Raw genomic sequence first — 115,835 nt, forward strand, 5'->3', positions numbered from 1 at the left:
TTCGCATTACCATTATCAATTGTGTTTAAAGTTTTTCAGCTGCTCAAAAGCTGGGCGGTGACAATTTTCTATACAGCACCAAAAAGCAAATGACAAAACAAACAGTTCAGTCAATGTGAAATTCAAGTATGCAGATTGCCGGTTGACTCATTGTCACAAAGACTTGTTTTCAAATTGTGTGGCATGGCATGTTACATATTGTGGCTACTGGCCATCCACGTTGAAATGAGGGCGAGTCATTGCTCCCTCAATATGGAAAGTGGATATAAGCTTTGCAAATAAGTATATATTTCTTTTCTTTTTTTTTAAGTAGCTTTTGTTTTACATTTGTACGCCTAAATTTTTGTAAAATTCCTTTATACGTTCGGTATCTTGCTTGAAACTTTACTTGAATGAAAAAGACTTTGAAAAACTTAATAATTTTGCTTCATACTAACTTCTGTTTCTATACATTAAACAAAACGCAACTTATTGCTCTTGACGCAATTGGTTATTACTTCCATTGATCACATAGTCTTGACTACACCACTATTTATAGACACATAACAAAGTGATTTGATTTATACTCTCCTCATAACAAATCGTACGGGTAAACACTTTGCCATCTAGTAGCATATTTTTGACTTTGCTATGTTGGAATATATATAACTGGTCCAGACACAAATGATGTTTTGGGAAAATGTTCTAGCATTTCGTGTATAAAAAGTAGAGTTTAATCATCACCTAAATTTGTTGATTTGAGGATAAACTCCCATTCTGGGTATTATTAGTTCCCTTCATAGCTATTTGTCTAAATATTTTTTACAGTATAGGTGGCACCGCGAAATGTTTCTTTAAATTGGAAGTTCACCGTGACCGCCTCGTTTATGATTACATTTAGAGTAAACCTTATACATACTAATATTGTATACACTATCATAGTTAGATGAGCAACACATATATAAAATTCGGATTTCAAATTCAAGTTCAGATTACGTGTCATGCATCCAATAATGAAAGTGTATATATTATCAGTGTATAAAATATTAACCTTCATATTTATGGCTAACAGCAAAATAGTCATAGCATTTTTTTTTCCAAACTGTTGGCATATGAGGTAGGATTTTGCAATTGGATCAAACTTTATCTCCTAACACAATTAAATAAAATGTATTTTAGCTACATATTTTTCTTAAAAGAAATTGTTTTTTTTTAAAGCAAAAACTCCATAATCTGCTTAGGCAGTGAGTGATGCCTTTCCAACATTTTCTTGATCTGTAAATGACCCTGAGATCAACCGGCTCACTCACGGATCTTGCCCTCAAAGTCTCCTTGTTGATTTATTTTCAAAAATGTGTATAGCTAGGACTATTGGGCTACCAAATATTAGGAATTTTTATTTTAAAAAAATTACATTATAATGATTATATAAAAAATAAAAAAATAATTAAAAATATAAAGATTATTTCATGAAAAATCACAATCCAAACGAGGCCACATGTTCTAATAGTGGCTACATAAAAAAGGATTAAAAAGGTGAGAAGGTAGGCAATTGTAGTTCATTTCCAGCTGCCAATCTTGACCAACCACAATGAATAAGATCTACACTACTGTGTTGATAACTTTGAGAATTTGGGGGAGGAGAACAATCATGGCATATATAGTGATTTTTAGGATCAAGAAAGGGCAAAAGAGTAAAATGAGTGGAGCTTTGCGAACCTTGAAGCATTTGTTTTGGATTATCATGGCCATTTTCGTACTTAACACCTAATCTATTGTACAAATCCATTTCAACTGTACCAAATTAACACAGAGAAATCTATGCATTAATTGTAATTGTATATATTAACATCATAAAATTTGTGTAATATCTATATATTAATGGTACCCGTTGGACACCTACTCAGAAAAATCCTATAGTATAATTTATGTCCTTGTCATCATCTGACGTGCAAGACTAGGAGGCTACCTTTTGTTTTCACACGAACCTGTCCATTTCTCCGAGTGTCTGCGTTACTGCACCTAGTACAAATAGTTAGTTTACATTAAATTTTTAGAAGGAAAATATTTAATGCTGCATTGAATGCTTGAAAATGCAGTAATAACTGTAATATTTATTTCCTAATTACATTACATATCGAAGAGCTTTGGATATCCGTGTCTGGAAACTAGACACAATCAACAAGCCTTGGGAGAATTGACAACTAAACAACACGTAAAAGTTAGTCTTCGAAATCAGGAAAATTGAGTTCTGGTTCTGATGTCACACTATAAACAATGCACGTGATGAAGTGAAAATAGGCAAAGTAGTAAGCCATTAGAGTTTTAATTGTTGAAAAAGGGGATTTCGTCACTAGTGTGTGTCCTAGAAAGGAAATTATAGATAAAGACAATGCACGGTGGCTGTTACTTTTATCCGAATTTAACAACTAACTAATGGAGACCGTATCTAAAGAAAGATTTGAAACATTTGTGTTCTACCATTTTTGCACCCTTTCTTTATGAGAAATTATCTAAACTTGCTCTCAAGTCCTTTAGGAGAATATCTTTCCAATTACGCGGAAAATGCTAAAGCAAATGGTCACGTTTTGAAATCTTGAAATTTCACACTTGGTGAATTCTAAATTTAAAACAAAAAAGTTGGAAATTTCAAATACTAATTTGTAGTTGGAGGCTATTGATTCTGGGACTGCATTGCCGAAATCTTGTGCTGAACTGATAATGAAATATTTTTGGAACAGAATCAAGGTAAGGATGAAGTTAACTGGGGTAAAGATGAATATTTTCAACCATTCAACTTCAACTAAATTGACGCTGACACTTTAATTGTCAAATTCCAACATAATATTCCATTGTAATCTTCGCCAAGCAAATGTGACCAGGAATAAATCAACAAAAAAAAAAAAAGAACAACTATAGGGACCACCAAGATAATTCATTTTCTATTTTTGGCCCCTGATCTTTTTTTTTTTTTTTATCTCCGACTGACCCCTGAACAATTAAAAGTGCATAGTTTATGACTTATTGCCATTTCAGACATAAGTCATGCAAAAATCGAAGGGCATTTTTGTCCAACCATGATCAAAAGCAACGGGAACTTAATCAAAATCATTGAGAAGAGAAAATCATTCATTTCCTTAAACTCTTCATCGGTTTTCCACAAAATTCCCAAATTCGTTGATTTCATACTTAAGTGGCTAAAGTTTCATCGGATTTTTCATGTCCCTCTAAGGTATGAAATCAATGAATTTGAAATTTTTGTAGAGAAACTTGATGTGGAGTTTAAAAAAAATGAAAGGTTTTCTTTTTTCAGGATTTCTACTTCTACTCTTGACGCTTTTGATTAAATTCCCGATACTTTTGATTAAGGTTGGACAAAAATGCCCTTCAGTTCCAATTATTTAAAATGATTAGAAATCCTTAAACTATGCATCTTTTTTTAGGGGTCAATTGAAGACAAAAATAGATTAAGAGCCAAAAGTGGACAACGGTTTAAAATTTAAGGGGCTCTTCAAATCTTTTACTCTTAATTAAAAGTATACCAGATGTCATGAGTAGTAGTAAATTAAATGGAACATTGTTCAAAACGTTCATCATATTTTTTCAAATGAATTTTTCATCATTCACTTTTAAAATGTTAACTTTACGTTCTTTATAAATTCAAGTTAACAAAATTTAGCGCCAACTTAAATTTTCAATCATTTTTTTGTTTGAAATCATCACTTGACCTATATGCGGTCATTTTTTTTAAACAAAAAAGGTCAAATCTCACTTTTTAGTAGCAAAAATGAATATGGATTATGTCAAGTCTCAATTTTTAGAGAAAAAAAAATGAATATGTTTCAAGTTAGCTCCCACTTTTTTAGAGGAAAAAATGAAAATTGATCTAGTTATTTGTGTGACGGCCCCACCTTCCCCTAGGGCGTTCCCCAAGGTTCGGCGGGTCGCCTGCCCAACTCTTGCCGAGACTCACTCACTACAAACCTCAAACAAAATGCAATATAAATCTCAAATTTTACATCAAATTCTCCAAGAATTATATATCATAAGCGAAGCGTCCACGCTTCCGCTGCGCCACTCTGATCCTTGATACCAGCTATTATACAGAAGGAATTCCAAATTCAAACTATCTATGAGATAATCCATCCGATCACATGAATAAGTATTACAAGTCCTTCTTTCGCCACGAGCCCTGTGGAGGGAAATAAAATAGTTTTGGGGTGAGCTAAAATCTCAGCGAGTAACCATTAAAATCAATATACAAATATATTTCACAATAATGTATTTCGATGATGTCATGATTCAAGTATCAAATGTACGTATTTTTGCTCTCGTGAGCCAGTGAAATCATTGCACTTAAACACCCAACGTTCAAATAGATTATTTAACAATAAACAATAAGGGGGAGCAACGTTGGTGCTCTAGATCATGTCACGAACTCACGAAAGCGATGGAGACGTTGGCTCCAGGTAAATAGTAGAGGAGACATTGGTGTTCAGCACAAGACTCTCAAAGTACTCATTCAAGCCAAATCATGTCATAGACTCACATGCCAGCACACATGATATGCAAACAAGGAAATAATGCAAGAAACATTTCAAAAGTAACTTTGGAAACAGTTTAGTGTCACTCACCTCCACGGCTCAGGAATCATCCATCAATCTCATTACCTTGCCTAAGTCGAAACCCTAAATCACAAACTCAAAGCAATCGTATACTCTATAAGTTTGGACAGCATTTCCCCATAAGTGCTTCATTTTCAACTTACAAGCAACACCAATTCATCTCAAATTAACCACATACACATTATAAACCATCAAATACACCTTTCGGCACAATATCCATAATTGAAACTACGCTTATCGGATTAAAACGAATCTTATGGCGTTTCGAAGCCAAGACATATACCTACATTTCTTATGAAGACCTCAGAAGCCAAATCATGCATTTTCATGGTCAAAAATGAAAAACTCCACGAAAATAGAAATTTGGGCGCGAAACATGGTTCATGGACAGTCAAGGGTATTTCGGTCATTTCACATGATACAGTACTCGGATCGAGCTGAAATTTTATAAGCAACTAGTTAACACCATTTGCTATAACTTTCATGTTTTAACCTAAACCTGATTCGATCTCTAACATGCTCAAATAAATCCGGTCAGAACAGGGCAAATTCAAAACCCTAACTTGGAATTTCCGCATAAAACCGAAATTTTCCGCAAATAATCGTAACTAACATATACAAGCTTCATTTTACACCATTACAAGCCATCATACCATGATTAAACCATGATCATCATATAAAATCAGAAAAATCTCCAATAAAATCCGAAATTGAGCTAACTTCACTTTAATCCATAAAATCTTCCATAAAATCACATCTTTAGCCAACACAAACCATTAATTTGGCATCATCAAGACCAAAGAAGGAATCCATTAGCTACTCACCTTGGAACCTCAAGAAAAGAAGCAACTTAGCACCACTTTCTTCCAAACCACTTCACAACCAACCTCACAATCACTAAACTAAGGGTTTTTATGGAGAAATTGGAAGTTTAAACGGTTGATTTGCTAGATCCAAGCAAGAAATTGAAGAAACAAATTGAGAGCTTTCTTTCCTTTTCTTGTAGAGAGAGAGTCGGCCAAGAGGAGCTAAAATGAAAAGATATTTTGATCAAAATTAGCTTTAAGAAGGTATAAATATCTTGGTCAAAAGTCCAAGGGTGAATTGGATGGTGACACTTGTCACATTTTTGTTTAAAACTTATCTTTTTGTCTCTCCAATACTAATCCATATAGGTAACATCTAATTATCTCTTAGTACCTTGTAAAATAATATCACTTAATACGAAACTCCAACAAGTTGTCAAAAATATATTGCATTTACCGCACTAGCGGGTCCCACGTTTATAATACTCTTCAAACTTAACGTGGACTAACTTGTATCAAGAAAATGATTTGAAAACTATATTCCCTTATAAAAATATATAGGAAATTAATATATTGAAGAAAGGCATAAAATTATAGACAAGGAAACAAAATAATGTCTAGAAAATATATAAAAATTTTCGATTTCTCACACTCATTCATTCGGGGCGTCACAATTTGTTTAATCACGAATGGAATCTAATATTTTTGCCCATAAAAAAATAACCATATATGGGTCATCCGATACATTCAGGATAAAAAAGTGATAAAAATTTAGGTTGAAATCAAATTTTAACGATTTGATTTTGTAAATATTAATTGCTTTAGCTTTAGTAATTAAACATCTTGACTTTATCTACCATAATTACCAACAGGAAAATGGAATTTCTCCTGTCCATGTACCATCAGCCATCAAATAAAATAAATTTAAAGCCAATTCTAACTCTTTGTATGTTAGATCCCAAAAATTACCGTGGTGGATCTTTTGTCGCACATCATGCCTTATTTTATACTCCACAAGTGAATAAATTTAAAGCCAATTCTAACTTTATGTATGTCAGATCTCAAAATTTACCATGGTAGATCTTCTATTGCACATCATATCTTATTTTCTATTCCACTCTATCTAATTTTGCCAAGCATCCCTTACTAAACCAAATCTCAATGCAACTCAAATTATGTTAAGTTAATCGATTAACTGTGTGGAGTTAAATGTTAACTTTACATTCATTACAAATTCAAATTAGCCATAGTTGGTTTCAATCTAAAAAATGATTTTCTAGTCTGAAAATCAACATGTGACCCACATACAATCATTTTTTATATACAAGAAAGTCAAATCCTACGTTTTTCGTGACAAAATAAATATTGATTGGGTATAATTTCACTTTTTTAGGAAAATAATAAATACGATTTTGGTCAAATCTTACTTATTTATGGACAAAAATGAATAAAAATCGGGTTATTTGTTTAATTGCAAATAGGATTTAACCATTTTGCACCTAAAAAAAATGAACACGTGTAGAATTTAATTTTTCATATACATTGTCAGTTTTGAATGAATGACAACTATGCAAAATTTGAATTCAAAATTTAACTTTTGTACATATGTCATGGATTAACGATAATAATTTATACACAATCAGTATATATAAAATTTTACTCATATGCGCGAATCATATGATGGATTCAAGATAAAAAATGGTCAAAAATTTAGATCGGGGTCAAAATTTATTAACCTAATTTTTGTACGAAACATAAAGTTACAATTTTAAAAGTGAAGGACAAAAAAAAAAAATCATTTAGAAACTTGTGAGGCACGTTTCAAACTATTTTCTTTTGAAAATTTTACAATTTTGCATGCAAAGCTTAATTAAATAGTATTTCCCCAATTCGTGACTTCATGATACTTTTAGCATAGAAAAATATGAACTTTTGCACAGAATTTAAATTAGACCCATCTTTATCCTCTGCGCAGATAGTTACGCCAAAAAAGATGGAGTGTGCATATTATCAAATTATAACATTATTATCACTTAACCCCGCATATCTTATCTAAAAATTTAAACTTTTAAAAACAAAATAATTCTAGATTCACACTTTATACACCTTGTGGGAGATTTTATAGTTCTTTTTGAATATTATACATTCAAACTAATTTTTTATTGAATGATGAAATAAGTGTTTTTAACATCTAGATTATGAAATTTTCAAATATTTAAAAGAATTAATCTTATATGCACTGTCAGTGTATACACAATCATTATTTGATATATGACACATATAAAAAATTTAAATTTAAAATTTAAAATTTACTTATATGTCATCCATCCAATCGTGATAGTGTATTATATACTGACAGTGTATATAAAATTTACTCTATTTAAAATATAAACCAATATCATCATCGAGAAATATGCAAGTCAGAGAATGGTTGTCATTGAGGAATATACACTTAGAGAATGGCTCCTTGAAAGGACCTTAAAATTTTTTTCACTGTATCATGTGCACTAATGGTATAGAAAACGATGATCCGATATCCAATATAGATATTCGAGACACGATGGACCAAAAAAAAAAAAAAAAAGAAAGACCATAATAATGAGATCAATAATTGGATGAATTTCTCAAAATATTATCAAATAAAAAAAAGCCAGCAAAATATTGTTGGACGAGGCGCCTTTTCTCAAGTCATGCCTACCGTGTACTGTATCGTATATTTGTATTAACTGATTTTTTTATTTTTTTTTGGGTTTAATGTACGCTTGTAGACTGGAGACCCACTCAGACTTAGCATCGACTATTCTTTGTCCTTTTCTCCCCCACCAATGTAACATCAAAAACGATTCTCACAGGTATTTTTTTTTGACGAATCTCACGCTGAACTAGTTTTTCCCAGGAGAACTACAAAGGAATCTTTTGCAATCACAAGAATCGAGAAACAAAGGGCTCATAAAGTGACGAAAGTCTTACCCAAAAAGCAAAAAAAAAAAAAAAAAAAAAAATGAAGTGAAGAAAGTTTTGTACTTTTGTTAGAAAGGACGAATTTGAGAATCTAATATATTTTGTACTTCTGGTGCAAATTACTCCCTAAAGTTTTTGCAGAAATATATATTTAGTCTTTGGTGTTTCTGATTTTGACCAAATTGGTCACTGAAGTTTCAACCGAACAGTTAAGATCCCAGATATTTTTTTAATTTTGACCAAAAACCACGGAATTTCCATTGCCCTATTTTGGTCGAAATGAGTCGCATTAGGGCCAAACTTTAATGCAGTGTCAAAACTTTCAGATTGTAACTTCAATTTTAGGAGTCTAAATAAAACAAGTTGGTTGAAATTTTTCAGGAAACCTTTTATCGACGAGAATTCAGTATAATTATATTTTGTATAATTTCATTCAGTCATTACATACATTTAAATTTTTGATATATGAATATATCATAATATTATACTGAATATATGTTAGATATTTTATTTATATATATACTATCTTTATTTCAAATATAATAATATAATATAATTATATATCAAATAATATAAAAAGTAGGGCAAAAAAACCTCAGCGGTCATTAAATTATTGGCGGGATCATATTTTGGCCATCGAATTATTTTTTGTCAATAATTAGCCACTAAACAATATAATCTGTAAATCCATGACCATTTCGTCGTTAATTGCTCTTAAGTTCTGAAATTAGCATTACACGTGTCAAAATGGGAGGACAATTTTGTCCAACAACTATGCGACCTTCTTCTCCCCTGAATTTCTTTCCTCAAACAAGCTCTGGACTTCATACATGAAATTGGTTGGCTTCTCCGTAGAAGTAAGTTGAAGTTTAGATTGGGTTTTCAAGATCCCAACTTGGATACATTTCTCTTCCAGCGTTTCAGATGGCTTATAGAGTTCTCAGTCAAACATGACTGGTGTGCAGTGGTCAAGATGCTTTTGAATGTTCTGGTCATCAAACTCATGGGTGAAGAAAAACGCTCTTCAATTGAAGATGCACTGCTGGAAAATGGGTTGCTCCATAAAGCTGTTCGACGAAATTGTAGGTCCATGGTTGAAGTCCTCCTAAGATACCATCTAGATGCAGATCTGAAAAAATTAAGTCCAATCTGCTATGTATTTAGACCGATGTCAAAGGCCCTGGGGGCTTGACTCCTCTGCACATAGCAGCCGGATGCGACGGAGCTGAGCAAGTGCTGGATGCATTAACTGATAATCTTGGACTGGTACGGCTCTTCTTAATATGCATACTGTTATTAGCGGAACATTACTTTTGGAAATGGAAAAATAGTGCTCAGATCCCTCAGTGGAAAAATACGGCCTTCCTAATATCTTTGATTTGTGGTTGAATATTTGGGACTCCCAATTGAGTCCATATTTTTTCCACCACATAATGTTCCATTCGGTGATTGTCTGAGGAAAGAAATTCAGGGGAGAAGAAGGTCGCATAGTTGCTGGACAAAATTGCCCTCGGGCATTGCCACGTGTAATGCTAATTTCTAAACTTAAGAGCAATTAACGACGAAATGGTCACGGTTTTACAGATTAAATTGTTTAGTGGCCAATTATTAACAAAAAATAGTTCGATGGCCAAAACATGATCCCGGCAATAGTTTAATGGCCGCTGAGGTTTTTTGCCCTAAAAAGTATAATAATTGAACTTAACCGTACAGGAGCTCAATCGCACTAGCCTCTCTCCCTTCTATCATTCTGACTTTGTTATTGGAATCTAAAGAAAAGAAAATGAGTTGGAGAACAAAGTGAACACCCGAAACCTTACCCCACCCAAAAAAAATAAAAAGGAAAAAAAAAACTAGATTGGGGTCAACTGCTTCTAGATTATTTGACAAAAAGGTTCCACGCAATTGCACGGCACCCAACACGTCATATGCTGAAGTGCAATTTGCAAATTTGATAGTATTGCATTAACAAATTCCATATTTATTTTATGAGTGTGAACACTTTCTTGGATGATGAGTCCTCCCTTCTTTAGAGCGTCTGGATATCTTATCAAACACATAAGTAAGATCAAGAATTGGACAGAGTATTATTTGAAATATTGTTTGAAATAATTATTATAGTATTTTTTATGATGTGATACATATGAGATAAAAAAATGGTTAAAAATTTAAAAAGGTAGATTGAAAAATGTGTTTTTGGTGCAAGTTAAATATTATTTAGAATAATTTGCTATCCAAACAAATCTAGCTTAGATTTTTTTCTTAAATTTAAAAAAAGAAAAGAGGCAAAAAAACCCATATTTTTTCGTTTTGAAAAATTCAAAACATCCATCAATTTTAAGTAGGAATAGCAATGGGGGAGGGTGGTCGCGCGCAAGGGGCTAATTGGGGGGGCGGGGGTAAAAAAATAAATAAATATATAATTATATATAATATTTAATTTAATTAGTTACAAACTTATGAGAATGATATTATTCATTATATATATTACATAATATATATTAGTATATATAATATAATTGATATTATCAATTATACTAATAATTATATATGTCTACTAATAGAAATTATTAATTAGTTATACTGCATTTATTAGTACATTTATACTAAATTTCTAATTACACTTAATACAAGAACACTTTTTTCTAAAAAAAAAACACAAGCACAATATTGAATTAGTATTTGTATTTGTGTTAGAAGTAAAAACTTGACTACTTTAATTATATTTATTTTATTATGTTTGATTGTATTCAAATAATTTTTGTTTGATTTTTTTATGTATTTTAATTGTAAAATTAAAATAAATAATAATTTGATGATGTGTTGATATTTAAGTATTTAATTATTTATTAAAATTTAATTATAATAAAATTATATAATAAATTTTTATTAGTCCTGCGGGAAGCAGGGCAGGGCAGGGCAGGGCAGGGGTAATTGGTAGGCAGCGGGACGGGGGCGGAGAAAACTTGGGAGGATTGCTATTCCAGAAAGAAAATCTATTCCAGACTTTCCAGTGCCTACATCTACAAATGAATAATACGCAAGTCTTTTTTTTTCCCTCTTTTCTTTTATTGTCTTTCTCTCATGAATCGACATCACTACCTCGTAATTTTGTTTTGCTTGCCATATTTGGAAAGCTAGTTGGTCCCAACTCCCAAGGTGGAGACGCGCTTTCGGGCATCCATCACCAGCGGCAGCGGGCTCCAGCTTCCCAGAACCAACAAAATGATTATTCAATTGCCCATCTCATTTATTATCCGCTTCCAAAAAAAAAAAAAAAATTGCCCATCTCATTTATTTTAAAATTTTTAGGACTTGCTTGGGCTTAGGGAAAAGTTCTTTTTTTTTTTTTACTAGGAAAGAAGCTTCTCCATCCCCATTAAGCTCATATGAACCTCGAAATACACTTGGGAAAAAACAAAATGTAGAAGTTACCTGAAGCCATGCATCGCACGAGGTTGCTAGTCGACAAACAAAATTAACATTTACTAATTTTCAGTGGCTAATATTAGAAGGATTGTAGATAAGATAATCCCAAAGGGATGTTGATATTTTCCTACCAAGAAAGAGAATATCAAAAAACAAAAAAAAAAAAGAAAGAAGGATGTGAATATATTTGTAGAAACCAGCAATTTACCTGAGACATTTGCTTCGGACATCCGATCCGATTTTTTTTGGTATATGTTGCTGTATTCTAACTCAAACTCGTTGAGTTTTTGCAAGTCTTTTTCTAGGATCGGAGATCCGAATTGGCAAAGCACAGCGACGGCAAAGACAAGTAATTCAAGCCAAAGTCTGCCAAGGCAAAACTCTACTCCAGGCACCACGCAACAGCAGATTGACTTTAACCTGCATGCTAATTTTTGACTACTTTCTCTGGTAACAGCTCAAAGATTTTACTTTCATTTGGGAATGGAAACATTCTTCTGCCCAATTTCACAAGAATTTCTTGTTGAAACCAAGGAGCTAAAACAAGGTAAGGAAATGAGTTGGCAAGACATGGTCACGAACATTAAAGGGAATGAAAGCTCCCATGTGTTGATAATGGGAGAAGATTTTACACAAGTAAACTTGTTAGCTTAAAACGTCTCTGCACTTTTTTTGCTTCTTATCTGTTAACGAGTCTTCCATGTAGGAGAGCTCTCCCAGGGGAACAAGGGCTGTAGGATCAATTGGACAAATTCATCGTATCCAGTTTACTAACAAGGGCGGTACTATCCAGAGAAGTTAGCAGACAATTCATTACATGCTCAAAGCAGTACTTTTTAACTTTATCCCTACAATGTAAATGAATTCAGAGGGAGATTTCCAAGATAACTACTGATTTATATTTGATAACTTGATTTCATTTTCACTAACATGCTAGCACACTTGGAAATGGTCTAGCTGGAAGATACAATACAACATGCACTAACAATTCACGTCACATGTTGCCTTCCAACGCACCATAGCCTAGGCAACAAATGTTAAAAGCCAAGACGAGCCTGTCACTGGACAATGAACTGGGTGAAAATCTTACAAAACCAACACGAATTCATAAAGTAGATCTCATGAATTACTTTCAATGTCAAGTGTCAACCAAGTCGTGGCTTCAACCTGAAATATTTTCTTTACGGCGGGATGGAAAATGTTGGAGGTGTCGTAGCAATAAACATCTAGTATATCAATGGGCAAAATGAGTGAAGGCGGGCTAGCTCATTCTGCACGAGACTAGACAGATATTTCCCGTTCTAAAATATGCATGAGCAGACCAACTGAATGGCATTACAAATGTCAGTTTTATGGAAAATATAATTCGGAGACATAAATATAACTGCAACACTTGCCCCTCATCCTCTAAACTTAGCCAGCATGCACAAAGCAGACATGAAAAAAAACCCCTCTTTTTTTGCAATACACTACCAATGACCAAATGTACATGTCTTCTTAACCAGCAGGTACGAGGAAGGAGAAACATCAAATATCAATATAGCAAGAGAGGCTTCAAAATTCCACTAACAATACTATAAACTGATCTAACCAAAGCAGCAGAAAAGGTCACTACTCCTGCTAAAACTATTTACTCATTGCCTTCGGAGAAGTGATTGCTCAAAAACCAACCTCATTCTGCGAGTCAACACATCCAATTCTGCCACCCTTTGCACCTTCCACCTTCTGTCAAAGTCCCATCTTTTTCCTTCCTCCTCCTGTTCACAACCATTCAAGCTTCCCCCATCCTTCACAACCCCCATCCTAACTTCCTCCAATGACTTATCAAACGCATCAATCACCGCCTTCGCCACAGCCACCTCCTCCGCCCCCATTTCTCCACCATTCCGCCACCCCATTTCATCTGCCTCCTCCTCCTCCTTTTCAAACTCCACATTCACCTCACTCAGCTTCACCCCCCCATCAAAACCCATATCCCCAAAATCAACACCTTCAACCACATTATCACTCTTTTCCCACTTAAGCTCAAAATTCTCAACTTCATTAGGATGCAGACCCGACAAAATTTCGGGTAAAAAGCTGACTTCAACCCCAACTAAATCCGATTTCGTAGCTTTCCCACCACTAACTCCACCAAACGGCGACGTGTCAGCATAATCAGGGTGCCAGAGCCGCTTAGAAATCTCAAAAAGAGCACGATCGTGGGGCGATAAGAAAGACTGATCCAACCCTTTAGAAATCCGGGAGGCAATGACCCGGAACTTCTTCCTTAACCTCCGAAGCTTCTCGGAGAGCTGAGATTTAGTGTAAGGCTGAGACATGGTGTCGGAGAATCGAGCGTAGAAAATGTTGAGGTCTCGAGGGAAGGAGAGGTTGTCGGAGGCACAATGGAGGAGGCCCTGTAGGAATCGGATTTCGTCGGGTTCTGTCCATATCCGGTGAAATTTGAAAGGCGGAGGCCTAGGATCTCCATCGGGCACCGGGGACGAGTATTTTGGGTCGGGGTCGGGGTCGGGGTCGGAGTGGCTGGAGGGATTTGGATCTGGGGTTTTGCGTTTAATGGGAAGCTTAGAAGCGGAGGCTTTAATGGGTGGGGCAGGGGCTAGGGTGGAGTCCATGGCTTGGGACTTGGGAGTTGCTGGGTTCTACCTTCTACTGGCTGACTGACCAGTGACCAGGTGACCAGCGATCACTCGGGGTGGGGAGTGGGGACCGGCCAGAGGCAGTGTCGTTGTGTTTGTTTCGTTTGTTTTTCTTGGTTCAATCTAGTTTGGTATTGATTTCTGAATAATGGTTTGGGCTGGTGAAAATTTTGAGAAGCTTTGGTTTTGGATCATTTTATTGATCTTAGCATGAATTCCTACTCATCCCTATTGCAATTTTTTTTTTTTTCAAATTTTTATTCGTCTCACCCCTCCGCATATCCAAGTGTAAATATTAGGCACGGGCGCAGAATTTGAGTCCTGAACCTAGATGGTGAAGAGACTTTAATAGTCCTTCCAAGCCAGATTGCAACTTCTTTTAGATCAATCACAGTCTATCAAAACTCTAATCTCATCTTAGCTAGTGGTTCAGCAAACACTATCCAGCTCCCCGCCATCAAACTAAATAGAGAAGATAAATGAGGGAAGTCATTCTTAGAATTGTTCTTCTCTTGTATTATTAACATAACCTAACATGCCATTACTTAAATTAGCTCCTAAAACACCATATCTTGTCTACGCCCAATTGGGAATTAGATGGAAAATTCTCTACGGGTGTGATCACCCACAAGAGTCATTGGAACTACCATTTTTTTTTTTGGTAGTGTAGCTAGAATCCTTGCCATTCACCAAATTTTTATAATGTTGCAAGTGTCCTTGCCATCCACCATTGTCTGCAATAGCTCTTGTTCTCGCCTTCGATTATCCACAACTCGACATGAGATAATTGAAGGATGCTCTGACTTTTTAAATATCTTTCCACGCTTATGCCTTTGGTTCTTTGTAATACAAGGATCAAAGGGATGATAAGGAAGCATAGTCTAGTTGATAAAACGAGTTAGATACAATTGATAGATTACGGATTCGAGTAATTAAAGTGAGCAAATGGAGAATTAGTGTGCTCATATTTAAAAAAAAAAAAAAAAAAAAAGGGCCCAAAGGGAATTTCCTTGGGCTGAGGATGAGATTGTCAATGCGGCCTTTTCAAATGATCAACTTGCTAAGGCCTGATTGCCTTCTGCTTTATGCTGCCTGATATTTTTAAGATGGAACCTTGGAAGGCCCCCTGTTCAAAGAAGCTCCGACATGGGCTTTTTACTGACTGATGTTGAAATGGCCCCCTGAGGAATAAACCCCTGCTTCAACGGGCTAACAATCCTAGAATCTATTTTGTGCATTTCATTTTTTTGGCATGATTTTGTGCATTTCATACTGTTCTCGTCGCTGGATCATATTGAATTTCGGTTGTTCTTTTGCCTCAGATGTTTTCTGGGAGAGAATGGCAAAGTTCTTGCTTTCCAAAGTTCAAACTCCAATTTATCGCTCAATTATCAAACCTACCCAACTTTTACTTCACGCTCACCAATTTACACACGGTTGTTCGGAGCCTGCAGCTGATAAGGATGCAATCTTGACGTCGATATGTGACTCCTTAAGCAAAGATGGCCTGAGTTGGGATTCTTTAACCCAAAAGTTCAGCTCAGTTCATCTCACCATCCATCAGGTCGAAAAGGTACTAATTCAACTAAAAGAACCCATTAATGCAAAGCAAGCATTGAAATTTTTCCACTGGTCAGCTCATAATATGAATTTGCAACATGGGATGTCTTCTTATTGCATTACAATTCACATTTTGGTTAAAGCTAGGCTTTTTAAGGATGCCAAGGCATTGCTTGAATCAATTTTAGTCAACAAAAAATCCATGCATGATGGTTCTGTTGAAATGCTTAACAATGTTCTGGATTCACTGCTTGGTTCTTATGAAGTTGTGGGTTCGACCCCTTTTGTCTTTGATTTGTTTATGCAAACTTGCGCTAAGCTGAGGATTATTGATAGTGTTGTTGATGGTTGTCAAGTCTTGGATGAGCGTGGGTTTGGATTGAGTGTTATTAGTTATAATACTTTGCTTCATGTTATGCAAAAGTCTGAGAAGACTTATCTGGTTTGGAGTTTGTATGAGCATATGATTGACAAGAGAACGTACCCAAATGAAGTTACTTATAGGATTTTGGTTCGTGCTTTGGGTAAAGAAGGGAGGCTAAAGAGGTTTTTGGATGTGGTGGAGAGGATTCATGGCAAGAGATGTTCTTTACCGGGCATGGTGGTGAATACTTGTTTGGTGTTTGGTTTGATAGACGGGGGTAAAGTTGGGGAGGGGATGAATTTGTTGAAGAAGATGTTGCAGAAGAATATAATTCCTGATACCATTTCATTTTCGTTGGTTATAATGGCCAAGGTGAGGATGGGGGATCTGGATGCCGCATGGGAGGTATACGAGGAAATGCGTAAGAGGGGTTTTGAAGGGAACTCTTTTGTAAGTACTTCGTTTATTGGTGCTTACTGTAAGCAGGGGAAGATTGAGGAAGTAATGAGGTTGATGCGAGAAATGGATGATTTGGGGATGAAGCCGTATGATGAAACATTTAATCATCTAATTGAAGGTTGTTCGGGAACAGGATATTTGGATGAAAGCTTGAAATTTTGTGAGAGAATGGTCAAGATGGGACTTCTACCAAGTCCTTTGGCATTTAATATGATGGTTGGTAAGCTTTGTTCAGATGGGGAGGCAAAGCGGGCTGATGAAGCTTTGACTGTTTTGTTGGAAATGGGGTTTGTTCCCGACGAAAACACATACTCTCATCTCGCTAATGGCTATATGACACTTGGTGATGTGGAGAGGATTCTGAAACTTTATTACGAGATGGAATATAGATCACTTTCTCCATGTTCTGCATTTTTAAATTCCCTAATAATTGCTCTTTGCCGACATGGGAGGGTAAGAGAAGCAGATGAGTTTTTAAATTTGTTGAAAGCTAGATCACTTATCCCTGGATCACACACTTATAAAACATTGATTGCGAGTCATCTGGAGAAGGGGAACAAAACCAGGGCCCAGCAGCTTTGTGAAGAAATGGTAGAAATGAGTTGAAGACTGGATGGTAAATGGTCTCAGCTAGTAACGTGATGATGGACCTGCAGAGATGGACGCCTTAAACTTGAGGGAGGTAGGTTGTGTAGAAAATTCATTGTCATTGTTTTATAACCGAGAAAGACCAGAAACCCCAAACATGCTGTACATCTTCACCACCGCCGTGGGAATTGTTACAATGGCTGAGAAAAATAATAAGAGAAGCAAAGGATTAGAACTTATTTCTTTGTAAAGCTAATTCTCAACTCATAATATGAAATTGTTCTATTTATAAAATTCAAAACAATTCCACTAACTATCCTACTAACTTCACTAGTTACTCCACTAATTTCACTAACTACTCCAATATCTCCACTAATTCTACTAATTCCACTAATTTGGTAGAACAAAACAAATAAACATGATTAACTAATAATAGTAAATATTTCTAACAGTGGGAATCTTCAGAATTCCCACTGCTTAGCTTTTAGGTCGCCTTTGACCATCAAATGAAATGTGGATAACCTGTCCTCCTCTCTTTGAAAGAAAGGGCACGTCAGGTTTTGTCTGTGCATATTATTATATTTTCATCATTCTATTAATTTGAAGTTTTGAACCGTGGAATGACCATAGCAAACATAGTATGGTAAAGTGAGATTTGAGATGCTGAATAAGACATGAGAAACAACGCAGTTGAATGGGGATTCCTGGATGTAATGTCAAAATTGGTGGATCTGTGTTGGGCTATATTCATATGATCTGCGGTTAGACAAAAGCTGGACATATATTGAGCTCATGGTTTTTGCCATGAAGCTGAGCAAGGAATCTCTGCAGATGTATCAAGTTTGGGGTACCCAGCTGAAGCAAGATTGCTGTCCTATTTCTGATTTTCACGCATTCCTTTGGGTTTGGTGCATTTTGGTGGGATATTCTAGCATACAGTTTTCAATTAGTGGCTTCAGAGAATACAATTTTTAAACGCTAAACTTCTAGAATTCTGAGACTAAAAGTTATCTTAACTTTCCAGTACAAGAACACATGATAAGAACACCGATAATTTTTGTTGTAGGGGTATGAATGCTGTGAATTGAACTTAATCTTTCTTGCGGTAATTTACAATTTTGATGAGATCGGAAAAAGTTTCATAGAAAGGAATTCCATCATTAGAATATTCTGATTAGCAAAAGTCTGGATTTAGGAAAAAGGAGGACGCCACAGACTTTCTTTTAGAAACTGGAAGAGCTACGTTCATAGTTGGAGAGGGTCCGGATGTCAGTAAATGGTAATGAAGAGCTAAAACTAGAACAGACAGAAACTCTTATCACATAAATCACTTAATCCAGTAGTTGATAAATAATTCTAAATTTTTCCTTTTTTTGGGTTATTAATGACCAGAATGTATAGATGATGTTAGACTGCTGCATTGCAACTTGTACTACTTTGACATTTGCAAACTCTTTTTTTTTTTTTTGTGTGTGTCTGTGTGTAAAGGTTCAAGAGCAACACCACCTATGATCAGAGTACTGTTTCTGGTATCGTTCAAACATGCAGCAATCAACTGGATCTCAAGCAGCTAAATTTGGAGCAGGTAGAAGCCTGTTGAAAGGTCTTCAGCTTTCAACATTGAGGATTAATAACTTGCTTTGCTTGCACCAGCCAAGAGTACGCCACAGTTTATGGAGCGGTGCACTGTGCTGAAACAATGGGCAGAAGTGGTTATGAAGATTGGTTGACAGTGCCATATCCAGGGCTATTTACCTGATACGGATGGAAGTGCTATTCATGTAGCCTCTTCTCTTAGGTACTCAGAGGACTCCTTTCTTCGGAGCAGGTAATAAATAGTAGTATGTGTTTTTACCCTAGATCTATGTCCTCAAGCATACATTATTGATTCAGCTAAGTTACCTGCATGTCGATTCGCTTCTTGCCTAAAATGTTTTCGTATTCCATAAAGACGCATGCCATTTAGTCGCACATTCTTGATAGGAACTTTTCCACTCTCAGCTTCTCGACAAACAATTGTTCTGATGAATAAATATCCTATTATTTGTATTCTAACTAAATTGGTAATAATTTTGCTTCCCTATCTATCTTCTGGCTGCAGACAATGAGCCGTCGTGAGATAAAAAGAAGCTTTGAGTTCTTCATCTTTCATGCATTCCTCCTCGATCTTTCCTAGATGATGCTTGGCTACAAGTTAATTTATTTGCGTTAAAAGTTTGCCTGTAGTTGGTGAGATTCTTCTAATTTTTTTTATATTTGCGAGGAGGGAGGGATATGTAGCAGTGGAGGCTCTGTCTACGTGGAGGTGCTGGCGTTCTTATATTATTAACCCTATCTTTGTCTGTTCATATCAGTTGCCCAGAACGTGAAATGCTCCTCATAAACGTAATCACAAGATCGTTGAAATATCGGCTCTACTTTATAGCGTGGCAGCTGTTCATCAACCCTTTGAATTGTCACATGTAGAATGGCAATTGCAGCCTATTGTCGATTTGGAGCAGCACTTGTGCTGATCCAGTCTTGGCATGCAGTGGTACAGAGGCTGAGTTGTTGTTTACAAAATTGGTAGCTCATGAAAGAACTTTGACAACAATTTGATTGATGGTATTTTGTTTTTTTCACAAATTGGTAGTCCAGCATATTGCCTTGCTAGACTGCCACCCTGGTCCACCATGCTGCTATAGAGCTTTAAGATCCGCAACGAAAGATTTTTAAGTAGCAAAGAAAATAGACTTGGAAGACGTTATTTCCATCGAAGTCATCATTCATTACCGGTCCTAGAGAGGAATGGATTTCTAAAATTGTTGCATTTACTACTAAACCAAAGTCACTTTGTCCCACCACAATAAGAATCTGGCGGTTTAATATTCCAGGTCTTTGTCACACACTTACCTCTCGCTCGTTGTTCCACGTTAACAACATGACCTGGTTTTACGTTCCAAGTCGTCGTCGTCGTCACAAGTCGTCTGGTTTACCGTGATTTGTGAGGGGTTCTGTCGTTGCGTTTTTATCTCACGCACGTCACATCATAAAATGTTACAGTATATATTTGTTTTACTTTCCACTAGCTTGTCGTGTCTGTCTGGAATTACAAACAAGTTTTATGTCCATTTTCTGGGAAGGTGAGGATTTGTTGAAGAAGTTGTGATCCACCACAGCAACAAGACCCAGAGGACGACATGCACATATATATGTTACTACTAATTTATTTGAAAGCCATGGAAAACCACGTCTATTGTTTTGGACTGGCTTGCGAAAAAGGGGTGCAAGCAATCGGGTGATCAGCTCAATGATATTGCTGCCGTTTCTTTTTCTTTCTTCCTGCCTTGCATTCTAATTGGAGCACGTTCGAAATTTCATTTCAACTCAATGATCAACTCAAAACATAAATGGTAGAAATTCATAATATTTTGTCCGAATTAAGCTTTGCGTATTCATAAGATCGATTTCAAATGGGCAACGTTTATGTTCCCGCCACGTCTAGTGTTGTGTTTAATATTTCAAGTAGAATAATTAATTAATGATGTAATTATATACATTAAATATGGGTATGTTAATAAAGTAATAAATTAATTATTTTTTTTAAAAAAAAATTAGCTTATTTTTAAAAAAGGGACGAAGTGAAGTGAGTACTATAATTTTTTGTAAAAGTTCGACTAAATGGTACTGGTGTTTCTATATATAAATTGTCTGGTAGGCAGCGCCGATGAAGCAAACGGACAATACGACGACGCTTGGAGCAATTTTAACCGGCGGACCAGAGTGAAAGGACACAAAGATGATTGAGAGAGAGAGAGTTGAATGGTAAGCATCAAGCGAACGGACGACGGGAAGACACGGGGGAGTGCAATACAAAGCGGCGAAAGGACGTAAAGGTAATTGAGAGAGAGACGAATGTGCGAATGTGAAGGTGTTAGTGTGTTATTATATAAGTAAAAAAGGCAGCAGGGGTCGAATTAATTAACGAGGACAATTGAAATCTACAATTTGTTACATCATCAACAAGGGGTAGATGATTAGAAAATAGTAGCGTACCGACCCCGCAAATAAATAAGTGCTGAAAGATAAAGTATAGAGAAATTGACAAGTTGGAATTAGACAATAATTGTAAAGATAGTGCCAAATAATAAATATTAGTAATTCGACACCGGCACGTCACTCACATTTGAATGATTGAGTATCTGGATATATAATAATTAATAATTAAACACTACTATTGATTCGTCATTCATTCGCATTTAAATGATCGAGTATTTGAATATATAACTTGTAACTTGCAAACATATGTTAAAGGTACGTGTATAATAATATGTGAATTTATGACTTGTAAACATGTGACTTGCAAACGTATGTTAAAAGTACATACATATATATATATGTATATATATATAGTATGCTAATTTTGTATAAGCATCGATGACTAAGACGATGCATATGAATTACACGTCAAAGTATTAATATTATATATTATTTTTTACTATTGAAAGCAATCAAGTTATTTTGCAGGTAATATAGGTGCGAGTGACTTCCCAGCTCCAATGGGCCGTCATTGCGGATTTCTCATTTTATATTTTTACTTCTTAAAAATTATTTCATTCTAGCATAATATGATGCATCTGCTTGATAGTTTCACACCATCACGCACTCCGGCTATTAAAAATAGGTCGTTTTCCTCAATACCATCTCCAACCGTAATTTATGAATTTTCTAACCATTCCTTTAAGTTCTGCCCACAATATACTAAAACAATCATGCAGCAGCAGCAGCATCATCATTATATTACCTCTGCTACAGAAATAGCATCCCACAAAATTAATTATTTTAAACTTTCACTATTAGTAGCCTTTACCTAAATAACATATATTAATGGCATATAGCCTTTGCCTATTAACAGGACATAATCTTTTACATATATGATGTATAGTTTGGTCAACGAATGTAGTAAAATGATAATATATCGGATCCCATTTTACTGCACGTGAATTTGAAATCGATTGTTATCAAATTCGGAATCTCGTTACCTATATTAAACATCATATTCGAATTCGATGAATTTGGTTCATAATGATTTCGCACCAAATCACGATTTACCAGTTTCAAGCTAAACTTCATTTCAAAATCGATCGGTAAATCAGTTCGCACCCATTTATGCTCACCCCTAATAGACACAAATGATTAGTAGATAATTAGCAATGGGTGTGTTTTTTTTGTTTCAAGTATACGATTAGTTGCGGACGAAAGTTAACCTCCACTAATTTTTTGTTTGGATTGTAAGTTATTTGGGATTATTTGGAATATTTTTACTGTAGCACTTTTTGTGATGTGATGTATGTGAGATAAAAAGATATTGGGAAGATAAAAAGGTGTATTGAAAATTGTAAAGATGATGTAAACAAATAAAATTGGGGAAATATGAACCAATCCAAACAAACCCTGCACCAACTCCGCTCCCCGCTGATTCTTTCCTTCCTCCTTCGCGCCTCTGTCGATACAGACGAGGATGGCTGCCTCAAAGTAACCACAATATCAAAAATTATTGCTATCCCTTTTCCCAACGGGCCTTATCACCTCTGTTTTCAAACTCGGACCGGACCGGCCGGTCGAACCGGTTGAACCGGGAACCGGCCAGGTAGCCGGTCCGAGTCACATTAGAAAACCGGAAATTTAAAACCCGGTCAAAGCCGGTCAAAAACCGGGTTTGACCGGGTTTGACCGGGAAAAAACCGGTTTTTCCGGTTCAACAGTATTTTTTTAAAAAAAAAATTCAAACTTTTTAATATTATGTTTTGACCCCCTAAATTGTTAAAACTTATTGATATACCTCAAATATTTGATACTTTATAAATATTGTCCTAAAATTTGATGTTATTTTTCAATTAAATTCATAATTTTAATTCTAAACTTGTTAATATTTATTAAATAATATAAATTGCTACTTGATTGTTCTAATTTCTTTGTATTTTCTTGTTAAATATATTTGAAACATCAAATATATATGAATATGCCTTTATTAATATCAATATATTATTAGATATTATATATATAACATTTTAATTTTAAAATAATTTTTATTTATGACGTCATCCGGTTCGACCCCTATCGACCCCCGGTCGAACCCATTGACCCCTGACCCCTGACCTCGACCGAGTCGCTATCCGGTCCGGTTCTGAAAACATAGCTTATCACGTGACTTCTTCGACTGGAATCCAGCCTGGTGTGGGTCTGGACGGTGAATTGTTGGGAATTTTTTTTAAAAAAAATATTATAATATTTTTTAGTATGATATATATATAATAAAAAAATAATTAAAAATATAAGTAAATAGATTTCTGAAAATAATACACAATCCAAACAAATTACTTTTGGTGTCTCGGCACATGGGCTTCATATTCTCCAAGCACACAAGAAATTCATCTGACATGGTTCAGATATTATATATTTTCTACACGGTCAATAATACACAATCCACAATTTCTGCACATGGGTTTTTATATTTCCCAAGCAGCCTATAAATTCATCTTACATGGTACGGATATTACGTTTGTAAAAGATAGGGTTAAATGCAAAAAATCCCACAAACTAAATGTCCAATTGCAGTTTATCCCCTAAACTATAATAATAGACATTTTGCCCCATTGAATGATTTGTTTGGACAAATCTACCCCTTTTATTTTAAGCATTGTTATTTTTCTTTTTTTCCCTATCATTTTCTTTTTAAATTCTTCCTTTTTTTCTTTAAACATTGTTTAAATAAGTAGACTAGATTAGTCAAAATTTGTTTATTTCTTAATTTTGTTTGTCAATATTTTATAAAAAAAATCTATGGAATACAAGATTTTTTTTCCAAATGTTGAAGTCAATGTCATTTAAAAAATTGAACTTTTCAAATATATAACAACAAAATAGAGAAATTGATTAATCAATTATTAGTAGTATCAATAACAAAAAAAAATGAACTACTATTGTTGTTTATTCTTATTTTTTATTTCACTACAAATAACAATTGCTAACTTTTCTTTTTTATGTGATATATAATATGTTACTTTCATTATAAGTAGTTGAGTAACTGTGAACTCCTAATTAGTTTATAGGTACTTAAATTGTTGAATTACTAGATTGATACACTTTACAATATAAGCTTCATATATTTTGTAATAATAAAGAGTTTATGACAAATTATTAAGAATGAATTTAACAAATAAACAAATTAAAAAAGCAGTTTAAAAAATATTAAAATTGTTGATATAAGTCTTTTCACATCAGAGAGAGACGTTGGTTAGTTCCACGAGAGATGGAGAAAATAAATAAAAGGAAAAAAAATGAAAAAATCTAATACAGAAAAAAAAAAAGAAGAAGGATTTAAGATAGTAGGGATAGTGTTGTCCAAACATATTATTCAAGGGGGCAAATTGCCTACTTTTATAGTTTATGGGGTAAATTGCAACTGGGTATATAATTTGTGGGGGGTTTTTTGCATTTAACCCTAAAAGATATGGCAGATATTTTCTATTCAAACTTGATAACCGCGTAGCTTTTGACCGAATTATCCATCTTCGATGAAATTTCAAATGGGCAACCAACTTTTATAAGGAGCATGTTTTTGCAGACTATTCCTGAATAAGAAGTGGAAATGAGCAAGTGCGACTGCTATTTTTCTTGTGTGAGAAGCATAATTTGGCTGCGATGTTGAACGTTCTTACGAGGCAAAAGGGTCCAAACTTTGACTAATTGTTCGAATGAATTTACTTTCAAATATAAGAAATATAAATATAACTTGATTTGTAGTTTTCCATGATTGCCAACTCAACTCGTCAATACTCTAATCTTCTGCTCGATGGAGGGATAAGAGTCGTGTCTTTCCACTCAAAAAAAATTTGTGATTCTAACACTGGCAACAAAACCAGAATGAAATGACCATCATTTTTTTTTAAATTCAAATATTGAATGTTAAAATGGAATAAAATCTACATAAACTTGACTTAATTACCCTGACATGTATTACTACTAAAGATAACAAGCTTTTATTTTTGTGTCACCTCTCTATGATATGCCATTTGTGTACCAACAAGGAACTTTAACATTTTTTTTTTGTTTTAAGAATAAATTGTATTCTTATTGAAATGATGCAGTCATAATATTTAATTAATTCTACATTACGAATTTTTTAAGTTTTGAAATATTATATGCATTAGCAATATAATCAAAACATTATATTACAAAGAAATTCACATGAAGTCAAACTCTTTATGCTGTTTTCATTTTTTTGTATTAAGTTCAAAAATGTTCTTACGCATTTGCACAAAAGTTCTGGAAAAATATTGTCTAAGTTGATAACAGAGAGGAAAAAATTATTTTAAACATAACTAGAGTTTTCTTTTATTGAAAAAAAAAAACTACAATCAAATATCACTCTAAAATTTAGTAATGGAGTAGAGAGATGTAAGGAAATAGACTTGATCTTATTATTTTGACCATTTAGGATAAAGTAGGAAAAAGCTTCTCCTGGGATTTTGTTGAGGAATGTGGTTTTCAAGGATGAGCAAGAATGGGCTTTCTAAAGCCAAATTCATAATTTACCTAAAAATACGATAGATCAATTGAAAAGTATTTCCTTTTTTTTTTTGGTCAAATTGAAAAGTATTTCCATTCTTGGTTATTCCTACACAGAATCAAATGAGAAGTAAGTCCAGACTTGACAACTTTGACTAATTGATAAATAAATATACTATCAAAGACGAAATATAAATGCCACGAATTTTGAATTCGAAGTTTTAATTTTTGACTCAATATTTAATACATTCAAATCTACGACTTTTCCAGGGAAATTGAGTGTCGTGTTTCGGACATTCACGTGCGTTGTCTCCGTCGAGGTTCCTTGTAACCCTAATTAGGGTTGTAAATGAATCGAATCGAATCGAATTTTAAATTTATCGAGTCGATTGGATTTGTTAATGTGTGAATTTGAGTTCGAGTTCGAATTCGTCGAGCCAAAAAAATGAAACTCGAGCTTGACTCGATTTAGAAAAATGAAAATTTGAGCTCTACTCGTTTCTGGCTCGCAAGCTTGGCTTGATATCTGACTCGCAAGCAACTCGAGATATCAGCTCGATTTTAATTGATGTAAGGGTATTTTTATAATTTCACATCAAATCGAGTTTTTCAAACAGTTCATCGAGCAATTAAATTTAACAAATGATTACTCGAGTTCGACTCGTATATATTAACACTCGGCTCAAACTTGGTGTTGATCAAAATCGAGTCGAACTCTGATTCGAACTACTCGCGAGCAGCTCGAATCAATTGTAGCCCTAGCGTCAACTATCAAATACTAAAACCATTTGGTGATCATTATGCAAGAGAGAAAGTATATTTTGGGCGGCTTAATTAGCAAGTACTAATATCATAAACTAGGCATATTACAAACACCTGCTTCATTTGATTCTTGTTGGCACCTCGGCCAGCATCCAAATTTACCTTGGCATATCTTTCTCATTCGAGATCAACGGAGTCTCGGCTTATTATTAAGTGATAATTAACATTTGACATGATTGATTTGATAATCAGCCGCTGTATGATTGAGGGCTGCTTATGACGCGGCCACGATACTCTATTCTATGAGTTCAGACTATGCTAATAGTCCTAGCATTTCGTCCCCTAGTTTCAGTAGTGTAAATACTGGTTATTTGTCAATTTGTGTGGTATGCAATCTTGCCCATCCAACCTTACTTTAATCCAAATAGTTTCCAATTTAGGCATCGGAGTGATCTCGGGGACAAAGTCCTAGCGTCCCTTTTTCTTGTGTTGCAGGGGAGTGTTGATTGTGTTTGACCTCAGGTCGTTCAGCACGATCTCGCTTGTACAATTCCCATCATGAAATTGACATTTAGCACATTTACTAACAACAAACTTTGAGTAGATTAATGTCTTGTGATTTTGTTCAAGACATTTCTCACAGCGTAAATAATAGATTCTCCCATTGTCTTACCATTTGTTTGTGTCGTGTAATATTTAGCCAGGGGAGAATTTTTGAACGGTTATTTATGTGCTTGTCCAAGCTGCATAAAAGGCCATATTTGGAGTTTAAAGAAAAAAGCTTTTAAATACTAGAAGTACTTTTAAATTTTTTTTTTTGTAATATAAGCGGAATGTCTCAAATTCTGAATTTCTCATCAAGATCTTCAACTTATGCTCCCTCCTTTTGTACCACTCAACTCATGTCTCCCCAACTTTCAAAGTGTTTAGTAATTATATTTTCTGTAATATAAGAAGTCCAACTTTTAGTAACTTAAAAGTAATTGTGTCAGAAGTGCTTTTTTTATAAGTCATTATAATTCCAAATAGGGCTTAAATGAAGTAGGATGAGCTTTTACGAGTTTATTAAGGCCTTATTTGATAATTCTATTCAGCACTTAAATTTAATGAATTCAAATCTTAACGTGTTCAAACTGTTTGATAATAAAAAATTAAATATCTAAATTAATTAAGTGATATTGAATTTCTTAGACAAAATTTATTCTAAAAAAAGTGATAAATTATTCACTTATTACTTAATGTGGTACAGATTCAAATGTGTCATATTTAATACTTGATAATTGAATAACTTAATGAATTCATATTTAGATTTCAATTTTATCAAACGCTCATAAGCCAAGAAAAAATGGTTATTTGGAAGTCTGTGAAGTAAAATCCATTGGCCACGCTTTGGAATCAACAAGAACTTGCCTCATCTTTCATGGGATTTGAAATCTAATTGCAATACCACACCCGTTTCAAAAAGTTGTTGATCCTGATATCATTGCATTTTGATACGAATTGTAACAAAGTCGATAATATAAAAAAAAATGGAAAGTATTAATTAATATTTGCATGGATTTGTTTGGCTGAATAAAATTTTTCTGTCGACTCTTGACAATCAGAATTCATCCATTTTTCTTATCGACTGTTCCACAGTTACGTTATTCTCTCATGTAAATCAATACCCTCTGACAAGTCAATACGCAGAATCGTAGTTACCAGTGCCAGTCTGCAGCGGCGGAGGAGGGCCGTTACGAGTTTATTCAAGTCATCTTAGATTAGTTGCAAAATTACGTAATTGGATGGGCAAAAAGAAACTCCCCCTTTTATAAAAATTGGCGAATATGTGCTTGATTCTTTCTGCATGTGGAGACCATTGAACTTTCACTACGAGACAAATGATGACCCCTCCAACGCTTCAAGGGAAGGATTGCAATCCTGATAGTATAGAAATATATGGCTGTCAATTTATTGAGGATAATTTCAGAGACCTCTCCTGAGGTTTCTCTGATAATTTCACTGGCCTCTTCTAAAATTTATAAAATTATACAAACTTCCTACAAGATTAAGATTTTAATAATAAAATTAGTTCAATTAAAAAAAGTAAATTAAAAAAATTTAAGGAGAGAGATAAAACTTTTATGCATGCATATGAGTTGTATTAGTAAAAGAATAAAAATAATTAATACACACATTTTACCACTAAAAAAATTCACATTTAATCATTAAACAGCACAAATAAGCAACAAAAACACTAATGATCACAAGATTTAATAAAACAGACTAATCATCTCTTTTGATATGATGTTTGCTTTGATTATTGTAATTTTGAATAGAAAAAATTTTCAAAATTTGCACTTCTTTTCCCTCCATTCTCCTTTACTAATATCTAATAATTAAGTAATTAGAACACTAATTAACTATTAGTAACTAATTGAAAATTTTTTTAGTGATGAACGATGACTTATATTTACAAAATAACATCAATTGATACACCTAATAGAGGAAATATGGTAAAGAAAGACAAAATTTGAAAAGTTTTTCTGTTATAGGAATCATAACAAATATCATATCGAAAGAGATGACTATTTTGTTTTGTTGAATTTTGTGATTATTAGTGTAGTTTTGTTACTTATTTGTGCTTTCTAATTTATTAAATATGAACTTTTCGAATGGTGAAATGCATGTATTAATTATTTTTATTCTTTTACTAATACAACTTATATGTATACACAAGGGATATTTATGAAATAAAAGTTTAATCTCTTTCCTTAAAATACTTTTAAATGTTATTTTTTTAATTAGACTAATTTTGTTATCAAACCTTAACCTTAGCCTTAGGGGAGGTTTATGTAAATTTATAAACTTTAGGGGAGACTAGTGAAATTGTTAAAAACCTCGGGGGAGGTTTTTAAAATTTTCCCATTTATTTATTACTAAATTAATATGTGGATACCTTCACACATGTTGCTTTCAAACTTACTACAACCAGGCCATCAAAGTCCAAGGCGTCTTTTTGGAATGGGTTCAGATTTCGAAGCAACAAGACAAGTAACAGTATCTCGAGGAGATTGGAAGCATTTGCTATATAAGTTGGTGCAATATTCTGCACAAAGAGCATATCAATTGTGCAAAGTTGGCAGTATTTCCCTGAGCCTAGCAAGAATGGCAATCTCTGCAACCATCTCCAGCCGCTATGGAGGTTCATTCCTTCAACAAAACCTTGATCATTTCAAAATATCTGTCCAAACAATCCCACGTAGCCAAAACATTAGAATGATTGTTCCTAAGAAAATTAATCCTGCATCCCATGTTGCAAACTCTTCTGCTCTTGAAGCCGCGCAAGTTCAAGAAAAGAAGCCTTTGTCTCTGGACTCGCCTTTTCCAGACTTCCGATTTGACGAATACATGAACACAAAGGCTATATCGGTGAATAAAGCACTTGATGATGCTATCCCATTGCAGGAGCCAATCAAGATTCACGAAGCAATGAGATATTCCCTCCTTGCCGGCGGCAAAAGAGTGAGGCCGATGTTGTGCATCGCCTCGTGTGAGTTAGTAGGAGGAGATGAGTCGTTGGCCATGCCAATGGCCTGCGCTGTTGAAATGATTCACACCATGTCCCTCATCCATGACGATCTTCCATGCATGGATAACGACGATTTACGGCGTGGAAAGCCCACTAATCATAAGGCCTATGGTGAAGAAACTGCAGTTCTCGCTGGTGATGCGCTTTTGTCGCTTGCTTTTGAACACGTAGCAGCAAAAACTGGCAACGTTGAAGCAAGTAGAGTGGTTAGAGCCATCGCTGAGTTAGCTTCATCTGTGGGTTCTCAAGGGCTCGTAGCAGGGCAGATTGTGGACTTGAGTAGTGAAGGGGAACAAGTGGATTTGAATCACTTGGAGTATATTCATGTTCACAAAACATCAAAGCTTTTGGAGGCTGCAGTAGTTTGCGGAGCAATTGTGGGAGGAGCAAATGAAGCAGAGATCGAGAGAATGAGGAACTATGCAAAGTGCATCGGACTGCTGTTTCAGGTGGTGGATGACATTCTTGATGTAACAAAATCGTCGGAGGAATTGGGGAAAACTGCAGGTAAAGATTTGGCAACTGACAAAGCTACTTATCCCAAGCTAATGGGGCTCGAGAGGGCAAAGAAGTTTGCCGATGAGTTGGTGGCAGTGGCCACTGAAGAGCTCAGCCACTTTGATGCTGTCAAGGCTGCGCCGTTGTATCATCTGGCAAACTACATTGCTTATCGGCAGAATTGATTCACAGTTGGTTCGTGGTTCAGTTGTAAATTACCTTACATCTCAATCTGTTGATTACTTGCATGAATCAGATTAGGGGTTGAATTGTCGAAGAAGGGATTTGGAGATTTCTTATTTGCCATTCTTTCAACCCACTTAACCCTGCAATGTTTCAAATAATAATGATATGGAGCACAGTTCTTAAATTCCATTATCGACTTGTTGTGCTTTCTCAACGAAACACTTTTGTGTTTGGACAATGAGAGTTCTCATCTAAACTCACCCACTACTTGGTAGCAGAACATTTGCTGAAAAGACAAGAATATGCATTAAAAAAAATACAAGCAAATAAAAAAAAAAATTTTTTTTGCACTTCAAATAATGCCAACCTAAACCCACCTACTACTATTCATCATTATTTTATTTTGCACGACATTTGTCCTGGATTGGTGGTCCATATGTCGTGGTTAGAGTAGAGTTGGTAGAACACTTAGCACTACTGGTTAATAATGATAAAAAATTGCGCTTCATTAGTTGTATTAATTTGTCATTCACGGGAAAAAATAATAATATGGCCGATCGTATTTCTTTTTACCCTGGCTCAAATCTCCAGAAGTTAAAAAAAAAAAAAAAAAAAGTCAAGAAGCTAATCTAACAGATGTTGTATCAAAGGTTGCAAAAGTGACAAATGATTCTTCCCATCTGAATTGAGTTATTATCATCAGTGGATCATCCTCCATAACACGATTAAGGCATTTTTACGCTCTGGGGCAGGATTTAATTTACCTTCACCGTACCATCATGAGCTTGTCTTCCATGGTCCCTTCACAAATCACATCAATCCCAGATGCCTGCAAGATCAATAAATACAGCTCCATCAAAGTTCGCTTTCATCATATACTCAAGTCCGGACCGTATTAGTTTATTAATTTGCTGAGATCATTGCCGACACATTCCCACCAGCTCCACTTGCTTTAATTTCTCCAAAGCAAATTAATTCCCAAAGGCAACAGTTGCAAAGGATCCTTAGCTTGACCATCAAAAAAGCACAGCATTCCTAATGGTTTTGATTTTGTCCGAAGTAAAATAGATGCAACTGAAAAGATAGCGGCAATAGGGAAAATAACATAGCCAAGTAAAATGATCAAACGCGCACGGAACTTGTCTAAAAAGGAGGCTTAAGAATCGATTCAATACTAACAGGCAGGGGCAGGGGCAGGGCTCACCCTTGTAGTTGTAGCAACACAATAATAAACATTGGCTAATATTTTTACAGCCGATGGAAATCTTAAAGAAGTTAATTAAAAATTTTGAAATTATTAATTCTTAAAATATTACGACTTTAATTTTAAAAATACCTCAAAAAATTTTAAATCATAAAAACCATTTGAAGCAAATATGTGCAATCTGCAAGGCAAAAATTCACAGCCCAGAAGTTCCTAAATTTTTCAGTGTATCATTTATATGTTTTTGCACAGTATTTCTCCTGAATTGTCATTTATGTTTTTTGTCTGATACGCAGGAGAATCATGACAAAATTATTCACCCATGACTTTGAGCCCCCCAAAAACAAATATATATATATATATATATTTTTTAATAAAGAAAAGTCTTGACAAATTATTTTAATGATGGAATTTGGACTTCAAAAGCACAACACAGTTGCCTTCACAGACCAAGAGAGGATCATCGTGTGGAATATTCAGACAGCAAAGAAGTCTAGCAGAGAAGATTTTAAGGGCCCATTGAAGCCAACGACAAGTATGCAACGGAGACTCCAGTAAATTTCCAAACTGACAAAGGCACTTTGCGAAAATCAATTTTTGCACTCTATCTTAGCATAGACAGTACGCCACCATGGACCAGCATACCATACTCCCACCGTTGCCAAAAAGAAATCTAAGGCCTGAAAGTGACAACGACCTGAAGAAAATTTCACGTCTTAGAGTCAACACACCTTTACGACTCTGAACTCTGATGATCTTCCCCGGACTCAATTAATTACACGTGTGTATCTAAATATGGTGAAAAATTAAAGACTAACAATTTGTGTTTGGATTGCATTTTTCTTAATTTTTTATAGACATTTTCATATATATATATATGAAGTAAAAAGGTGATTAAAAAATGTGTCGACGAAAAACGGAGTAAAATTGCAATCCAAACACACCCACTAGCATTCTGCAATCCAGCATCTCCACATACAGATGTGTTCTTCTCCCCTTAGATGTACATCTGAAAACTAGGCTCAGCTGGAAGAATGAAAACTAACAAACGTACACGAGTCTAGAAATGTAAGGCTGCTGCATACTGTTATACTGCCTGTAAAGGAAACTACGCAAGCTGCTGGATCATGATAGGAGATTACAGGCTATTTTAGCCCTCAACTTTTGGTCGCCAACCCTCAATAACATCCTCTGGTTGAGCCCGTGTTTTGATGAAGGACTCCAAAGAAAATATAGCCTGTGCCAGAGGCAATAAATACATGGTTAAAAAAAAAAAAAAAACTTGGTACATCTAATCTGAACATTAACCAGATTTAAGGTCGACTTTCAGTATCTTAGCAGGACAAGGTTGTAGGACAAGGTCGACGTCCATTATCTAAGCAAGATAGAACTAGTTAAATATAGACCCTTACAGTCGACTTCCATTATCTCATTTATTCATGCTGTAAAATATTCAGGTTTAGCATGTGTAATTGAGTTGTTGACATCTAATGAAATAATTGCTTCGTCTTACTTCTTCTTCTAGGAATACTAAAGACGTGTGAAACTACACCCTTGTTTTCTATTGGTTGATCCTAAAAACCAAACGTTTGATCCATGATCGAAGTGATTTTCCTTCTCTTGCGTCTCTGCTGGCGTCAATACGGTTGAATGACTGTTCTGCCTAATTCAACAATCTTTGAGACTAACACCACCAAATTTAAGTTCGTCATCATCAAAGATAAAAGTCACGAAACAAAAAAGACGCACAGAGACTAGAAGCAGTAAATGCTACATCTTTATCATCAACTTCCAAGGAGGTTGTTTTGAGCACAGAACCACTAAAAATTGTGGAGCAGCAGTCAACCATCTAACGTGCACACAATTCCGATTAAGTTGCAATACCCCTTAAACAGAATAATTTGTATGTATCATGTAAAAATTAGTGAGATGTTGGAAATCACTGCTTGAAGATATGCATTAAAATGTGAACATACCTTCATGTATGACTTCAGATATGTAAGAGAGTCCGGAACTGACCAATTCTTATAATGCCCTAAAGAAATCTCTAAGTGGTAAAGCTTTGGTCCAAGGGACAAATCTGCAGCAGATACTTCTGTTCCATTGATGAGTGGGCCCTTCATGCACATATGTTTCAGATATAAGAAGACGTAAAAGCAATTTCACCTTGCTGGAGTTGCAGAGTGAAACCACAGATTTATTCACTAATGAGGTGCTCCAACCAAGAAAAGGTCATATTGAGAGCAAAATGTCCACTGGATCAGTCGAAACTAACTTGTTGTAGATGCATCTCACACAAGCAATTTCGACTGGAAACAATGTATCATCCATGGTCGATGTTAAACTACCAAGAACTAGCTTGAAGTTCAAAATCTTTGTCAGTGAATTATATGAATGGAAGTGCTGTGCTAGCTAATTGGAAACAACATATTCTAGTGACTAGATGATAAAGAAAGACATGCATTATATCAAAGTGAATCGTGTACATTTTCTTTAAGATAATCATTGAAAGCAGATAACTCATCAAGCAATGCCTTCTCTGTTCCATCACTGGGATCTTTGCTTCTCAAAAAACCAATAAATTTGGAGAAGATCTTCGACCCACTGCAAGAGGATAACAAAAATTAACAACAAGGTCTTTCTACTCTTGATTCATTTAATGCACTTCAAACTAGAAACGCAAGCATCCAAAACATTGTCCAAAATCAAGCCTAAGCTTATAACATACGCAGAAGCCTTCTCAGGTGGCGTTGCCAATGGCGGTTCAGGAAACTTTTCTTCTATTGCCTGTGTAATAACGCCTGAATCTGGAATCCACTTATCTTCCAGCTTTAACACAGGGACTTTACCTTCAGGACTTATTTGCAAGAACCTATGATCCATAAAAAAACCAAAAAGAACAAAAAAGGACAAAATTCAGAGCAGAGCCAGGATTAATCACACAATATCCATCTCTAACTAATCAGACCGCCATGTTTTTTGAAAAAAGAAATGAACAATTACCAATCTGGCTTGTTAGCGAAATCAACCAACTTCACATCATACGGCAGATGTTTTTCCTCCAATGTCAACAAAACCCTCTGGGAAAAGGGGCCTAAAGAGTGAACATACACATTCAAATAGCGAGTCCAACTTGTATTATTTGCATACGAATTTATACAAATGCTGCAATTTCACATCCGTTAGGATAACTCACTGTCTATTTGAAACAACTTTTATATTTATTCCCTAAATGTGTGCTCCAATCACTATTTTATCTCACGTAATCACGTCACAAACAGTGCTATACTTATTCGTCACAAACAATGAATATATATATTTCATGTTAACAAATTCTGGCGTTGAAATTATGCAGCCTAATAAAACTACTGTTGATGGGTAAAGAATTAAGAAACTAGTGCTTACAATCGCCGAGCTTGTTGGGAGTGGTGACGGAGGCCTTCACGCAGACTTCTACAGGTTCAGTTGCCGCTGCCGCCGACATTGATACCGTGAAGCCTGTTCGTCTGAGCGTCCGGGTCGGAAATGCAGCGCCGGTGAACAGGGTGCGAACGCGGGCGTGGTTCTGGAGGTTGAGATTGCAGGTGAGGTGCTTGATAGTAGTGGAGAGTGCTGTGGCTGACGGTGTTATCTTCGCCGTCGACATTGGGGGCTGAAGAACGGTTGAATTGCGCCGATAAAGCGTCGAGGTTCTCAACTGTTCCAGTGGTGTCAGCTGTCAAGTCAGCTGGTTGTATTTTATGCGGTCCATGGTGAGGCGACGTGTGGCATGGATTTATTTTATCCTGCTTTATTCGCTTCTCAAAACTTCTAGACTTTTTTCCGGTTCAGAATGAAATTCGGGTAAACATGGTGGCTTGATTTTCGAACCAAAATTTTTCATAATTACTTGGTTAATCTTGCTTACTTATATTGTTTCACAATTCTAGGGAAATCGACGGCTTGGACAATGCCTAATTGACAAAAATGGACCTTCAAATTTCAATTCTGATTGATTTCTTAATTTTGTTAATCAGCTTAATTAAGTTCAACAGATCCGCTTGCTAATTGGTTATAATTATCAGTATGATTGGGTTGGCAATTCGACTATTTATTTGGAAATTGTGCAATCCGTCCCTCAATTAGTGGTGATCAAATTTTGAATGTTTTAGCTACTATAATATCGAACTGAAGTACTTCACATTGGCTTATCTATTTTTCGGTTTTCTATCGGTTAAACAATCTTAGCAAGTAAACCGAAATAAAAAAAAACCAACGTTAGCCCTATTGGCCCATTACATTAACAGCAGATAATTCCTCAGCTTCCATAAAAAAGGTTTTCTCCGACCGTATCCCGAGGAACTACTAAAATGAAATTGGCCCATTACCTATGTAACAAAAGGACCGCCCAAAAAGGAGGTAAACTGCTGCCTAGGTCCAAAGCTTAACGTGATTGTCCAGACGAACTAAGGCCGAAAGCTAGTCCAACCCTTGGATTCAATCTCCATGGATGTAATTAAACTGCTCATATCTTGATCCCAAAGACTGGGCTTTTTCCATCATTTTCAAATTTCACCATAGCACTTCCACTTACCATTTACCAACGGAGGCATCTGTTTTCTTGCCAATTTGTTAGAGAGAGTGACTGACAATTAGGGGTGGGCAAAATTATCCGCTAACCCGAAAACCCGTCATATCCGATTCGATCGGATGCGAAAATTAGGATATTCGATTTTTATTATTTGATCGGGTCAAAAGAGGGCCGGGTACCGGCTAAGATGCAGGGCGGGTTAGGGTTACATAATTAAAAACCCGTGGGTACCCGATCCGCCCCGCATATATATTTATTTTATTTTATTTTATTTTATTTTTATACACACAATATAAAATAATAAAAACTAAATAAGTAATTTTATTGAACAAATTGCATTACAAATATGAGAGACTATAGTTTATTTATAAGATTCATTTGTAGAGGCCATGATCTTATATTTTATAGAAAAAAGTTTAATTAATGTGGAACATATATATTAAAAATTGTGCTACTTATTTCAAACTTTTATTGATTTCGAATTCTTTTAATTTTTTTTCTTTATCTTATATTTTCTTCACATGCTTGTTTCTTGGTGGGAAATCTTTTTTAAGAAAAAAAATATTTCTTAAATCTTAGATGAATGTATAAATATAAAATTAAATTGGTATAAATAAAATTTTTTTTAATTAAATGATAAATGGGGCGGGGGCGGGTACCCGTTGACCCGACCCTATCTCAGTGGGTACCCGATTATATGGTACCCGCTGATATGCGGGGCGGGTAAGGATAAAAAAATGGCTGACCCGCAAGGTGCGGGGTCGAGTCAACCAAATGATGAATGGGACAGGTACCCGACTCGCGCCCACCCCTATTGACAATTAAGAAAGTCGAAACTGAGAGGGAAATAAATGATCTTTTATCGTTTGGTTAAAAAAAAAAAAGAAGGAAATAAATGAGCAAATATATAAATAAAGGAATAATAGTCTATGGGAACCAGAGGAAGACAGACTAACATTTGCACATGCACAGTTAGGGATGACAATGGAGAAGGTTTAGGACTGACAACAGGATAAGGTTCCTCTGTCTCGTTGTTCAAAACCTCCCCCTACCACCCATCCCACTAACATTTTTATTTTTATGGATGTTTTACAATAGTATAATAACGAATTGACTGTTCCTTATTTTTTGTGAAATAAAGTTGAAAAGCTATTTTGATCTTGTGAATCTGTTTCCCTATATTTGATTATACATGAAATCTAAATCAATTATCGTTACTTTTCTTTTTATATATAAACAACACGTCATATGTCAAAAAAAAGTAAGCTAACATAACAAAATTATCGTTTAACCACAATAAATTAACAAGAAAATTTATATTATTCTATCATAAGATATATAAGTATGAAATCAAAGAATCTAATAAAATGAAATTGGAAAATTGATTGAAAAGTTATAGAGTAGGCTGTCTTTAGTTTAATTTATACGTTAGTTTTAAATAATATGAGGGAAAAATTGTCAATTTAGTTCCTAAATTTTTTTTTCATTGATTTAGTCCCTATACATTATTTAAAGTCAATTTAATCCCTAAACTTATATTTCAGTTCCAATCAAGAAACTTAGCAGCGGCGTCACCACATAATTTCCATCAGCTGCCCAATCGAGCAACCCAGAAGGGGTATTTTAGGGACTTCCATTGTGGAGCCTTAACCAAATTTAACCGAAACAAAAGTCTTATGAGAAATACCCACTCAAAACCCAAAATGAAAATAAAAAAAAGTTCTTGGACAAAAATTTCTTGCTCAGTTCTCACAGAAGAGGGTTGGTGGCCTGCTTAGCCAACCAATGTAGCACCTTCAACCCATCCTCGAATGCAGTCGGATACCGATTCTCAGGGGCTAACCTGTAACCAACAGCCAACACAATGACATCACACGCCTTGGCAATCCGCCTGCAAAACAAATCATTCGCCACTGAAGCATTGCTCCCACTCACAAACCCTCCACCATGAAACTGCAACATGACGGGCAATTTTTGACAATTTTTGTTTCTAAGATTATATCCTCCGTAAACCCCACTATCCGATTTCAAATTGACATTGTCACTCCTACAGCCATGGCTATTTCTCGAATGATTCTGATTTCGATGGTCACGGTCGGTGTTGTGGTAGTGACTCCATTGGCAGAGCCATAGCTGTTCTGCCAGAGAAAAAGTTGGTTCGAATCGGATCTGGGATCAGAATAATCGAATGGTCGAATATCCTTAGCCCTTGATTTGATGCATTGGGACTTGAAAGCGGAATCGTGGCAGGAGTCAGAAAGAAAGATTCGAAGGGCGAGAGAGGTCAAGGGGTCGATGTGGATGTCCTTGGTGGCAACTCCATTGGTGAAGGAAGGATTTGCGGCGGCGATGGACTCCTCACGAGGACGAGAGGTGACTCCAAATGATGAGCTGAGGCCATCATCGACTTGAGGGTTTTGCATTCGGTTCTGCCACATTGGTCCTTGCTTTGAAAATCCACCGCATAATTCCGCTGCATTGGGTTCTGCGGGAGATTTGGGTTTTGGGTAGGTATTTCTCGATTGAATTGGGTTTTGGGTCTTTCGAGAGATTTGCATTCGGTTCTGCATTCGGAGATTTGAGGCTTTAGGGAGATTTGCATTCGGTTCTGCGGCATAATTTCCATCGCCAATTCTTTCGGGAGATTATGTCGCATTTGAAAAGCAAGGACCAAATTCAGACTCATTGGATTTTGAAAACGCTCAATTCAGAATCTGATGGAAACTCAATTGGATTGAATTGAGCTCAATTGAATTGAATTGAGCATACTAGATTTGAAACTCTAATTCACAACATCCAAGTGAAGTCAAGAATTGAATCTCGGGTTCTGAGAAACGGCAAGATTGCACCTTTTTTTAATTTTGGTTAAGACTCCACAATAGAAGTCCCTAAAATACCCCTTTTGGGTTGCTCGATTGGGAAGCTGATGGAAATTATGCGGTGGCGGCGCCGCTAAGCCCCTTGATTGGAACCGAAATATAAGTTTAGGGATTAAATTTGCTATAAATAATGTATAGGGACTAAATCGATAGAAAAAAGTTTAGAAACTAAATTGGCGATTTTCCCTAACATGAGGGACGGATCGGGTCCTATTTTGCACTCTTATAACCGTGACAGCCTATGGACAGAATTTTTACTTAGGAAGTACAACATTTACAATGATATGCAAGAACGCCAACGTAGCCTCAGATCTTCTAAAAATATCTGAGGGGCGCAACCAATAAACTTTTGACAAAAAATTTTTTTTTATTTAAAAATTTTCACATTGTTATGGGGTTAAAGATGAATTTTTCGAACCTCAAGAGAAGGGTGTCGACCCTACACCCACTTCTACGCTAGGGTCACCTCCTCAGAGGAAAAATTCAAGGACAATTGGCAAAATCTCCATCTTGTCAGCATTTAAGTTAGTTTAGTAGTACCCATCGATTGATGCTTGTCTAATGCAATAAATGAACCACAATCTTAACTAAAAACTTTGAGAATAATGTGATGAATGAAATGTAAAAAGTCTTTCTTCATAAAGAGGCATTTAAAGTGTACAGAATCGATTAGAGAGACAAAATCAATACTACGAGTTGGAGTGACATTGAAAGGTTTTACAGCTATGAAATGGAATAATCTTTACCCAACAACCAAAGTACCAATCAATAGTTGGAGGAAATATGGTTTGCAAGCACTAGGCACTCAAATGCAAAAATCTAGGGTGGGTCCAAAATGGAAATCTTGGAACATAAAGTTGGGCATGGCAAAATTTACTTGTGTCCTCTTAAAAGGCCAAATTTATCACATCAATCTAATTCTCTTGCTGGTACAACAATATCGATCATCGCTCGAATGCGAGATAGGGTCCCCAATGTCCCATATCACATGTAACTGACATGTGGGATTTGTACGGAGAAGCAAAATGACTGTGCTCTAATGCAGAAAATGGAGCCCTCGCCCTTTCCACCACCGCCCCACACCTGCACTCACCTGCCTGGGGCAATTTTTTGTGTCCTTTTTCTTTTCTTTTTCTTGTTTTGAGGTCCCTTAAATTTGTTGATGCAAGAAATGGGAAGAATGCTTTTCCATGTTCTTAAGTAGATGTTTCAGCAATTATTGGCTATTGGGTAGCATGATGCACATGGGATGGGAGAGCAAAAGGTTGAATGTGCGTCCTGGGATCCCACTAAGGGTCTCAATTCTTGAAGTTTCTGTTCTGTTTTCAATATGGGCTGGCAAAAAATTGGTACAGGATCCCTCCCCCCCCCCCCTTTCTATTTTTTTTTTTTTTTTTTTTTGGAAAAAATTGATTGTAAGATCCAAGAGCTGCATGCTTCCGTTTTTCTTTTTGGTTCAGCTAGTAAGTTGCTGAACTATTGATGATGCGAGGAGAAAACTAATCTGAAGAATTCTTTATCTCGTTACTAATTGCCAGCTTGCTATGAAGATTTGTTCATATAGTTTTATGAATAAAACTCCTGTACGTGGTTGGTTACATACCATCATCGAGTTTAAATGCGTGTTGCATACTAAAAACTTGAAGAGTTAAAATAAAAATTTTACACATGTATCGTACATATATATATATATATATAGATGAACTATTATTATACACAAATGGGAGAGTTTGTTGAAGAATCTTAATTTGTGCAAGTTCATCAAACACAAATTTCCAAGTAAAAAGGGAATAGCTAATGCTTTCCATTTTATTCTTTATTCTTTTTGGCGGTAAAGGTCATCGAATTTTGGTTGAAGGTCATCGAATGCCAATCGAGTCCAGCGGGGAAGGGAGTCGCCATCAACTTCAAAGTAGAAACTTTACGCAGCTTAACCATCTGGGCAAAAGGCTTTATCGGTTTTCCTCAGTGGATAAAGTTTGGTGGAAATGGTGACCCCCGACCAACTAATCACAATACTGTGAGGGTTTACTCGGGAGGTAGCATTGCCAAATTTAGATTAGATTTAATCAAATTAGTCCACGCACCTTTTCTCCTGCTGTGGATGCCAAATCATGCAGTTAAAAAATAATAATAATAATGTGCTATAGCCGTGAAAAATGATAATATTGATTAATGAAATTAATTTTCTATACGTTAGCTAACAGGTGTAATCGCGATACTGTGAAGGGAGGGAGTGCCCAAGGGGCTAGAGAAGGGCCAATTAGCCATCATTGCCAAAGTTACACTGGATCTAATCAAATTAGTCCATGCACATAAAGTACTGCACCTTTCCTCCTCGTGCCGTGGATGCCAAATCATGCACTTCAAAAAATCGTGCTGCAGCTGTGAAAAAAGATAGTATTGATTAATCACATTCTATTATGGATAAGTTTAGAGTCTTTGGGGCATGGAAAGAGTAGTGTTAATTAATGCGTTATCTATGGTTGATGGATGCTTTCAACATGTTTGTATTAAAGTTGCATGATTGGACTCAATTCACTCACTCCAGAAAGACCGGAATGGGATGATTGTGGATAAAGCATCATTACTAATCCCGAGTTTTCCTTGGCCTCCATCCCCAGCCCCCAAAATAAAAAGAGTATCAAGAACGCAAGGTTAATTTTATATACACTGACTGACTGATTGACTGACGGTGCATGCATTATTATTGTTAAAAAAATTAATTTAAATTTTATATTAAGATTCAAAATTTATGTTATAAAAGTGTGTGTGCACTTTTAGTGTGCATAAAATTACCTCAATAACCAAACGAGGGTAAAGAGATGAATAGATAAAAATGGAGGGTCAAAGGTTTCAGAAAAAAATTTCACTGGTGAAAACGCCGTGTTACCGACGCCAAGAAGTGGATGTAGAATGGCTGAAAACTACTCAATGCAATTATACTTGGCGGTTTTGTGTGATACCTTATCCCGCAGTCTTGACTTATGTAGGCCCTAAAGCTCCCCAGTTTTTTGGTCGCTAACCAGATTTTTACGGCATAGAAAGGAGGACCGGGACTTTAGTTTCAACTGTGAGTTTCCCAGCAACGAGAAGAATATTCATCACTAAAACAGAAGAAAAAAGAGCGAAAGATGTGGTGGTGTAATTTGGAAATCAGTATTCATGTTTATGCATTTTCTTTTTGTATTTCCGGGTGCGTTCATGGCCCGAGCGTGCCAAGTACGAATTGAAGCAACTAGACAATAAAATCAGCCACTTGGAGCCATGATATAACATATCACAGAGTTTGATCGAGACCTTGATAATAGAAAATTAGGAACCTGTCCTCTAATGTTTCTTTTTTTTTTGTTGGCCCCCCTTGCTTTTGCTTTCAGGGTTTATCATAGAACTGCAACTAGCATTTCCTAGCAAATGCAATTAAAAAAAAAAAAAATTATGTTGGCCGGTACATTCTGTCTAAAGATAGTTGATGAGAAAGCCAAATTCTGAAAACTAACGAGAGACTTTTGTTTCGGGTTTGAGCCCTGGTAATTATTTTATTCAATTATTCGCAACACAAATTGCATTATTCAAATGAGTTGAAAAGGAGATGGGCCGTGTCTATTATTTTCCAGTATACAGATGTCAAGAAACCAAGAAGAATCCATCATTTCATGATAACAACATTCCTGAGACATTCCCTCCTGCCCATTTCCCCTTTCCTCTTGAATTTGCCTTTTTTTTTTTTTTCTTAATCTTGTAGCAATAACTTTATATGGATGCATGCTTGAGAGGGCGAACGGGAGATAGAAGATGTTTCTTGAGTTTCTTCACTCACTAATCTGCAAAATCTCGATACTGCAAGCAGCTCGAAGGTTCAATTATCTTGCAGATGTTGTATTGGCACGGCAGACTTTTTCATCCAAAATCCATGTAGATCTGCAAAACAAAGATGGGAGGGGAATGGAACAATTGTTGTTGAACACCTGTTTTCTTGTCTGGTTTTTTGGTGTATTTATTTGTGGTGGTCAGTGAAGAGTGAAGGGGTTGGGGAAATAATTACACGGTATTAACTTTGCAATCATCTACTTTGTCTCTTTGGAAACTGGTTTATCACTTCTATGTTGTTATCGGTTAAGGCTACTCTGATTTGGGATCTTTTCTATTTAGGGTATATATCTCTTGCATTGGTGCGTGCGCCCCCAAACACTAACATTGTCATACTACAACATAATATACAGATTTTTTTTTAAAAAAAAAAAGATGAAGTAAATTGTTTTACACTAGCTAACAACCAGAAGATCACGGCATATATTAGGTTACAAAAAGCAATTGAGAATCACGGCATTTCTAAACGATGGATACAAATATGGAATCTCCAAACAAATGACTTAAAGATCCCTGAAATCAAGAAGATGTTAATTATCACGGACATCGTAGTAACCTCGTTTAGTATAGAATTTTTTTGTTATGCGGTCGTTGTGTTGTCTGATGATCAACTCCCTTGTTGAAAGAGTTCAATCCTTTGATTTGCAATCGGAACCATACGGTTATTACGTTGCCTGGTGACCGACCCTCACTTTGGGTGTTTGGTCCTTTGGATTCATTCATCATCTTAAAAGCGATGCTAGATGTGGTAGAACCATCTTTCCTCTGAATGATTCAAATTCATGAATCCGATTGAATTAAAGCGCATTTCATACACAGTCAGGTCCTTGGTAAAATTTGACAAGGATGGCTGGTAGAAAATCTAATCCATATAATCATGTTTTTCTCTGAGTTGCGTAGAAAACAATAATAATGTAGTACCTATGAGGAATGGAATGATCAAGAAATAGGATGCCTTCAGCGTTGAGGTGTTTACTTCCACAATATTGACTGATTAAAAATGCAACCCAAAGTGGGGTAACTCTCACATTTTATTAACGTCAAATATAGATACACAGTGGCATCGGGTCATTGTCTCATTTGACCACTCATCACATTGACGGAGAGGCGAAAAAAAAAAAAGGGGGGGGGGGGCAATATCTAGCCAAGTACACGAATCCACAAAAAAAAAAAAAAAGGAAAAAAAATTAACACAGGGTAAAAATAAAATCCAACATTAAAGAAAAAGGGTTTAAAAAAACATTTAATAATTAAAAAAAAAAAAGAAGAAGAAGAACTGAAAAAGAAAAGGCTGACTTGTAGTTGTAGAGGTGAAAAAAAGTAAAAGACAGGACTTGACTCGTTTAGGTCAGTCTCTCTCAATGTCCCTCCCACCATCGCCTCCAGACCACCACCACCACCACCTCCTCGCCAACTCAGCGTACCGCACTCGTACTCCGTGGTCGGAGAGTCAGCGGAGGCCCGATTCAACCAGTTGACCACGACTCAGTCGTACCCCACATCCGAGTTGACTCAGTTGTCAAAAACCAAACCAAACCAAACCGCCGACTTGACTCACAACGACTCACTCCCGTCCCTGAGTTGCCACGCCGAGGTAGCAATCAGCGGACGAGTGTGCCAACCTAGCATCAAGCACCCATCGTTCTCCTCCACCCGGTACCCATCCCCACCGGCAAACAAGGCCAACAACATGCTCGCTTGCTTGAACGCGTTGGATCCCAGGTGAACCGGGTCAAACCCGGCCGAGTTCATCCTCCCCCGCCACTGAGTCAAGGTCTCGTGGCGCTCAACTCGGTCCACGCCTTCGCAGGCCACCACGTTGCAAATCTGCCGCCCCAGATACACTTCAGACATCACCAAGTCCTGGCTGTTGGACTGCTGAGTCAACCCGGAGCTCTCCAACGAGTCAAACATTGTAGAATAATAATGCAACGCCTCATTAAACCTGTCCATGAAAACATTCCCATTATGATTAGCTTCTTGTTCCACGACCGCCACGATTTTTGGCCTCATGGATTTGATCGAATTCAGCACTTTATCGATTGCCCCAGGCCTAGACAACAGCCTATGCAGCTCGAAAACAGAATTAACAGCTACAGCTTCAACCTCACACGGCCTGATTTCCAACATGGAAGCATCAAGATCAGCTAAAGAATTGGCTACAAATCCCCGAAATGCGAACTCCACCCCGATTGTTTTTGCCAAGTGCGCCAACTTCCACCCCACTTGCTGCAATGCATCTGAGTTATCCGGCTGAGGCGGGCCAATCCCGGTTAGCCTAAAAGCAGGTGGCCCGCCTGGCCTTAGAGCCAGAGCTTGCATGAGAGCCGGCCATTGCATCCCCTGTTTCAGACTAAAATCAATAACATGGACCCTGCTCGCTCCACTGAATGCTTCAAGAATGGCCTGGTTAGCAGTAAAATGCGCGAATTTCAGGTAAGGGCAGCTCTCGTAGAAATGCATCTGAAGGACATCTGAGTAGGATGATTCGAGGGAATCTTGTGGGTAGATTTTGTAAATCCTTCGAGCTAGGGCCTCGGCAAAATAAGTAGCAACTTTTCTCATGGCGCCTACTTGTGAGACTGCTAGAATTCCTATGTGTTTGACGAGTGCATCTGCAACCTTCATATTATCCTGCTGAATAGCTTCAGCACAAGCCATTAAAGTATGGACAAGTCTGATGCCTGTTTCTTGAGAGTCCACGAGAACTACAGGCCTAGCTGCGTCTGAAGATGGAGGATTGATTGAAGAAACCGATATCCCACCAAAATCAGATCCAGTACTTGAGGGGGAGGATTTCATCCTCTTGTTGGACTCGCAAGAAGGCGACGATTCTTTGGCATTTTCTTTACTAGTAGCACTATTATTATTGTTATTGCTGTTACAGAAAATAGCATCACCTGGAATAGCTCTCAAATCATCATCAAAAATCAAATCTCTATCATTGGTAGCACCGTCAGTACCGCCAATAGCAGGTGAAATTTCGTCATAGCTGATAATACTCGTTGCAGAAGAAGGGGGCAAATTAACGTTGTTGAGTTCAGACAGCATGCTCTGGACCCATCCGGAAAGATCAGAAGGGTTGTAATGAACAGTATCAGAGAGACAGGAAATCCCATCTTCCATAGTCGTCCCCATGACCCTCTCCAATTGCTCCAGCTTCTGGGCAACCTCCGCCATGTCTGAGGACTTAACTTTGTACCCCAACACAGCCAAAAGCTCGTCCATCCCCGCATCTGCAGCTTGTTGCTGCTCTTCTTCCCACATCTTAGCTTTGGTGGAGAAAGGGGGAGGTGGGGAGGGCGTCGGGAGGTGGATTTTGACCATGGATGAGGATGAAGCCTCCCCTTTGTCACGGTTGCGATCCCTTTTCATTTTCATCGGAAATTTTGGGCGCTCGGGATAAAATGGAAGGTTTTTTCGCTTTAATTTTTGGACCAGGAGCAGCAATTGGTTCAAGAAACCTGGATGATATCGAGTGGACGAGTTCGGAAGTCTCTCGTGGTTTGCTTGGTTTTTCGCATCACTACTTTACAATATTTGGGAAATTTTTCTCAGGGAAATCTTGGGAATAAAATAACCATAAAATAGTGGTGGGAATAGTAGCACTAGTACAGTACCAGTAGTACTAGTGGAAATAACTAGTGGGAGAGAAAGAGAGGGAGAGGGTTGGGGTGGGGGAGATAAGAGGATGTGCTCGTGAAGAGGGCGCGAGCTTCAAGAGAGGAACAGAAGGTGAAACTCTGGTGTGGTGTGGTGTGGTGAGGGAAAGATAAGGCAGAGAAAGAAAGGCACGGGGAAGAGAGAGAGAGAAGGCTAGCCAGCCATAACAATAATGGTGTTTCCTTTTATCATTTCTTTATTTTAAGCTAATTTTAAAATACATACATACATATATATATATATATATATATATATATATATATTGCTTTCATCTCTTTTCGGGTTAGACAGAAACCTATTTTCTTCGAAAGTTGGTTCTAGTTATTTTTTTTCTTTCGACACATTTTTCGATTACATTATGGGTTTGTTTGGATTGCTTCAAATTTTCCCAATTTTATTTGCTTACATTATTTTTACAATTTCCAATACACCTTTTTATCTTTCCAATATCTTTTTATCTCACATACATCACATCACAAAAAGTGCTACAGTAAAAATATCTCAAATAATCCCAAATAACTTACAATCCAAACAGACCCTATAGTATATTTTACTATAAAAATTTCAAAATTTGCAATCCAAAAGTACTCATGAACAAAAAAAAAGAAAAAAAAGTCACCATGGACAAAACAATATTTAGAATGTTGAGTTTGAATAAAAAATCAAATGTTTTAGCTTGGATAGTTTTAAACAATTATGACAGTATTTTTTTTCATAATGTAATGTATGTGACGTAGAAAGGTGATTAAAAAATTAAAAAAACATGCTTGTGTTATATATATATATATATATATATTTTTTGCAAGTTATGCCAATCCAAACGCAGTCATTAATGTGAAACTGCGGGAGGATGCCCTAATTGATGAAATTCCTACGTATATAAATGCATGCACATAATCCCATCTTTGTTGTCACGTAGTACAAATACAATGGCGAAAACTGGTATGATACGCATATAAATGAAGCTTCATCTAAAAATTTTTCTTACGTACATATTTTTTCTGAATTTACCCAATGCTCCTTATGCTTTCCAGAAAACAAGAGTAAGCATAATAACCTTTTTTCGCAACTTTATACTTACTTTTGTGGGCATCATAATTTGTTTTGTCAAAATTCCAAAACTTCCGCGACAGTATATTCCTTTTTTGTATATTATACGGTAGTAGTAGTTCTCTAGGTAAGTTTTGGCTGATGCAAATGAGAACTAAATGATAAATATTTTACTCCCAGAGTTGTATTACGAAACTAGTGGAGTACTTCAAATTTCTACAACTTAACCGTTATTATGGAACAATAAATGATATCATCAAGTGATTGGAGTTCCATTTCTGCAAACGTAACTAGGCAAATTTTGGAGTGCTTTGAAGTTGAAATTTTCAATCATCGTTCTAGTGATTCATACAATTCAAGAGTACACGATTATTTAAAAGTCTACCTAAATAAGGAATATTTCGGAGGCATATTCGCAAGTGCAAAATAAAAATTTCACGACATCAAAACTACTAATTTTTTATGAATAAGTTATAAAAAATATATAATTAGTATTTCGTGACGATAAATTGCTTACGTTGTGAATGCTGGTTATTATTATTATTATTCAAAACCTAAAAACGCCTTGAAATACGCATAGATTTGGAAATTTATTTGTCAATATTCCATAATAATTAACCAGCTAGGACATACAAATTACAAAGTGGCGATTGTAACGTAAGTTTTTTTTAATAAATTCTTTTTTTTTTAAATACTATGGTGTGACGTTGTTTGTAATTAAAATGGACATAACAAAAGTTGTATAGGTTACTTTTAGGGGAATGGCCCTGCAACTACTTAAAGCATCAAAGAGCCGTGGCAGCACCGCAATGCTGAAAAGATGCCACGGTGATAAGGTGCAGCTCGCCTGTACCAGAGCTCATGCATGCACTTCGAGATCAGGTGGCCGTACACATTAACCGATTATGATATATTGTTACGGGTAAGAATGAAACTGTGGGGTCCCTTGTGGGCTCCTTGATTCGTTCAGGACTTCCAGTTTATCAAACCACCGGCGACTACAGCGAGTTGCACGTACGCTCCACGGCATTTGAGGACGGTCGGTATCAGGTAGTATTAGGTAAAGCCTACGTTCCAGGGAACAGGAAAACAAGAACTAGTTCATGGATCCCGGTCTTTTTGGTTACCAATTGCTTATGGAAATTACAAGTATGATTTAAAGTTAAAAGGGAAAATGCCAATTTCATTCCAAAACTTTTTTCAGGTACTTATCTAGTCCCTGACTTTTTGCTCCGTTTGGATTGACTATTTTTTCAAAAACAGTTTTTCAAAAACAATAAAAGTTACAACAAAGTACTTTAAAAGATAATCTAAAAATTAATTTAAAATTTTTTAAAATTTTACCAAATATCTCAAAATAAAGTGCCAATAAAAAATATTTCAAAATATTTTCTAAAAATATTTCAAAATATACTCTAAAAACTCTGCTACAGCAAAGTTTTTCAAAAACATCCCCAAAAACAGCTAATTCAAACGGAGCGTTTTATTTATGGTCAATATAAAAATTGAACTTGTTTTTACAACTCCAATTAAGAGTCTCAATAGTGGCATCACTATTTAAATTCGATATGACTCTTAATTGACTAAATAAATAGGGATATTATTGGAATATCACTCACAAGACTATATTAAAATAAGTAAATCATGTAAAAAATTATTAGACAAAATTTTTAAATGGTGTAAAAAATCACCAGATAAAATGCTTTTTTTAAGTTTAATCTTGATTTTTTTATACTATTTATTTGATTTATTAGGGCCCCATGAGTGACGTTCCTAAAATATCTCTATTTAGTCGGTCAATTAAGAATACAAGTTAATGAATAAATCGATGTTAGCGAAAAAATTTAGAGACAAAACTGACCGTTTTTCCTAAAGTTAAAAGCATCATGGGTTTGATGTTTTGGACTTTTAAAATTTTTTCCAACAAGTAAACTAAACAAGGATTTAAAAGGTGATGAAGACAGCGAAAGAGCATTTTAAAATTTAAAATTGAAATCAAGTCCCTAGAGGAACATGCTTTTAAATTAAGTGCTGGATACAAGTCCAAATTTGATTTCAAACTCAATTACTCATTAAACTCTCATCTATTCACTTTCACGAGATATTTTATACTTACCCAAACGTAAATGGTGCAACTATCTCAGCCAGACTAAAATTATCTATTCGACTAAAATGCTGCATTTGAGTTGAAATGTCCATTGAACTTGTCTTCACTCAAAGTTCAAGCTTTCAATTAAATTGAACTCTAAAGATCACAAATTTATTAAACTTCAATTTAACAAAAGAAGTCATGTTCGAAGAAGAAGCTGACATGAGAAAAAAGAGTTATAAAGCAAGGATGCTATTTGAAAATAGAAACGGGAAATGTTACCTTGCTTTATAATTGGGGTTGGAGTGCGTCTTAAAAAAAAAAAAAGTGCTTTTAAGCACTAAAAGTACCTCTAAAGTGTTCGATAAATAATTTATCATAACTTAAGTAGCTCAGTTTTTGGTAACTCAAAATACTTTTATAAAGGACACTTGTATTAGAAACACTTCTTTATAACTCACCATAATTTCAAATGGAGCCTTTATATTAATGTTTTTAATTCCAAGATTATATATGTTTTTTTAGTTTGAAATATCATTTTTTTGCCTTAGTGGATTGTTACACTATATTTGTTGATACTGATATCTAACTATTTTGGATACTAAGAAAACTATTAATAATTTCTCAAAAAATATTTTTCAACAGTAAATTCAAAAGATGCATAAAGCTCTGCCAGGCTAAAAAAAACTCGAGCCTGTCATCTAGCCTTGAGAAAATATTTGAGCCTCAAAATTAGTGAACTGCCTCAATTCATTAGCATATTAATTTGGGGCTGAATACAGTTAAAATAAATGAGCAAGGTGCGAAGTGGCACTGGGGCAAAATTGAAGTGGCAAAATGCAAAGTGGCCTTACCCCCAATCCTCTGCAGTTATTCAGTCCTATGATTGCGTGCTCTGAACAGTCTACAAAGTAGAGTGAGGTTCTGAAAATCTGATACTGTATTTTTTACAAATTTCTGTTCAGCAAAATAACCTTTTATTGGTCTATGTCCCACTCGAACTGCACGGGAGGGTCAACTTTCCTTTGCACGCTCGTTCAGGCATGTCAAAGACACGGCTCCATAGAGAAGCCTAAAGGGCTAGAGAGTGCAATCCACGTTCGGAATATGACAACTGAGCCGTAAGGTCGGTGGGACCCATGCTAACGAGGTCGAGAGATTCAGACGTCAACGTCGACTTTTGGGCCTCCGGATGGAGCCCACCCATTGAAGGGAATTACAGGAAAGTTGTGATAGAGAGGTTTTAAAGTGCTTTCATCCGATAAAAATCCGCTTGAATGAGTAATTAGGTGACTCATTGGATCGGTTTGGATAGGCAATTATTTAACACAAAACCCACCCTCGCCTCCCCAGCCCAGCCACCCTAAAAAAACACACACAAAAAAAAAAGGCCATGATAAATACTTTGTTTTTTTTTAAATCTTATCAATCACTTTTTTATATTGAATACGTACCATAACAAGTGTATTATCAGTTGAATTTTTTTCCAAATAATCTTATTGAAAGTGCAATAATATTGATTTTTTTAATTTATAATAATATAAAATTTTGACTTTTTTATTTTCCAAAAAAGAAATTTTAAACAAAATAAAAGGCAAAAACCCGTTTTCTTAGTTTATTAATTAGACAAAATATTCAAATACTTCAACTTTCATTCCACGAATCATAAGTGGTTAATCATTATTTGATCATATATATATACAAATATATGTTTCGAATTGCCAATTACAAAAAACTTTTTTCTCCTTCAAAAGCAGGCAGGCAGTCACCATTCAGTTTTTGTAATAAGACTAATGACATGGGTTAGTTGAATCTTTGCGGTTTCCGATTTAAGTAGAACCACGCAATTTGTTGATACATAAATCTGTAAGAAGAAGAAGAAGAAGAAGAAGATTCAATGCACAAGAAAAGATTGAATGCGAAAAATTCTAATCTTAATTGGATTACCGATTGAGTTTAGTCAACAAAAAACGTCATATTATTAAAGTTGCAACTTGTGATGTCAAGGTTGAGGAATGCACCCACCTCTTTCGCTCATTCCGTTAATTCTAAAATTAGAAATCAAACAGAAAACCATCAGCGGAAGATAGAAACTAGTAATGGAAGACGGCCGTACCATCCCATGCTTTCTTTTCTTAGTATCAAAGGAGGCGTCATAAGCTAATGGCTATCAAAGACTCCATCTTAAAATTTCAATAAAATGCTTGAAGAAATAAAAGGGGGACACGTTAGAAAATAGAGGACAACATTTTGGAAAAATAGGAATGTAGGAATAGGTGCCCTTAAGCATTTTGAAATCACGACACTTTTTTTTTTTAAATACTATTTTATAGTCCTTTCTAAACACCATGCCCTCGAGTTGAATTCATCATTAGATGGTGAAACAAATATTTTTTACCCTTAAATTATATTAATTCTAAATATTTGATTTTTACGCAACTATCATCATCTAGAGATACAATTTGAGGGAATGGTTCCCAAAAGTAACAATTGAATTTTCCCCTTTTTTTTATAGTGAAATTGTTCTTTCATTATTTTTGTTTTCAAAAGCCAAGTTATCAAAATGTATTGGATACTTGTTGATTAAAGACTTCAAATGCGATTTTTATAGAGTTGTAAATGAGCCGAATTAAGCCAAGCTTTAGGCTTTCAAGCTCGGCTCATTAAGTTATCAAGTTGAGTTCAACTCGACTCATTTATACAATAAGCCAAAAAAAAAAAATTGTGTTTGAATTTGACTCCTTAAAATTATCTTGAGTTTGAACTCGAACTTGAGGTTGACTTATATGACATAAAAAACCCGAGTCTAAATGAGTCGAGTTCAAAAAATTCTCAAATGTGCTTAAATATCTTATACAATTTTGCTATTCAAAAAATCTAACTAATTTAATTTACCTATTGAATGAGAAAATTTTCACCAAATATAAGAAGATCCCCAATATTTAAATAAACTAAAATCATAAACAATCAAAACAAGAAAATTTTGCATAATTACTAAGGAAAATTCGTAATATTAGCTTGAACAAATATACAAATGAGTTTAAATGAATTATTAACGAGCCGAACCATGCTCAGCTTATTTAGAAAAATGAGTTCAATTTGATATTTGAACTCGGGTCATTTAATTAAATGAACGAATTGAACTTGAACTTATGCAATTTGAGCTGAGTTGAACTCACCAGTCGATTATTAGTTCAAGAGCTCTAATATTCTAACAAAACTTTTTGGGTCGCTATTAATGCCACAGTCATGATTTTATTTTTGGAGCAATAATACCAAACATGCTCTTCTTAAGTCCAAATGCGATTTGGGCTTCAACGATGTAGTTTTATCATTTTAACGAAGTTGCTATAGCAAAAAAGTTGTTGGTTGTGCCGCTGTGACATATTATTTGCCTCATTTATTCTCAAAGTACCCAAAATTTTACAATTCATCTAAAACAGCCTTATGAATTTCTTTCTTTTTTTTTTTCTCCATTTGTGTCGCAGAACAACCCAGAAACAAAAAGGCTCAAAATCCCCATCCTAGCATTAAACGTTAGCAATTTCTTGCTTCTCAAATCCAGCAAATGCCTCAATGCACTCGTCTAGTCTAATCTGAAAATAGTTTAGCTCCCTCCGAATTCATTGGATTGGCTGGATTCGTTAGCATGGGAGCAGGCGCAAGTGTAGGATATTAAACTCTGAGGAAAAAAAAAGAAAAGAAAAGAAAATAAAAATGGGTTGGGAAGGGGGCTGGGGTGGACGTAGGGACCATTGGTGTTATCTGTGTAGCATTTCGAGAGGGATAGAGAGCCAGCCCGGCGTCGCCGCACTGACACCTCCACCCACATATTGGACCCATTCGCCATGTGATTCTGCCACGTATCCCCGATTCCTTGGTCATGGCGGGCCCTATGCCACCCTGCTCTGATTCTTCTGTCCGCCTCACCACATTGTATTCTGTTCCCCTCTGTCACCACACGCATCTGTATTTTTCCCCTTTCTTTTACTAATGGGTATTTTATTTACCCCCAAATTTTTTTTAGTAAAAACGGTAGTACTCAGTACTTGTGCTAGTCGCCTATTTCTAGCGATTGAGTTTTAGAATTTCGGAACAGATTGTTTTCCGGCTGCACCTCTGACTTCTGGTCGATGATTCAGTTTCCGGCCCACAAGTTTCAGTGATGTTGCTGTCTCTTTTTTGGGATCCCAAATTCCGACCGGACACTTTCTTAACAATGAAGCCTTCTGCTACCCAAAAAAAAAGAAAAAAAGGAAAAAAGCTAGAACTATAGAACTTGGGTAGGAATGGAAACAGGGATGTATTTGGACAAGAAATATATATTATTTGAAATAATTATTATAATATGTTTTGTAATACGATGATGATCAGAAAGATGAAGTGATAATTAAAAAAATGTGTTTGTGATATAAGTAGAATATTATTTAGAAGTTCCTCTACTGGTTTTGTATCAAATTATGGAGGCCCATGAGCATCTTTAAGCTAATTATTTTGTAGGGGTAGTAAACTTATGACTAGTGAAATAAAATTAAGTTGCGGTTTTAGTTACTGACACTACAATTATTTTGTAATGTAGTAGTTGCATTTTATGTTTGGTTCGGTTTCGATTACGGTGAACACTAGTCCCTTTTAATGAAAAACATTAAAAGATTCGTCTTAGGATAAACCGTTAATCCTAAATTATATATATCTAGACCTGTCAATCGGGCTATACGAGTCGGGTTTTCATAAGTTTTAGACTCAACTCATTTAATTTGTAACACTTTTGAATTTCAACGGTGAGTTTTGGGTCAATAAATGTGATGATCATACTTAACTCACAAAATCTCACTTATTGCTTTTTAATTTTTAATATAATTACTATAACTATTGAATTGTAAAACTAACTCAACATTTACAGGATTACAACATTAAAACTAAACACGAACAAGTAATAGGTTTTTAAAAGTACATAAATCAAGAATTTTTTTAACAGTATTGATATCTAATTAGTTCAAAATATATGAAAAATAATGATAAAACATGCGGTCATAAACTAATACGTCTTCAAAGGTTTGAACTTCTTCATAGTTTTGTAACTTGAATTCAAACATGTTTGATGATTTGTGTTTCTAGACCAAAAATAAATCAACTAATATTATGCCAACATAAAAATTTACTCAACCAATAAGAAAAATTAAAGTTTCATTTATGTATTATCAATATTGGCTCTCAAGAAAGCTAGTAGAAGAGTTTTCAAATGTATTTTTGTGTTTTGTAATTTATATATATATTTAGCATTTAGTAATAATATATTTGGATATATAATTATATATAATATCAAAATATAAATATTATATATACCATTATACATATAGGTAATTTAATGACCGGACTTATATCGGATTTGAGTCTAATAAAGCCCAAACTCGACTCATATTTAATTCAGGGTTAACTTTTAGGTTCAAATTTAGACCGACTCACTAAAAGGTCGTGCTTATCGGGCCGAACGAACCAAATTCAGGCTAACCCGACCCCATTAACAGTCCAATATATATCCTACTGTCAATTATTCCGTGTAAAAGTGCCTCGTAGGATTAGGGAATTAAAAGTTTTTTAATTATTAAGCAACTGTTTGTCTACCTAATTGAATCTTTGCATTAAACGAACATTGAAAAAGTTCAAAATGTGTCTTGGGTGAAGGACACCTGACTTGTACGAGTAACCAACAAGTGCGAAGGAAAGATGCGAATCGGCAAATGCCTTTTGGCCAAAAATGGCCATAAAGAAAAGAGATGGGCAGAGGGTTCTCTGTTTCAGTCGTCAACTCTTAAAAATGAGTAGCATGTCCGCTTATATTATAGCCCTTTGGAAACCGCAAACCTGCAATAGACGGGCGGGGTGCCTTATCCTGTTTTTCAACTGTGAAATGCCCATCCATTTCCTCAAGAAAAGTTTATGCGGCCTTTTGACAAACACATCATAGCTGCTTAAACAGTGATTGTAGATTTTAAGACCCTGTACAATCAGGACAAATAAGTGGTACATATACAAAACTAAGTACTTACTTACATTTGGGGTCCATCTCTTCTGGGTGTCAGAAATATGTTCGCTCACATGCTAAAATTTGTAGTTTTGGCTTTTGCGTCCTAGGCGAATCAGATTATAGAAAATCACATTAATTTGCTAGCTAAAAACCTGTACTCGTATTGGTTAGTATTGGCTTTAACAGAGAGAGTCTGAGATTCAAATTCTACGAGGGATTGATTGAGTAGGGTCATCAAAAAGTTCTCAAGACTCCTTCCACAACTAATGAAGCAAATATAATGAATTTCTAACGGGCTAAATAGAGTAGCCAGGCCACCCACCCACACACCCATCTTTAGAACTTCCACAACTTTCAATTTTTTTGTTTTTTGTTTTTTTTTTTGGAAATAGTATAATTGAGGGTAAATCATGTTGGTTTTCAAGATTATACTAAGAGCAAATTGTAGAATCTGAAAATGGCTGTATCTTTACAGCATTTACAAGCAACTCTCGTGCATTTTTTTTTTCTGGTTGAACATATAGTATATAGATTGTTAGAACCAAGAAAGCAGCAAATGAATACCAAGGATTAAGACTGAAACTGGCACTAAAAACCAGTGCAATACATTCTGAACTTGCTTGTATTAAAGGTCGGTCCGTCCATGCCAAAATTACTCCTCCCAAGTGATAATCCTCCACTGTATACTCCTTTCTGTACATCTTTTTCACCCCCTCCTCCCTTATCTTTGGAGCCGTAAAAGGACCATGCACTGCATAACGTTGCCTACACAACCCATCCATCCGTACCAACTAAGAATAAAATATACATAAAACTTGAAAGGAGTCATGTCAGGCCATTACCTAAAGCTCCAATGAAAGCGCAGGATGTTGCCATCGCACATTGCTTAGCAGCTGGTACTAAACAATAATAGCATTTTCAATCACCATCGATCTCAAAGGACGACGCAGCTAAAGCCTAAAGGTAGGCGTCAACAATCCTTTGACTAAAGCCTAACTATATTTAAATCATAGTCCCATCATTGATTTAAGCATCCTGTAATCACGAGTCCTTAAAATATTCATTAAGCCTGCATGGATGCGAAGAAACCATACATTAATGCCGAACAGATGTATTAAGAGCCACAAATTAATTGAATTGGATAAAGGGTTTCCATCCATCAGTGAATAGATTAACATTATTGACACTCTCTTCTCATGTAGTACATCAAACTGGACTGATATTTTATCTACAGGGTGATGATCAGGTAACTTTTAAAGATATTGGAGAAACTGGCATAGAAAGGCATAATTAGGGCAAATAGGATAATACAGTGTCATAATATTAGTGGAAGACGAGAAGGGTCGCTAATCAAATTGATGTTTAGTGTCAATCACGCATTAATGGCTTAGAGGGAAGATGCTTATCAATGGGATGTGAAAGTGACGACAGTTTGCTCTGTCAAATGCAAAAGAAGAAAGGCACCAGTTGTTAATTGAAAAAAGAACATCAATGCTTCAATCGGTTGTGATAAATTTTAATTGTTCACCGATTTGATGGAATGTGCAGACAATGTTCTCGTGGAGAATCCTATGTGGTTGTTACCCTCACGACCTAAGCAAAAGAATATGCGAAACAAAACAGCTGAATTTGAAGCTTTAATTTCCATGGCGAGACATCACATCACATATATATGACCCTAATAAACTTACCAGATAGACCAAGTTATTTTTCTAGCAAATGTTGAAAATAAAAAGAAGTAAACTTCAGTAATATATTGCAATATATAAATTCTATTTGCGAGCGTGCATCGAGTTAACCGGTAACAATTTTTGTTATTGTAAATGAGAGGTTTTAAAATCAGAACCTCTCATTTACAATTTCTCTCACTTTATCATCCAACATCTACTATTTAAACGGCAACCTTTGTTTGTCTATTGTTAACAAAAACCTCATCACAAAAAAAGAATATTAGAAATTCATATAGCAAGTACTACTAGTGCTTTTATCTTTTATGACAATTTTAATTCTATCCATTAGACTTGTAAAACTACAACAAATATCAAATCCCAAAATTTGCGAACAATTTCAGAAAAGATTCTACAAGTGTTTCCACACACATACACAAAAAAAAAAAAAAAAGAAGAAGAAAAGATCTTGAATACAAAAAATAGAATACTCACCGCTAAAGTTCCTGTCATTTCACAAAAAATGGCTTCGAACCGCACAAGAGTGCTTGGGGTTGTCAAATCGATGTCTAAAATTATACATTCAAGGATTTATCATTTGGGTGGCACTGTTTGGCCATTGGAGGAGGGTAGGGATAAAACGCAAGTATATTGCATGGAGACCCCCATCAGCTGAGCCTTAACCACCGTCCATTGCTGTGACAGCGGGCTCCCATCATCATCAGCATGCATGTGACCCGTGCTCATGGTTTGCTCCTGCCCAGTGAAGTGTGCGAGGGTTATATGATACGACAATGCTGCATGTTCGTCTGGTGCTCGTCAATTTTGGATCATGCATTTATACTTGCGTTATTGCTTCTTCTGCTACATAAAATGCCTGTATGGTGTATGCACGCGTCAAAAAGTAAGAGCCTGTTCAGATTGCTATCTTCCGAAGTTAGTTTTTTGGTTTTTAGAAAAATATTCTGTAATGATTTAATGCATGCGAGATAAAAAGATAATTAGTAAATGTGTTTAGAAAAGAAGGACAATTCAAACCAAGGCAGATAACAGATGAAGAAAAAAAATGTCCAAAGAACAAAATCGATCGGTGCATGTTAATGATAAATTACTTATGCTACAAGTTTCAATTGATTTTCTGCATTATATATCGAGCCGACCCTATAGTGTGAGAATCAAATATGTATACTTTAGCTAATAAAGAGGGTGAAAAAGACATTGAACGCTTTCTAAGATCATTAATTTTATTAATTGCAACTCGTACAATCTCCAGCACTAATACCACGAAAGCAAGTATGCGTGCACTCAACATTTATATTTGTTAAATTGGGCACAAACATCATGCTGCAGGCTCAACATGTATGTATGTATGTATTGGAGTATAAATTTTGACCAACAAGCGCCGACATATGTCGATGAGATTTTACTACAACTTAGCTTAATTAATTTAAGCTGAGAACGTTTGAAACAAAGAGATAGGTCGACGAGATTGATTACTGAAGTTTTCGAACAAAAGTTTCTTCTTGAGCTTTTCTTTCTTCTTGAATATGCTTTCGCAGGAACCTGGTTGAACATTTGAACAGTCCTGGCCACTCGATTTCATACTTGGCGTTTTCTGTGTCTTTCCATTTAAGTTGAAGCATGTTTTAAGCAAATTCTAGAAACAGAGGTCAGCTATTTCTTCTGCTGGGACAGAGGTAGAGCCTGGTTATCAACTAGCAAAGATGACGAGTCGATTCTCTTTTACTGGGACGACCGCAGGACAGCACTCTGCAATCAGCATCATTTACAGCAAACTTGAGTGGTTGTTTTGTTCCTCTCATTGACATGTTATCTGAATCCTGGGACCCTATTCCCTGTTGGTATGTGTTGTTTGGCATTGTTGTTCTAGCCTGCTTTCAAATTTTCATTTGTGACCTGCCAGGAATGTTATTAAACTACGAACTTTGGAAAAAACAACACACGTTTTCAAACAAGTAGCACCGTACATTTTCACAAATTTGATTCTGCTTAAAAAAAAAAAAAAAAAAAAAAAGGTGTACTATGAAGACAGATACTACTTCTAATTAAGAACAACACTGTGTGTAATTTGAAAAGATATACAATTGAAATAGGACATCTACTTTGAAATGGAGACAATTCTACCGTTCTATGAGTATAGTCTAACTGCTGCTCAACAATTATTGATGGGAGAATTTAATAATTTGTTAATGTTTTTGAGTTAATTCCAATAAACCCCCTTCTAAAATGTCTCCTTCTCATATTATCCCCTTGAATGACCAATTGAATCGATTCACTTCCCATGTTATTATAAATTTCTCAATCAGGTAGTATAATTAGGTTGGGGAGTCCAATTTCGAGCTGAATTTGGCACGTGCAACGTATATGGTTGTGTGAACTGAGAATATTACCTTCCCCATGTTATATAAAATTTCACAAAAAAGTTTTCAACTAACTTTTGAATGATAAAATAAGTCAAGATGAACTTTCAAAATTTCAATTTTTTTTAAAAGTTCTGAACTTATAAAATGTAAAAATACAATGTACTTAAGAATTATATTTTTATAAGGATTTATATTTTATACGCTGATAGTGTATGCATACACTATTACCATTGGATGCATGACAACTCATCTGAATTGAAAATTAAAATCCAAATTTTGTTTATATGTTATGCATTCAACTGTGATAGTGTATGCACTATTGATGTATATAAGATTTGCTTTTTTTTTTTTTTTATAATACATTTTACAATTTTAACACAGAAAAGTAACAAAACTACTGGGCCTGACTTTATTGTATCCTTTCTGGTCCGTTAGTGATAAGCAGGCTCCTATTCATTAGTCCTAAAAGTTTCCCGGCAGGCTTTTTCAAGTTGGACCACTGAGCTTCCACTTTGATCACAGGAACAAAAGGCGTTGGATCGTTGGTTGTCACTTGAGTCAAGCCTTTTATCTTCATTGTGGACATTTGAATCATGACATGCAATGTGTCTTAATCCCCATGTTAAATATATTCATTTGATCTAAGGAGTGTTTATTGGGCACTCATTAAGGTATATTTTAAGTGCTATATTTTTAAAAATATAACATTAATTATGAAAAGTGAATAAATATAAGAGAGGATAAGGAAGATTAAATAGAGAAAGTATACAAATGTAAGAGAGAATAATAATTGTTAGTATGTTATATACACAGGTTAGGTGAATTTTAGGCGTGTTAACGAGTATCCAATGAGTGCCTGTTAGAAAAATCAATCCATATTTCATCTGGTTATTTTACAAGTTCAATTGATACACTTACTTTTGGGGGGTTGTTTGACTGGAATTCTATTTAAAAAGTGCTGCAATCTTAGCTACTAAATATTGATCAAGTCTAACCCTTGCTGAGCGATGCACGGGACGCAATTCCAATTGAATTCGAGCTTTTAGTCAATAGGAAGTGATCTAAAATGGCTAAGAGTGTTCACTGGCTCTTAAATTGATAAGAGGCACTAGAGGTATATTGTACTTGAGGTGTCAAACCTTTTTCCTTTATTGTTTTTCCTCCATTCAAGGCATTTTTTCTGATGTTTGTTTACTCCCAAGGAGGGCGTGGTTGTATTGCTTCAGACAAAGGCAGCACTTTATTTGAGAAAATCCAGCTGTGATAAAGTTCTAGTGTGAATACTTTTATGTGAGGATATAATTTATGTTACATGCATAGACAAACTACTTGTTATACTGGATACAATTTCCACATTCGTTCTAATTTGTGCACATTGGCCCTCATTTTGTTAGCATCGATTAGCAAATTTTTTCTTGCAAATGTTACATCTATTGAGTTGAACAATGATTGAAAGACCTAAGATATGCATGTGTTACTCTTATTGAGCTGGACAAATATTAGATGTTTTGTGCATCACTGGTACTAATAATCTATTATCCAGTAATGATGGTAGATCAATGATTGATAGTAGGCAACAGACAATATTTAATCCATCACTACTGTTTGATGATCAATGATTGATACTAATGTATGACGTATGTGGTGCATCTGAAGCATGGAATATCTTGTGTTATGGTGTTAATTTCTTAAAGTTTTCTATTTGAATTTTAAAAAAAAAAAATTCTTAGGAAGTCACTAGAAAAGGAAAAATATCATGTGCACTAATTCATATTTACGAATTGATCTTAATGCAATTTTTTGTTTCAAATTGACCTTAATGCATTTTTTTTTCAACATCACCACCTTAATACCTTAACTAAAAATTAAAAAACAAGATTTAGAAATTTGATATTTACATAAATAAGGTGTAAATAGAAGCAAGCAGAACATAAATTGGCTATTTATGATTGATTGAGTTTTAAAAATCCAGAATAGGAGAATGTACAGAGCCATGTTGATTTCTGACTAATGAAAATATTCAAAATGGCGTGGTTATAAACTTATAATACAAGTTTTAATTAAGTGAAGCGATTGTTAATTAACTTGGGAGATCAAAAGAAAAGAGACATTCACATTGAGACAAAGGAAGTCTTACGAGATCTCCAAAAAAAAAAAAAAAAAAAATTCTATTCACTAGGAAATGTTGATCCATACCTAGAGAAAATACCCCGCATCCTCAATTTTTTCCCCCAAGTCAAGGAATTTATGCACATTTTACATACTTTTAAATGGACTTAGATTTTACTAAAACTGGACGAAGATGAAGAAATTCATAGCTACATATGCGCTGCACCAAGTCTAAACAGGAATTGCATTTGAACAGCAAATCTACTGTTTAATAACCTCACTTGTACCTATTCTTTTGTGACATTGGTTATTTCTATCTGTCTTGTAATAACCATAACTATTGCTCAAAAGGCCTAATCCTAGCCCTAGGCAACATATTATGTTATCTTAAGGAAATTGTATCGGTTATCTCGGGTTTCCCTCCATCAATTATACATTCTCCTCCATTAAGTAGTTGTTCTTCATGACTCTGTCTATAAATATACAGCTAAATCATCTCATAGAACTTGGTGCTTAGTGCACTTTTTATCCCTCAACATTTTTATGTCGTTGATACCTTGAAACTGCAAGTTTCGCATCATGAATGATAATTGATTATCATATATCCCTCAACTTTTTATCATATATGCATGAATGATTATTACATATAGTGACTAGAATTTGCTAATATCTCCAAAGAAAACTAAAAGGATGGGCTGTGGGAGGCAGTGGAGCTCTAAAATCTGGTGGCTGACGGTGGTTGCCAACATATTGTTCTTCCTTAATGGGTGAGTTTAGAGGTTTTCTACTTCCTTCCTCCTCGTGCTTTAGTTTTTCAATCTTTCCTTCTGGCAGGCAGTTTTGTAACCGAATATTATCTTATTAATTCTTGTCTACTACATCGCTACCCAATGTATATCAGTTTTAATATGATGCGTATTGCTTCTTTAATTCATGAATGCAGGAGCGCAAAGGGGACAGTTATGGGAACAAATTTGCCTTCAGCTCCGGGGGTGAAGTTGTTGGTTGAGGATCATCAAGTAATTTGCACTCAAAACACACTTCTTTTTTGGTTGAAAAGGAAAAAAAAAACACACACACACACACAGCCTTCAATGCATTGAAAACATGTATCCTTAATTTTAAGACTTGTCAAAAGTGTTCATCTTAATTGGGAGAAATGTAAAGCCCACAATGAATAGCTATTCTCAATAGCAATACAAGAAACGGAGGAAGATTAAAGTTCAAATGGACAAAAGGATCGAGGCTTATGGTTGTATTCATTATTCAATGTTGCACTCCCCGATTCTCTAAGATGGCCATTAACATTAATTTTTGTGCATTCAATGCATGGTGTTAATTGACTTATATGCGCATCCATCAGGTGGCATTGCAAAACGGCATCGTCAACGTTACATTGTCAGCTCCGGAAGGCCTGGTCACAAAAATCAGCTATAACGGGCTGGATAATTTACTAGAAGTTGGAAACGAAGACGATGATCGAGGGTAAGCACAATCGTCGTGAACAAATTCTTTTTTGGAATAATTTCCTTCTTTGCATATATTATTGTAAGCTTCTGGGTTTCGGTCATGAAATTGTCGGATTACAGGTATTGGGATGTCGTTTGGACCAAAAGTAAGACACTGGACTAGTAAGTGTTGTTTACAGTTTACCTTTTTCATAGTCATAGTTGATTAGTTTTTAAAGAAAAAAATTTGGTCAAGGAATGAATGATTTTGCAGCTTGAAAGGAACGAGTTATAAGGTGGAAGTGGAAAATGAGAATCAGGTCGAGATCTCATTTACCAAAAAATGGGACGCTTCCCTCAATGGCCAAGTCGTTCCCTTGAATGTAGACAAAAGGTAAATCCATAAACGGATTAATTTCCTTTTTGCATTGTTTTGGTTCAGGAATAAACCTCTGGAAGCGTATATACAACGTCAAGAAGAAAAGAAAACAGTGAAACAAATAGAACTTGATCTTTAATTCTTCTTGAATTGCTGAGCAGGTTCGTTATGCTGCGGGGATCTGCAGGATTTTACACCTATGCCGTGCTTGAACATGAACCTGGAATGCCTGATCTGGACATCCCAGAAGCAAGAGTTGTATTTAAGCTTCAACATGACAAGTACTCCCCTTGAAGCTTCTGTTATCATCATCTTCTTGTTTGCAATTTTAGCAATTTTCACATGAAATTGGTGATTGATTTAGTCATGTTCTGGGTGCTTAGGCATTATTCGCTAATGGAGGGAAGTTATATTAACACATGGATTCTTTTAACGGGTGCCCATTACTTAACACGTAAATCACATTTGAATTACCATATAAATACACACTCACAGTTATTGCACCTCAAATTAAAAATCTAACACTTAAAACTCCTCTTATTGAGTGTGCAGTAAACACCAATTAGCCAAACTGTTGACACATTGTATAACCAAACCAAGAGAACTATTTGACACGGACCAGCAAAAGTCTGTCAAAAAACAAGAAAAAAAGTGACATTATTTACTTTCTTAATCTTCTAGTCCATTCCTATTCACCTGTGAGGGCCAGTTAACAATCTAATTCGTTCTATAACCCTTTGTAATAAATAATCAGTCAGTAATAATAATTTATTTTTGCAGATTTATTAGGAGTTAACTAGGAAAGATCCATTCAGCAAATCCTTGACAGTATCTAAAACTAGACTCAAATACTGGTGGGTTTTAAAACAACAAAGACATCAATCTATTTTCTGAACTTCTGAAGTAAATTATCTTTTTTCTGAAGAAAGATATAGAGGATCTCGTCTTCACCAACGACATTCTGGCTCTCCTATATCTTCATGTATATATCAAGAAATCACATCTTTGAATGGCTGTAATCAATACACATATTTCTTACTTGAAAACTCGTACTAATACTTGGACCCGGATGCATAGGTTTCACTACATGGCTGTATCCGATGTCAAGCAAAGGTTGATGCCACAGCCTGTGGACCGTCAGACAGGTCAGGTGCTTGATTTTCCTGAAGCCGTTCTGTTAACAAAACCAGTTGATCCCGTATTCAAAGGAGAGGTAATTACTTAACCATCTTTCTCCTTGCTCAAATCCACTGATCCAAAACTTTTTTTCTTTCTTAATTTTTGAGTCCATTAATCTATTCATATTTGCACAAAATGGATTTAAAATTTTTACGAGTTGATTTCTTTTAATGTCTTCATTGGCTTTGGGAAATGGAGATTTTTTCTGATTTAATTGGGATACGAATTATTGCCACATGCAATGCTGGAACGTGAACAAAGGTTGATGACAAGTACTTCTATGCGGGTGACAACTTCGACAACCGGGTTTACGGGTGGGTATGCAGTGACCCAACCATTGGGTTTTGGATGATTACACCTAGTAACGAGTTCCGTAACGGTGGGCCCTTCAAGCAAGATCTTACAACCCATGTTGGTCCCACCGTCCTCAATGTAAGCAATTATTGCCTCTTTTTTTTTTTTTTTTTTTTTTGAATGATCACTAAATTTCTAATTAAACATATTCTCCACCCAATAAACACAATCTTCGTTTTTGTGAAACTATATGTCCCACCAATTGTGGGGATCAGTTGTAGTTTGAATTATTTATAATTTCTTGTATTAGCCTCACGGTTGTGGATAATAGGTAATCTTATGGGAAAAAAAAAATGATTACACGAGAGTATAAGATTTTGTTCATAGAAGAGTGAGGATATGTAAAAAGAAACATATAGCAGCATTTGTGGTACAAAATAAAAAAAAATAGATAAATAACCTCTCTCTCTCTCTCCTTTCTCTGCTTTTTTTCTTTAAGGAAATAACTCGAGAAATGGTGGGAATTAGATAGGGGCGGAGCCAGAAAAAAATTTTAGTGGAGGCAAAAATAACACTAAAATTTTTTATTTACTCTTTTTCTAATTTTTAAAGCAAAAAAAAAAGTCTCATGCATAAAATCACCATTTCACAAGTTAAAATATTTATCAAATAACCCATTTATTAGTTATTACATTAACTAATCAATTTTTAAATTTCTTTAAAACAATAATAGTCTCATGCTCTAGAAATATATTTGCAAACAAATTTAAAATAATAATAATAAGAAGTAATTGTTTAGAACCTGATTTTGATGGTCTCCTAAAGTTGGTGAAAAGAGCTGCAAAATGTGGCGGACCCAAGTTCTAGAAAATCAATTGATTTTGGTGCAATCTCTAAATAGGATGAAGTGATCAAAAGAAAGAGTAACAAGCTTTGGTTGTGGGGAAAAAAGGGCTCTCCTATGTATGTTAGGGAGTGGGGATAACCGAGAGCCAGATGAGGAAAGGGAAGTTGGAGAGTGGGGACAAAGGAAATAAATGATAATTGGATGAAGTGATAAAAATAAAAAGTAGTTGGCTTGGGTGTGGAAGAAGAAGAGCCGGTTGTGAAGGAAAATGGGGGACCACAGGAGTAAAGGGAACTTGAGGAGTGAGGACCAAAAGGAATGACTGATATAATTGGTACTTGGCCCTGTTGGTGGGAAAATGGGAACTAAAGGAGGAAAGTGAATGATATAAATTTTGTGACCCATTCTTTCACATTTTTTCTAAAACAAATTCTGGGGGTACCTTTAAAATTATGTCAAAATTATAGATATATTATAGGAATTTGAGGGAGGCAGTGGGGGCCCGTGCCCCCACTTTGAATCCGCCCCTGGAATTAGACATACATTCCGACCTGTTTATTAAAAATTTTCAAAGAGTACATGATAGCAAGGCTACACACCTTAATTCAGAGAAATTTTAAAAGAAATTAACACGCTCCACATTTACAGTAGTATTTATAGTATCAGGCTGGTGTGTGAGTTTTCATCTCGTAATTAATGAAATTATGTAGATTAGGTTTTCCAATTTCTGTATTTCTAATGAGTGAAAGCCATTTGCAGATGTTTGTAAGTACACACTACGCGGGAGATGAGCTCGCGTTGCAATTCACAAGCGGAGAGCCATGGAAAAAGGTTTTCGGGCCGGTTTTTGTGTATCTTAACTCAGACGTTAAAGCCAAGGAAAATCCTTCCCTACTTTGGCAGGATGCAAAGCAACGGGTAATGATCTTTTTTGGCTCACATTCAATTTGATGATTATATCTATATTTCTACATTTAATTCAAAGAAGTTATCCTTTTTTGCCTCGAATTTATAGATGTTAAAAGAAGTTGAAGCATGGCCATACACATTTCCCAGTTCCAAGGATTTCTTTAAACCCAATCAAAGAGGAACAGTTGGAGGTCAATTGCAAGTTCTTGACAAGTAAGTATATTATATTTATACGCCTCCCATTTTAATTACTCTTCTGTAGGATTCATAAGTTCGCTCGTTGGCAATTTATTAACTAAGTATTTGATGAACTAATTTAGGTTCACGAATAAGGCCCCTGTCCCAGGCATAAACGCCTATGTAGGATTAGCAGCACCAGGAGCAGCAGGATCATGGCAAAGAGAAAGCAAGGTTATATACACAACAGATACCTAGCTATAAATTTCTTCTTGATCATAAGCCACACCTTTTCATCTTGTTATATTTTCAGGGCTATCAGTTTTGGACCAAAACTGATGCTAAAGGGAACTTCGTAATCAAGGGAATCATACCAGGGAAATATAGCTTGTACGCATCGGTACCAGGACTTATTGGGGATTTCAAACATAGCCAAGATGTCACCATAACCCCAGGTAAATTTCTTCCTAGGTTCTAATACCAACATAATTAACAACTAATGTACCCTCACATGATAATTAGAGATTTAATGGATACTCGTTAATATAATGCATACTCAAAGATTTTAGTCTTCACCCCCTTGACAATCATTGCTTCCCCTGCTACTACTGAAATCACACTTAACATATCATGTAAATGTACGTGCTAATAATTATTATCCTCTTTCACATTTATATACTTATTTCTCTAAAAATTTAACACTTGGACAATGGTGAAGATTGGTGCTCCTTACACTGACCTATGGTAATTATTACTTATTAGTTTGTGAATGGTTAATACAGGATCCAACGTTAATTTGGGTAATTTGGTCTACAAGCCTCCGAGAAATGGACCTACACTATGGGAGATAGGTGTGCCAGACCGCACGACCGGTGAATTCTTTGTTCCCGAGCCGGAACCAACTTTAAAGGTCCACGTATTTACGACTGGCGATGGTGAAAGGTTAGATATAATTACTATAATTAATTTGCAATATTTACTAAACAAGGTTTTTATTTTTTTTTAATTTCAACTTGGCATGTAAATATTTTGTCTATTGGTGCCCCCCCCCACCACCCCACCGCAACAGCGGAACATACGATGACAAATTTAGACAGTACGGATTGTGGAACCGTTACAATGACTTGTACCCTACAAGAGATTTGGTGTACACCGTCGGAGTCAGCAATCATACAAAAGATTGGTTCTATGCTCAAGTTCAAAGGTATACTCCCACTTAATTATCATGCCTGCTTACTAATTTCATCCCACTAATTACCCAGAATCGTACTTAATCTGTAATTATTAATTTTAGGTGCAAGGACAAACAGACTTGCATCGGAACCACCTGGCAAAGTGTATTTAACCTCCAAGAATTGGCTGCCTCTGGAAATTACACTCTCCAATTAGCACTGGCATCCGCAAGTTTTGCCGAGCTTCAAGTATGAACTTTTATCCTTCATTCTTTTCCCTTACCATTTCCCAGCGCATGATTAGATTTTCAATAAGCTCAAACTATAGCGAAAACAAATTGCTTTTGTGTGAGCTTAAAGGGAAAAATGGAAATAGAGAAAACAACCCCAAGCTTCAAAATTTTCAAGCACAATTTGAGCATCAATTGAAATCGAGCATGATCAAATAATTATATTAGCCTTTCACCCGAACTTCATTTTCCCGGGTCACGGCCTATTAAAATTTTTCTCGTTTCAATTAGCCCACTAAATTTCTATTAGCTCTAGGCTCCTACAATGCTCTCTCTCTCAGTATTTGTTTCTGTTTAGAGGGAGAAAAAGAGATGGAGGAGGATGATTTTGGTGACATGATAAAATTGTCCCTATTTAAGTGGTATACATCTCGTAGTGTTAATGAAAATTCATAGAATCGTCAAATTAGAGAATTATCAAGATTTAGGTAGGTTGATTAAATATTGACACGAAAAAAGAAAAATTATAATGGGTTAGATGAGATTTTCTAAATACAATTTGGTAATCTATGGTGCGCTTAATTTATTGATATAATTCTTTAGTTTCCTTGAAAACTATTTTAGGGTATTCGCTTGTACATTTACCAAAATTCAATTTGACACCGCAAAAGCTTAAATGAGTTCTGTTGTGTTTTGCAATTAAAATTGGTGCTGATTCTTTTGCGTGATTGCTGTTGATAATTAGGTCCGATTCAACGACAGAAATGCAGCTCCTCTCTTTACAGCAGGTCTAATTGGGAGGGATAATGCCGTGGCCAGACATGGGACTCATGGCCTGTATTGGCTCTTTAGCATTGGTGTACCTAGCAATTTGCTTGTCAAAGGGAAAAACACAATATTTCTAACGCAAGCAAGAAACTCCGACCAGTTTAGAGGATTCATGTACGACTACATCCGATTTGAAGCTCCCGCAACCCCATGATCATGATCAGCTGAAAGATGTTTCCACTTTTGAGGTGGATGGATTTTCGTCCTAATCAGAAACGACGCTCTACACTTTGGAGAAATTGTAATGTCACTTCAATATTTCGTATTCACTGCCATTTTATGATGAAAAGTCATTATTCATTTTTCCTCTCAATATTTTGGACACGGACTTTGATGGGTATCAACCCACCAAAATTAAAATTTCTACTCTAAAAACTTAAATTTGAGTGTAGCGATGAGTAGGTTTGTCTCCTCATAGACGGGATGATTTATGTTCTTCCAAACAAGAATTAAATGGGGGGGGGGGGTTTCAGAAATTGTAATTAAAATAAATAATTACCGTAAATAAAAACAAGCTCTAGTCAAGTTATTAATTTCAAATTAATAACAAACAAGCTCTAGTCAAGGATATAATTTCAGAAGTGGTTCATACAGTTGCTCATTAATTGCAATAATTATTTAATATATCCGTTAATAAACAGGTTATAGTTGACAAATACGCGATGACAACTAATTTTTCTTTATCGTCTTGATAGTTAAGGTACACCTGTTAACTATTTCCCTAACCAAAAAACAACTTCAGATACACTCGTAGAATTTAATTTCTTGATCGTATTAGAAACTAAAAAATTTCTGTTTTAATCAATAAACACATTATCGAGGTTTATTTAAATTAGATCATATGTTTCTCTAACATGAAACCAATAACGTTAGTTACCATAAATTTAAGATAATTTAACAATTACGGATTTATTTGTCTTAATTGGCAATAGATTGTTAAGTTGGATTAAATATTGGGTGCCCATGATATTCAAGTAACAAAACAACAATGAGAAATTAAATTAGAAATTAGAAAAACCCCATTCTAATTTCTTGATTGCATTAGAAACTAGAAAAACCCCAATCTAATCAATAAACATGTTACCAAGATTTATTTAAATTGGATCATATGTTTCCTAACATGAAATCAATCATTCTAGTTACCACTATTTTAATATAATTTAACAATTACGGATTTAACTATCGTAATTGACAATAGATTGTTAACTTGGATTAAATATTGGATGCTCATGATATTCAAACAATCAAATAACAATGAGAAATTAAATCAGAAAACATACGAATATTAACGAATAAAAGAAATAGATAAAAATAATTAGATCTCACAGTTGTAATTGAACCAAATCCCTTATTACCCCTTAACTAAAAAGAGAAAATTAATTGTTCGTCGTTGAGAATAACTCAGACAATTTCATTAACGACCGTCGCATTAGCTTTTGACAACGAACAAACAAAAGAAAAAGAAAAGACGAAGGGAAAAGCTCTGTGATTCTCGTCTGGTGTTGAGACTGGTAGATTGATTCTTTTCCAAACATAGGCAGACTCTTAAAAGTTACGAAAGGAAAAATCCCTACTCCTCACGTTACTCCTTTCCTAATCTATTAGGACTACTACTGCTAATACTTCTAATTTCCCACGAAAGAAATATTCCTAAATTAACAAAAGATACTCTAAGTCGTTTTCCAATACAATTTGAATACATGCTTCTTAGGTCTTCAACTTGAACTGAAAAACTATCATGTGCATAAATCTCGACTTCTCCGGACTCGCAAGCTAGTTTTAGGTGCGGCCACATGGAACGGGTTAAGAATCTTCATTAATCCTATTTTTTAACCCTTTTTCATGCCATATTCCTGAAATTAGCATTAGTTATCAAATATAAGTAGAATCCATCAATTATTATAATATTTGGCCAAAATCAAAGAAAAATATTCATAAATTTAATGGCAATTAGACACCCTACCAGACTTCGTTCAATTGTGTTTTGTACGGTTCTATTCAATCATTATGCATGTTTAAATTTTTTATGTATAAATACATCATAATATTATACTGAATATATGTCAAATATTTTATTCATGTGTATCACTTTTATCCCAAATATAATAATATAATGTAATTGAACACCAAATAAGGTAAAAAGTACAATAACCGGACGGAATCACACTTAATTTCAACTGCACTGGCCCCTCTCCCCAAGATTTTGATCAGAGTGGTTGCTTATGTTGCAAATTGCAGTTTTATGGAAGTTTTGACTTTTTTATGTTATTATAATTCAAGTAGCAGAAGTAGATCGAGTGTTAAACGAGTAACCTCCAACAAATATTTAACATGGTCTACCTTTTCTGAGAAAAATTTGTTGTCAAGTTTAATAGTCGAGTATTCGAGACACATCAGATTGCACATTAGATTTTTATGCAACTCTATAGTAACTACGAGTAAATTGAAACTTCATGCTTAAGCACATAATTAATTTTTCCTTTAATTGGTCTAAGTAGAAAGAAAAAAAAGAGGAAGCAACGAGTAATTTAGTCATGGAGTTGGCTGTTGGTCCGAATTTTACCGAGTTTGCTCTTAAAATTACAAATGAACATCATTAGTTTTGTCTACCATCTCGAGATCAAGCGAATACAACATGGGAGTTTCTGAAATTAATTCTGGATTTGGTTTTAATCTTGAATGCTGAAAATTGTTACTGGGGTTGGCTTGGTTTATGCTTCTGCAGAGTTTTCCTCTTTTTTTTTTTTTTTTTTTTGCCCCTTGAAAAAACATTGCGCAAGTAGAAATTTCTCAAAAGTAATAGTTGGATTAAAACATTTCAGCAATGCAAAATGGTAAAGAAAAAACATTTGTCTACACAGGTACTTTGATAACATGTTATGGCAGACTAGTACTACTATTTATTTCTACTTCACAATAGGAAATAAGGACTCATCCACAATTTGAAGGCACAGTTAACTGGAAAAAAAAAAAAAATGTCGGTGCCGAGCAATTCTCTTGTTAGAGCCTAAAGTTGATAAGTGAATAAAATCAGGAAATCTTGAGACATGTTTCCACTAGAAATCTAAATTAAACAAACCACCGAAAGACAGTTGTACCACATAAACTAGAAATCTAAATTGGCCAAACCACCGAAAAATAGAGGATGAGGAAATAAATTCTTGAAGTTAAGTACAAAACCTCGTTTCGGTGTGCTTACTTCGTAGCAGAAGAAATGACGAACGAGCAGAAGAAATCATCGGCAACAATAAGAAGACATTTCTGTCGATGAATCCTTTCACGAGTATGTTGCTACTCTAATTCCTATAGCGCCGTTTGGATTAACTGTTTTTGAAGGTGTTTTTGAAAAATTTTACTGTAGCAGTATAAGAAAAATTTTTACTAGAAATATTTTTTGAAATATTTAATATATTGTATAGATGACATGTTTTTTAAGTTGTTTTTATTTGTGTATTATTGTGACGTTGTATTTGAAAAATTTGTTTTTGAAAAAATGGCCATCCAAGACAAGTACTATCGGTTCATAAATTCACAAGTATGTTGGGCGGTATTACTGGAGATTATGATTCCTATATGTTCATGCACATATAGAGTTCTGTATTTCTACATTTACTGAGAATATTATGTTAGTTCCATCAGTGCTATTATGAAAGAAGAATCTATGAGTTCTTTCCTGTCACCGGACCAATCATTATAAATTCTTTCACATGTATATTCATTTGCTCAATTATGTTTTATTACAATTATACTTAAATCACTTTTTTTTTTGAAATAGTTAGCAGAAAGAGTTTCAGCACGCGTTGCCGTTTAAATTTCTCACGCGCACAGATAAAGCCCTACGAATCGAAAGCTTGCTGCTAAGCATAAAAATCTCATCACGGTCTCATTTATTGCGGTGATCTGCAAGAAGGAAGGACATTTCATCAGCAACAAATTAGAAGACGCTTCGGTCGTTGCATTTCTCACAAGTATGTTGCTATCGTCTTGCTAGAGTTTCAGGCCGAACATAACATTTGTTTGTTTATACACACGTCATTACTATCATTTCAGTTCTTCACAAGAAAGTTAAAAAACTTATATTGTCCAATCTCAACAATTACCGGTATCTTGACACCAAAAATTCAACTAACTTGAGTATGAATTGTATTTTCAAGTCCTTGAGTTTTATTTTTCTTGGTTCAATTACGATTAACTTGGTTATATTTTGTAATGAAAGAGTGTGTAGAGTTTTGGTTCCTAATATAATGTATATTACATCTTCCATTACAGGTTTAAGAGTATAAGAGGGACGTGGAAGATGAGCGAGAGGAGACAACTGAATAATGTGGTTGGGTGGCTTGGAATATTTCTTCAGATATTGTTGCTTACTGAATGTGCAGTGACAAAAAAGTAAGTTTGTTGCTCAAAATCATTTTTCTTGGCTTCTTGATCTTGCGTGTTCTTCGCTGCGGCAGCCATTTTGTATGGGAACCCAAATTGGGAATTTTGCAAAATTTCTATAGTTTGGAGACTCCTATGTCGGACCACTTTCTATTTTCATGACCTACTATTTCATGAGCTAATTTTATGCAGAAGATTTACAGTTAAAGACAGCAAAGACCTGAAGAAATTTCCTCCAGTTCAATTTTATAGGCAAAAAGATCACGTAAAGACGAAGTACCTATTGACTATTTGTTCAATTCTATTTCAAAATTTTCCAATTCTTGAGAAATGTATGCCCTCTTCTTTTTTTGGTAGGTTGTGGTGGATAATGGCCTGGTCAAGGTTACAGTGTCCGTTCCTGGGGGCACGGTTACAGGGATAGAGTACAATGGCATTCCAAATTTACTCGAAACAAGAAATAAAGAAACTAATAGAGGGTATACACCAATTTCCTTCTCAACGATGTTATGTTGTTTATTCTCCCCTTTCTCTTCACCACCCCCCACCCAAAAAAAAAAAAAAAACACTCCCTTCTTTTTTTCTTTTGAGCAAATTTGACTTAAATTGAGTGAATGCAGATATTGGGACGTTGTTTGGAAATTCCCAGATCATTCTGCTTTCGTTGAGAAGTAAGCCTTAATTCTAGTTTTGATGGTTGATTCGAATTTTTACGGCCTCTCCAACCAATTCATCAACTATTTCTTGCCAACATTAAGATTAATCCTTGGATCTTGGGCAAATTTTGCAGGCTGGAAGGTACCAGCTTTGATGTGATTACGGAAGAAGACAGTGGAGTAGAGCTTTCTTTCACAATAACATATGATAATTCGATCAATAGCCCACAACTTCCACTAAATATTGATAAAAGGTGCAGCATAGCGAAGTCAATAATAAGTATCAAAATAGTTTCAAGTGCATGGTGAAGCATGTTTAGAAGTTTTTATTCACTACAAAATTCATTCATGGAGCAGTGACAAAATTGAAACTCTTATACAGGTTCATATTGTTACGTGGCCACAATGGATTTTACACATATGCCATATTTGAACGTTTGGAAGGATGGCCTGCTCTTGATGTATCTCAGACCCGGGCAGTATTCAAACTTGAAGAGAAACTGTAAGAATCACAATTGACAAAACTAAAAGGGGAGATTTTTTTTAACAAATAAAAGAAAAAATAAAGATGATGGAAACGAAAGAAAAGAATAACATATCAGCAGTTTTTTTCTTTTTAACCCTCCCACTCCTCTTACGCCCTTTTTACTCTCAATTGTTAAATTCAAAATTTAAACTCTGAATCTGCCAGCGGAAAGAACTCTAAACACCCTCCCCCTGGAGAATTTTTTTTTTAAAAATTTTTTTGGTGTCCCTAAGCTCAATTTGATAGTTTATGATGTCCTATCAGGTTTCAATATATGGCTATATCCGATAAAAGGCAAAGAATAATGCCAACATTAGAAGATAGGGAAAGAGGTAAGACTCTTGCTTACCCAGAAGCCGTTCTTCTCACAAATCCAGCCAATCATTCTCTCAAAGTAGAGGTTAGTTCTATCAATTAAGCACTGGTAATGTGATTCTATTAATTAAGCCGTAGTAATATGATGTACCCTTTTTTCACTTCCCAATGTGTCAATTATCATAATTCATGATAATTATGATACGATAATTATCATGAATTATCATTATTCTTGATTTTTTTTTTTTAAAAACCATCATGACTGATGGAGTAATTTGATCCCTTAATGGGCAGGTGGATGACAAGTACCAATATTCTAGTGATGTTAAAGATACTCGGGTGCACGGGTGGATATGTACAAATCCACCCACTGGATTTTGGATGATAATCCCAAGTAATGAATTCAGAATTGGTGGTCCTATGAAACAAGAACTTACATCCCAGGCCGGCGCAACTACTATATCGGTGAGCATGGACTTATATGAATTCCCGTCTCTTGAAATATGTTTCATTGAATATAATTGTCTAGACGGTAGTAAGGGCTTAAAATCTCTAACAATCTTGGCATGTAAGATTGATATTTTACATATCATAACTTTGTTTTTTTCATTATGTCAGCTCCTCCTTTTTTAGATAAATTTTGAGATATGTAAACAAAAGCAAATTTTTAATGCTGTTTTTCACTCTTAAGTCGTTCCATACCAATCATTATGCTGGAGAAGACATGCGACAACAATTCAGAGATGGAGAGCCCTGGAAAAAGGTTTACGGCCCTGTTTTTGTCTACCTAAATTCTGTTCCAGAAAGTGGTGACCCCGACTCACTCTGGGAAGATGCCAAGCAACAGGTAATTTTAATTGGTAAAAATACAAAAAAAAAAAAAATTACTCTAAATAAGATCGCACATAGGTTGAAAAATAACTGTGAGATTCTTTATCATATGGGCATTTTTCAATTATGGCAGATGTTACAAGAGACTGAGAACTGGCCATACGATTTCCCCCGTTCAGAAGACTATCTTTCTGCTGATCAACGTGGTAGTGTTAGTGGCCGGTTAATAGTTCGAGACACGTACGTAAACCTAAGCTTTTATGTCCTCATACTTTCTTGCAAGCAATGTTGCAAATATTGGATTAGCACTAAACCTCAATAATTACCATCTTTCAGTGGCAAAAATCAGGATCTAAAGAATGGGAGCTTAGCTTATGTTGGCTTAGCTCTACCGGGTAATGCTGGATCTTGGCAAATGGAAAACAAGGTATGTACTTAAATCTAATGGAGTTAGCCAAAATTGGATTTAGATGAAGATAATTTTTTTTTTAAAACTTGCAATCAGTCTCCTTGATGACATGCATGATAATTGCTAGAGATGGTTGAATCTGTAAAATTACACCATTTTTGTGATCGGTTCAAGAGAAATTTAGTTTTGATAATCCTATTATTTGTAACTTGTAAAGTCTACTCACGCTTAATCTTAACAGGGCTATCAATTCTGGACACAGGCGGACAATAATGGTAACTTTTCAATTGAAAATGTCCTACCAGGGAACTACAGTTTGTATGCTTGGGTGCCTGGATGTATTGGTGACTACAAATATGATTCCTACATCATCATCTCTCCACGTAATTCTTTTTCTTTTCTTTTTTTAAAGTTTAAGAAATACCTTACTTAGCTCATTTAAATTTGATGAGATTAGAAAAACCAAGAATGGAGGGAAAGCGGTCCAAATTGGAGCAAATTTAGCATTTTATCCAACTTTAACAATTTGTGAATTGTAAGATCAGCCAAAAATTTTTTTTTTTCTTATCAAAACTAAATTGGTCTTGATGCTCAATGCCCTGATAAGCAGGAACAAGGATCACACTTGATAATGTTATATATGAGCCTCCAAGAAATGGCCCTACGTTATGGGAAATTGGGATCCCTGACCGGACTGCAATTGAGTTTTTCGTGCCTGATCCGAGTCCACGGTTCACAAATCCATTATACTTGGCTTACGAGAAGTACGTTTCAGTGGTTATACAACTATTATTACTATTGTTTTTTTTCAATCGATAGCCACTAGAGCCATAAATTTTTTTTTGGTGGTTTAAAATGGCAGGTTTAGGCAATATGGATTATGGGATCGTTACTCTGAAATATATCCTGACCATGACTTAGTTTTCACTGTTGGCGATAGCAACTACGAAACAGATTGGTTTTATGCTCAAGTAAATAGGTGATTACACTTGTCACTCTTTTCTTCATTGTAATAATTCTTTAGGAGGGAAAGGGAGAGAATTGTGTGGCGCTAATGCTGAATTAGTCACATTTTTTACAGGAACATTGGAAATCATACCTATATTCCAACAACATGGCAAATAGCATTTGATCTCCAAAATATTGATGAATCCGCAACCTATACGCTCCAACTTGCACTGGCATCGTCAACTGGAGCTGCATTGCAAGTATGGCTTTCATGTTCATCTATTGCCAATTCTTGAAAATTTTCAATTGTACTTCCTTAGTGTTGGCAATTTATTTAACTCCTATTTGGTCATATTATTTAATACTAATATTTCTCTTTCGACTTCTTGCCAAGGTTCGAATTAACGACCCAAATGCTAGGAACCCCATTTTTAATAAGGGTTTGATTGGCAAGGACAATGCAATTGCCAGACACGGTATTCATGGGCTGTATCGGCTATATAGCATAGAAGTTTCGGGCTCTCAACTTGTGCGGGGAAGAAATTCGATATTTCTCACGCAGTCAAGAAACTCATTCCCTTGGGAAGGGATAATGTATGATTACATTCGTCTTGAAGGTCCGCCTCAAGATAACTGATGTCTAAGTAGCTATAGGAGCGAAAAGTGAAAGATGGAAATTATAGATAGGAGAAAATGGGGTTATAATGTGTGTTAAAATTGCATGTTATAACCATGAAATTTATATTTCTGCATGATACGAACTATGGCAATGTAGGATAAATTTTGCTTAATGATTAAAACTCGAACAAAAAAAGATATAAGCATTCCTATCAACGACAAGGAATTGTTGACTTAGTTCCTGAAGCGTGCTTATTATGCCTTGTAGAGTCATAATTCGTGCCATCTTCAGCAGACGTACAATTCCCAAATGCAAGGCCTTTTCGCTTTCTGACTTTTTATTATGTATTGTTCATCTTCATTAAGACCAAAAATGTAAAGCAGCTCGGATGTTCTTAGTTTCAACAGACTGAGGGCATGCATCTTAATGTATATTGAACTCATAATTTAAAATTTGTTGAGTTCTCATCATGGCTAACGAGTATTTCATCCAATAAAATCACTGTACTCTTTAGGTTGAAACAGGCATAACTAGTCATACTGGTTGCAACTTGCAAGGGAGTCAATTCTTTGTCAATCCTAGAAAATTTTCTGTAGATATAAATATTCTCTAATATTGGCAACTCATTATTGTAACTTGAAGATTTCTTCCTGTCTTATCCAGTTTTTTCTTCACCCATCCTACTTTTTCTTTTTAGATTAATTGGTGATAAATTCATCTCACCGTATAATTCAACATTGCGGGAAAGAAGGCATTGAACCTGTGATATTGCAATCATCTGGAAATCTTGCGAAGAGGAATGTGACTACATTCATGCACAATTTGATATAATCATTGAGATTTTACAAGTGTACTTTTTAATATGAGAAAAAAAAATCATTTGTTGCTTCTTTTAAAACGTTTCCTATTCCTTTTCATTCTTTACCTTTTATTCTCAACTTTTTTTTATTTATTGTTTTTGCTCTTTTATTTTCATTTCCTCTCTTGCGCTACTTATTGATAGAATTCTTGATTTCCCCCACGTCCATGGTTCAACTGCGTGATTTTCTTGTTGTATATATAAATGCAATCTTTCCCCTAAGAACACTAAGCCCAAACTGTACTCAATCAAAATCACTTCGATTTCGTTTTCCAACTTAGATGAGTGCCTTTCTTTTTCTCTTCCTCATTTACTGTCATTTCCTATCGTTATTACTAAAATTTTCGCTCGATTTTCCATAATGATCATGGTTGTTATCCAAAAAATTTTGCATGATTTTTTTTTGTTCCGTAGCCCTGGAGAACTTGGAGCAAAAATAGAAATAGTTGGAGAGGGGCAAACTTGCGAGTTGCTGTGCATGCTTACCGGTATGCAGTGGTATGATGAAAGTTTAAGGCATCATCCCGTGTTTTCCATAAACTGCCTTTTCTTTTTAGTATGACACCAGATGTTGGTGTTTGCTATTCAATTAAAATTGGTTTCAGGAGAAAGAATAAATTTCTTTTCCCTTTTTTTTTTTGTAAAAAATGTACATTCTTATTTGGAAGAACAAGAATACCAATAATTTGGTATTTTTAAAAGTACTTTGAACAGATAAACCATTGTTTCTCCTTTCATTAATCTTCAAAAACATAACTACATAGCACTATTGAATAAAGGAACATTTTTCCCCCATCCCACCCCTCTTCATGCCCTTCCTAATTCCAACAGTTAGGTCTAGGATTCGAACCCTTTATATCAGAGAAGTAACATAAAGGAACATATTACTACTAGCTTTTAAAAATGTACAATCAAGTTTAATCTCGGACGTATTGCATTGCAGTCAATTATTGAAGACAATTAGGCCCAACTCAAAAACCCCTGAAAACTGCAGGTACTGTAGTTAGAACAGGGAAGGCAAACATCGGGGGCAGTGCTCCGTGTAGCCATTGGAGTCATTGGACACCCTTATAGGCTTATACTTTTTTTTTTTTTTTTTTCTACCGGAGTGAGTGTCCGGATCAATTCTTACGGGGCCAGACTAATCTCACTTCGATCCGAGTGGAGAGGCCCCATCCCCCGAACGTGTTAATAGCGGGACTCGAATCCCGGTTGCCAAAAAGGTCGCCATACCCTAAAGAGGGGGAGCGGGCCGCTCGAGTCAGTGGTAGTCGTTATCACATGTGGTAGTCGTTATCACGTGATGCTACAAAATAAAATGGCACGTCATAATGGGATTCTCAGCACTTTCACTACAAACGTCAAAAAGTGCATCACAAGTGGTTCCACAATGTTAGTTTGTTTTGCCTATTTTATTTTCTTGAATTAGTAATTTATGAACTTCAAGTTGTTAAATAATCCAAGGATGTAAAGAGGAGATTCAGACAAAGTACACCAATTTGGTTCTCATAGTACTTCTGCTCTAATTTGAGTCCTCGATTGTTTTGCTGAGATCTTGATCATGTTGGTGTATCTTTTCTATGCACAATGAAAATTAGATGACCCGGGTCTCTTCATTTGGCATTTTGCAATCCATATATATTGAAAGTGATGAGAGAATCATATGAATACCGAAAGAAGTTGTATGCCTTTAAGTGGAAGTGAAGCAAATTCCAATTTCAGTATGCATCATAATTTGCTTTAGAACCAGAACTGCAAAAAGAAATTGCTTTTCTTGTAAAAAAGTTGTATAGGAACTGCAAAGAATCTCTCTAGAGCATATTAGTACTATTCTGATAGATCTTTTTTGGCCCCGGAGAACCCAACCGATGAGCCAAGAGAAAATATTCACTCCCTTGATAATTTTCACCTTATCTCTCTGAGTTAGGTTTTGCTCTCTTGATTAATCCCAGAATATGCTCTACTAGTCTTCACTTCATAGAAGAAAAGAAAAGTGAAATGTTAACATTGAAAAGGCAAAAGTTGTTCAGCGACGTCGTTGGCTATAAAGCCATGCTATGAAACATCATATTATCTGTTAGGTTATTTGGTCTTTGATTAAAACCGTACAGTGAAGGTTTCTTTATTGACCAAAACATTATCCATCTAATAGGTTGTTAGGCCTTTACTTAGATTATTCGATGCCTGGAGGCTGGATTACCTTTCAGGGCTGCTGCAAAATTAAAGTAAGAAGCACCATTTAGTGCTCTTTAAAGTGACTAAAGCTAAAGTGAATTTTACACCCTATTATATTTCCTCAGAGATCTATTACTTAACACTTTATGCCGCCAGTAAATTAAAAATTGTGAACCCAAAGATGCCACAAATGTTTAAAAGGCAAACTAAATGTTTGGTTAGGTGATGATTGCCGAAATTCAGAATGAGAACCAAAGGCCTATTAAATTAAAGATAATCTTTTGTATATATATATGAACGATGATATATATATATATACACTATCACGATTAGGTGCAAGACATATGAGTAACATTTGGATACCAAATTTAAATTTAGATGAGTTGTTATGTATATAATGATGATGGTGTATATACTGTTAATGCATAGAAAATTAATTCATTAAATTAACCTATATTTCTAAATTCTCTTTGATTATTTACTGTTGAATTCATCGCTTAAGCATAAGTCAGAAGAATGTTTCAATGAAGATTAACATAACGAAACTTCGTACATCTACCTCCTTGTTCAGCGGTAGACATAAATGTGAGTGGAAAGGTTCTGCTAATTCGTCTAGATCAACTGGTTTTCGATGCATACGAGTTTTCGCAGTTTTGGGTACTCGTGCTTTTCAACAAATTTCAACATTTGCCAAACTTGAGAATGAGAATCAAAACCCAAAAGAAAAGGACCTATATATGTTTGATTAGATATTTTTTTGGGATTTTCTTCAATTCAGAATTTTCTTTTCCTTAATTTCATTTAAATAACGCGTCCATGTATTGTATACATGGATAATAATAAATGATGCGTCAGCACAATGCGTAATCGCAAGTGAACTTAATGGAAAATATATTACATCCTACAAGTCAAGATTCAAGGCAGATGATGTCAACTAAGGAAACCAAAGATTACTGAAAATTTCTTCCAATTTTGAAAATTAAAAGAAAATTGTAATTGGTCCTCCATTATATAATTTAATGTCTCACACTCCTCAACTTTTTGGTCATTGACAGGAGAAAACCTTCACAAGTCAGCCCATAAATACCTAACACTGGCTCCAAAAGGGGTACAGATAGATTCAGTCGCTGTAAGTCACCAAAAAATTCATGGAGAAATGGAGAAGTCATTGAATTAGATTTCACATCCCAGTCATGAAATAATACTACTACCTTCCTCAAATTGATCAAAGACACATTATATACATAAGACGTTTTCAAGGTATAATAAAGTGCCTTGGGAATCAATTTCTCCGTTTTACCAGTAACGCTTGGTCATACGGTCTTAGATTCACACCTGAACCACATACTCCTTTTGTTACTTGTAGTTTCTTCTCATCTCCCCATACTTCAACACTTATTACCACCCATTGAAAGCAGCCTCTGCTTCTCTACAGATTGGAGAGGTAAGTTTCATTCAACTTAATTAATGTACATTGTTTCTGTTACTTTATTTCTTCAAGAAAAAGAAAGGGTTGGCAGCCAAGTTTTTGAGAGTTTTCCTGCATGAATCCATGTACATTGCATCTTCTTGAATTGCAGGCTCATTAAGAGTGCAAGAGACAGAGATGGGGAAGATGAGCCAGAGGAGACAATGGAGATGTGTGGTGGGGTGGTTCGGAATTTGCCTTCTTCAGTTATTGCTGCTTGCTGAATGTACAGTGAGAAGACAGTTAGGTTCTTACTCCATCACGTTTCCTTCAGTTCCTCATCTTGTGCTTGTCTTCAACTGCCATGTTCTTGTGAACCCCAAATTTAGGATTTTGCAAATTATACTCATCTGCAGAGAAGATGGATGAACCTAGATTTTCTTATATAAACTACTAAAAAACTGTTGTAGTGTTTGAAAAAAACATTCTTCTGTTCTTTTTTTTTTTGTGGGCTTTAATTATTGTTATTTTCATTTTTCTTTCACATTTGTTTTTCTATAACTTGTTAAGAAGGTTACCTGGGTATGGTGGGGAGAGTCTTCTTTGTCAGATGAATCCAAGACTGCTGCTTTTTGGAAACAAGAGAATGATACACAGACATAGACATATTCTCTCACTCTCGTGTGTGTTAACTGTGATGAGGCACTTTTTTGCCCTGTGTTCTGTGCCACTTTTGTCTCTTTCACCCTTCCGTGACAAAGATGTGTGGTGTACTACCAATTTTTGTTAAGAATGGACACTTGGGACTCTTTGGACCTCAAACCATACCTTACAATAAAAACATTAGACAATCTCGTGATCATGTCCTAGCAACAGTGAAAAAGGGCTTCATACATTATTGTAATTCCTCCTCCTGGAGCCAATTTCATCCATCTGTACTCAATTGTCTATGAGCTTTTTAGCCCTCATCCATCCCAACTCTAGTCCCTCCTTTTGTTTTACGCTCTGTAATCCACAATTGAGTTGACAAAATAAGAACCCTTCAATTTCCAGTCCCCTCGAGGAGGAGAATTTGGTCCACTGCTATGAGTTTTAATAAGTATCAGAAACCATATGAAAAAACGATGTCATTTACCATGAATGTAGAAACGTGTGGGCAAATGAATGAACTGTTACTACTATGACATTCATTGACAATTTATTAATTTGAAATTTAAATGCAGAGAATTAATCTAATTTTTGTTTGCCCTTTTTTTTTCTTTTACATTTTGTATCTTATGCAGAAGAATAACAAAGAAAGGCTTCCAAGACCTGGAGTCGTATCCTCCAGTTCGGTTGCATCTGCTAGAAAATCACGTAAAAAAGCATTATCAGTAAAATATTTGGGTTCTACTTCATGAATGATTTTCGAATTCTTCAGACAAATAATTTCTAATATCTTTGGTTAGGTTGTGATGGATAATGGCCTGGTGAATGTTACGCTGTCTGTTCCTGAGGGTATGGTGACAGGGATACAGTACAATGGCATTGCAAATTTATTGGAAGAAAGAAATAAAGAAAATGACAGAGGGTATGTGCTCTGCCAATATTTCATTTGATCAAAATGTAAGTAAAACCTTCCATCTCTTTTGCTCATTTTTGCTTAAATTAACTGCATGCAGGTATTGGGATATTGTTTGGAATTTACCAGAAGCTCATGGGAATATCTTTGACAAGTAAGCCTTAATTAATACACTTCTGAAGGTATAACTGATATTTAAAGGGCAAATCAACAATCCAAAATCATATAGTAGTAACTGAAAAAATGTTTCGAGGTATATTGGGTTCTTGAAGATTAATTCTTTGGATCTTGAATACAATAATGCAGGTTGGCAGCTACCAGCTTGAATGTGGTTTTGGAAGATGAGAATGGAATAGAGCTTTCTTTCACCAGAACATATGATGATTCCATTTATGAGACACAACTTTCGCTGAATATTGACAAAAGGTGCAGTGTAAGTCATGAAAATGAACCATTACCAATTTACCATACCATACCATGCCTAGGGCAGCAAGAATGCATGATACTTAAATTCAACAGCCCCTGGAAATTAAATTCATATTTGCTCCTTACTACTAACTAAAAATGTCAAAACTGAAACTCTTGGTGCAGGTTCATTTTGTTGCGTGGCTATCCTGGATTTTACACATATGGGATTTTTGAGCGTTTGGAAGGATGGCCTGATATCAATGTCTATCAGGGCCGTACAGTATTCAAACTTCAGGATAAGCTGTAAGAATCAATCAGCTCTAAATTTTTTTTATTAAAAACAGAATTTTTTTTGGCTTAAAAAAAAAAAAGGTAATTTGGATATTTATGTACAATAATCAGGTTTGAATACATGGCTGTATCTGATGAAAGGCAAAGAATAATGCCAACAGCAGATGATAGGGCAAGAGGTCAGATTCTTGACTACCCTGAAGCTGTTCTTCTCACAAATCCAGCCAATACATTTCTCAGAGGAGAGGTTGGTTCCATCAATTAGCAGTTCTTGATTAGTCCTTTTCTTTTTTTTTTTTGGAAAAGAGGGGGGGGGGGGGTGGGGAAATCAGAAATGTAAATGACTTGGGTTGATGCCTTAAATGGGCAGGTGGATGACAAGTATCAATATTCCAGTGATAACAAAGACAATCGGGTCCACGGGTGGATTTGTCCAGACCCACCCACTGGATTTTGGATGATTACGCCCAGTAATGAATTCAAAACGGGTGGGCCTATCAAACAAGACCTGACCTCCCATGTTGGCCCAACAACTTTATCCGTGAGTTTGTCCGCACTGGATATTTTTAACTTATGAAGCCCGAATCTCATTACATGGCATACCAGATCATCGGTTGTTAATTCCTAGCTTAATTCTAAACTCCATTTCCTATACTGAGTGGGTTGGTGATTTTTATGGATCCGAAGCCTCACAAAGGGTATCCATGTCTAGCATAATTTTGAACAAGTTTTCCCTGTGATGTAAATAAGTAGGATTTCGGCTTATATCATTTTAGGTATACAAAAATTGGAGTTTTGCGTAAATAAATTGAATTTAGGTGTAAGCAAGTCAGATTCGGGTGTAAATCAGCTAGAATTGGTTTGTTATTGTAAATCGGGTACAATTTGGTGTAATTTGAGAATGAATTACTACTCATTTATCCACAAATTGTATGAAATGGAACTTGTGAGGCCCTATTCCTGATTTTCGTGTTGGCTTTTGCTGGTCAGATGTACTTCAGCACCCACTACGCTGGAGAGCCCTTGGCGCTGACATTTCGTGATGGAGAGCCCTGGAGAAAGGTTTTTGGACCTGTTTTTGTTTACCTAAATACTCTTCAAGAAAATGATACTGAGCCTCTTTCCCTCTGGGCCGATGCCAAGGAACAGGTATTCTATTCATCTGCTGATTTTCTTCTACACAATAAAATCAACTTACCTTTTTTTTTTTTTATTTAATAAAAGCTTATCATGCAATGACTTGAAAAGTTGTCACATTGGTACTAATTAGTGAGAGTATTTTGGCAGATGTTAATAGAAACTGAAAGCTGGCCATACAGTTTCCCACTCTCGGAAGACTACTCTTTTGATTATCAACGTGGTAGTGCTACTGGTCGATTACTAATCCAGGACAGGTAAATGTTTTTGGCTCCGTTTTACTACAATTTGTTGCCAACAACGCTGTAGACATTGGAACTGATTCTTGACCAGAATGAATTTTCTTAATTAGCTACATAAGTGAAAGGCTAATCACTGGGAACTCTGCATATGTGGGATTGGCTGCACCTGGAGATGCTGGATCATGGCAAACAGAAAACAAGGTTTCCACTACCTTGCTTATGAATGAATTAGACATAATTCAGTTTCTAATGATTACCTTATTTATGATAAAGTACACATAATTTTCTAACTTTGTACCATATTTTCTGAAGGCCTACCAATTTTGGGCGGTAGCGGATTCGGAGGGTTACTTTCTGATTAAAAATGTCCGACCGGGGAACTATAGTTTATATGCTTGGGTACCTGGATACATTGGTGATTACAAATATGATTTCTATGTCAATATCCGTCCAGGTAAGTAATTCCTATCTGATCTGTTTTAATCTCCTTTGCCTCGTAAATTCCCTTCTTAAGAATGGCCCTAAATTATACTACTGAATTTTCGTTTATTAATGCATGGTAATAATCAGGAAGCAGAATCACACTCGGGGCTTTGACATATAATCCCCCAAGAAATGGTCCAACATTGTGGGAAATTGGCATTCCTGATCGGACTGCTATTGAGTTCTTCGTACCTGAACCAAGTCCGAGGCTGATGAATCAACTATATTCAGTTAACCAGGCAGAAAAGTGTGTTATATATCTTATCAACCGTCTCTAATTTGCTCTATTATTTTTTATTAATAGGCAATAAGCATTTTCCTTTTTTTTTTTTTTTGTTGGGGAATTACAGGTTTAGGCAGTATGGATTGTGGGATCGGTATTCAGAATTATATCCTTCCGAGGATTTGGTTTTCACAGTTGGTGTTAATAACTATCAAACAGATTGGTTCTTTGCTCATGTAAATAGGTACTTGTCACTTTGGGGCTCTTTTTTTCTTTTTTTTTTGGGTGGGGGGTTTTTTTTAATTTTTGTTTGCTTGATACTGATACTGTCACCTCATTACAGGAATGTTGGAAATAAGACTTACGTTCCAACAACTTGGCAAATAGCTTTTGATTTGGATAATATTGATTTCTTTGGCACCTATATGCTTCAAATAGCTATGGCATCAGCAAATGAGGCTGAATTACAGGTACGAACTTCATATTTATCTGTTGCCACCCCATTTCTTAATTTCCTTCTACTCCAACTACTTTTTCCTATTTTAGCTTGGAAATTCTTTTCAAGGGACCAAAATATTTCAATTGGTCTTTAATTAATGTACTCCAAAATAGCTTTTTGTAAATTTTGACAATGTATTTTATCTTCATGTCTAAGGTTCGAATCAACAATCCAGATGAAGAGGCTCCATATTTTACAACGGGTACGATTGGCAAGGACAACGCAATTGCTAGACATGGTATTCATGGATTATATAGGCTGTATAGCTTAGAAATCCCGGGCTCTCAGCTGCTGTTTGGTAGAAATATAATATATCTCACACAGTCAAGAGGCTCAAGTCCTTGGAGAGGGATAATGTATGATTACCTTCGTCTTGAAGGTCCACCTGAATATACATGATGTACAAGTAGCAGGAGAAAGGGAAAATGGTCATCGTACTTGTTCATTTTTTTTCTATAAATAGAAGGCATAATTGGATATTCTTAGTTCTCAGGAGCTTTAGATTATTCCTAGAGAAGCTTACAGCCATTGAGACTGGCTGTTGATTTTGTAAGAGCTCTGTTCTTATCTCTAGTTAGCATCTCCTGGCCTTGTATCTTTTTTCCTTTCAACTTACACACCTTATTCTCGAAAGTGAAACAAATGTTAAGTCAATGCTCAAGAACAGTGGAAAAGAGGGCGGAATTCATACTTAAGCTAATAAATCCAATTGCACTTTGTGTTACCTCTCAATTTTGAAAAATTGAACATCTGCTCCTGCAAAAATATGTTCTTTTTGTTTTTTTTTGTTTTTTTTTTTGGCTTAAAAAAATGTGATTCTCTGTGAAGAGAAGTTAGATGCCACGTTAAAAATTTGTACAAAAGCGCAGACATACCATTTGTCTATTTTGATCTGAACGAAGCCCAAGAAAGAATAAATCCTAGGCGGGCCATTTAAGCTGAATAGGTAACCCTGAAGAAAACAACTATGAAAAGGCTTAATTTCATTACTTCCGTAGCTTCTTGGAAACATTTTGCGGCATATGGTCATTAGTGCGGTCTGCAGTGACAAGATTGAGAGATTACTTGATGATACAGGGAGTGTAATTCAAAGGAAAAGTCCCTTGAACAATTTCTTGAATTCGAATCTGGAGAGAAAACTCTCAATTTTATTGGAAAAATTCAACAAAGTTTATAAAAGCTCCTAAAGAAACCTTAAAGCATGTCTATTTATAGGCTATATCAGTTTCCCAAAATAAAACAAGAAAAAATAGAGTAAAAATTAAAAAAAAAAAACCTTAATTTTCATTTTAAGTAGAAGACTACTGATATAAGGCATGGGCACACTATATCAAAAAAAGAAGTCTTCTGATCAACTGGATAGACTTCTTGATATGAGATTTAGGCACACTTTTATCGGAAAAATGTCTTTTGATTAGCTGGTTCCGCATCACTTGTTCTCCTAAGTAAGCAAAAATTTGGTCTATGACCTGAAAATAGATGATCATAATGAGTAAGTTCCTAGTTTTTTCAAGGAAGAAGAAAAAACAAAAAAACGTCTTATGAACGTAATCAAAATTTCTTCTCCGGCCTTTGAGGCGTAACTGATGCACATTATACTCATTACTTCCAAAATTCCAAAATTCCGTATTCAAAAGGAAACTAAGAATTCCAAGAATTTGGTACGTAATGTTGAATGTTGGAATTGTTAGAAATACAAATGGTAGATGTCTAAGCCGCGGTGCTGTTTCAAGTTTTCAACCAAGTGCCACAAAGGAAATAATTGGTCGCTGCTAGAATTGCAAAGAAAAGAAACAGCAATTTAAGATCATCAGACTTCAAGTACGTCTTGTTGTATTCAATGTCAATTTTTCCGGTTTGGTCAAGAAGAAAAATACGCAAGTCTTTCAGCCAGATGAAATATCGTAATAGCGGCACGAGGTGAAGTTGGATTAAGAAACCATCCAATTATGGAAGTTCAGAACTAAATTTGACCCAAAAAAAAAAACTTAAATTTCTACATAGAATACAATATCCTGAGCTGTAATCTTGATCTCTACTCTATAGCAGAAGAATCTAACTTCCTAGTTTTCACTTTTGTCACATGCTTATGATGATATGGTGAACAGATTTCTTATTGACTCTTTCTTTGTTCTTCCACTCTCAATTGGTATACTTATCTATCATATCTAAATTTAGCAGCGACCAGGGCCAGATGCAGGTAGGCATAATTAAATCAAGAAAATAATACTCTATACTTGACAGGTTGTCGAAGCCTGTGCAATAATAAAACCTACTCAAACTAAAAGTAATTTCTGTAGATAACGGGGAGTAGGGTCGAATCCACAGGGACTGGAAGTAATTGTTTCTTTTCAAATTCACAGTGACAAGTGGGTGTTTTATGCAGAAGGTGACAATCAAAGAAATTCAAATAAAATCTAAGAAACTACTAGAAATTAAATAACAATTTATTAAAATCAAATGAGTAATAATTAAGGATCTAGCCAAGGAATAACTTCAGCAATGGTGCACCTAATTGATCATCGAAGCAAAGGCAATTCCAATTATTTATCAATAAATAGGTTATAACTACCAAACAAGCGATGGCAGTCAACCCCTCCTTACTGTGTCGGTAATTAAGGTGCGTTCATTAATCACTACTCTAATTAGGAAATAATTCTAAGTACGCCCGTAAGATTTAATTTCCTAATTGCCTTACATATTAGAGGAGCCCTATTCTAACCAAATAACGAACTACCAGGGTTATTTCAGGTTAGCCCGCGTATCCCCCTAACACGAATCTAATCGTGCCAATTGTCACTATTTCAAGGCAATTAAACAATTACGGATTTAATACCCTAATTGACAATAGATTACCAAATTAACTAATTATCCCGATCTAAGACAATCAATTAATTAAATAATCATAAACGCTACAATCAAGGAATATGCGAATATCAATAAATAAAAGAAAAAATAAAATTAAATCGATCTCACAATTTTAGGCGACCCAAAGTATCCGTTATCCCTTGACTAGAGTGAGGAAATTAGTTCATATTTGATGAACAAAATCCACGCAAAATTTCGGCAATAGTTGCGGCCTTCGTATCCATGAATTGGGCAAATTCAATTCGCTCTAATCAATAAGAAAAGTAAGCTACAGGAGTTGATTGATTGCTTTTACTCTTGCCTGACATACGAAGGAAGACAAGAAACTACTAAAAGCTAAAAAGAAAGAAAAGTCAAAAGCTCCCTCAGTAGTGCTTGTTCTCTGCATCTTCCATTCTACCTAAGTCTACTCTAATGCTTCTGTGCGGCGTCCACCGCCTCCAGAAGAAGACTCCCGTCCTTTTCTTTTTAATGCTGTCTTCGGCCCAATTATCAAGAAGGGTCGCGGTTTGATATTCCAAAAATATCCCTGAATGCCTGCTATTTGAACTCTTTTCTGATAACTGTCAAATTGGCACTTGTTATGATATTTTCGTTCTACTCTCTGAAATAAATGCAAAATACTAAAAGTGAGTAGGATCTAATAATTAATCCACATCAAGTCAGGTAATAGGGAAAATTAATAATAAAATAAATGATAAAATTGCAACCTATCAATTCCCCCCACACCTAAACCATGCTTGCACTCAAGCATGAGAACAGCAAACAAGTACCAATATCTGACAATGGTCATTGCTCCGTCTACTATATTGCCAAAATATCAAGAAAAACATATATCAAGCATGGGTGATCAAGATCCAAGAAACATCATTTCGATTAGTTTCTAAATCACAAACTCCTTTAATTTCAAGTTAACTAATCTAAGAAAAAGAAATGACACACAACATTTATCAGCAAATGATCCAACTATTAACTAAAATCTCAACATTAAATCCATAAATCGATAGGCTGACTTTTATTATATACTAATACAACTTTCACTTTTTTATTACATATTTCTACTTTTCTCTTTTTCTTTTTCTTTTTTTTTTTTTTTACTTTTTTACTTTTCTCAATAGTAACAAAAGACTTAGTCGCTAGCCATTGGAGTCTTTTGACGCGAACTCCAATATTTGTCAGACGAAAGAGTTCGGTTACTCAACTTCTATCGCCACGTGACCATGTACTCATAGCAATTATAATTTTTTGACGTGAGAATCGATACTTTTGGTGAAGATCCCCGGTTACTTGGTAGTAAATACTAGCGGAGTACAGTCAACTCTTATTCACAGCCAAATAACACCAAAAATTCAAAATAACACAAAAATCAAAAAAGAATTTACATCAGCTAACCTCATTTTATAAGCACGGAGAACTAAAGTTAATCATTGGACTGATTCACATGAAAATGCCAACAATCATTCCCTATGCCTAGAGAAATTAACCAAAAATTAGAAGAGCTACATAATCACTGATATTCACCAAAAGAATGCTCTTGGATTCAACCACATTAACTCGACACATTTTTATTATTAAAACTTGGCAAAAGTAGAAATAGGGGCAACAATCCAACATCAAACCTTGGCATGCACATGTGAGCTAATCACTAAAAAAAAAAAGAAAGGAAATGCACGAAAGATGGCCAAATAACAAACTAAAACGAAAGAAAAAAAAATTATATATATGAGAAAAGAAGAAAAATAAATAAATAAATAAATAAAAACATCTAAAAACTAGAAACGCTAGCACCCCCCCTATTTGCTCCCCCAACACCTAAATCACACATTGCTCTCAATGTGATAAACTAACAGCAAAAGGAAAGAGAAGGTCAACGGTACTTCCCTGGAGTCGTCAAAACAGTAGAGGGTTAGGCGGAAATTAAGGAGGAATTCCGGTGTGCTGCATAAATGCCGCCAAATTTCTGCATAAAAGCTGACAAAACTTGCCCATCCCAAAATATCAATAAATGTCTCCAATTGGACAGTTAATTTCTCAACTCAAAATCGACAATTCCAGCAAAAGCAGTTTAGAAATTTGATAATAGCCACACAATGACAAGTACTCAGTTTCCAATCCGGCAGCCAACCAAATAGAAATAACAAATGCTAGTCAAAATATCCCAACCAGTGCCACTGATGCACACACAGGTAAGAAACAATGCAAACAGACAACCCAAATCACTGACAATGCCCCTCCAAATCAATAATAGAAACCAACAATTAGAGTGCCCCAACAACTCAACTGAAAACTACCAATCTCAACAAGTAAATCAAGCAACCAGGTTTTTTCAAATCAACAGGCAATAGCAGAACCAAATCACCCAAATATCAATAAACAATTGCAGTATGTAGGCCCACCCAAAATCTCAGCAGATGGCTCCAGTTGGCCAGGCAATGTCATAAGTCAAAACCAGCAAATGCAACTACGACAGCTTAGAAATTTGTCAATAAGAACTCAGCCAACCAATTAGAGGTAACAGATTCAATTTAAAATATTCCCACCAGTACCACTGGGGGTAAACTCTAGTAAATGAAAAATCTCAACTAGCCAACCGAATCAGCAAAAATTTCAACAAAAATCCAAGTAAAGCAGCGCTCAGTGGATGCCTATAGTAGTCCAACAATTCACTTCAATTTACGCAATACTGAAGCGGCAAAATAAATCCCAAATGACTCCAAAATTGCCCTATGCACTTGAAATTGAAAAATTACCAACACGGGTTGCTGGACATGTTAAAGAACAGGAGTTAGACGAATACCTCCACCTCAATGACTACATGGAGCAAAGGTGCGACAAGGGACTCAGTAGCTTGCGACGCATAGGTGGAAAGCGGCGGCTTTTGGAGAGTCGCGGCTTCACGAGTGGCGTGGGCTGAGAAAGAAAGAGATCGGCGGACAGCAGTGAAGCGATGCTGCTGCTGGTGCCGTTGGCGCGCGGTGGAGGTGGAGAGAGCAGGAGTGGAGAGGAACTGCACGCGCGGAGACGAGAGGAGCTAGGCAGCTGCGAGGGAGCGTCGGTGGCTCTCGGTGTGGCTGCGGTGCGCGGCACAGAGAGAGGTAGCGACGGCAACGCGCGCAAGACGCGAGAAAGGAGAAGCTGAAAGAAGGTGGCGGCGGAGCTTAGTGGAGATGGAGTCGCGCAGCCATGGTGGGGGCTTCGTCGCCGCTGCGATTGAGGGAGAAAGGCTGCGGCGGCCGCTAGAGTTGCAGGCCTTTGCGAGAAAGAGGAAGATCGGGGGGCAGCTCGCCGCGACGCGCGATGGGTCGGCGGTGTGCTGGCCGCGGTCTAAGCTGGAGACAGAGGTTGGCGGCGCGCGCGAGCAAGATGGTGGACTTGAAGTGCGGCGGCGTGTGGAACAAAAGAAAAAAAGGGCGAACAGGGGCAGCGGGAAGAAGAAAAAAGAAAGAAAGGAAAGAAAAGGAAAAAGGAAAAGAAGTAGTTTTTTTTTTGAAATTTTAATTTTGGAAACAAATGTTATAACTAAAGGGAAAGAAAAAAAAATTTCTAATTTTTTTTAATTTTTTCTAATTTTTATTTATTTATTTTTTTTAGTAATAACAGAACTTATTTTTGAAATTCAAAATTAGGGATTAACAGGAAATCGAAAGCTATTCTCGAGTTTAGAATACTTACCTTTCCTGCGAACGTGATGCGAGCACGTCATGAAGGTATGGAATCTGGGGCTTTCCAGGTTACTTGACGCGGGCATGTCAAGAGGGTAAGAACCCTTTCTGGCGAATCTAACCGTGAGCTCTTCACACGTCATGACGCGGGCGCGTCATGTTAGAGAGATATCTATGAATCATCAAAAACGAAAATTGAAACCAGAAATCAGTCAAACTCAAGAAAAATATATTTAAACTTTGAACAAACAACTAAAAGAAATTGGGTTGCCTCCCAATGAGCGCTTTTTTTGATGTCTTTGGCTAGACATTATTATGTTTTGTTCATGGAGGATAAAATCTTGTGGCTCTTCTTAATGATTCATTCTCTATATAGTCCTGATAGCACTCGTAAATAGAGTAATCCTTGGGCACACGAGTTACAGACTTCCATGGACTAGTAAATGGCGTTGAACAAGTCAACGATAATTTGCATTCTCCATTCACTCCCCCTCACTTGTATTTATTGGTTCAAGATATCTTGTCATCGCCACTCTTATTTTATTCCTGTCATGAAATTCAAAATTTTCTGGTGTAATAAAGTCAATTTCATTAACAGGAATTGAAGAATAAGAGTCAGGAGAATATTGATGAAGGAGTGGAGGAGATGTCACCGCAGTTAAAAATTGTTTACTAGATTTATTCACTTGAATAAGTTGATCCTGGAGTCTCATTTCTTGCACTTCAACTGCATCTTTAAATCCGTTTTCTTGAAACTCTTGCAGTTCCATGTCATTTGACGGGATAACTGTACTCTCATCCTCTTCAAGGTTGATATTAGCTTGTGAGGACAATTCTTTAAGGTGAGAAGCTAATCGCGCTATCCTGGATGTCAATTGATTCATTTGATCCGCCATCGCTTGTAACTTCTGTTGAGATCGATATGAATTAGCAATTAGTAATTCCATCATTTCTTCAAGAGACATACTTGACACGGAGGATGATTGCTGAGACTCTTGCTGTTAAAAATCCATTGGCCCGATCGCATAATTAAAATTGAAATTATCCCACCATCCTTAATCATACCTGTTTGGGTAAGGGTCATACCACGTTTGAAATCGAGGTGAAAAATCTCCAAAAGTATCAATTGGAGCACTTAGATGATCTTGAAATGCGGGACATGTGTCGGTTGAATAACTTGAGGCAAAATAAGGTCCACAATTTGCAACAGCCCATTGGTCATTAGAAAAAACATGAGTCTCATAACCCCATTCAGGAATAAAGTTCAGTCTACCATCAAAATACAGAATGCTAGCAGCCATAAACTATATAAAAAAAAAGAGAAAAAAATAATAAAAAAATGAAAACAAGATGAAAACAAGATGAATTCAAAAGGAAACAAATTAATCTGACACCAGTCCCCGGCAACGGCGCCAAAAATTGACAGGTTGTCGAAACCTGTGCAATAATAAAACCTACTCAAACTAAAAGTAATTTCTGTAGATAGCGGTGAGCAGGATCGAATCCACAGGGACTGGGAGTAATTGTTTCTTTTCAAATTCACAGTTACAAGGGGGGTATTTTATGCGGAAGGTGACAATCAAAGAAATTCAAATAAAATCTAAGAAGCTACTAGAAATTAAATAACAATTTACTAAAATCAAATGAATAATAATTAAGGATCTAACCAAGGAATAACTTCAGCAATGGTGCACCTAACTGATCATCGAAACAAAGGCAATTCCAATTATTTATCAATAAATAGATTATAATTACCAAACAAACGATGGCAGTCAACCCCTCCTTACTGTGTCGGTAATTAAGGGGCGTCCGTTAATCACTGCTCTAATTAGGAAATAATTCTAAGTACGCCCGTAAGATTTAATTTCCTAATTGCCTTACATATTAGAGGGGCCATATTCTAACCAAATAACGCACTTCCAAGATTATTTCAGGTTAGTCCGCGTATCCCCCTAACACGGATCTAATCATGCCAATTGTCACTATTTCAAGACAATTAAACAATTACGAATTTAATACCCTAATTGATAATAGATTACCAAATTAACTAATTATCCCGATTCAAGACAATCAATTAATTAAATAATCATAAACGCTACAATCAAGGAATATACAAATATCAATAAACAAAGAAAAAAATAAAATTAAATCGAACTCACAATTTTAGGCGACCCAAAGTATCCGTTGTCCCTTGACTAGAGTGAGAAAATTAGTTCATATTTGATGAACAAAATCCACGCAAAATTTCGGCAATAGTTGCTGCCTTCGTATCCATGAATTGGGCAAATTCAATTCACTCTAATCAATAAGAAAAGTAAGCTACAGGAGTTGATTGATTGCTTTTACTCTTGTCTGACATGCTAAGGAAGACAAGAAACTACTAAAAGCTAAAAAAAAAAAAAAGAAAAGTCAAAAGCTCCCTCAGTAGTGCTTGTTCTCTGCATCTTCCATTCTACCTAAGTCTACTCTAATGCTTCTGTGCGGCGTCCGCCGCCTCTAGAAGAAGACTCCCGTCCTCTTCTTTTTAATGCAGTCTTCGGCCCAATTACCAAGAAGGGTCGGAGCTTGATATTTCAAAAATGTCTCTGAATGTCTGCTAATTAAACTTTTTTCTGATAATTGTCAAATTGGCACTTGTTATGATATTTTCGTTCTATTTCTTGAAATAAATGCAAAATACTAAAAATGAGTAGAATTTAATAATTAATCCACATTAAATCAGGTAATAGGAAAAATTAATAATAAAATTGTAACCTATCAATACTACACACAATCCTATGCCATATATATATATATATATATATATATATATATATAAAGTAAAAGATAGTTTACCTCTTATGTTTTAATTATGCTAATGTCTACGTCTATTATGTTAGCATCTCGTGATTTTTCAATTGCCTTTTGTAGCTAAACTGGTAGATTAATAATGTTTCTCTTTCTGAATATGCACGAGAAAACATAGTCAGCGCGTGCTACTTTGGATGGCATTCTTGATACGGTCAGTTCACCCTCTTGTGCCATTGCTCGATATAATTAAGCCTCACGGGAAGCTTATCATGGTTGCTGCGCCAGAAAAGCCGCTTGAACTGCCAGCATCTCCCCTGCTTCAAGGCAATTGTCTAATATTACTTCCTTTCGATACCTTTTGTTTTTTTTTTCCATGAAATCAAAATTGATACAGATACAAGAGTTGAATTACAGTGCATTGTCAGAATTTCTTATATAAATGTACGACAAAATAATAACTGGGTATTTCTTTTATAAAAATAGGGAGGAAGCTCATAGGAGGCAGTAGCATTGGCGGGCTAAAGGAGACACAAGAGATGATAGATTTTGCAGCAAAGCACGGAGTAATACCAGAGGTAGAGATCATCCCAATTGATTATGTGAACACCGCGATTGAGCGCCTTGAAAAAGCTGATGTTAAGTACAGATTCGTGATTGACGTTGAGAAAACCATGAAAGCTAGTTTTTAACAGGATTATATTCATAGTTTCGCGAATAAATGACTCTGTATGTATAGCGAGTTTTGGACATTTTGAACGCCTAAAATCCTATACATTGCCCTTTTTAGATTTCATTTTCTTTAAATTTTAGTATCACGGAATACCGTGCAAACTCCTGCCTAGCTGTGCCTGCATTTGCAATTCAATTGCTACACATCTCAGTCTAAGAATTTATTTATTTATTTATTACAGATAGCTAGTTGTGCTTCCAGTAGCAAAATGGAATGTGTAAGTTGGAAATGTCTTGTTTCCATAGTTCGTGTAAACCAAGCAAATAATCTTCCTTTACAATTAGAAGAACAGTAGAATAACTAGTTTTATCCTTTATGGTTATCCCAGTATATTTAGCAATATATCATTTATTCTAACCAATTAACAAGGTATCAAGTTTGAAGATTAGGTATAGAAAAAAAATTATTGTGTCAACAAAAAAAAAAAAAAAAGTTTGAAGAGTAGGCTGCCAACTTCTGCCACTTGTTGTTGAATCAGCGGTCCAAATTAAATTTGTGGCCCGGTGAAAGTTTGTAACTAGGTCTGTCAATGGGCCATATGAGTTTCGCTTTCATAAGTTCAGATTCATCTTATTTAATTTGTAACATTTCGAGCTTCGGATCATGAATTTCAAGTTAATAAATGTAAAAATTATACTCAACTCACAAAATATTCGAATTTTGTGCCTTATTTGGATTTAATCCAAACTCAATTATTACTCCTCAATTTTCTCAATATAATTACTATAACTAATTTAATATTTACTGGGCCTATATTAATATAATATTTGTGTATAGTATATTAATATATAATTATATTAATATTACAAAATTTTTATAATTTTCTTTTATCGTATAAAATATTTAATTTGATTAGTTACAAACTTAGAATAATGATAGTATTAGCTATGTGTAATATATAATGTGCAGGAGTATAGGTAATTTAATTGATAATATGAATTATAGTATTAAGTATACATGCTTATTAATAAAAATTATGAATTAGTTATACTAAATTTAGTAATACATTTGTACTAATACATTTATACTAATACAGTTATACTAATATAGTATACACGTATTTAATTTATGTTAAATACAAAACCTACTAGTTTTCCTTTTGTAAAAATATTAGTATATCACTTTTTAAATTTTACTTACAAACATTTATGTATTTAACTAATATATATATCGATAAAAATACTTATTTTTTGAAACATATATATATCAATGAAAATTTTCTATATATCTAATAAATATAAATCAATTTTTCCGCTTTCTATTAGCTTGCATTAATATGACTAATTGCTTTTAAAAAAAAGATAATTTCCCTCTATTACAAAAATGTTACTTCGATAATATTCCAAAAATTAAAAAATTGAAAAATATACCATTGAAGACCAAAATTTAAAAAAGAAAAAGAAACCTTTCTCTAAAACTATAACAAACCCTTATATATACAAACAAAATTATACATGATGCAACTCAAAAAAAATATATTATATTGACACAAAAATCACAGGACAAATAGCAACACCACAAATATAACGACAAACAAAACTACAAAAGATAATCATGCCAAAAGAAAACTAAACAATCATACAAACTCAAATAAATTATTAAATATACATATACATATATACACACACACATATATAAATAAATAATAAAATATAACAAACAAACATTTAATTCTACTGCAAATTACAATGATTAAACTCTATAATTTTCGTGTGCAATTATTTCTATTTCTTATAAAAAAAATTATACACATCGCATTACATTCAATAATATCCATTTATCAATAAACCATTAATACATAAAATCTCTCAACTCTCAAAATTAATATTATCCTTTACTTATTCAAATTCTAATAATTAAAAAAAACACACCTTCTATCTATCTCAATCACATTCATTCATAAATAAATCAATGTCATCTTTACTTATCAACAAAAAAGTACTTAATTAATAAACACATTTTATACCAAGCTATAACATCAAATTATTCCAAATTATTAATCTATCTCATCACGCATATTATCCATCAAATCTTTAGATCATATTAATTTTAAAAAATACAATACAAATCACATAAATTTCACTATATTTATTTACAAATAAATAAATCTAATATATCACTCATCTATCCACTATTCCAGCTCCATTATTATACAAAATACTCTAAATCTATATTATTAAATAAATCTTATGTTATTCTAAAACAATCAATAATGGATAACCCGCGGAACCTGCGGGCACCAAGCCTAGTTAGTTTGTTTACGAGTTGAAGAATTTTTGCTCGGCATCGAGGTGCCACTTTTGGCATCTTTAACCACTCTTCCACTTGCCAACCCAAGGCTTTGCCTTTGACAAAGTAAAGCCGTCCGACAACAGCTGACTCTTTTTCTGGTGGAGGAGAGCCATGTATTAGTTTATAGGTACTTGTTTAATTAACGTTAACACGTTTATTACTGTATTAACTGAATGTGGAATATTCTAACACGTTTATTACTGTATTAACTAAATGTGGAATATTCTAATTATATATACCTTTTTTCAAAAAACAACAACATAACTGGCTGTCATTTGAGAAGAAGTCAGAAAATTCGTGAATCATGCATGTGAAGCCGCCAGTCCCATTTATGGTTTTATACCACAAAATTGGAAGCCTAAAATCTGACGTTAGATTCTCTCTCTCTCCTACCTCTCCAGCTACGTCACCCTAGCTGCAAACTTCCACCTATAAGTATAGACTCGGCCATTACCACGTTAAGCGAAGAACCTCGCCATTTCTAGACTCCTTTCTCTAGTATTAGTGCATTACTGGCTGCGAGCCTACTGTCTATTGCTGCTTTCCTCGCTTCCTTTTTTGAACCAGTGAAAAACGCTCAGCCCCGTTAATTTTGAAGTGAAGAAATGCCAGTGAAGGCTGTAGGATGGGCTGCGAGAGACCCATCTGGAGTGCTCTCTCCATTTAAGTTTTCAAGAAGGTATAGTCATGCATTTACATTTTTAACTGGTTTGATGGTTTTTTTTTCTTTTTTTGGTTGGGTTGGTGGGATTATGAAATTGCTGTTGTTTTTGTGATTTTGCAGGGCTACTGGTGAGCATGATATTGAATTCAAAGTGTTGTATTGTGGAATCTGTCATGCGGATCTTCATTTCTGCAAGAATGAATGGGGCTTCTCCCAGTACCCCATGGTGCCAGGGTAAGTAAGAATTTATGAATCCCAAGCATGATCAGCTCGTCGTACTTTTAAAATTTGCAAACTAGGCTAGCAAAATTATGCTAATTTTGTTCGAGTGCAAAAGATTACTTTGAAATCGACGCACTTCAAGGTAATTTTACGCCTGCTGTGTAAAAAAGGATGGAAAACTCGAAATGTTAGCAGAAACTGTTTCGTTGGATCGATAGTACTTTTGCATTTTATATGACCAAGTTTGAAGTTCTAGTATGACAAATTAATTATGATTTCTTGATTTAATGGTGTTGTATGGATAGATTTGGATTAAGCGGACATTAAGACAAATAAGATTTCGTGAAGAATGACTAAGGATCCTGTTAATTTTGTTTTAACAATTGGCAAGGTGCTGACAACTACAATTCATCAATACAGGCATGAAATTGTGGGTGTAGCAACTGAAGTTGGTAGTAAGGTTGAGAAAGTCAAGGTTGGGGACAAGGTTGGTGTCGGTTGCCTAGTAGGATCATGTCGCGGCTGTGATATGTGTTCCCAAGATCTTGAGAACTACTGCCCGAAACACATACTAACATACAGCGCCATTGACACGGATGGAACACTCACGCAAGGAGGCTATTCTAATATCATGGTTGCTGATGAGCACTTTGTTGTTCGCTGGCCGGAGAATCTGCCGATGGATATCGGTGCACCCCTCCTATGTGCTGGGATCACTACTTATAGCCCATTGAGATATTTTGGACTCGATAAACCTGGCGTACATGTCGGCATTGTTGGTTTGGGCGGGCTTGGGCACGTTGGCGTAAAATTCGCGAAGGCTTTTGGGGCAAAGGTGACTGTGATCAGTACCTCCGAGGGTAAAAGGCAGGAAGCCATAGGAAAACTTGGTGCAGATGGTTTCTTAAACAGCCGTGATCCTGAGCAGCTGCAGGTAATTAATTAATGTTTTATTGGAATTGTCTTGGTTCCGAGATTAGTCACCGATTGATATTGTAGGTTTTGCTAGTTGCAACAAAACAATGTTTACTGATTCAAATTGTACTTGGTCTGTTTAATTGAATGAGCAGGCTGCGGCAGGTACCATGGATGGTATTATAGATACTGTTTCTGCTGTTCACCCCATTGTCCCACTGATCAATTTGTTGAAGCCTCATGGGAAGATTGTCATGGTTGGGGCACCCGAAAAACCACTTGAATTTGGCACAATTCCCCTTATAGCGGGTAAGCATTGCATTTCTCCCTTTGTTTGCCTGGCATTTTCTGGTCGTAGTACCTGTGCCTAACTTGTAAACTTGATGAATTTACAGGCAGGAAGACCATTTCTGGGAGTGCCGTCGGTGGCTTAAAGGAAACTCAAGAAATGATCGATTTTGCGGCAAAGCACAATGTCTTACCAGATGTGGAGATCGTCCCGGTGGACTATGTCAACACCGCAATGGAGCGCCTGCTGAAAGCTGATGTCAAGTACCGATTCGTGATTGACATTGGAAACACATTGAAATCTGATTAAGTTGTGCAGTCCATGCTCTTGAAAATCTAGCTTATACAAGAAAAGACCTAAAAATATTCTTTTTTCCGAAACGATATTAGTAATATATTGATCATCAACTAAACTTTACACTATTCTTTCCTAAAAATATTCTTTCCCTATTAGAATTTTTGCCCAACTGTTATGGGATTGGATTTTTACTAGTAATGAAATATACTACCATCTGTAGTGAGTAGTTTCATACTTGTAGTCTCAATTGTAACAACCTTTGTTGTTGCCGTCTTTCACTGTAACGGGCGTCCCTGTCGTGGAGATTACCATATGAATGTGTTTGGATAAAATATTATTTAAAATATTTTTTGTGATGTAATATATGTAAAATAAAAAGGTAGTTAAAAATATAAAAAAAAATTAAAAAATATGTTAATGATGCAAGCGAATTATTATATAAAAAAATTTAGTTATCTAAACACTCTCGTATTTTGCATTTTTGGCTCTAGCTGGGGATTTGCCTGGCCTGGGGGGAGCGTAGGTAAACAACAATGTATCTCATTACTTTTGTAGAGAGCACCTTGTAAGACTTGAACGGCTTGGAAAAGAACTCTTTTTGGCTCAATTGATTCACTAATGCAGCTTGACGACATTAATTCGCACAAAAGAAATAAGATTCTAATAATAGCATCAGATGCTGTTACTTTGAAGTTAGTCGATTATCATTACTTCCAAATAAATATCGGGAGAGGGCGAGTTGAAATTTGATACAATGTGGCCTGGTTGTACTTTTTATATTATTTAGTATATAATTAAATTACATTATTGTAATTGAAATAAAAGTAAAAGTCGTGTATATGAATAAAATATTTGACTTATGTTCAATATAATATTTTGATATATTTATACATAAAAGAATTTAAACATGTATAACAATAAGAAAGAATCGCACAAAACGCCATTATATTCAATCCTAATCGATGTATCCGCTCATACTTGCCCTCATCTCTACTGTCCTTATCTTCCAAATAAATATTCGCTCGTACTTCCCCTTGTAAATAGAGAGTTTGATTGTGTTTGGTTTGCACCTCATTTACACACATTGACTTGTTTTATATCATTGTCAACACATTTTTGAATTACTTTTTTATCTCATATACATCACATCAAAAAAGTGCTACAGTATGTTTTAAAATTATTCTAAATAATCTCTTATCCAAACACATTAAGGCTGTACTACCAAAATGAGCTAAAAAGGATTAAATAGTGCTATTTTTAATCAAAATTGGAAATTTTAAAATGGTAGTAAAATCTTTAGCTCATTGATGCAGGAAGATAATTATTTTAAAGTTTTTCTAAAGAATTTGTATTATATCACTTTAAGACTAAAGTTTTGTCAATTGTGTATTTGATAGTGGAGTTTGATTAAAACTTAATCAATTTCAAAAATTGCATTAACAAAAAAAAGGAAAAAAACTGTATGAACACTTTGCATTAATGCTTTGATCTACTTTGAAAGGTTAAAGTGAAATGATGTTGGTAATGTAAATATTATTTTACACTATTAGACTTTCAAATTTGAATATAAATTTTCTACGCATTCAATGTAAAAAGAAAAATATTAGTAAAATTTTTTTACTTGTAAACATTTTTTTTAATTATTTTGAATCATTTTTTTAAATATTAGACAAGGAGAGGTAAGCATAAATTTCAAAACCTAAACAGACTTGGAAAAATTGTTAGAAACCTCAGGGCATGAGAGGAAAGGTTATAGTTGCGGGTCCCATTACCCTCGTTGATGCAAGAAAGTAAAGGGCAAAAAAATCAAATTCTATATGCTATTTTTTTTTTGTCAGGGTGTACAGATGCAATTAGATCAAGGAAGTGCTATGATATAACTTTTAGATTTTTTTTGCTGCGGATGAGATTTGAACCTCACCTATAGGCCCTGTTTGGAAGCTTGGTTTTTTACCAAGTTTGTATAAAACTAGTTTTTTAACAACTTTTGCTACAGGAACCCCGAAAAACTTATCAAAAGTTTTTAACCTACACACTTAAAATATCCAAAACACAACAAAAAAAAATTCCCTTCCCCTTTTCTTCTTCTTCCTCCCCCACCACCACCTCCATTGCCGGCTCCGTCACCAATTTCCGGTGCCGGTGCAGGACAAGAAATTTTTTTCCCCCTTTTTTTCCCTCTCCCCCTCTTCCTCCTCTGCCATCATCCTCTTTTGTCTTTTTTTTTCTCTCTACGTCCGGCGCAGAGGGGGGTGGCGAGGAGGGCAGAGGGGGGTGGCGCAGAGGGGGCGGCGGGGGAAAGGGGGAAGGCGGGGCAGACGGGGAAGGGGCAGAGGGGGGCGGCGCAGATGGGGGCGGCGAGGGAGAGGGGGAAGGCGGGGCAGCCGGGAGGTGGAGTTGCTGCTGGGGGTGCGGAGGTGACGGGGAAGAAGAAGAAGAAAAAGAGAGGAAAGAAAAGAAAAAGGAAAGAAAGAAAAAGAAAAAGAAAAAGAAAGGGAAAGAGAAAAAAAAAAAGAAAAGGAAAAAAAAAAGTTTTTCACCTTACAAAAATTTCTACAAAATTTTTTCAAAAACTTCTACAGTGTACTACAGTAAAGTTTTAGATAAACTCCCAAAAAATTTAGGTTTCCAACAGGCCCATAATCCAAGGAGAGACTTAAGTCCCTCCAAGTGGCCACTGAGCCATTGCATTACAAAGGAAACGTGACGTATCGAGGAAGCACACAATACCCGCACCCGCTGGCGTTGTATTCTTTCCACGTACGATACGGTGAGGCGTACTCGTAGAGCCGTCTTAATTCACTCTTTGGTACACGCATTTGGAACAGTTCAAATCTATCTATTCCCACGTTCAGCTGTCGCGATACCTGTCCAACCGGCAACCGGCTCTGACTCTTACTTGTGCATGTTCTGCTGACCCCGCCGCCCGGCTGCGTGAGATCCAGCAACCTGTTTACCAATTTCCAGTCATCAAGAAATCACAAGTTTTGATGCCTACGTGAGATCCGGCAAGTTGTTTCGTGTAAATTAGCCACCAACGAGAAAGTAAGAAATGATATGGAGTTTAAGCTTCGTACGTCGGTTGATTATTACTCTGTTTGGATTGTAAATTATTTGAGATATTTTTACTGTAGCACTTTTTGTGATGTGATGTATGTGAGATAAAAAGATAATTGGGAAGATAAAAAAGTGTATTGAAAATTGTAATGATGATGTAAGCAAATAAATTTTGACAAATAAGTCCCTATCCAAACAAACCCATGTCCAAACGTTTTGCTTGTTCTTGAGCCCACAAAACATTGATTGTGACCTGTCTAAAGATAATTCTTGCTGGAATACTTATGGTAGATATTGATATGATGTGCAACCATTTCGTTTTTAATTTTCAAGAAAAACTCTCTTGTCATATATGGTTGTAACTTCTTAAGTGAGTATTTTCGTACGAGAAGAGAAGGTAATAAATTTGTAATTAATGTTGACGAATACATAACTCTAAGGACCTATTTGGCATTGTGGTGCTTTTAATAAAATAATACTTTTAGATGATAAAAATACTTTTGAGATGAATATTGTTCTATAAAATTAGGAGTGAAACTTTTTTGTATTAAAAATATTTTTAGTAAAAATTCAAATTTAGTGTTTTTAGAATAGCTTTTGTGTTTTGAAAAAATAAAATATTAATTTAATCACTTTATGCTATATTATGAACTAAATAAAGAGATAAATATATTTATAAAGTTTTTCAAATTATATATTATCTAATACCATAAGTACTTATTGAACTATGTATTTAAATAATATACTTAAGGACTTAAAAGCACTTAATAAGTGCTTTTATTAAAAACTCTATTAAATAAAGTATTTTTTTTTCAATAAGTTAAAACAGGGCTTTCTCTAAACATTGAGACCGTGATGTAATTCTTAAAATTTTCACTTCATTAAAGTCCTCAACATAAATGTCATTTTTTTCTGTTGGATTTATATATGGTTCTGAAATTTGAAAATGCACATATCTAGTATTTCAATTGTCTTTGTCTAATGCATTAGGAAATCCTTTCCTTGTCGTCTTAGGAAAACGAAAATGTGAGTGGCGTGTGTATAGTGCAAGGTAAATAACAAGTATTATTTAGTTCCGATTAAACTAATTAAAACAGAATACAATTATTTCCGGTGGGTGGTTGTATTTTATTCAGTTGCTTGGAGGTAGCCCGCCACTTTGAGCAGCAGTTTCAAAGGACTCATCTTCTTGGAACTTCTCTCTGCAAAGCCCTCTTCGGTGAACTTTCCTCTTTGTCACGTGATTTTCTGCCGACAACCTTTTCTACATTCATTTTTCCACTGTACATGCCTGGAACGTATTGACAATTTTATTCGAGATCTCCAGAGGCTCCATAATCCAAGGCAGAAAATAGTGCCCCGAGGGATTTTGTTGCAGGGAGACAAGGAAGGGTTGTTGTTAGCACGAACAAAAGTATGCGTGCATTATCAAAAAAAAAAACAAAACAAAACAAAAGTATGCGTGCTACATAAGCAATTTTAACACATAAAAATACGTGGAAAGGAGTGGAGAAACAAATACTTAATAATTTAATTAACTCAAATCTTAACAAAACCCAATATTGATAATACCAAGTTATAACCTTTCGCTCATGACGCCTTACAAATCTCAATTCAACTCTTCAAGTAATAATCTACTAGATTGGTAGTATTTATAGACTCCAAAACATTTTAAAATAAATACAATTGTAAGTCAAAATTTACTTGGAAATAGAGCTGTTAAACGAGACGAGTCGAGCTCGAGCATACGGCAATCGAACTCGACTCGAACATCTAATCGAGCTAGTTCAAGCTCGCTTGACTAGTAATTCAAGTTTCACAAGTTGTTTAAGATCGACTCGATATACTCGGTAGAAAACTCGAGTTTGAGTTCGAACTTCACAAAAGCGAGCCAAGCTTATCGAGCTTGAAGCTCGAGCTCAAAATCGATTTTGAACTCAAGCCGAGCTTCGAGCTCGAGCTCGTTTATGGAAGATAACATATCAACTTCTTGTACACTCATATTCAGTTTGGCAAAAAAAGAACAACACATTCCCTGATATATCATCCATTTAATTAGACAATGCAAAACAGAAGCATCATAAGCACGAGTAGCAAAAAGAAGTTAAAAACTGCAGCTCAAACTATCAAATGGAGGAACAAAATGTCCAAACTTGGCATCAGACCAGATCAGATTACAAAATGAAAAATTACATAAAAGAGTCCAAACAATTAAACATCAGCCATCAATACGTTTTAAGCAGTTTCTAAAATGTCCAAACTCTAGACCAAGAGTTAAAAACAACTTTCTTGGGTGAAAACAACTTGTGAATGATGCAGCTTTTGAACGAAATCAGCATGTGAATGAATCAGCTTGCATCAAGCAACATCAACAGCCACAAAATCAGGTTGTGAATGATTCAGGAAGTTCAACTTCCTCAAATGTGATTGATTCGGCCGCATCAAGTGATTCTTACAAAACAAAAGTATGAAAGTTATAAAATTCTTCAAAATCAGATATAAAGAAACTGTAACAACAACAAAAACATCCAATCAATTACTTACGCGAGACTTATTCTTTAGGCCATGAAGACTGTGGATCCAATCGTTGCCGCAAAGCAACATTTGCACCGTCTCAACTGACATAAAAGTTCGTCGATAATCAATTACTCTACCTCCGGCACTGAAGGTAGATTCTGAAGCCACAGTTGTAACAGGAATGGAGAATATATCGGCAGCCATTCTCGACGAGATAGGAAATCTCAATCTTTCCCCTTTCCACGAACCCAAAACATCCAGATTTGCATTTGCATCACAATCATACCTACTTTCCTCTAAATAAACATCTAAATCTGATTTTTCTGATGGAGTCCTGTCAATTTCACTCACATGCATATGAAACTTTTCTTTACCTGTTAAAACGACAAGTCCAGTCATTTTCTGTTTCGTACTAGAAGAACTAGAACCTTCATTTTCTTTCCTTTTTATAACATGTCTCTGTTGTTGTTCAGAATGGAAGACAATGTGACAATCAACATATTCATTATAAAGCTCATAAAAAATGTCTCTAATCTCAGCCACGAATCTAGGAGTTGCATCCTCGCCATAAATCACCGAAAAAGCATGATTAATAAGAAACATTTTGTATCTCGGATCCAAAATTGCATCCAAAGATAGCAACACATTACTTTCCCCCCAATACTTATCAAATTTAGCAGACATATTTCCAATCATAGTCCGAATATGCTCGAAAGGGTCAAGAGTTTTTTCATTTAAAAGCTCTTTAATCCTATAGAGCTCCACAAGAAAATTGTTAACTATTGGATACTCGGACTCAAAAATCATATCAATGATTTCATGAAATATTTCTAGAAATTTGCACACTTCTTTCACTTTCATCAACTCAAAATCAGTAGGAATATAGTAAAATTCAGGGTCAATGTCTGCATATCTTGGAAAGACATCCTTGAACTCTAAACCCGAAACTAACATTAAATAGGTGCTATTCCATCTTGTTGGACAGTCCAAAATTAGGTTTCTAGAGGGCAACTATAACTGTTTTTTAATTTTGGCAAATTCAAGAAGCCTAGATTTAGAATTGTTCAAGTACTTTATCCCTTCTCTAACAACATCAATCACACCACCAAGTTGACCAAGACCAAAAATTTCAAGGGAGGTCTCTAAAATTATCCCAATCAAATTTGTACTAGTTGTTTTCTAGTTTACTGCTTTTGAAATTAATTCTTCTGTTATATGGTTAAGTAGAAGTGTTACGGACCATGTTTTGCCTACGTGACCAGCATATTACTATAATATAGTAGTGGTGTCCTAGGATCTAGGCATAAGCAGTAATTGGTGACTCGTCTTCCCATGCTTTGACGCACCTCAAGCTATTATATTAGGAAAAATATATTTTGACCAAAAGAAAATGAAAAGAAGTCACCCGTCCGCCATCTGGATCATTTTTAAGAGGTGGCTAAATTCATTTTTAAGACAAGTCACCTGTCCGCTGTCTGCAGGCAACAACATCAATCGACATCAAGATAGGTGTCATCATCCATGCAGATGTAAGTCAAAATAATAAATCGGTCAGATACTAACGAGTTTAGACACACATATATAAAATTTAATACTTAACCACTAGCCCAGTGACTCAATAATCACTAGGGAGGGACTCAAATTGTAAGTGAGGGTTTGAACCTTATTTACAACAAAAAAAATTTAAAGATTGTGCTATAACATTAGGCTCCCCCTCTTCTTTAGATTATGATAAATTAGATTATATAAATGTATTATTATCAATAAAAAAAATATAATTTAATACTTAAATTCAAATTGAGTTGATATGATAAGTATTTACACCCATAAATATACACACTGATGGTGTGAAAAGAATCATTCAAAAGTAATGTACACAAAACTCACAAAAATTTTTGTCACTTGTTAGAACTTTATTGCGTTCCACAATGACTTTCATTCATGAAATCTCATATATGTTTACCTAAAATTGCCAAGAAAAGTATTTTAGGACCTTCAAATATACTACTTATAATTGATATGAGGAGCGCAACTAGCAACTTTAATGTGTTTTACGTACTTAGACAAATGTTTTGCTGATCATGAGTTTTGACGTTTGACTGTAATTTTGTCAAATATCTGAATAAATTGATAAATTGACCACATTTCAACTTTCAAGTCGTGATTAATTCTTTTTTTTTTTTTCCGGATCGTTCTATGGTAGGCACGGTCAAACGTGCTCAGAAATGTACTCTGATGATTAGTACAGTGGATCCGTAAGGGAAAATGAACATTGGAAGCCACGCGCATGAATTAAGCGTAGGAAGGAAATGATTTAGGGAATAGTTAATGTGTTATAATTCTTTGACAATTGAAATTTTTGTGAATTTTTGAAGAATTCTAATTTGGAAAGACAACATATATGGTCTATACAAAATTTTGAAGAACTAAAAAAATAATTGTAAACTCTATATTATTACTTAGGAAAGCTTCTAGAAGTTTTGAACCAGTGAATGGTAGGTAGCATAGATATGTAAATATTAATGCTTAAAATGTGTAAGTAGTGTTCACACTAATTACTTGGAAGTAATAAATTTGAAAATATACAAATTTTGCATGAAAAGATAAGATATACACAATATATTTGTAAATAATAAAGGTGATTGTTTTTGTATAATTTAAAAGCAGTATATCCTTGCTCAAACCCTTTATAACTAGTATTTTGACTCATGCTATGCACGAGTTTATATTTTAACCCATAATAATAACAAAATTTATTTTTTACATGAAAATTAAAATCAAAAGATTTTTTAAGAAGTACTATATTTGTCTCCAAATTTATGAAAACGAATTAGATGTAAAAAAAGATATAAAATAAGGTTCAATAAAATGTGTTAATTATTTTCAACATCAAGGTAATTTACTATAGTTGCATGTTCCCATTTCTCAAAATAGAAAAAGTACTATGGATTATAAGAAAATTTATGTAGGTTTACTTATATGGATAATTTCAAGTCAATGTTTATTTATCTAATACAGGTCAATATTTGATTATATTGTGCATAAAACAATTCGATCTGTAAAAAATACATACAAAAGCAATCCTAGACCAATGTATTAATAACTTGTAAAAGAAATTTAAGTCAAAACCTAAAATATAAAATTTAGAATATTTAAAATAAATCAAATTTAATTGAATTGCAACAAATAGCGACTGATTTTGCATAGTTTGTACTGCTTGTGTTCCATTATTAAAATTTACATTTTATACAAATGAAAGTTTCATTCAATATGATGGTTAATTAACTTAAGGTCATTTTTGAATGATCAAAACATACATATAGTGACCCTCTATAAAACATTTTTTTAAAAAAATCCACCCATTATCCATAAAAAAAGACACACCAAAATACTCAAAATACCCACATATCAATACCATTTTCTTCATCAACCACACAACACATCCTTTTCAAAATCTCAACTAATATAAGTACTTTTTGACAAATCACTGTAACCCCAAATGAACCTTAAGAAAAACTCAAGTCAACAAAAATAACAAAGTAACACTATGTACTTGTATAAAATAATAACGAGATAAATAAGGACAAAATATAAATACTAATGAAAGTAGCTACTTAAAACCGATTTGAATTATTTACTATAAACAAAACCTTATCATTAGTATTGAATTTCAAAACTTTTGAATTGTGAAATTCAATTATACAAAATTTGATTTTGAAATTCAACTTTTGCATACATGTTATGAATCAAATAGTGATATGATAGGGCGATAATTGAATATTTATTCGTTGGTATTTGGTCTTAAATTTTGGTCACTTATTGTGCGAGACATTAGATTTCTGCCTAGATTTAGTATTTGTGTTATTTGCAGGCGAGTGATGTTAAAAAGTGCAAAGAAGAGGCAAATTCCAGAAGACTAGGCATTCTTTGGTGTGCTTACGCCAGACAAGATAGAGTTGCGTGAAAAAGACGGATCGCGGGTCCTATCTCTGGAATTACCACCTTTCTTTGGAAACAAATTCTGAACTTACGTGGGATTAGGAAGCCTTTTCAATGAAGACTTTTGGCAGCAACTCAAAAAGGGAAATAAGGAAACAATCCTTGTGAGAAACAAATTCCAATTCAACAAGCAAAGGGAAGCGGCGGCAACACTATAAATAAAAAGACAGCAATAGATTAGGGATCATATCTTCATCTTGGACTTTTGTCCTTGTTTTTGCTTTATCATTGTTAGTAGCCTAGCGGCCGCATCGTTTTCACTTCGTCTTTGGTTCGGCAAAAACTTCATGAAAACTATGAATTGCTTTGTCGTTATGTGGCAAGGCTAAACTCGTTTATCTAGTTGAGGAGTAATCAAGGGCCGGAACACAAACAATTGTGAGATCGTTTGTGACGACCCCACCTCCCCCTGAGGCGTACCAAAGGGTTTGGCGGACCGCCTGCCCAACTCTCGCCAGGACTCACTCACTCAAATCATGTGCACACATCCATGAACCATAAATAACACCCACAATTCAAACTTATAATTTACATTGATACAAATCAAGGTACAAAGCCTCAATATACTCAAACTGGTTCAAAGCGTATACAATCCAAATACAAAATATTCTATTCGAGAAATAGCGCGAGTACAAGTCAAAAGTCAAAAGTAAAAAACAACTAGACTATGCTAGTCTTTACATGTCTCATGCCTCGCTCGTACCCCCTGTAAGGAGAACAAATAACGTGGTATGAGCTAAAAGTCTAGTGAGGTTCCAAATAGCAAATTGACCATTATTTATAAGTACAAGTTTTCGATATAGCAAAGTAACGAGCATGAAGAGTTCATAAAAGTGAGCAATAACACTTAAAGTAGCAATCTCAAAATGAGCGAGTGTAAAAGTTTTCAGAAGAAACAATAATCCAATAAACAATAATCATTCCAAAGCATAAGGATACGGATGGCTCTCAGGAGCCAACTTCCATTCATCATCAGGAGCTTGATCACGTAGTAGTTGACACGCCGTCAACTTTCAAGTAAAGGAACCAATCCAGTAGAACACCACTTACACTACTCTCCGTCCACCATTCACACCCCCTACTTGGTCCAAAATCCTCAATAAACACGGGTGGTAATACTCGAGTATACCAATTAGTCGAGAAGATATCACTCCACTCGACAAAGCAAGAGACCCAGGGCTCGTTACCCAATCGACCAAGCCCTTGCCGGCTCGACTAGAGTAACTCGTCTCAGGGTTTCTGGAATTCCAGGAAGTGCGCACCTCATAAACAAGTATATCAAGTCAATTGCAATCAATAAACAAGTATATCACGTAAGGGCAAGTGCGATAAAGTACACTCTTGCCCTATCAATTCACGTATATAACATGTATTCGGTCACGTATCAAGTTCAAGTATCTAGTGCAATTCGGTATTTGAAAGCACTCACCAAAAGATATAGTGCTTCTAGTATTCACGTTCAGTTATACTCCAGGTTTGGAGTCCAGATCTGTGATAAAAATTCAATTTGAGAACTTTGAAACATGACTAAGATTCGAAACTTAGACGTTTCATTCAATCAAAATCAAGAAATTGGAATTCACTTGGAGAGTAGTCGTGAAACACTTGCTCGCCTTTTTAAACAGTAAAATTTTGTAATATTTATACTTGAAATTGTCTTGCGAGTTGAAAGTACAAGGAAAACATACTTCGAGCAATCATTATTTCATTTCTCAAGGGTACAAGTTCGGCCAAATCCTTACTTATATACCTCGAAACAAGAAGACTCAAGTACCCTAGATGGTTTAAGTACTATTCATATCAATTCGACCCAAGTCGCAAGTGTATTTATATAGTTCTCGAGCGTAAATTCGGGCAGCATGCCCTTTGTGTTTACCTAATTTTTCAGCCATTTAGGCTTCATTATTTTTCCTCAACCACAACCGAAAGTCACACATATCATAATTCAAGTCAAAAGCCGTTCCATAGGCTCACAACATCATAAGAATAAGAATCACAATAATCACAAGTGCAGAAATACAATCTAGTAAAAGACAGATTCGATGTGCGGATACGGAAATAACATATCCGAGGCTACGCTTATCGGATTGAGGCGCAGCCTATGCCGTTTCGAAGCTAAGACACAGGGCTACAATGTTCATGAAGATCACTTAGTCCAGTTTCTAATGCAACTTAGTCAAATCCTCAAATTACAGAACCAAAATCCAACTCATCGGCTATAAAACCGCATTGTACTGTAATGGTCATATTTCAGGTTACAAAAGTCAAATTCAGGTGTTCTTAGAGGCGTTTGAAATCTAAGTCAGAATAATAAAACTTTCATGTTTTGGCAAAAAACTAAATCAGTACGGATCCTAGTGAAAAAATGTGATAAACTGGACAAACTGACCAAACGGACTGCTGGGGAAAAAACTTAAAATAGTAAGGGTATTTTGGACTTTTCATGACCTACGTTGCTCCGATTGAGCTGAAATTTTGTAGGAACCTATAAAATACCATTCTCTACAACTTTCATTCTTTGACCTAAGGCCAATTCGGCCTCTAACATGAGGTTACAAAACCGGTCAGAATGGAAGCAGAATTTTCCAGAAATCTGGAATTTTCAATTTTTAATGCAACCTTCCTCAATTTCTTACTTCAATCACTACCAAAACCCCTTATACAAACTTAATTGCAACATATATGCATCATACATCAAATTGGCAGCAAGTCTCAAATCCTAGTTCATCATATCTAAAAGGGGAAAACCTCCAAAACATGATAGTATCCATGATTCCATCACAAATTGAGTTACTAAGCTTAATTTAAACAAGATTGAAAGTCAAAATTAGAGAGATCATCTTTCTTACCTTGATTAGAGTTCACCAAGTATAGCCTTAGCTTTCCCTTTCCAAAATCTCACCAACAATCACTAACTAATCACTCAAAGGTAAGTTTAATCGGTTTCTTTCTTTTGTTTTCTCACTTAGTAGCTTGATTCAAGAAGAAATGGAGGAGTTCCTCTCTTGTTCTTTCCCTCTCTCTCTCTCGGCTCTCCAGCAGAAAAATGAAGGTGAATGAAGCCAATTTGGGGATAAGAAGGTTGAACAATTGTCTTGGTCAATGGCCACTAAGAGTGTGGCACTTGTCACAAACCTTACCAAGTAAAATTTTCTTTTTCTTTCTTGTATTTTCAGCCATTAATTTCGGTCAGGCTTAGCTGAAATTTAGGAGATATTTTGCTCAAATATTAATGAGCTTGTATGGCAAGAAAGTGGTTGTCAAGTGGTGCGTTCAATCGGTAGTGCGTGGGACCCGCCGGTTCGCGCCGTTTTTCTTAAAAACACACGTATTAGGGTTTTTACTTCCCATTCACTAACCTTATATCATTGCTACTAATCACATATTATTTTTCACTTAAAAGTCACTTTTAATCTCCAAATTTAATCCTTACTCCGTACCGAAAATTCATCCGGTCAAAAATCGCGAAAACCCTAATTTTGCTCCAAACTTGAAACCGATGAATAAAACCCTACTTTCTAGATTCATTTGCACTTATTATGGAATAATTGGATAGTAGGGCTTTAATAAATGATAATTTTCAAATAAAAGAAAATTTTTAAGAAAA

General features: G+C 35.3%; 12 protein-coding genes and 3 long non-coding RNA genes across 22 annotated transcripts; 8 read left to right on the plus strand and 7 right to left on the minus strand.

Moving 5' to 3' along the window:
• Positions 1 to 3,952: 3,952 nt before the first annotated feature.
• On the minus strand, positions 3,953 to 5,588 carry LOC140010282 (uncharacterized). Its single transcript, XR_011817586.1, has 2 exons — positions 5,429 to 5,588; positions 3,953 to 4,171 (listed from the first exon to the last, which is right to left on the minus strand). It is a non-coding gene; the product is annotated as an uncharacterized lncRNA (long non-coding RNA).
• Positions 5,589 to 11,910: 6,322 nt separating this feature from the next.
• Positions 11,911 to 12,725, plus strand: LOC140010493 (uncharacterized). Its single transcript, XR_011817778.1, has 2 exons — positions 11,911 to 12,347; positions 12,507 to 12,725. It is a non-coding gene; the product is annotated as an uncharacterized lncRNA (long non-coding RNA).
• A 405-nt stretch (positions 12,726 to 13,130) lies between these two features.
• On the minus strand, positions 13,131 to 14,763 carry LOC140010492 (uncharacterized). The gene has a single exon (XM_072057709.1). It carries the CDS (start codon positions 14,416 to 14,418, stop codon positions 13,435 to 13,437), a length of 984 nt encoding a protein of 327 aa, XP_071913810.1. The 5' UTR covers positions 14,419 to 14,763; the 3' UTR covers positions 13,131 to 13,434.
• Positions 14,764 to 15,410: 647 nt separating this feature from the next.
• On the plus strand, positions 15,411 to 19,830 carry LOC113700453 (small ribosomal subunit protein mL103 (rPPR7)-like). Of its 3 annotated transcripts, XM_072057708.1 has the most exons (4): positions 15,421 to 17,507; positions 18,902 to 18,998; positions 19,067 to 19,241; positions 19,515 to 19,830. In XM_072057708.1, exon 1 carries the CDS (start codon positions 15,695 to 15,697, stop codon positions 17,429 to 17,431), a length of 1,737 nt encoding a protein of 578 aa, XP_071913809.1. In that variant the 5' UTR covers positions 15,421 to 15,694; the 3' UTR covers positions 17,432 to 17,507; positions 18,902 to 18,998; positions 19,067 to 19,241; positions 19,515 to 19,830. The 3 variants fall into 3 exon arrangements, 2 of the variants coding, with proteins under 2 accessions (XP_071913809.1, XP_071913808.1); XR_011817777.1 differs by having other exon boundaries at positions 15,411 to 16,015; positions 18,902 to 19,241; XM_072057707.1 differs by having other exon boundaries at positions 18,902 to 19,241.
• A 9,983-nt stretch (positions 19,831 to 29,813) lies between these two features.
• Positions 29,814 to 31,169, plus strand: LOC140010494 (geranylgeranyl pyrophosphate synthase 7, chloroplastic-like). The gene has a single exon (XM_072057710.1). It carries the CDS (start codon positions 29,873 to 29,875, stop codon positions 30,977 to 30,979), a length of 1,107 nt encoding a protein of 368 aa, XP_071913811.1. The 5' UTR covers positions 29,814 to 29,872; the 3' UTR covers positions 30,980 to 31,169.
• A 1,921-nt stretch (positions 31,170 to 33,090) lies between these two features.
• LOC140010495 (glutathione S-transferase DHAR3, chloroplastic-like) lies at positions 33,091 to 35,935 on the minus strand. Its single transcript, XM_072057711.1, has 6 exons — positions 35,590 to 35,935; positions 35,188 to 35,278; positions 34,913 to 35,056; positions 34,671 to 34,788; positions 34,161 to 34,301; positions 33,091 to 33,421 (listed from the first exon to the last, which is right to left on the minus strand). Exons 1-6 carry the CDS (start codon positions 35,828 to 35,830, stop codon positions 33,335 to 33,337), a joined length of 822 nt encoding a protein of 273 aa, XP_071913812.1. The 5' UTR covers positions 35,831 to 35,935; the 3' UTR covers positions 33,091 to 33,334.
• Positions 35,936 to 38,503: 2,568 nt separating this feature from the next.
• On the minus strand, positions 38,504 to 39,192 carry LOC140010521 (probable carboxylesterase 16). The gene is made up of 2 exons (XM_072057803.1): positions 38,806 to 39,192; positions 38,504 to 38,707 (listed from the first exon to the last, which is right to left on the minus strand). Exons 1-2 carry the CDS (start codon positions 39,190 to 39,192, stop codon positions 38,504 to 38,506), a joined length of 591 nt encoding a protein of 196 aa, XP_071913904.1.
• Positions 39,193 to 44,516: 5,324 nt separating this feature from the next.
• LOC113701706 (DELLA protein GAI-like) lies at positions 44,517 to 47,344 on the minus strand. Its single transcript, XM_027222469.2, has one exon. It carries the CDS (start codon positions 46,882 to 46,884, stop codon positions 45,058 to 45,060), a length of 1,827 nt encoding a protein of 608 aa, XP_027078270.2. The 5' UTR covers positions 46,885 to 47,344; the 3' UTR covers positions 44,517 to 45,057.
• Positions 47,345 to 59,433: 12,089 nt separating this feature from the next.
• LOC140010355 (uncharacterized) lies at positions 59,434 to 70,269 on the plus strand. The gene is made up of 17 exons (XM_072057045.1): positions 59,434 to 59,862; positions 63,172 to 63,260; positions 63,437 to 63,512; positions 63,857 to 63,978; positions 64,083 to 64,124; positions 64,216 to 64,335; positions 64,482 to 64,601; positions 65,398 to 65,533; positions 65,761 to 65,931; positions 67,400 to 67,558; positions 67,656 to 67,762; positions 67,870 to 67,960; positions 68,040 to 68,181; positions 68,509 to 68,668; positions 68,796 to 68,930; positions 69,021 to 69,147; positions 69,874 to 70,269. The coding sequence occupies exons 2-17, from the start codon at positions 63,184 to 63,186 to the stop codon at positions 70,108 to 70,110; spliced, it is 2,022 nt and encodes a 673-aa protein (XP_071913146.1). The 5' UTR covers positions 59,434 to 59,862; positions 63,172 to 63,183; the 3' UTR covers positions 70,111 to 70,269.
• Positions 70,270 to 73,052: 2,783 nt separating this feature from the next.
• Positions 73,053 to 78,855, plus strand: LOC140004263 (uncharacterized). Of its 3 annotated transcripts, XM_072058189.1 has the most exons (18): positions 73,053 to 73,239; positions 73,732 to 73,924; positions 74,226 to 74,345; positions 74,529 to 74,601; positions 74,694 to 74,815; positions 74,957 to 75,007; positions 75,127 to 75,246; positions 75,375 to 75,494; positions 75,783 to 75,918; positions 76,128 to 76,298; positions 76,525 to 76,680; positions 76,798 to 76,904; positions 77,001 to 77,091; positions 77,315 to 77,456; positions 77,684 to 77,837; positions 77,936 to 78,052; positions 78,155 to 78,281; positions 78,416 to 78,855. In XM_072058189.1, the coding sequence occupies exons 3-18, from the start codon at positions 74,254 to 74,256 to the stop codon at positions 78,656 to 78,658; spliced, it is 2,022 nt and encodes a 673-aa protein (XP_071914290.1). In that variant the 5' UTR covers positions 73,053 to 73,239; positions 73,732 to 73,924; positions 74,226 to 74,253; the 3' UTR covers positions 78,659 to 78,855. The 3 variants fall into 3 exon arrangements, with proteins under 3 accessions (XP_071914290.1, XP_071914289.1, XP_071914291.1); XM_072058188.1 differs by lacking the exon at positions 73,053 to 73,239 and having other exon boundaries at positions 73,563 to 73,924; XM_072058190.1 differs by lacking the exon at positions 73,053 to 73,239 and having other exon boundaries at positions 73,563 to 73,924; positions 74,532 to 74,601.
• Positions 78,856 to 82,794: 3,939 nt separating this feature from the next.
• On the plus strand, positions 82,795 to 88,650 carry LOC113701393 (uncharacterized). 4 transcript variants are annotated; one of them, XM_027222018.2, is made up of 17 exons: positions 82,795 to 83,118; positions 83,255 to 83,384; positions 84,366 to 84,438; positions 84,531 to 84,652; positions 84,744 to 84,797; positions 84,950 to 85,069; positions 85,235 to 85,354; positions 85,454 to 85,589; positions 85,713 to 85,883; positions 86,333 to 86,491; positions 86,630 to 86,736; positions 86,832 to 86,922; positions 87,034 to 87,175; positions 87,292 to 87,451; positions 87,555 to 87,671; positions 87,771 to 87,897; positions 88,083 to 88,650. In XM_027222018.2, exons 2-17 carry the CDS (start codon positions 83,281 to 83,283, stop codon positions 88,323 to 88,325), a joined length of 2,046 nt encoding a protein of 681 aa, XP_027077819.2. In that variant the 5' UTR covers positions 82,795 to 83,118; positions 83,255 to 83,280; the 3' UTR covers positions 88,326 to 88,650. The 4 variants fall into 4 exon arrangements, with proteins under 4 accessions (XP_027077819.2, XP_027077820.2, XP_027077821.2 ...); XM_027222019.2 differs by having other exon boundaries at positions 86,333 to 86,404; XM_027222020.2 differs by lacking the exon at positions 86,333 to 86,491.
• Positions 88,651 to 97,440: 8,790 nt separating this feature from the next.
• On the plus strand, positions 97,441 to 97,935 carry LOC140010522 (8-hydroxygeraniol dehydrogenase-like). The gene is made up of 2 exons (XM_072057804.1): positions 97,441 to 97,570; positions 97,730 to 97,935. The coding sequence occupies exons 1-2, from the start codon at positions 97,441 to 97,443 to the stop codon at positions 97,933 to 97,935; spliced, it is 336 nt and encodes a 111-aa protein (XP_071913905.1).
• Positions 97,936 to 100,713: 2,778 nt separating this feature from the next.
• LOC113700501 (8-hydroxygeraniol dehydrogenase-like) lies at positions 100,714 to 102,966 on the plus strand. Its single transcript, XM_027220986.2, has 5 exons — positions 100,714 to 100,947; positions 101,053 to 101,166; positions 101,575 to 102,088; positions 102,225 to 102,378; positions 102,465 to 102,966. Exons 1-5 carry the CDS (start codon positions 100,874 to 100,876, stop codon positions 102,665 to 102,667), a joined length of 1,059 nt encoding a protein of 352 aa, XP_027076787.2. The 5' UTR covers positions 100,714 to 100,873; the 3' UTR covers positions 102,668 to 102,966.
• Positions 102,967 to 108,070: 5,104 nt separating this feature from the next.
• On the minus strand, positions 108,071 to 109,183 carry LOC140010523 (zinc finger BED domain-containing protein RICESLEEPER 2-like). Its single transcript, XM_072057805.1, has 2 exons — positions 108,257 to 109,183; positions 108,071 to 108,163 (listed from the first exon to the last, which is right to left on the minus strand). The coding sequence occupies exons 1-2, from the start codon at positions 109,181 to 109,183 to the stop codon at positions 108,071 to 108,073; spliced, it is 1,020 nt and encodes a 339-aa protein (XP_071913906.1).
• Positions 109,184 to 112,799: 3,616 nt separating this feature from the next.
• On the minus strand, positions 112,800 to 115,247 carry LOC140010281 (uncharacterized). The gene is made up of 3 exons (XR_011817585.1): positions 115,078 to 115,247; positions 113,658 to 113,717; positions 112,800 to 112,934 (listed from the first exon to the last, which is right to left on the minus strand). It is a non-coding gene; the product is annotated as an uncharacterized lncRNA (long non-coding RNA).
• Positions 115,248 to 115,835: the final 588 nt, after the last annotated feature.

This window comes from Coffea arabica, chromosome 7c (assembly GCF_036785885.1).
Source record: "Coffea arabica cultivar ET-39 chromosome 7c, Coffea Arabica ET-39 HiFi, whole genome shotgun sequence".
Classification (NCBI taxonomy): Eukaryota; Viridiplantae; Streptophyta; class Magnoliopsida; order Gentianales; family Rubiaceae; genus Coffea; species Coffea arabica.

Excerpts from the sequence above, each read along its gene's own strand:
- LOC140010492 (XM_072057709.1), bottom strand. The coding sequence starts at position 14,418 with ATGGACTCCACCCTAGCCCCTGCCCCACCCATTAAAGCCTCCGCTTCT.
- LOC113700453 (XM_072057707.1), top strand. The coding sequence starts at position 15,695 with ATGATTTTGTGCATTTCATACTGTTCTCGTCGCTGGATCATATTGAAT.
- LOC140010494 (XM_072057710.1), top strand. The coding sequence starts at position 29,873 with ATGGCAATCTCTGCAACCATCTCCAGCCGCTATGGAGGTTCATTCCTT.
- LOC140010495 (XM_072057711.1), bottom strand. The coding sequence starts at position 35,830 with ATGTCGACGGCGAAGATAACACCGTCAGCCACAGCACTCTCCACTACT. Across the intron at positions 34,789-34,912 it reads CCACCTGAGAAGGCTTCTGC|TGGGTCGAAGATCTTCTCCA; the intron begins GTATGTTATAAG and ends ATCCTCTTGCAG. Across the intron at positions 34,302-34,670 it reads ATGATTATCTTAAAGAAAAT|GGCCCACTCATCAATGGAAC; the intron begins GTACACGATTCA and ends ATGTGCATGAAG.
- LOC140010521 (XM_072057803.1), bottom strand. The coding sequence starts at position 39,192 with ATGTGGCAGAACCGAATGCAAAACCCTCAAGTCGATGATGGCCTCAGC. Across the intron at positions 38,708-38,805 it reads TTCGAGAAATAGCCATGGCT|TTTCATGGTGGAGGGTTTGT; the intron begins GTAGGAGTGACA and ends GTCATGTTGCAG.
- LOC113701706 (XM_027222469.2), bottom strand. The coding sequence starts at position 46,884 with ATGAAAATGAAAAGGGATCGCAACCGTGACAAAGGGGAGGCTTCATCC.
- LOC140010355 (XM_072057045.1), top strand. The coding sequence starts at position 63,184 with ATGGGCTGTGGGAGGCAGTGGAGCTCTAAAATCTGGTGGCTGACGGTG. Across the intron at positions 68,182-68,508 it reads AGATGTCACCATAACCCCAG|GATCCAACGTTAATTTGGGT; the intron begins GTAAATTTCTTC and ends TGGTTAATACAG. Across the intron at positions 68,931-69,020 it reads TTCTATGCTCAAGTTCAAAG|GTGCAAGGACAAACAGACTT; the intron begins GTATACTCCCAC and ends TATTAATTTTAG.
- LOC140004263 (XM_072058189.1), top strand. The coding sequence starts at position 74,254 with ATGAGCGAGAGGAGACAACTGAATAATGTGGTTGGGTGGCTTGGAATA. Across the intron at positions 75,919-76,127 it reads ATCATTCTCTCAAAGTAGAG|GTGGATGACAAGTACCAATA; the intron begins GTTAGTTCTATC and ends CTTAATGGGCAG. Across the intron at positions 76,681-76,797 it reads GGGAAGATGCCAAGCAACAG|ATGTTACAAGAGACTGAGAA; the intron begins GTAATTTTAATT and ends CAATTATGGCAG.
- LOC113701393 (XM_027222018.2), top strand. The coding sequence starts at position 83,281 with ATGGGGAAGATGAGCCAGAGGAGACAATGGAGATGTGTGGTGGGGTGG. Across the intron at positions 84,653-84,743 it reads AATAAAGAAAATGACAGAGG|GTATTGGGATATTGTTTGGA; the intron begins GTATGTGCTCTG and ends AACTGCATGCAG. Across the intron at positions 86,737-86,831 it reads CGATTACTAATCCAGGACAG|CTACATAAGTGAAAGGCTAA; the intron begins GTAAATGTTTTT and ends TTTCTTAATTAG.
- LOC140010522 (XM_072057804.1), top strand. The coding sequence starts at position 97,441 with ATGGCATTCTTGATACGGTCAGTTCACCCTCTTGTGCCATTGCTCGAT. Across the intron at positions 97,571-97,729 it reads AGCATCTCCCCTGCTTCAAG|GGAGGAAGCTCATAGGAGGC; the intron begins GCAATTGTCTAA and ends TTATAAAAATAG.
- LOC113700501 (XM_027220986.2), top strand. The coding sequence starts at position 100,874 with ATGCCAGTGAAGGCTGTAGGATGGGCTGCGAGAGACCCATCTGGAGTG. Across the intron at positions 101,167-101,574 it reads CAGTACCCCATGGTGCCAGG|GCATGAAATTGTGGGTGTAG; the intron begins GTAAGTAAGAAT and ends TCATCAATACAG. Across the intron at positions 102,379-102,464 it reads CACAATTCCCCTTATAGCGG|GCAGGAAGACCATTTCTGGG; the intron begins GTAAGCATTGCA and ends ATGAATTTACAG.
- LOC140010523 (XM_072057805.1), bottom strand. The coding sequence starts at position 109,183 with ATGTTAGTTTCGGGTTTAGAGTTCAAGGATGTCTTTCCAAGATATGCA. Across the intron at positions 108,164-108,256 it reads GCCTAAAGAATAAGTCTCGC|AATCACTTGATGCGGCCGAA; the intron begins GTAAGTAATTGA and ends TTGTTTTGTAAG.